The 144,179-nt window shown below is 45.0% G+C and overlaps 1 protein-coding gene across 1 annotated transcript; it reads left to right on the top strand.

Annotated features, from left to right (window-relative positions):
- Positions 1 to 49,462: 49,462 nt before the first annotated feature.
- Positions 49,463 to 51,592, top strand: LOC103635109 (uncharacterized). The gene is made up of 4 exons (XM_020542612.2): positions 49,463 to 50,034; positions 50,119 to 50,464; positions 50,541 to 50,662; positions 50,755 to 51,592. Exons 2-4 carry the CDS (start codon positions 50,176 to 50,178, stop codon positions 50,800 to 50,802), a joined length of 459 nt encoding a protein of 152 aa, XP_020398201.1. The 5' UTR covers positions 49,463 to 50,034; positions 50,119 to 50,175; the 3' UTR covers positions 50,803 to 51,592.
- The last annotated feature ends 92,587 nt before the right edge of the window (positions 51,593 to 144,179 follow it).

Here is a 144,179-nt window from a genome sequence, read left to right as displayed (position 1 = left end):
TCATGGCCTCAGTTATCCTTTTTCTTTTTTGGCCCCCAGCACCTTTGTTCAGATTTTCATAATCAGGGTAATCAAAGCCCAAGGCGTCCAACACTCGATTTAGCCTTCGCTTCGGACGGGTGCCGAAGGCTGCGGTCATCAATTGATCTTCTTTTTTGGAATAATTGCCAAGTATTTCATTGCACATTACTTCAATTGTATCTAGCCACTCTTGGCAAGGTGTTTTAAAGTACTTTTTAAACTTGAAATAGTAAGGTAAACGTACAAGTTCACCTTCTTTCTTTTCCCCCTGTAGCTTCGGCATTTCCCATTCTTTCAAACTGGCAAAAACTTTGAAAGCTAAAAACTCTTGAACCAGGTCCCTTGTGCTGATATGCTCTGCAATAATTCTGAATTCACTCATTGATTGTTGTGTTGGACCTTCGGGTGTCATGTTGCAGCGAGGTCGGGTTTCTCCGAAGATTAGTTCCAGCGGGCTTTGCACAAGCTTTTCCTTGTCGTCATCAACCTTGACATAGAACCACTCAGATTTCCAGCCTGCTGCCCATTTGCTTCGATAGCTAATTACAGGAAACTTTGTAGTTTTCCGATAGGCGAAGTTATAACAACCAAAATTGTCGTGCAATCCATCCTTTCTAGCCTTTGTTTGATAATGCAACTCGTGAACCCGACAAAAGCTGTCCACAAATGGTTCCACTGCTTGGCTTTGGAGTGCCCAGATATAAACAATAAGTCTAACGATAGCGTTAGGGGTCAGCTGGTGAAAATAGATACCGAACCTATTCAGTACCTCTGCAATAATCCCATGAAGGGGGAACCTTAATCCAGCCTTTAGAAAGTGTTGGGGACTTGTTCTCAAATGCTAAGAATTAAGAACAAGGCAACATAGAAAATGTTAAGTGTAAAAGTCCTTCGTCCTCCATAACATTATATCCCTTTGGGATATAAAGCATCTCGGACGAAGGTTACGAAGGACGTAGCTTCGTAAGCGTGACAATGAGGAACGAAGCATTCATATAAATCATGAGATATGAAAATACTTAAATGTTATCATAAAATCATCTCCATTTTTATTATTATAAACGAATGTAAATGACTCCAAATTACAAATGTACCTTCGGTCTTGAAGAATACAAGTGTGATGTGAAGGCAAATGACAGGTTCGTGTGAACAGTATGGGGGTACTGTTCATCTATTTATAGACACAGGACGCAGCCTGTGACGAATTACAATTATGCCCTTTACAAAAGTTTACAACATTATCTTAGACCTCTATGGATAAAAAGGTCATTCTATCTTTATGTCGGTTTGCAACGCCGAAGCTCTATAAAAAGGAACCTTCGGCCATTTCCTGGGGACGATTTCAGCCGAAGCTGCTTCTTCACGCAAGACCTTCGGCGCAACGAAGCATGGCCCCAACAGTAGCCCCTTTCGTGGCGCTAGATCGTTTTTCGTAACGAGCTTGAACCGTGAAAAAATCCTCTCAAGCTTCGGGAAGCCGAAGGTCCGAAAAACACCTTCCCTGAGCTCGTTGCCGAGAAACGATTCATTTCCCGAGATCGTGTCGGTCCCACCTTGCAGAGTCACTGTTTGGTCTTTGCGGTCCACTGCGCAGCGAGTACAAGTTACTGCCCGCCTGGTGTAAAAACCCTGCCGCTTCGCCTTCTTACCTGCAGCACTATATAAACAGACGAGTAGGTGTGAAGTTACCACAGCATTTACTGCTATTTGCACTGTTTTGCTGCCAAAATTTTTAACCATCACCGAAGCTTGTTTGTCAGGTTTGAACGAAGCTCCATCTTGAAGCCTGCTTCGGAGAAAAAAGTATTAAAGTTTCACAAGTTCATAATTAAATGGCCAGAGTTCGCTCTACAGCTAGGGTTGAGCGTGAGGGGGACGAAACTGAAGCTTCGGAGACTGTGCCCATCTCCGAAGCGATGCAGCGCTCCGGACTGGTGACTACGGAAGAAATAGCTGCTGCCGAAGCAAACCCGACAGCTGCCGAAGGAGAAGGGAACATTGAAGAAACCGACTCCGAAGATGACTACCGTATTGCCATGCCCAGCAAACCCAGCCACCTAGACTTCGAAAAATCGACTGTTTCAAAGGTTGATCTCGCCAAGATGGTGAAAGCAGGTTTTTTCAGTGAAGATCAGAAGAAGCTACTTCGCTTCGGGGGAGAAGAGACCACCCCGAAGCCAGAGAAGGACGAGGTTGTCATCTTCAAAAGCTTTTTAAAGGCTGGGCTAAGATTCCCTGTTCACGAGATTGTTGCGGAGATATTGAAGAGGTTTGGCATCTACCTTCACCAGTTAACTCCTAACGCTATCGTTAGGCTTAGCGTTTATATTTGGGCCCTCCGAAGCCAAGCAGTGGAGCCTTTTGCTGACAGTTTCTGTCGAGTTCATGAATTGCATTATCAAACAAAGGCCAGAAAAGATGGGCTTCATGAAAACTTCGGTTGCTACAATTTTGCCTACCGGAAAACCGCAAAGTTTCCTGTAATTAGCTACCGAAGCAAATGGCCGGCAGGCTGGAAATCAGAATGGTTCTATGTCAAGGTTGATGAGGACAAGGAGAAGCTTGTGCAAAGTCCACTCGAGCTAACTTTCGGAGAAACCCGACCCCACTGCAACATGACACCAGAGGGTCAAACTCAACGGGCAATGGATGAATTCAGAATCATTGCAGAGCATATTGGTACCAGGGATCTGGTTCAAGAATTCTTAGCATTCAAAGTCTTCCCTACTCTGAAAAAATGGGAAATGCCAAAGTTAAAGGGGGAGAAGAAGGAAGGGGATCTTGTCCGGCTTCCTTACCACTTCAAATTCAAGAAATATTTTAAGAAGCCCTGCCAAGAGTGGCTGGACACAGTTGAGGTGATGTGTAATGAAATTCTTGGAAATTATTCGAAAAAAGAAGATCAACTGATGACAGCAGCCTTCGGTACCCGTCCGAAGCGAAGGCTGAACCGAGTGCTTGATGCACTGGGCTTCGAATATCCTGACTATGCGCAGCTGAACAAGGATGCTGAGGGCCAGAGAAGAAAAAGAGAGGCCGAAGCTTTAAACAAGGATGAAGAACAACCACCAAAAAAGAAGAAAATTGTCAAGAGAAAAATATCAACTCCAAAGCGAAAACTATCCGAAGGAGAGGGGACCCCCACACCACCTTCTACCAGCGACGTGGAGGAAATTCTAAAGGTAATGACTGAACCCATGCCCACGAAGCTAAGTCCATTAGGGCCTCGACTGACGAAGCTTTTTCAAAAGGTGGCGGAGCCGGAAAAAACGAAGATAACCAAAGCAAAAAGGCAAAGAATTATTGCCGTAACAGAAGTTATTGACAAGACGCCACCGAGAGCATCAATTCAGAAAACAGCAGCTGCTGAAGACACAACAAACGTCGAAGTCGCACCTTCGGAGGTCGCGGCTACCGAAGCCGCTACAGCCGAAGATGTGAACTTAGAGACTACCATTGAGAATATCGACAAAATTTTAGAAGACATGGCTGCAGAAGAAGCTGCCGCTGCTGCTAAAAAAGTCATGGCCGCAGTGCCTGAGAAGGGGAAAGAAATAGCCGAAGTCGCTTCGGACGACGAAGCCTACTCATTTCAAAATTTAATTGGGCAAAAACTTTCGGAGGACGAAATAGAAGAGCTAAAAGACTATGCCAAATCTTGCGGATACAGGCCAGGAGCTCTTCTATTCGGAGGTGTGGACGATGAAAAATTAGGCTGCATTCGAGACCAAACCGGAGCTAAGGTCATCGGTACTCTGTCAAAGAGTATCGGTTTTCCGAAGCTAGAGACAGATATCAGCCGCTACCGACGACAGCATATCGTCGGCAGCTTATTTTATTCCAATTTCAAGGTAAACAATCTTTTCTCTGTTCCTTATTGCTTTGGATAATGAAAATGTTACTAACGAAAACTGTTTTTGTGCAGAGCATGCTACTGAGCAAGGCTCTGAAGATGCAGCAGGATTTAGAGGACAAAAAACACGAAGCTATAATTGGAAATTTAGAGAGCAAAATAAAAGAACAATCAGTCATCATTGAAAAGAAAGACTTCGAACTTCAATCAACCGAAGGCTTGCTGGCAGAGACCGAAGCTAAAATATCAGAATTGAATTCGAAGCTTATCGGTCAATCAAAACAGTTTGAACAAGAAAAGCTAGAGCTTAATTCTAAACTTGAAGCCGAAGTCCAAGCCAACTCAAATTTGAAGAAATCATTAACAAGCCTTCAGGATAAATGTTTGAATTTTAGCAACAATTGTATCCAACAACTAAAGAAGATCTTTTACTCAGTTGGAGCCAGCAGCGGGAAATTTACCCCTTCGGATGAAGATTTACCAAAAGCCTTCGATCATATCGAAGCTGAAATTGAAGAACTTGACGAAGTTATAGCTGGGCACGGTGACTTCTGTGCCTGGGTAGCTTCTCGGGGTACTGCTGCAGCATTCCTGAAGGCTGGCTGCGAGCATGGAAAGATCGTCAACAGGCCCAACTTCACCCTGTCTCCATCAATCCTGGACGATATACCTGACCTCGCCCGAAGTATCTCAAATAGATTTATAAAAATGATATGGACAAAAGGCGGGCGGGAGAAGGCTGGAGACGAAGCTCGAAGTCATCTTGAACCAGTAAGAAATCCTACTTTGTACTTACCTTCTCCTTCATACTTGATTTTTACTCTGGATACCTGGATTCATGTAGGATGACGAAGCTGAAGGTGATTAAAGAATATGCCGCCGAAGCGGGAGCCTGAAGAAGATTAGTAGTAGTAGGCTAGAAAATTTGTAACAACTTGTTGTAAATACAATTAAACCGTTCTCAAGGAACTTTGTACATACCTTGTAATATATCCTTACCCTTTTATTAAGACGCTTTGATGTGGACGAAATCAATATTTTGAGCCGAAGGCGAAAAACACCTTCCCTTCTTTTCGTACACAACGAAGCATTAAAGATTGCTTCTTCTTTCTGCGGAAGCTTTGCTTTTTTGTACAAAACATAAAAGACTACTTCTTCTTTCTGCCGAAGCTTTTCTTTTTTTGTACACTCCAAAACATAAAAGAATACTTCTCCTTTTTGCCGAAGCAACCACTTAGTAACACAGATGCCATGAATGAATGCTTATGAATGCAAATGCTATGATGTAATGTGATGTGCGAATGAATGTCCAAAACATATAACCGAAGCCACACTCAACCATTATTTCCTTGGAATCAACCACACATCAGCTCTGCATTCCCTTAGGAACGACTTTGGAGCTTCCTCGTCTTTTACTTAGACGGTATAAACTCTGCATTCCCTTAGGAACGTCTTTGGAGTTTCTTCGCCTTTTACTTAGGCGGTATAAGCTCTGCATTCCCTTAGGAACGTCTTTGGAGCTTCTTCGTCTTTTACTTAGACGGTATAAACTCTGCATTCCCTTAGGAACGTCTTTGGAGTTTCTTCGCCTTTTACTTAGGCGGTATAAGCTCTGCATTCCCTTAGGAACGTCTTTGGAGCTTCTTCGTCTTTTACTTAGACGGTACCAGCGTTGACTTTTCGCTGAGAGCTCTGCATCCCCTTAGGGACGTCTTTGGAGCTTCTTCTCTTTTTTCTTTTTCAGTTCCTGCACTCGATGGTGCGTTCTCAGCTGTTACATTTACATTTTTTGGGGGATTTTGCTCTTATAAGACTAAAAAAGGAAATTACACATGATGGCCCCATTAAAAACCTTTCTCCCCCTTCGGAAAGGAAAAGGGTGCCATGAAAAAGAAAAGAAAAAACATAAAAAATTACATCATGTTATACATAGTATCGCCGAAGCTCATCCGCATTCCAAGACCTTGGAATTTCGTTGCCATCCATGTCCTTCAATCTGTACGATCCAGGCCTTGACGAAGATACTACTAAGAATGGTCCTTCCCATTTCAACTGTAGCTTACCCACTGTATCTGGGTTAGCCACTCTCCGAAGCACCAAGTATCCCGGCTCAATATTTTTTAACCGGACTTTTCTATCTCGCCATTTAACTGTTTCAGCCTGATATTTATTGATATTCTCCACGGCCTGAAGCCTGATCCCTTCTAAAGCATCCTTTTCCACAAGGCAAGCATCTTCGGGACCTGATTCTGCCGAAGCTACTACTCTTATTGATCCAGCTTTGGCTTCTTCCGGGGTTATTGCTTCGTCTCCGAATAATAACTTGAATGGGGTAAAGCCTGTGAAGAAAATGGGTTTTCCTCGTGGGAAACAACGAAATTATTACATGAAAACTAACAATGTTCTTTGTTTCACAGAAAATAAAACTGAATAGAAAAGACTGCTATCAAAGGTAGGATATGTGTCAATAAATGTGCTTCGACTCTGGCACAGTGCTGTTGACTGTGCGAGCTTCGGATTGTTCTCTGAAGTCCCTTTGGTGTGGGGCATATTGACTCCCTTCTGGCTGTTGACCCTGTTGCAGTGGAGGTGGAGGCGGAGGCTGCTGCCAGGAAGCTTGAGGTTGACTTGCCGAAGCTACAGAAGCTGCAGGGTGGTTGTCTATGTATTGTGGGATGTAAGGTGGATGATACGAAGCAGTATGCATGACCTGCTTCGGCTGAGCTTGTTGAGATGCAGCTTCGACTATTTCCTTTTGCTTCTGGATTGTAATATGGCACGTCCTGGTGGTATGGCCCTTGCTTTCTCCACAGAACAAGCAAAACAGTTTCCTTGGTTGATCTCCGAATCTTCCGCCGAAGCCCCTGGCGCCTCTGCCTCTTGGAGCTGGTGGCCGGAAGAAAGTTTGTTGTTGCCCCGAAGCCTGTGAGGAGCACTGCGGTCTGTTCTGCTGACTCCCCTTATCATCATTCTGAGTAGAGTTGTGGATGGACCTGACATGCCTCGGATAGGATCTTCCTCCGAAGCCCCTGATCATTTCAGAAAATCTGAAGGCCTCCTCCCTTCTTTGGCGAAAGTCATTGTCAGCACGAATGTACTCGTCCATCTTTTGGAGCAGCTTCTCCAGGGTCTGAGGAGGCTTCCTAGCAAAGTATTGAGCTGGTTGGGGTCCAGCGGTTGCAGTGCTGCAGCCCCAGTCGCTGAAGCTTTCTTCGGCGCCATAGCGAGGGTCTATAGCTTCCGAAGGTGTTCAAAAAACTCGAAGTGGAAGTGAGTTCACCGGAGGTGGGCGCCAATGTTGGGGACTTGTTCTCAAATGCTAAGAATTAAGAACAAGGCAACATAGAAAATGTTAAGTGTAAAAGTCCTTCGTCCTCCATAACATTATATCCCTTTGGGATATAAAGCATCTCGGACGAAGGTTACGAAGGACGTAGCTTCGTAAGCGTGACAATGAGGAACGAAGCATTCATATAAATCATGAGATATGAAAATACTTAAATGTTATCATAAAATCATCTCCATTTTTATTATTATAAACGAATGTAAATGACTCCAAATTACAAATGTACCTTCGGTCTTGAAGAATACAAGTGTGATGTGAAGGCAAATGACAGGTTCGTGTGAACAGTACGGGGGTACTGTTCATCTATTTATAGACACAGGACGCAGCCTGTGACGAATTACAATTATGCCCTTTACAAAAGTTTACAACATTATCTTAGACCTCTATGGATAAAAAGGTCATTCTATCTTTATGTCGGTTTGCAACGCCGAAGCTCTATAAAAAGGAACCTTCGGCCATTTCCTGGGGACGATTTCAGCCGAAGCTGCTTCTTCACGCAAGACCTTCGGCGCAACGAAGCATGGCCCCAACAGAAAGCTTTTGAAAATAACAATTTCATCTTTCTCCGGCTTTGGGGTAGTCTCTTCTCCCCCGAAGCGCAATAGCTTCTTCTGATTTTCAGTAAAAAAGCCCGATTTTACCATCTTGGACAGATCAGCCTTCGAAACAGTAGATTTCCCGAAGTCCAAGTGGCTGGGTTTGCTTGGCATGGCAATGCGATAATCATCTTCGGGATCAGTTTCCTCAATATCTTCTTCCTCTGCTTCAGCGATTGCTTGTTCTGCATCATCACTAGGAATCTTTTCCGAAGTCACTAGCCCGGATCGTTGCATGGCTTCGGAGATAGGGACAATCTCCGAAGCTTCAGTTTCGTCCCCCTCACGCTCAACCCTGGCGGTAGAACGGACTCTGGCCATTTAATTATGAACTTGTGAAACTTTAATACTTTCTTCCTCCGAAGCAGGCTTCAAGCTGGAGCTTCGTTCGATTCCGACAGACAAGCTTCGGCGACGGTTAAAAATTTTGGCAGAAAAACAGTGCAAATAGCAATGAATGCTGTGGTAACTTCACACCTACTCGTCTGTTTATATAGTGCTGCAGGTAAGAAGGCGAAGCGCCAGAATTTTTACACCTGGCGGACACCCGCTCGCACTCGCTGCGTGGTGGACCGCAGAGACCGAACGGTAACTCTGCAAGATGGGGCCGCTACACGCTGGGAGATTGAATCGTTTCTCGACAACGAGCTCAGGGAAGGTGTTTTTTAGACCTTCGGCGCTCCGAAGCTTAAGAGACTTTTTTCACGGATCAAGCTCGTTACGAAAAACGATCTAGCACCGCGAAAGGGGCTACTGTTGGGTCTATGCTTCGTCGCCGAAGGTCTTATAGGAAGAAGTGGTCCTCGGCTGAAGCTGTTTGTATAAGATAGCCGAAGGTTCCTCTTCGGGAAGCTTCGGTATTACAAACCGACTTAAAGATAGAATGACCTTTTAGTCCATAAAGGTCTGAGTCAATGTTGTAAGCTTTTATAAGGGGCATACTTGTAATTCCTCACAGGCTGCGTCCTGTGCCTATAAATAGTGAACAGTATTCCGTTACTGTTCACGCATTCGAGTAATTGCAATCGCATCTTCCGGAATCCAACCTTTTGCCAAGGCAGAGGTATTATTGTATTCAATAACTCAATATATTAAGTAGATACCATGTAATTCGTCTATGATGTATTTATCCTTTTTATACCTTTTGTTTTATGTTATCTTATAATTTTTACTAAAATTTTATTATGAAGATTTGAGCTTCGTAATTATGCTCTTATCCGCCTTCGTCCAAGGCACATTATCCTCAAGGGAATAATGTTTCATGGACGAAGGACATTGACATTTAACACTTTATGTTGCCTTGTTCTTAATTCATAGCATTTGAGAACAAGTCCCCAACAGCAACCAAAGTTGTTATGATATTGCTCTTTACCCCAGGGTTTTGTTTCGTATAGCAACTCATGAATATTGCAAAAACTTTTTGCACTTGGCTCTAGGCCTTGACTCTTCACAGCCCAGACGAAGATTCTCATTCTCATTATTGCTTCAGGGGTAAGTTGATGAAGGTAAACCTGATATATTTTCAGAACTTCTACCACAAATCTGCTTAGAGGGAATCGTAGCCCAGCTTTCAGAAAGCTTCGGAAAATAACGACTTCATCATCTCCGGGAGTCGGCACAGTTTTTTCTCCGGCATCTGCTCTTACAATAGACATATCCCAAAAATATCTCCCCCTCATGTTTTCAAGGTGACTTTGCCCGATAGTTGATTTCCCGAAGACTGAATGGCTTGGTCGCCATGGCCAATCTTCGGAATCTTCACCTCCACTATCTGCGTCATAACTGTCACTATCACCAGTATCTTCAGATAAACCTTCTAAAATCTCCCTTGTAATCTTCTCCGTGTTCGTCTTCGCTATTGACTCAAGAAAACCCAGATGCATCTCTTCAGAAAGGCTTAGCTTCGTTTCGGCAGCAACCTTCTTCTCCTCAGACATCTCTTCGGAATTCTTGCCTCTTGTTTCCGAAGCTTAAAACTAAAGAGAAAACCAAATATTTGTGGGCAGAAAGCTTTTTGAGTAGGCAAAACAGATGGCAGGAGAGCGTGCCAAATAATTTGTGGCGAGCCCCTATTTATAAACCCATTATGTCGGAGACTGGAGGGTCCCATTTGCCAATGACTGTTGCTATTCTAGCAAGAGGAAGGTGTTTTTTCGGACCTTCGGCTCATAGCCTTCGTCCATTCGTAATCTGAATTTATTCTAACAAATTAATATTGCGAGGGGCTACTGTTGGGGGCCTTCGGCTTCCGAAGGTCCTCAAAAACATGATTTAACAATGTTTCTGGAGTAAAGTACATTAACAGGTATCTTCGGACTTGGATCAGAGCCACAGTATGAAGAAGCACAAGGAACACGAATGTTGGCGTAGAGCCGAAGCTGTGTATAGAAGAGCTTCGGGAGAACGACAGAAAAGGAAACCGACTTAAAGATGAAAAACCAGATCAGACCTCGAAGAATTATCATAGAGTTATTGATAAATGTAAAGGGCATTAATGTAATTTTGCATGGGCTGCGACCCGTGCCTATAAATAGTTGAACAGTATCCCCGTACTGTTCACGCTGATTTGGCATTGGCTTTTGCGTCACACTTGTACTTTTACCTTCTCACGAGCTGAAGGTACATTTGCAATTTAATATCATTTCCATTTTTCTATCATAATAAAATAGAAATGAGTTGTCAATAGTACATAACCGTTTATGTTATCTTATATGTTTCATATGATTCCTTCTTCATTATTATTTTATGCTGATGAAGGTATGTCTTTCGTAATCTTCGTCCGAAAATCATTATACCCCTAGGGAAATAATGCTTCGAAGGACGAAGGATAGTAACATTTAACATTTTGTGTTGCCTTGTTCTTAATTCATAGCATTTGAGAACAAGTCCCCAACAGAGGTGATAAGGATAAAGGTGCTAATGATGAAAAACATAATCCATGGACAAAGTTAAGGCAAGATTCGCAAAGTGACGAAGTGGAGAAAAACAATCAAGGATAAGATAAGTGGGGTTCCGAAAGAAGAGTTGAAGTAAAAATTCATTATCGAAGGAAGTTACAAGGAATTAACGAGATCACCAAGGATGTGCAAAATAAAATAACCGCTCATGGATCATTAGGAATCAAGGGTGGTCAAGGGGATGTTAACTAAAATGTCTTGAACAGTCATTGGGGTATGAAAAATAAGCATACATAAGAATATAAAAGTATGCAAGACTCTAAGGATACGAGCATACCAAGACAAGGGAATAGAAAAGGCCAAAAGATGATGACTTAACAACGGAATAGGGAGGGATCTCAGAAGACCAGAAGTTCATGGACATATAAACTGGAGTGTTTAAGTAGGCAAGAGAAATTCAGATGTAAGTATTTGAAATAAGAGTATTAAAGGATTCAGGTATACGAGTATGTCAATAACAAAGGAATAAGGATTGCCAAATGGTAGAAATTTAAGATGGAAGACGAATAAATGCCAAAAGGAAAGAATGTTATGGTCAGGAGCAACTATAAGGATGTCGCAAGCATAAGAGTGAGATCAGATCTAGTAGATTCAGAAAAGTATAGACCATACTAGAATAAAATACTTTTGGCAAGGGGGCATATAGGAGCACAACATAGAATTAGTCGAGGTGACTAATATTTTGAAGCAGAATCAAGGATGAGGTGAAGTAATAATCAATAAGTCCTTAAAACGACCAATGCTACTCTAGGTCAGCGGTCCTACAGTCAGCACGGCTTTGATACCACTTATGTCACACCCAGTTTTGAAGGTAAACCGAATGCGAACCATGTACGTGCCAGGATCAGTAATTCACGTACACAGTGATTACATAAATGACTCATCATAGCATAATGCTTCGAATTACAATAAAAAGTAAGTAATAATATTACAGACTAGAGCTATTTACATAATATAAATCAAAGTACACAGAATCGAAACGTAGCCAACGTAAACAACCCACCACAGGCAGCTGACTGGGGGAGGTTGCTAGCCTACTCCTCAAACTCATCGAAGTCCTGGAACTCCTGGAGATCCGCCTCGACACCTTCTTCTTTACCTGAGCATAGATTGCACCAAAGGCAACCTGGTGTTTTGTGAAAGCAAGGGTGAGTACACATCAACGTACTCAGCAAATGTCCTGTTTGGCTGTAGTGGACTAGCTTTATGTGGGGTTTAGTCCAGCAGTTGCTTTTAGTTGGTCAGGTTATTATTACTAGTAGAAAGCCAGGTTTTAGCATTAACCCAAGTTCTTAACCCAAAGTACCTTTTCCAAACGGAAAGAATACCACTTACCATTACTATAGCCATAAACATCATAACCATCATCCTCATCACCACCTGTAAACCAACCATCTCTGATCAAGTATCTCTAATCAATGGAGCTCCCTTGGCTGCTCATAACCGCGAGCACGACTGATATATCAGTTTAATAACACTCTGCAGAGGTTGCACACTTTACCCACAAGCCGTGATTCCCTTTTGCCTCGGGCCGATCAAACCCTTAAACACTACCAAGGTGAATAGGCAGGGTCTCACTACGTAGCCTTTACAAAGATTCCCTGGGGCAGTAGCCGCCCGTTAGGTTTCCTAAATGCACCGCACTCCTCCCCAAGGGGCGAACCAACCTTGGCAGAGCGAGCCGCATACACCGAGCCCCATTAACGGCACGACGGCGAATCGAACTACACCCCAGTTCCTCTAATTATTCAGCTAAAGGCGTCCCAGTCCACCCTCATAGTTGCACTGTTTTCCCGGGCGGTCATCCAACGAACAGGTCCTTACGGAGAGGCACTCGAGAAACCACTCGAGCCCCCTAAAGTATCACCAGTCCAACATCATAATCATAATGACAACATCGTATCATAAGTGTTCACATCATGTTCATTGATTAAAGTAAAGCAATAGCATGAATCTAACCATAGTAGCCCAAAAGGTAATCAAGGAACAGGTAAATAGAAAGCTAGTCAATCCTTAGGTTGTTCATAGTATGCGGGACAGTGAATTATAAAGTAAGTGGGACATAATGGGTCAGAGGACACTTGCCTTCACCAAACAGATGCTCAGGGTCTTCAACTTCATGGAACTCGAAGAGCTAGATCACTTGGTCGCCGAAGCTTGATCGTCGATTCCTCGAAGCTCGGAATTGGATCGCAGTCTATTCGCGACGCACAACGAATACAACCAGGAACAAACAAACAAACATATATATACACATAAGAACATTACACCATACAAGATAAAATATTATCAAAACAAGCAGTATAAAAATAGAGAGTGCTTCTACGATTACGCGGGGATAAGAAACGCGACGGTCGAAGCTACGATCGAGAAGTTATAACGTTTACGCTACGCTAGTAATAGTCAGGACATTTAATTCGACATTATAAAATATAAATTATAACTGTTATGTAGTTTGATTCAACCTGCTACACTAACAGCTGTGAAATAAATAACTAATATAATTAGCACGAGAGATCCTAAGCGAGGTAAGTTTACGATGTGCGAAACAGTACAACAGCGTGCAGACGACGCGCAGACACGTGCGACATAGGCGAGAAAGCTAAATTGGTAACGTGTTTATACTAAACAAGTCTTAATTAGAATATTAGTTCGACATAATTATAATTACGTGAATTGACATTATCATATCAAATATAAATTAAAACTACTACTTAGCTTTGACTAACTTACTATTTTAATAGTGGACGATTAAACAAGTAGTTAACTAATTGACCTTAGTGATTATAATCGAACGGCTTTAATATCGCGCGCGAACAACGCGCGACACGCACGAGCGGCGCGCGTCCTGCGAAACAGCACGTGCGACATACAAATATCACTAGATTATAATTGAATACGCAAAACTATATTTCTAAGTTGATTTTAGATAATATAAATTATTTGCGTAAACTATTTTAGATAAATTGAATTGTCAAATAGTTCATGATTATAGCGAAGTGATTAATTAATGTACGCGGATTGCGCGCGTGACACACGTGAAACATCGTGAATGGACGGCGACACACGCGGATCGCGCACGCGAACGACAACAGCGGACACGTGCGAATGGCGCTGAAAGGGAATTAGGCTTACACCTAGTTCCTATATAATTTTGGTGGTTGAATTGCCCAACACAAACATTTGGACTAACTAAGTTTGCCCAAGTGTATGGATTTCACAGGTGTAAAAGGTTCACACTCAGCCAATAAAAAGACCAAGTTTTGGATTCAACAATGGAGCTAAGTGGGAACCGAAGGCCCTCTGGTCTGGGATCACCGGACTGTCCGGTGTACACCGGACAGTGTCCGGTGCACCACCGGACAGTGTCCGGTGCACCAGAGGACTCCAACTCGAACTCGTCACCTTCGGGAATTTCCAGAGGCACTCGCGCTATAATTCACCGGACTGTCCGGTGTACACCGGACAGTGTCCGGTGCACCAAGGGAGGTCGGCCTCAGGAACTCGCCAGCTTCGGGAAACTCCAACGGCTAGTCCGCTAAAATTCACCGGACTGTCCGGTGTGCACCGGACTGTCCGGTGCGACTCTGGAGCAACGGCTATCTCCGCGCCAACGGCTCTCTGCCGCGCATTTATTGCGCGCTCTGCGCACGCAGATGTCAGGCGCGCCCACTCCGGCACACCGGACAAGGAACAGTGCATGTCCGGTGTGCACCGGACACCCAGGCGGGTCCACATGTCAGAAGCTCCAACGGTCAGAATCCAACGGCAGTGATGACGTGGCAGGGGGCACCGGACTGTCCGGTGTGCACCGGACTGTCCGGTGCGCCATCGAACAGACAGGCTCCCAACGGCCACATTTGGTGGTTGGGGCTATAAATACCCCAACCACCCCACCATTCATTGCATCCAAGTTTTTCACTTCCCAACTACTACAAGAGCTCTAGCATTCAATTCTAGACACACCAAAGAGATCAAATCCTCTCCGAATTCCACACAACGCCATAGTGATTAGAGAGAGAGATTTGCTTGTGTTCTTTCGAGCTCTTGCGCTTGGATTGCTTTCTTCTTTCTTGATTCTCTCATTGCGATCAAACTCACTTGTAATTGAGGCAAGAGACACCAAACTTGTGGTGGTCCTTGTGGGAACTTTGTGTTCCAAGTGATTGAGAAGAGAAAGCTCACTCGATCCGTGGATCGTTTGAGAGAGGGAAGGGTTGAAAGAGACCCGGCCTTTGTGGCCTCCTCAACGGGGAGTAGGTTTGAGAGAACCGAACCTCGGTAAAACAAATCTCCGTGTCTCACTTGCTTATTTGCTTGGGATTTGTTTTTCACCCTCTCTCGCGGACTCGTTTCTTTATTACTAACGCTAACCCGGCTTGTAGTTGTGTTTATATTTGTAAATTTCAGTTTCGCCCTATTCACCCCCCCCCCTCTAGGCGACTTTCAATTGGTATCAGAGCCCGGTGCTTCATTAGAGCCTAACCACTCGAAGTGATGTCGGGAGATCACGCCAAGAAGGAGATGGAGACCGGCGAAAAGCCCACTACAAGCCACGGGAGCACTTCATCGGAAGAGTTTCGCACCAAGAGGAAGGAGAAGAAGAAGGACTCCTCCAAACGGAAGGAGAAAAAGTCTTCCTCTTCTCACCACAAAGAGAAGAAGGAAAAATCTTCTTCCTACAAGCCGCATCGGAAAGGCGACAAGCACAAGAGGATGAGAAAAGTGGTCTACTACGAGACCGACACTTCATCAACATCGACCTCCGACTCCGATGCGCCCTTCGTCACTTCTAAGCGCCAAGAGCGCAAGAAGTATAGTAAGATCCCCCTACGCTACCCTCGCATTTCCAAACATACACCTTTACTTTCCGTCCCATTAGGCAAACCACCAACTTTTGATGGTGAAGATTACGCTAGGTGGAGCGATTTAATGCGATTTCATCTAACCTCGCTCCACAAAAGTATATGGGATGTTGTTGAGTTTGGTGCATAGGTACCGTCGGTAGGGGATGAGAACTATGATGAGGATGAGGTGGCCCAAATCGAGCACTTCAACTCTCAAGCAACAACAATACTCCTCGCCTCTCTAAGTAGAGAGGAGTATAACAAAGTACAAGGGTTGAAGAGCGCCAAGGAGATTTGGGATGTGCTCAAAACCGCGCACGAAGGAGACGAGCTCACCAAGATCACCAAGCGGGAAACGATCGAGGGGGAGCTCGGTCGGTTCCGGCTTCGCAAAGGGGAGGAGCCACAACACATGTACAACCGGCTCAAGACCTTGGTGAATCAAGTGCGTAACCTTGGGAGCGTTAAGTGGGATGACCACGAGATGGTTAAGGTTATTCTAAGATCTCTTATTTTCCTTAACCCTACTCAAGTTCAATTAATCCGTGGTAATCCTAGATATACTAAAATGACCCCCGAGGAAGTTATCGGGAATTTTGTGAGTTTTGAGTGCATGATCGAAGGCTCGAGGAAGATCAACGAGCTTGATGATGCCACCACATCCGAAGCTCAACCCGTTGCATTCAAGGCAACGGAGGAGAGGAAGGAGGAGTCTACACCAAGTCGACAACCAATAGACGCATCCAAGCTCGACAATGAGGAAATGGCGCTCGTCATCAAGAGCTTCCGCCAAATCCTCAAGCAAAGGAGGGGGAAGGATTACAAGTCCTGCTCCAAGAAGGTTTGCTACAAGTGTGGTAAGCCCGGTCATTTTATTGCTAAATGTCCTATATCTAGTGACAGTGACCGAGGCGACGACAAGAAGGGGAGGCGAAAGGAGAAGAAGAGGTACTACAAGAAGAAGGGCGGTGATGCCCATGTTTGTCGGGAGTGGGACTCCGACGAAAGCTCAAGCGACTCCTCCGACGATGAGGACGCCGCCAACATCGCCGTCACCAAGGGACTCCTCTTCCCCAACGTCGGCCACAAGTGCCTCATGGCAAAGGACGACAAACGGAAGAAGGTTAAATCTAACTCCTCCACTAAATATGAATCTTCTAGTGACGATAATGCTAGTGATGAAGAGGATAATTTGCGTGTTCTCTTTGCCAATCTTAACATGGAGCAAAAAGAAAAATTAAATGAATTGATTAGTGCTATTCATGAAAAGGATGACCTTTTGGACTCCCAAGAGGATTGTCTAATTAAAGAAAACAAGAAACATGTTAAGGTTAAAAAGGCTTATGCTCTAGAAGTAGAAAAATGTGAAAAATTATCTAGTGAGCTAAGCACTTGCCGTGAGATGATTGACAACCTTAGAAATGAAAATGCTAGTTTAAATGCTAAGGTTGATTCTCATGTTTGTAATGTTTCAATTCCCAATCCTAGAGATAATAATGATGATTTGCTTGCTAGGATTGAAGAATTAAACATTTCTCTTGCTAGCCTTAGATTAGAGAATGAAAATTTGATTGCTAAGGCTAAAGATTTTGATGTTTGCAAAGTTACAATTGCCGATCTTAGAGATAAGAATGATATACTTCGTGCTAAGATCGTTGAACTTAATTCTTGCAAAACCTCTACATCTACCATTGAGCATGTTACTATTTGTACTAGATGTAGAGATATTGATGTTGATGCTATTCATGATCACATGATTTTAATTAAGCAACAAAATGATCACATAGCTAAACTAGATGCTAAAATTGCCGAGCACAACTTAGAAAATGAGAAATTTAAATTTGCTCGTAGCATGCTTTATAATGGGAGACGCCCTGGCATTAAGGATGGCATTGGCTTCCAAAGGGGAGACAATGTCAAACTTAATGCCCCTCCTAAAAATTTGTCTAACTTTGTTAAGGGCAAGGCTCCCATGCCTTAGGATAACGAGGGTTACATTTTGTACCCTGCCGGTTATCCCAAGAACAAAATTAGGAGAATTCATTCTAGGAAGTCTCACTCTGGCCCTAATCATGCTTTTATGTATAAGGGTGAGACATCTAGCTCTAGGCAACCAACCCGTGCCAAGTTGCCTAGAAAGAAAACTCCTAATGCATCAAATGATCATGCCATTTCTTTTAAAACTTTTGATGCTTCTTATGTGCTTACTAACAAATCCGGCAAGGTCGTTGCCAAGTTTGTTGGGGGCAAACACAAGGGGTCAAAGACTTGTGTTTGGATACCCAAAGTTCTTGTTTCTAATGCCAAAGGACCCAAAACAGTTTGGGTACCTAAAGTCAAGAACTAAATTTGTTTTGTAGGTTTATGCATCCGGGGGCTCAAGTTGGATACTCGACAGCGGGTGCACAAACCACATGACAGGGGAGAAGAAGATGTTCTCCTCATATGAGAAAAACCAAGATCCCCAACGAGCTATCACATTCGGGGATGGAAATCAAGGTTTGGTCAAAGGATTGGGTAAAATTGCTATATCACCTGACCATACCATTTCCAATGTTTTTCTAGTAGATTCTTTAGATTACAATTTGCTTTCCGTATCCCAATTATGTCAAATGGGCTACAACTGTCTATTCACTGATGTAGGTGTCACTGTCTTTAGAAGAAGTGATGATTCAATAGCATTTAAGGGAGTGTTAGAGGGTCAGCTATACTTGGTAGATTTTGATAGAGCTGAACTCGACACTTGTTTAATTGCTAAGACTAACATGGGTTGGCTCTGGCACCGCCGACTAGCCCATGTTGGGATGAAGAATCTTCACAAGCTTCTAAAGGGAGAACACATTTTAGGATTAACAAATGTTCATTTTGAGAAAGACAGGGTTTGTAGCGCATGCCAGGCGGGAAAGCAAGTTGGAACCCAACATCCACACAAGAACATCATGACGACCGACAGGCCGCTTGAGCTACTTCATATGGATCTATTCGGCCCGATCGCTTACATAAGCATCGGCGGGAGTAAGTACTGTCTAGTTATTGTGGATGATTATTCTCGCTTCACTTGGGTATTCTTTTTGCAGGAAAAATCTCAAACCCAAGAGACCTTAAAGGGATTCTTGAGACGGGCTCAAAATGAGTTCAACTTAAGGATCAAGAAAATAAGAAGCGACAACGGGACGGAGTTCAAGAACTCTCAAATTGAAGGCTTCCTTGAGGAGGAGGGCATCAAGCATGAGTTCTCTTCTCCCTACACACCTCAACAAAATGGTGTAGTGGAGAGGAAGAATAGAACTCTATTGGACATGGCAAGAACCATGCTTGATGAATACAAGACTTCGGATCGGTTTTGGGCCGAGGCGGTCAACACCGCTTGCTACGCCATCAACCGGTTATATCTACACCGAATCCTCAAGAAGACATCATACGAACTCCTAACCGGTAAAAAGCCCAACATTTCATATTTTAGAGTCTTTGGTAGCAAATGCTTTATACTTGTTAAAAGAGGTAGAAAATCTAAATTTGCTCCTAAGACTGTAGAAGGCTTTTTACTTGGTTATGACTCAAACACAAGGGCATATAGGGTCTTTAACAAGTCCACTGGACTAGTTGAAGTCTCATGTGACGTTGTGTTTGATGAGACTAATGGCTCTCAAATAGAGCAAGTTGATCTTGATGAGATAGGTGAAGAAGAGGCTCCATGCATCGCGCTAAGGAACATGTCCATTGGGGATGTGTGTCCTAAGGAATCCGAAGAGCCTCCAATTGCACAAGATCAACCATCCTCCTCAATGCAAGCATCTCCACCGACTCAAATTGAGGATGAAGCTCAAGTTGATGAAGTAGAAGATCAAGCAAATGAGCCACCTCAAGATGATGGCATTGATCAAGGGGGATATGCAAATGAGGAAGACAAGGAGGATGAGGAACAAAGGCCGCCACACCCAAGAGTCCACCAAGCAATACAACGAGATCACCCCGTCGACACCATCCTCGGCGACATTCATAAGGGGGTAACTACTCGATCTCGTGTTGCCCATTTTTGTGAACATTACTCGTTTGTTTCCTCTATTGAGCCACACAGGGTAGAGGAAGCACTCCAAGATTCGGACTGGGTGGTGGCAATGCAAGAGGAGCTCAACAACTTCACTAGGAATGAGGTATGGCATTTAGTTCCACGTCCTAACCAAAATGTTGTAGGAACCAAGTGGGTCTTCCGCAACAAGCAAGATGAGCATGGTGTGGTGACAAGGAACAAAGCTCGACTTGTGGCCAAGGGATACTCCCAAGTCGAAGGTTTGGATTTCGGTGAAACCTATGCACCCGTAGCTAGGCTTGAGTCAATTCGCATATTATTGGCCTATGCTACTTACCATGGCTTTAAGCTTTATCAAATGGACGTAAAAAGTGCCTTCCTCAATGGACCAATCAAGGAAGAGGTCTATGTTGAGCAACCTCCCGGCTTTGAAGACAGTAAGTATCCTAACCATGTCTATAAGCTCTCTAAGGCGCTTTATGGGCTCAAGCAAGCCCCAAGAGCATGGTATGAATGCCTTAGAGATTTCCTTATTGCTAATGGCTTCAAAGTTGGAAAGGCCGATCCTACACTCTTTACTAAAACTCTTGAAAATGACTTGTTTGTATGCCAAATTTATGTTGATGATATTATATTTGGGTCTACTAACGAGTCTACATGTGAAGAGTTTAGTAGGATCATGACACAGAAATTCGAGATGTCTATGATGGGGGAGTTGAAGTATTTCTTAGGATTCCAAGTGAAGCAACTCCAAGAGGGCACCTTCATCAGCCAAACAAAGTACACTCAAGACATTCTAACCAAGTTTGGGATGAAGGATGCCAAGCCCATCAAGACACCCATGGGAACCAATGGGCATCTCGACCTCGACACGGGAGGTAAGTCCGTGGATCAAAAGGTATACCGGTCGATGATAGGTTCTTTACTCTATTTATGTGCATCTCGACCAGATATTATGCTTTCTGTATGCATGTGTGCAAGATTCCAAGCCGACCCTAAGGAAGCTCACCTTACGGCCGTAAAACGAATCTTGAGATATTTGGCTTATACTCCTAAGTTTGGGCTTTGGTACCCTAGGGGATCCACATTTGATTTGATTGGTTATTCGGATGCCGATTGGGCGGGGTGCAAAATCAATAGAAAGAGCACATCGGGGACTTGCCAGTTCTTGGGAAGATCCTTGGTGTCTTGGGCTTCAAAGAAGCAAAATTCGGTTGCTCTTTCCACCGCCGAAGCCGAGTACATTGCCGCAGGTCATTGTTGCGCGCAATTGCTTTGGATGAGGCAAACCCTGCGGGACTACGGTTACAAATTAACCAAAGTCCCTTTGCTATGTGATAATGAGAGTGCAATCAAAATGGCCGACAATCCCGTCGAGCATAGCCGCACTAAACACATAGCCATTCGGTATCATTTTCTTAGGGATCACCAACAAAAGGGAGATATCGAAATTTCATACATTAACACTAAAGATCAATTAGCCGATATCTTTACCAAGCCGCTTGATGAACAATCTTTTAACAAACTTAGGCATGAGCTAAATATTCTTGACTCTAGAAACTTCTTTTGCTAGATTGCACACATAGCTCATTTATATACCTTTGATCATATCTCTTTTATATGCTATGACTAATGTGTTTTCAAGTCTATTTCAAACCAAGTCATAGGTGTATTGAAAGGAAATTGGAGTCTTCGGCAAAGACAAAAAGGCTTCCACTCCGTAACTCATCCATCGCCGTCGCTCCAAGCTACTCTCCGTCCTAGGGGGAGAAAACATGAGCACCAAGCAAAGGGACTTCGTCTTTGGTATAATCTTAACTCATTTGTTTATGACCAAAGGGGAAGAAACTACTTCTAGGGCTCTAATGGTTCCGTTTTTGGCGATTCATGCCAAAAAGGGGGAGAAATGAGCCCAAATCAAAAGGACCGCACCACCACCAAATTCAAAAATTTAGTGTTGAATATTTATCAATTGATTATCCTATTGTGTTCAAAAGGGGGAGAAATTAGTATTTCAAAAATTAATATATCAAAACCCTCTTGAACACTAAGAGGAGGATCTCCTTTAGGGGGAGTTTTGTTTAGTCAAAGGAAAAGCATTTGAAACAGGGGGAGAAAATTTCAAATCTTGAAAATGCTTTGCAAAAATCTTATTCATTTACCTTTGACTATTTGCAAAAGAACTTTGAAAATGTTTTACAAAAAAGTTTGCAAAAACAAAACATGTGGTGCAAGCGTGGTCCAAAATGTTATATAAGAAAGAAACAATCCACGCATATCTTGTAAGTATTCATATTGGCTCAAATTCTAAGCAACCTTTACACTTACATTATGCAAACTAGTTCAATTATGCACTTCCATATTTGCTTTGGTTTGTGTTGGCATCAATCACCAAAAAGGGGGAGATTGAAAGGGAATTAGGCTTACACCTAGTTCCTATATAATTTTGGTGGTTGAATTGCCCAACACAAACATTTGGACTAACTAAGTTTGCCCAAGTGTATGGATTACACAGGTGTAAAAGGTTCACACTCAGCCAATAAAAAGACCAAGTTTTGGATTCAACAATGGAGCTAAGTGGGAACCGAAGGCCCTCTGGTCTGGGATCACCGGACTGTCCGGTGTACACCGGACAGTGTCCGGTGCACCACCGGACAGTGTCCGGTGCACCAGAGGACTCCAACTCGAACTCGTCACCTTCGGGAATTTCCAGAGGCACTCGCGCTATAATTCACCGGACTGTCCGGTGTACACCGGACAGTGTCCGGTGCACCAAGGGAGGTCGGCCTCAGGAACTCGCCAGCTTCGGGAAACTCCAATGGCTAGTCCGCTAAAATTCACCGGACTGTCCGGTGTGCACCGGACTGTCCGGTGCGACTCCGGAGCAACGGCTATCTCCGCGCCAACGGCTCTCTGCCGCGCATTTATTGCGCGCTCTGCGCACGCAGATGTCAGGCGCGCCCACTCCGGCACACCGGACAAGGAACAGTGCATGTCCGGTGTGCACCGGACACCCAGGCGGGCCCACATGTCAGAAGCTCCAACGGTCAGAATCCAACGGCAGTGATGACGTGGCAGGGGGCACCGGACTGTCCGGTGTGCACCGGACTGTCCGGTGCGCCATCGAACAGACAGGCTCCCAACGGCCACATTTGGTGGTTGGGGCTATAAATACCCCAACCACCCCACCATTCATTGCATCCAAGTTTTTCACTTCCCAACTACTACAAGAGCTCTAGCATTCAATTCTAGACACACCAAAGAGATCAAATCCTCTCCGAATTCCACACAACGCCATAGTGATTAGAGAGAGAGATTTGCTTGTGTTCTTTCAAGCTCTTGCGCTTGGATTGCTTTCTTCTTTCTTGATTCTCTCATTGCGATCAAACTCACTTGTAATTGAGGCAAGAGACACCAAACTTGTGGTGGTCCTTGTGGGAACTTTGTGTTCCAAGTGATTGAGAAGAGAAAGCTCACTCGATCCGTGGATCGTTTGAGAGAGGGAAGGGTTGAAAGAGACCCGGCCTTTGTGGCCTCCTCAACGGGGAGTAGGTTTGAGAGAACCGAACCTCGGTAAAACAAATCTCCGTGTCTCACTTGCTTATTTGCTTGGGATTTGTTTTTCACCCTCTCTCGCGGACTCGTTTCTTTATTACTAACGCTAACCCGGCTTGTAGTTGTGTTTATATTTGTAAATTTCAGTTTCGCCCTATTCACCCCCCCTCTAGGCGACTTTCAGGCGCGAACGTGCGCACGGTGCAGGGGGTAGACGGGGGTCGTCTACACGTAGACGAACGTCGTCGAAACCCCTACAACGCGCTGTGAGGGCGCAGAAACGCGTCGCACAAAGGCACGGGGGCTGTGCGGGGTGCTGCGCAAACCGCGCGGAGCGCGCGCAGGACTGTGCTGGCCACGCAACACGAACAATAGCGGGGCGAGGGACGGCGATGAAGCTTCTCTTCGCGGCACAGGCGCGTGAACGGCGAGGGGGAGGCTCGGCTGGGGGAGGCCTCGTGGGCGGCTTACCGAAGTCGAGGATGGACACAACGCGTAGGGGCGAGCTGCGGCCACGGCCAGCAGCCACATGGTCGGGGAACGTGGCTAGGACCATGGTCCGACTGTGCAACAATAAGGGACAGGGGAGGAGGGTAGACGGAGTTCACCTCGGCGGACAAGCCGCGCAGAGTAGTGCGGGCAGCAGGACGCACGACGCACGGGGCGGGGCGGTTCGACTGTTCCTGGCTGGACGCCATGGCCACAACTTGGTAGAGCGCGCGCGCAGCAAGGGGCATCGCCCTGCCTTGCCGCGGCTAGGGCGTCCGCCTGGAGGTGCTAGGGTCAGCCGCGTCGAGCTCGCGCGCACCCGCGCTGCTACCGAGGCTGCAGGACGGCGGGGTTCGACGACAATGGCGCGGCGCATCGAGGGCAAGAACACCACAACGGTGGGGCCCTATGCGCGGCGACTGCCCAACGGCAACAACGAGGGCGAGACGAAAGTGGCGGCACAGAGGCGAGGGCGAGGCATTGCGCGCGGCGTGCGGAGCTCTCGGCCACGGCCTTGCTGGGTGGTTTTGAGTGGAGCGCGGCGTGGGAGATTGTGGTCGTGGGCAGTTGGGGAAGATGAATAGTACGCCGTGGACCGAGCTGGGCGGGTGGGGCCCCCACAGCCAGCGGCCGCGGTGGCCCTAGGGCACGCACGCGCCGGGGCTTGGGCAAGCGCGTGGCTGCGCGCAGTCACGCGTGGGGCACGGAAGTGGCTGCAAGGCGCGGCGGCGCGCGCCTGGCACGTGGGCCCCAGGCCGTAGCGGCTGGGCGAGCAAAGGGGCGCTGGCCGGGTGGGAGCGTGCGTAGGCGGCTAGGGTTTGTGGCGCTGGGCAACGCCAACGCGCGCATGCGCGCGACTTCCGCGGGTGAGGATGCTGGGTGGGCCGCGCGGGCACCACACGCAGGGCTGGGGAGCGCGGCGCGTTGGGCCGCGGGCGTGGGGCAACTAGGCACACCGCTGGGCCGCGCAAAAAGGGGGGAAAGCGGGGTGGGCCTCGGTCGCGGGATGGGTCGCCAGGCCGTAGGGGGAGGGCTCGGCTGGGCCGCGTGATGGCGCTGGGCCACGGGCAGGCCGAGGGAAGGGAGGGGGAAAGAAGCAGGTCGGGCCACCGAGCAGGCTGTATAGGGGAAAGAGCTAGGGTGGGATTTTCCCTTTTTCTTTCCTATTTTCTTTATTTTTGAATACACACCTATGCATGACTCGAATGGGATAAATACACACCAAATTCAGTCATCAAGTATAAAATAGATAAGCTCCAGCATGAAGCGACAAACAAAGCACCTCTAGGGTTTTATTTTACTAGGCTTAAACACAAGTATAAAACAAAAATAATTCTTCACTATTTAGGAAAAATAGAAGAGAAGCAAGAAAAAGAGTGGGTAACACCTGAATTTGGTGGATATTAGAAAAGAAATTTTATACCCCCAAATTCAGGGTGTTACAACCTGACTCCCCGAGCAGAAACTCCAACTCCGGCGAGCTCTACACCGTCCGCCATCACTGCCCAAGCACGGCCGCCGTGGCCAGCCCATCCCAGCGACCCCCAGCCTCGCCCTAGCCCCTAGACGACTTCCCCGAGAGGCTGTGAAGCTTTCCCAAGCTTGAGCCGAGACATTGCTTCGCCGGAGAAGCGAGCGCAACATCGCCGGACTTCGGCCACCCGCCGCCACGCGTGTACCGGACCACACGGTGAGCCATTCTCCAATTCCTTGTACCCACAGCATCACTAACCTCCCATGAAGCTCCTCGAGCACTTTGATTTAACTCTACCGCTGTGAGAAGGCCGGAGCACGCACCACCGGTGAGACCGACCGCCTGCGCACGCGGCCAGCCCACCTCCGGTCACCATCGCCGACGACCCGCACCTCGACGTGATCGCCAGAGACCCCCGGACCTCACCCAACCCTTCGCCGGACCTCTACTATCGTCGGTAATCCGCACCACCGCTTTTTCCTCCTCGGTTAATGTTCAGGCAAGGGAAGAGCGCGGGTTAGAGGGGGTAAAAAGTAAGGGGGTTAAGTGCTAAGTCAATGACACATATGAATAGTTCTCCAGGGGCACGATTAAAACGACTCAGATAAAAATAAGTCCAGGGACCCCGATGCAAAGTCATTTTCCTTAAACTTTATGTTTATTCTTTTCAAATGAGCAGGGAACTTGGAAAATTCATAACTTGAGTTATATTCAACCAAATTTGGTCAAACAAATTTTGCTAGGACCTACATATTATAAACTATCAAGCAAAAATAGTAAACCCCATGGTTCCTGCAATACTTTCTAGAGTTTTGATTCAAATTAGGAAAATACCCAAACCTTATTAATCCAGAGAAAAATAGGAATACTTCTATACTAGGCTGAAGAAAATTTATACAGATACATACCCAACATACACACTGTTTAAAAATACTAAGCACCCCAGTATACAAGAATAACCCAAGAATGTCCATTAAGAACTATTTCTGCCCAAATCTTAGAAAAATAAGAAAGGTAATGGAAAATAATAACCAAAGGATGAACATATTTTTCCTAATGTACCTAAGTGATAAAGAACATAGGAAAAATACAGGGAACCCTAGTCCAGAGCTAGTCCAAGGTTACAAATTTTATTATGCACTAAGAAATCAAGAAAAGCCATGATTAAAAATATAAGGACAAATACAAAAATGGCAAGAAAAATTCAGTAGACTTCTAACTACTAGAACACCACTACAAAAATGATAAACACCCCAATCCATCACAATAAGAGAGTTGAACAATTAAAACTTGAAATTGGCCCATGCTTAATAAATCATGAGGAAGCCTAAAAATGTGCAAAAGTGGGCAAACAAATTTTTACCCAATTAATTATGATGTAAACCACCATAGAAAATATAAAGTTTAATTAAAAATGTAAGGTAACACACATTACCCCCTACCCATGAAAAAGGCCATATATTCCAAGAAATTCTATCACCCTTTCCCTTAAGCAAAAAAGTTGCCAAACTCTAGAATGATTGCTCTAGCGCAAATAAGAAAATAGAAAAATTAGGAAATCTGTTGTTTGACATTTTTCAAGTATAGTGGTAGTAGAAAGCACCACTATGGCAAAAAAAATTAGAAAATCACAATAAATGACTAATAGGTATCAGTGGCTAAAACTTGGTACAAAGTCATATTATTGCATCTAAATGCCAGCAAAAATAAGCCTTAGGGAATAATTCACTGTTATAAGAGAGTTGTAGTTCAAAGCACCCCCTCTACCCTAAAACTTAATATTTTTGTACAGAGTGAACACTTATCATTTTAAGCCTCAATTTTTGAGACTGAGAGTTATACACCAGTGAGAGACTACTATAATGTTTACATAATTTTTGGAAATTTATAAAGTTATGTTGTAGTTCAAACCCACTTTAAAAAGCATAATAGAAAAAGGGAAAAGAGAGATTTTGGTAAGAATAATAAATCTCAACCATGATGAATTCAACAAGGAACATGATAAACTTTTCACTAAGACAATAAAAAAACTAGTGGGACACCCAATTAATCTGACCACTTGAACTTGACCATACTTGACCATAAAATGGCTAAGTATACCACTAGAACTCCCAAAAATGAAGATTTAGCATTACCTTATCAACTTGATCATTTTTATTACTACTACATTGCATATCATGGCATACATATATCTCATTCATTGCATTCATTAGATTGCAACCTCGTTTACGGAGAGTACGTGCTCATTCCCGAGCAAGGAGCTGTCCAAGAGGAAGTCCAGGAGCCAGCTCCCGAGCCTGCCACAGAGGATCTTCCCACAACCCCAGCATTTGAAGGCAAGCCACGGTTTTATGCATAACCATTTATATATGCTACTTTATTACACTTAATGATTGTAGGCTAGTAATGTGCACTTAAGTGTAGGAGTTGCTTGAAACCCTTAGTTGCACGAACTCAAGATTCCTTTTTGAGATGGATACTAGTCTGCTAGGTCAAGTAGCTACATGCTAATCAGGATCTCGGTAGAAGTCGAGTGATTTTTCTAGCACCCGCGCGAGGTCGGGCATTGATTGTATTCATCTTGATAATGGGATCTATGATGGTCTATGGACTGCGATCTAAGGTGGATGCCTAGTCTATGAGACGGAAATGGAATTAAGGATTAATGTGTGGATACCTGAGCCAAGCGTTTGAATGTACTAAGCACATGTCGGGAAATATGGTAACCGGTAAGCCTAATACCTGAGTGAAGCCGAGCACAGACTTTACCCCTCACTCGTCTTGAGACTGGGTCTCCCATGCTAGCTATGGTGGGTACAAGTGCGGTCACTGCACGACGGCAGCCGGGGTCAGTGGAGCATTGTATGCTAAGGCGGTGAGTCCTGGTCGTGAACGGGGAATCGATGAGGACGGTTGATATGTGTGGGGACAGAGTGCCCCTACATGTCGTGTGTTTAGGTTTACCTTGCAAGGTTAAAACTCGATTCGAATCGTCTGCTTCTCGCAGCTAATGGGACTGCTTAACCCCTTGTACTGCATTGAGTAAAAAGTGAAATGAGGTGTTACTTGAGATAACATGTTGATTGTACTAAATGATTGTTATTATGTATGCTTAGAAAGGAGCAAACCTAGCTAAATTAATTATGCTAGAATTGGAAAGGCTAAAATTGATTTTAGACACAGCTAGTGCTTTTGGCAAAACAAACCCCTCAGCCAAACAGCTGCATGGTCTAGGGGTAGAGGAGTAGACTCCTCACATCGAGTAAGTCTAGCTGAGTATTAGTATACTCAACTTTGCTTGTGGCACAATTTTTGCAGGTACGCTACAGGACATGGTTGATGGTGTGACTTGGCCTTCCACCCTACCACCAGGTTGGACGGCCGAGTGGGATGCTGCTCCGGCAGGAGAGGATCAGGAGGAGTAGTGGGCTAGGCCTGGCCCTATTCCTCAGCATTCGACGTTATCGATTATCCGCTGCACTTTAATTATGAACTTATTTTCTATTGTTAAAACTCTGATATTGTAATAACTCCAGCACCTTAACTTGTGCTTTCATGTTTATTGCATTCTCTCTGTGACTCACCTTCGAGTGAGCTAGTGGTATTCGATCCTGGGGAAGTGCCTTTATCAGACTAGATCTGAGGGACTGACGGGTTATACCGATTTAAGTGTGTTGCTGCCTCTAAGGCATGACTCGGGCACTTAAGATGGAATAATTCGGGTAGTTCCGCCACAGTTGGTATCGGAGCGAATACCACCACAGAGGAATCAATAAGTCGTGAATACCAACTTTTCAAAAATAAAAACTACTTAGAAACCAGTGTTGGAATCATCAGGACTAGAACGCTAGACCTAGGACGAAAGGCTTTAGAAATTTTGGGAAAATAGGTGACTAATTAAGTAGGCCATATAGGCCAATCTTAGAATAGTAAGGATGCCTTAAAAGCACCCTTCTGATCGGTGAGAAGACGTTCTTTCCAGCATGCATGCATTAGAAAACATGAAAGGGTTAGAAATTAAAGGAAAAATGCATCTAAGTGTGAATGTAGCAAATAGGGATAATAATAAGTAACATAAGGAGTAGAATCTAATCTAACCCACCTCCTTTAACAACTCGGGCACATGTTTTTCCTTTCCACTACCGTAACGTTTACGTCTAATCCTCTTTCACAGATGACTTCACCCACCCCCACCAACAGAGGAGACACTCATTTCAGTTCCGACTACCTTTCCCACGAGGGTTTCCCTTCCATCTTGTGGGAGGTGCTCAGCTTCGCTGGTTACCCTACACCCCCTCCCTACACGGTGCAGTTGTACAAGGAACATCGGGTGCCATGTTGCCGAGTCTGGCTAACTATGGAGGCTCACCCTTTGCTGCCGTGTTGGCGTTCCCTTGATTCCGAGACTATTGGATTCAGGGCGGACGACACCACTGAGGCCGCAGCTATGAAGACCCTAACGACTTTCTATGGCTACCATCCCTTGGAGATGGTAATGCACCCACTAGGAATCTTCCCCGCTTAGAAGGGGGATGACCCCATGTGGCGCAACCGAGTGAGCCACGTGAAGGACGTGTGGGCCATGCAGCTCGACCAAGTTGGGAGGATCACTGTTAAGTGCATGAGCACACTGTACCGCCTTCAGACCCTCCAAAGCGACGCCATGGCACACCTCACTAACCTTGCTCAGACCACTAAGCTCACCCTCGATAGTCGAGAGGACTTCGTGGTCGACTTGTCTTCAGAATTGGTGGAAAAGGACCTAGAGGTGGAACAGTTGAGCCAGCGCATCGGAACCCTAGAGCAGCAGATGGAAATCCGGCATAACACCATTGATGTCCTGGAGAACCAGCTCCGTGATGTGCAGGAGGAGCTTGAGGAAGCTAACGACCACTTGGAGATGCACCACCAGGATATGGAGGCAAGCGAGGCCAGAAGCGAGGGAGAGGAGGCTCCCAAGGAATTAGAACCAGCCCCTGGTCCCAATGCGACTCCCTCCGGGATGCCCCCTTCACCCGCATCCAGCGTTGCCTCTACCACTCAGGGTTGATGGGTTAGTTTGACGCATTAGGAGGATAGAAACCCACTCGAGCTTAGTTTGGCACCAGATTTTGAACTAGGCTTATGGGTACTTTCCCCTAAAATTGTTGTAACCCAGGGAAAACTTTTATGAGCAAGGAAATGAATGCAATCATGTTATCCTCATCCGATTCAATATTATGTTATGACATTTTTCCGTATGATATAAAGAATCTTGTTTGGAATCATGGGTTGAGATAACAATGGCGACAATTTATGTTTCAGATGGCAGCTAGGCAGCGTCGCGAGCAGAACGAGCAAGTTCCCCTGCCACCTCTCCTAGCTCCCACGATGCAGGAGCTGATGGCTCAGCAGAATGAGATTCTGCGGCAACTATTACAGCGCCAGCCCCACCCTTAGCAGTATGGTGGAGGCCAGCCACAGCGTCCTCCTGCCGCGGGAACCTATCAAGAGTTCCTGAGCACGCAGCCGCCCCTATTCACCAAGGTAGTGGATCCACTAGACATCGATGTGTGGCTAAGGGTTGTGGAGTCCAAGTTTCCCCTCCTTACGGGAGCTTGCCCTGATGACACCAAGGCTCGCTTCACCGCACAACAGCTTCGTGGGCCTGCTAGGACATGGTGGGACCATTTCCGCGCCATGTTACCTGCTGATCATGAAGTGACATGGGAGGAATTCAAGACTGCTTTCAGGGGACACCACATTCCAGCAGGGAATCTGGATCGCAAGCTGAATGAGTTTCTGGCATTAGCTCAGGGAACCCGCAATGTGTTGTAGTATGCCCAGGCCTTCAATGACCTGTGCCAGTATGTGGGCTATCACGCAGATTCTGATGAGAAGAAGAGAGACTGTTTCCGCAGAGGTCTCAACACCAAGCTGTGTGAGCGCCTCGACACTGTTCGGGCTGATAGCTTCAATGAATTGGTCAACCTGGCCATATCACAGAAGATTGTATTGTAGCTCATCGAGCAGAGAAGAAGAGGAAGGCACCAATGTCAGGACCCTCAGCTCCACCCCAAAGTTTCGGATTGTCTCCAACAATCAGAGTAGAGGATTTCAGCAGTAGGCAGGAAGATGGGTTATCAGGCCACCTCACCAGCAAGCACCCAACTGTTTTCTAGCTCCCGGCCCAAGGAACAATCAACTTCAGCAGCAGCAGCAACAGTTCCGCTAGGGGAATGGAAACAAATGCTTCACATGTGGCAATGTGGGCCATTATGCCAAGAATTGCCCGAGGAATCAGCCGAGGCAGATGCTAGCACCAAACCAAGACAGAGGAAGAAAGCAGAAGGTGCAAGTCAGGCAAGGAAAGCTCAATTTCACTACTCTGGAGGAGCTACCTGAAGGAGCACCCGTCATGACTGGTACCTTTTCAGTTTTTAATCAACCTGCATTAATTCTGTTTGATTTTGGTGCATCACATAGCTTCATTAGCCATAAGTTCAGTGCTAAATGTCAATTGCCTTTCTGTCATACCCGAGGGTCTTTTATGATCGCAACGCCAGGAGGCAAGGTTGCAACAAATCAATTAAATCAAAGTGTGCCTATTCGGCTGGGAAGCAACATTATCAAAACCACCCTCCTTATTCTAGGGCTGGATAATGTGGATATTATTTTGGGAGCCAATTGGATGACCCAGCACCAAGTGGTGCTAGATGTAGCCAACCGCATCGTTGAAATCCAATCCCCAACTTGTGGAAATTTCACCTTATTTCTGCCCATCCAAGAAACCACTAGATCATGTGCTTTTGCTATGATAGAGTTACCCATAAAGAAAATTCTAGTGGTCTATGAGTATGCAGATGTTTTTCCTGATGAGTTGCCAGGAATGTCGCCAGATCGGGATATTGAATTTGCTAGCGAGTTGCAACCGGGAATGACACCTATTTCCAAGAGGCCCTACCGGATGCCACCCGCTGAATTGGCAGAATTGAAGAAACAACTGCAAGAGTTGTTGGACAAGGGTTTCATCCGCCCAAGTACTTCACCTTGGGGATGTCCAGACTTGTTCGTGAAGAAGAAAGATGAAAGCTTGAGACTATGTATAGATTACCGCCCACTCAATGCGGTGACTATTAAAAACAAGTATCATTTGCCTCGTATTGATGTTCTTTTCGATCAATTGGTCGGAGCCAAAGTGTTTTCCAAGATAGACCTTCGCTCCAGCTATCATCAGATCAAGATTCGAGCAAGTGATGTTCCAAAGACTGCCTTCTCAACCAGATACGAGTTGTATGAGTATTTGGTGATGTCGTTTGGGTTAAATAATGTGCCAGCATACTTTATGTATCTGATGAATTCAGTCTTCATGCCTGAACTAGACAAGTTTGTTGTGGTTTTCATCGATGATATCTTGGTGTACTCAAGGAATGAAGAAGAGCATGCCGGTCAATTGCATGTAGTGCTCCAACGTCTGAGAGAGCACCGCCTTTATGCCAAATTGTCCAAGTGTGATTTTTGGCTGAAGGAAATTAAATTCTTGGGTCACACTATCTCTCAAGATGGAATAGTTGTTGATCCAGATAAAGTGCAAGAGGTGATGAATTGGAAGCCGCCAACAACTGTCCGTCAGATTCGAAGTTTTCTGGGATTGGCCGGGTATTATCGACGATTCATTCCAGACTTCTCTCAAATTGCGAAGCCCATGACTTAATTGTTGAAGAAGGGAGCAAAATTCGAATGGGGTCAGAAGTGCGAAGATGCTTTCCACACCTTGAGGCAGCATCTGACCACAGCCCCCGTGTTAGCGCAGCCTGACAACAAGCCATTTGATGTATATTGTGATGCCTCTGGCACTGGACTGGGTTGTGTTTTGATGCAAGACAACCGAGTCATTGCATATGCATCAAGAGCACTCAGGCCTCATGAGCAGAATTACCCCACTCATGAGTTAGAGTTGGCAGCCGTGGTTCATGCATTAAAAATGTGGAGGCACTACTTGATGGGAACCCACTGCAACATCTATACAGATCACAAGAGCCTCAAGTACATCTTTACTCAGGCTGATCTCAACATGAGACAGAGAAGATGGCTAGAATTGATCAAGGACTATGACTTGGAAGTACACTACCACCCAAGGAAAGCCAATGTGTTAGCTGATGCCTTGAGTCGGAAGTCACAATGCAATTGTATGATGATGGATTCTTGCATCAATACCATGTGTGACGAGTTGAGCAAGATGAAGATCGAAGTAATTCCCTCTGGTACCTTGTCACACATCTCCATTGAGCCAACTTTGCAAGACCAGATAATTATGGCCCAGCTCAATGACAAGGGAGTGCAAATCATCAAGGAGAATCTTCATCGGAAAGTGGAGAAGTATAAGTGCTTTCGCCAAGACAACAAAGGAATACTATAGTTTGAAGACAGATTGGTGGTTCCTAAAAATAGAGACCTCAAGAAGAAAATCTTGGATGAGGCTCATCTCTCCAAATTCTCCATGCACCCGAGAAACACCAAGATATACCATGATCTGAAGCCCCTATATTGGTGGACCAGAATGAAGAGGGAAATAGCCCAATATGTATCGGAATGTGACACATGTCAGAGGATAAAGGCAAGCCACTTAAAATCAGCTAGTGCCTTGCAGCCCCTATCGATACCTTCATGGAAATGGGATGACATCAACATGGATTTCATTGTGGGTCTGCCCAACACCTCTCGGCATCATGATTCAATTTGGGTCATTGTGGACCGATTGACAAAAGTGGCACATTTTCTTCCAGTGCACACCACCGATAAGGCTCAGAAGTATGCAGAATTGTATATTAACTGAATCGTGTGTTTGCACGGGTTACCCTGGACAATTGTCTCTGACCGAGGAGCCCAATTTGTTGCAAGATTTTGGGAGCAATTGCAAGAGTCTTTGGGAACCAAGCTAATAAGGAGTTCAGCTTACCACTCCCAGACTGATGGTCAGACCGAAAGGGTAAATCAAATTCTTGAAGATATGATAAGGGCTTGTGCGATCGATTGCGGAAAGAACTGGGATAAGTATCTCTCTTTGACAGAGTTTGCTTATAACAACAGTTATCAATCCAGCCTAAAGACGGCACCCTTCGAAGCCCTATATGGAAGGAGGTGTCAAACAACCCTCAACTGGTCTCAGCCTGGAGAAAGAGAAATCTTTGGACCTGACTTAGTGACTGAAGACGAAAGGAAAGTCAAATTGATCATGAAGAATCTAGAACCTGCTCAGGCCAGGCAGAAGAGCTACCATGACAAGAAAAGAAAACCCCTCCAGTTTGAAGTGGGAGATTTCGTATATCTGAAAGTATCACCCACAAAAGGAGTGCAAAGGTTTGGGATCAAAGGCAAGTTAGCCCCTTGCATGTGAACCCGTGGCATACAAATTGAAGCTACCTCCGAAAATGTCTGCCATCCACAATGTGTTCCATGTGTCCCAATTGAAGAAGTGTGTATGTTTGCCAACCAAGGTCATAGCAGAACCAGAAGTGGAAATAGAGCCAGATCTCTCATACCAAGAGTACCCTTCCAAGGTTCTAGATTGCAAGGAAAGATCAACTCATGCTAAGTCGATCAAAATGTATAAGATCCAGTGGAACAACCATTCAGAGGAAGAAGCTACTTGGGAGACTGAGGAATTTCTGGGTTCGAACTACCCCGATTGTCTACCTAAGGGAATTGATACATAACCATGCCCCAGCCCCTCCCCCTGCCCTTCGAATCAAATTATAAGAAGGATGGTCTTAACATGAGCTGAGTAAGTTGTAAAACTAAATCCAAAAGGACTTCCTTCTGAAGTTGCAAATAGGATGACATTCGAAGAGCAGTTTACTAAAGAACCTTAATAAACAAACCCACAACATACAAGCAAGACATAACCTTCTCTTCACCTTGGAGGACTCCGACCCGAATCTCGGGACGAGATTCCTTTAAAGGGGGAAGCCTGTAACACCCGGGGTGTTACTCAAGGCCTTTACTCAACACATACACCTGTGATCTATTATCACATGTGGATTAGTTTGAGAAAAAGGCACCAAACTTGAGGAGTAAGGTCTTAACCTAGTGTTAATCATCCTGCAAGTCATATCCTAGCCCCTTCATACACCCCAAGGTAAGAAAAACGCACAAAGCTTAAGATGACCCAAAATGAGCCATTTAAGCACAAATGAAAAGGTTGTGAAAAATCATGAAAAACCCAAAATCATGATGAGGACCAAATAACAAAGTTATAGTATACTAAATAAGCTACAAAGCATAGTAAGAAAGATATTTAAGAAAGGCTCCTCAAAATTCTCAAAATAACCATTCAAATCAGAACTCTATAGAAAATTCAGAAAATTCAGAAATCTGAATTTTAACCCCTTTCCAAAGTTTAGATATGTTCTCTGTTTTCCAAAGCTCGAATCCACAAAGTCCAAATATCAAAGTGGCGCTAAAATACACTACGCACACTCTGGTAAAGTTTGAAATCAAACCAAAATCGTTTGGCATGATTTAGCATGGGTTTTGTCTCGATTGAACAGTGCAGACAGAGCTGACTTCACACCACCATATCTTCCCAACTAAACCATATCTCCACTCGGGACTCACACAAGACAGAGAGCCCTTGGCATGGTGAAGAGACGATACACATGATCCTTGGCAAGATATGCATGTTTAGGTCGACCAACAGGCGTTAGAACAAAGGGAGAAACAAACCTCCACGTGTTCGATCGCGTTCTCAAGCGCTCGGCCACGCACTGGCCGCTCTCTGCGCGCGCGCCACACACGGTCAGCTCCTATCCCCCGCGCCTGCGCCCAGCCATGCCTGAGGGCGCCTATAAGTGCCCCTAGTGCGTAGCAGTCCACCCCTCACTCTGCCTCACTCCCCAAGCAGAAACTCCAACTCCGGCGAGCTCTGCACCGCCCGCCATCACTGCCCAAGCACGTCCGCCGTGGCCAGCCCTTCCCATCGACCCCCAGCCTCACCCTAGCCTCTGGACGGCTTCCTTGAGAGGATGTGAAGCTTTCCCAAGCTTGAGCCGAGACATTGCCTCACCAGAGAAGCGAGCACAACATCGCCGGACTTCGGCCACCTGCCGCCGCGCGTGGACCGGATCACACGGTGAGCCATTCTCCAATTCCTTGCACCCACGGCATCACTGACCTCCATGAAGCTCCCCGAGCACTTTGATTTAACTCTACCGCCGTGAGCATGCCGAAGCACGCACCGACGGTGAGCCCGAACGCCTGCGCACGCGGCTAGCCCACCTCTGGTCACCACCACCACGACTCGCACCTCGACGTGATCGCTAGAGACCCCCGGACCTCACCCGACCCTTCGCCGGACCTCTATCGTCGCCAGCAAGCCGCGCCACCGCTTTTTCCTCCTCGGTTACTATTCAGCCAAGGGAGGAGCGCGGGTTAGAGGGGGTAAAAAGTCAGGGGGTTAAGTTCTAAGTCAGTGACACATATGAATAGTTCTCCAGGGGCACGGTTTAAACGACTCAGATAAAAATAAGTCCAGGGACCTCGATGCAAAGTCGTTTTCCTTAAACCTTTATGTTTATTCTTTTCAAATGAGCAGGGAACTTGGAAAATTCATAACTTGAGTTATATTCAATTAAATTTGGTCAAACAAATTTTGCTAGGACCTACATATTATAAACTATCAAGCAAAAATAGTAAACCTCATGCTTCCTGCAATACTTTCTAAAGTTTTGATTGAAATTAGGAAAATACCCAAACCTTATTAATCTAGAGAAAAATAGGAATACTTCTATACTAGGCTGAAGAAAATTTGTAGAGATACATACCCAACATACACACTGTTTAAAAATACTAAGCACCCCAGTATACAAGAATAACCTAAGAATGTCCATTAAAAACTATTTCTGCCCAAATCTTAGAAAAATAAGAAAGGTAATGGAAAATAATAACCATAGGATGAACATATTTTTCCTAGTGTACCTAAGTGATAAAGAACATAGGAAAAATACAGTGAACCCTAGTCTAGAGCTAGTCCAAGGTTATAAATTTTATTAGGCACTAAGAAATCAAGAAAAGCCATGATTAAAAATATAAGGACAAATACAAAAACGACAACAAAAATTCAGTAGACTTCTAACTACTAGAACACCACTACAAAAATGATAAACACCCCAACCCATCACAATAAAAGAGTTGAACAATTAAAACTTGAAATTGGCCCATGCTTAAATAAATCATGAGAAAGCCTAAAAATGTGCAACAGTGGAAAACAATTTTTCCCCAATTACTTATGATGTAAACCACCAGAGAAAAATATAAAATTTAATTAAAAATGTAAGGTAACACACATTACCCCTACCCCATGAAAAAGGCTATATATTTCAAGAATTTCTACCACCCTTTTCCTTAAGCAAAAAGTTGCATAACTCTAGAATGATTGCTCTTGCGCAAAGAAGAAAATAGAAAAATTAGGAAATCTGTTGTTTGACATTTTTTCAAGTATAGTGGTAGTAGAAAGCACCACTATGGCCAAAAACTTTAGAAAATCACAATAAAATGACTAATAGGTATCAGTGGCTAAAACATGGTACAAAGTCATATTATTGCACCTAAATGCCAGCAAAAATAAGTCTTAGGGAATAATCCACTGTTAGAAGAGAGTTGTAGTTCAAAGCACCCCCTCTGTCCTAAAACTTAATATTTTAAGCCTCAATTTTTGAGACTGAGAATTATACACCAGCGAGAGACTACTGTAATGTTTACAGAATTTTTGAAAATATATAAAGCTATGTTGTAGTTCAAACCCACTTTAAAAAGCATAATAGAAAAAGGGAAAAGAGAGATTTGGTAAGAATAATAAATCTCAACCATGATGAATTTAGCAAGGAACATGATAAACTTTTTACTAAGACACTAAAAGAAAACCAGTGGGACACCCAATTAATCTAACCACTTAAACTTGACCATACTTGACCCTAAAATGGCTAAGTATACCACTAGAACTCCCAAAAATGAAGATTTAGCCTTACCTTATCAACTTGATCATTTTTATTACTACTACAATGCATATCATGGCATACATATATCTCACTCATTGCATTCATTAGATTGCAACCTCGCTGACGGAAAGTACGTGCTCATTCCCGAGCAAGGAGCTGTCCAAGAGGAAGTCCAGGAGCCAGCTCCCGAGCCTACCACCGAGGTAAGCCCTGGTTTTATGCATAACCGTTTATATATGCTACTTTACTACACTTAATTATTGTAGGCTTGTAATGTGCACTTAAGTGTAGGAGTTGATTGAAACCCTTAGTTGCATGAACTCAGGATTCCTTTTTGAGATGGATACTAGTCTGCTAGATCGAATAGCTACTAGCTAATCAGGATCTCGATAGAAGTCGAGTGATTTTTCTAGCACTCGCGCGAGGCCAGGCATCGATTGTATTCATCTTGATAATGGGATCTGTGATGGTCTATGGACTGGGATCCAGGGTGGATGCCTTGTCTATGAGACGGAAATGGAATTAAGGATTAATGTGTGGATACCTGAGTCAAGCGTTTGAATGTACTAAGCACATGTCGGGAAATATGGTAACCGGTAAGCCTAGTACCTGAGTGAAGCCGGGCGCAGACTTTACCCCTCACTCGTCCTGAGACTGGGTCTTCCATGCTAGCTATGGTGGGTACAAGTGCGGTCACGGCACGGCGGTAGCCGAGGTCAGTGGATCATTGTATGCCAATGCGGTGAGTCCTGGCCGCGAACGAGGAATCGATGGGGATGGTTGATATGTGTGGGGACGGAGTTCCCCTACATGTCGTGTGTTTAGGTTTACCTTGCAAGGTTAAAACTCGATTCAAATCGTCTGCTTCTCGCAGCTAATGAGACTGCTTGACCCCTTATACTTCATTGAGTAAAAAGTGAAATGAGGTGTTACTTGAGATAACATGTTGATTGTACTAAATGATTGTTATCATGTATGCTTAGAAAGGCTAAACCTAGCTAAATTATCTATGCTAGAATTGGAAAGGCTAAAATTGATTTTAGACTCAGCTAGTGCTTTTGGCAAAACAAACCCCTCAGTCAAATAGTTGCATGGTCTAGAGGTAAAGGAGTAGACTCCTCACACCGGGTAAGTCTAGCTGAGTATTAGTATACTCAGCCTTGCGTGTGGCACAATTTTTGCAGGTACGCTACAGGATTTGGTTGATGGTGTGACTTGGCCTTTCACCCTGCCACCGGGTTGGACGGTCGAGTGGGATGTTGCTCCGGTAGGAGAGGATCAGGAGGACTAGTGGGCTAGGCCTTGCCCTATTCCTCATCATTCGAAGTTATCGATTATCCGCTGCACTTTAATTATGAACTTGTTTTCTATTGTTAAAACTCCAATTATTGTAATAACTCCAGCACCTTAACTTGTGGTTTCATGTTTATTGCATTCTCTCTGTGACTCACCTTCGAGTGAGCTAGTGGTATTCGATCTCGGGGAAGTGGCTTTGTTAGACTAGATCTGAGGGACTGACGGGTTATTCTGATTTATGTGTGTTGCTGCCTCTAAGGCGTGACTTGGGCACTTAAGCTAGAATAATTCGGGTGGTTCCGCCACAACAATGATGTGTGGCTGAATAGTCAAGGGAGAGAAGACACTTTGGATCCCGAGTTTAGTTTTGTATTTTTTATTGGCAATAAATTTATGAGATATTAAGGTCAATGATTGTCCAACCCGGTTTTGGAAGGCAAACCAAATGCAAACCATATATGTGCCAAGATCAGAAATTCACGTACACAACGATTACATAATTGGACATCATAACACAATGCTCAAATAATAGCATAAAGAATTAGTACTTTATTACATCATGATGTCCAAAACATCCACATAGTCATTAACTTAAACCGAAATCAATGTGCTAAATGAAATGTAGTAAGATAAGGCCTTCACAGGCAGCTGACCAGGGGTTCGCCGCTAATCTACTCTAGAACTCATCAAAGTCCTAAAACTCCTAGAAGTCCTCCGTGTTGCCTTCATCTTCTCCTGAGCAGGGGTTGCAATGGGGACAACCTAGTGTTTGGTGTTTAAGCAAGGGTGAGTACACATCAATGTACTCAGTAAATGCCCCGTTTGGCTAAAGTGGACTAGCAGTATGTGAGGTGTAGCTTAAAGCAGTTGCTTTTAGTTTATCAAGTATTTATTATTAGTAGAAGCCAAGTTTTAGCAATAACCCCAAGTTATTAACCCAAAGGGTACCCCCTCCGAGAGGAAATACAAGAATCTATAGTTATAATCATCATCGTTAAACCATCATCATAAAGGTATCCAGAATATCTCTAATCAAATGGGCTCCTAAGGCTGCTCATAACCACGAGCATGGCGGATATACCAGTTTCTACCCCTCTATAGAGGTTGCACACTTTACCCATGAGCAGTGATTCTCGTTCTGCCTGGGGATCATGACTCCCCATTGATCACTTCCTAGGTGGTCTAGGAGGGTATCACTTTGTAGCCTTTACAAAGATTCCCTAGAGGTCATAACCGCCCGTTAGGTTTCTCCAGTTTGATAAACACGGTACCTCTCCCTGCAGGAGGGGTGACTAACAAAAGCACTGAACAAACCTCGGCACCCAACCTCGACATAGCAAGTACTATGCCTAGACCCCATTTACGGCACAACGGCGAAGCCAACTACACCACAAGTTCCTCTAATTAGTCAGCTAAGGGCGTCCCATACCACCCTCATGGTTGTATTGTTTTCTCGGGTGGTCATCCAACGAACAGGTCCTTACGGAGAGTTACTCGAGAAACAGCTCGAGTCCCCTTCAGTTCCACAAGTTCTTCATATCCAAAATAACATCATCGTATCATAAAGTATTCTCATCATGTTCATTGATTAAAGTAAAGAACTAGCATGTTATCAACCATAATAGCCAAATCCCAAAAGGGTAATCAAGGACAGGATAAACAGAAAACTAGTCAATCCTTAGGTTGATCATGGTATGTGGGACAATAAATAATAAAGTAAGTAGGACATAATGGGTCAGAGGACACTTGCCTTCACCAAGTTGTTGCTCAGGGAAATCTCCTGTAACTCGCTCGGGAATCACATACTGCTCGTTGTCTACGCGAAGCAATCATTCGTTCAACACACTTGGGGAATAAAAAAGAACAATACAACAAACATATGCAACAGAGTAAACACATGTTCAATAGAAAGGTAAAGACAATAAGGCGCTTCCTAAGCTTGGGGTAGGTTACTATGCCAGGTGATTTATTACTCTCTAAGCAGGTCTGTCTTGTTATAACACTTGTTCAAATATATTTAGTGTTGGGTCTATAAAGTTAAGTATTTGAGGTTCCTATATTTATTTTATTTCTATTAGGGTTCCTATAACATCAACTCCAAACTAGAGATCAACTATAAATTGAGACATGAAAACGGTAGATGAACATTATTTTAATAGGTAGACAAAAACATGATTAACATTTTGCAATTTAAAGCTCCTAATTTGGAGTTCATATGACAAATTTATGAATTTTACAAGTTTTGGAATTCAAAACCCTATTTTAAACACAATTATGTGATTAGTTAAAAGTCTGAGGGTCTCTCTCCAAGATCCCAAGGGCTCGGGTACGAGAACCAGGGACGGTGGGTTTATTCTCGAGAAACCGGGGTCTCTTTAACAAAAGCGCCACACGAAGGGGTATCGGGCTCCCTCGGCCATTGGATCTCGGATCCACGGCCGAGATTCGAACCAGCAAGGCAGGCGCGCAACTGATGGGTGGGGCCAGGGGCTCATTGGCTCGAGGCTGACAGGCGGGGACTGGCCGGCCAGGCCCAATGGCAGGGGCGGTGGGGTACGGGGTAGACCTTGGCGGTCGGATCTCGGGGGGATGAACGAGATTACGTATGGTTTATTTAAAATGGAATCGTTCGATTAGAGATTGACGGTTGGGATCAGATGGCTCATCCTGGTCGGCTTTCCTGGCCGCCAGGGGAGGCGTCGCCCGTGTCCGCGGCGGGGGCTTTCTAGAGACAAGGGCGCGGGCGCGCCAGGGGTCACAGGGCAACGGGAATGGCTTGGGGAGATTAGTGGAAGTGAGGGGGGCATGAAGGTGAGAATAGTATCGAGGCAGGGGCACTAGAGGGTGGCGGCCCACGGCGAGGCGGCTCCGCGGCGGCGCTACCTGACTCCGATGAGGAATCACGTGCAACAAAGAGCAAGGAAGGGGGAAAGAGAGGGCATGGAAGGTTTGTTACCTCAACGGGAACCTTAGGGACCTCTTGACGGTGGTAGGGGCGCGACGACGCGCTGGGTTGACGGCGGCGGTACTGATGCTGCGCGGAGGAGGGCGGGTCAGTGCGGGAATGGATATTAGAGAGAGATAGCAAATTGGGGTGTGTCCTGAGCTGCGGACGTCGACACGAAGCTTACCATGGCAAAGGGCACGGCGAGACCTCAACATCGGTGGCAGAACGATCTCAGGTCGGCGGTGAACGACAATAGCTCCACCCTGGCGTGCGCATGGCTCTAGGCTAGGGTGGGGACTCTTTGGACGTGCGAATTAGGGAGGGAGAGAGTGAGTGGGGCTCTAGGAGCTTCAAGCGACTGAGGGTGGGGTGGTTGTGGGCTCAGCACGCGACGTGGGCATGGAGTCCCTGGCGTGCGGGGTGGGCGGGCAGTTGAAGGTGATGGGGCTGATAGGCAAGGCCCATGGTGTGGTGGCACGGGCGCGCGGGTGCGGTAACGGGCAACATCGTTGACGGGGCGGGCTCGTCGAGCAGAGAGAGGGAAGAGGATGAGCGAGTAACTGGGGCGACGCTGACAGGGTGGGCCCAACTGCCAGCGAGAGAGGGAGGGCAGAGCGGGCGTGGGTGCGCGGGGTGGGCCGGGAGAGGGCTGGAAGGCCGAGGGGAGGGGGTTCATTGGGCTTCTTTCCTTTTTATTTTTATTTTGATTTTTTTCCTTTTATTTTTATTTTCTCTATTGGATTCTATTGGGGGCCTTCCTTTTTCGAAGGTCCTCAAAAATGTGACTAACCATATGTTTTTCAGCATGATTATGAATAGTTACAAGAAGCTTCGGCTTTGGGATGGAGAACTTCTCTTATAATAGAACGAAGATAAAGAGTGGGCGATGAAGCTAGAAGCCAAAGGACTTCGGCTGAACATGTTGACGAAGCTCAATTATGATAACGACTGAAAAAGGATAAAGATCATACAGTCCTTAATAATTCTTGTTCAAATTATAGATAGTTACTAGGGACATAAATGTACTTTTATACGGGCTGCGTCTCGTGCCTATAAATAGATGAACAGTAGCACCATTCTCGCGCCATTCTCACTCTCTTACCTTCTGGCAAACCAAAGGTATCAATATAATATGAATATTGTTAATGTTTATTCATGTTTATGGAATATAATAATAAATGAATCATTGATACACAACAATTATTATCTTCATTCTTTTGTATTCCTTCACTTTCTTATTTACATTCACGTTTATATGTTGAAATGATGAAGGTGTGTCCTTCATGATCTTCGTCTGAAGACCATTATATCCGAGAGGAAATAATGCTTCGAAGGACGAAGGTCTTTAACCATTGACAATTGTGTTGCCTTGTTCTTGATTTATAGCATTTGATAACAAGTGACCAACAGATTCAAATTCAAATATGCCACAAATTCAAATTAGAGCTCCTCAAGCATATGCATCAATTAAGAATAAAGTTTGGGGTTCAGCATGATGCAACAATTCATACTCCCTTGGAGTTTTGTCTACTCGAGTATAATAACATTTCCAAATAGAATAACCACTCCTCTACTATAGGAAAAAGAAATGGGGAGAGAGGAAAAGATAGGTAACATCTAAATTCGGTGGATATGAGAGAAGAAATTTTATACCCCCAAATTCAGGGTGTTACAAACTTATCCCCCTTAAAAGAATCTCGCCCTCGAGATTTAGGGTTGGTCAGCAAAGAGTTCGGGGTACTTGGTCTTCAGATCATCTTCTCTTTCCTAGGTTGCTTCTTCTTCTAAATGATGACCCCATTTGACTTTGACATTCTGATGGTGCTCCTTCGAGTGACCATGTCTGTTGTTTCAAGAATCTGGGTTGGCTTCTCTATGTATGTCAAGTCTTCTTGGACTTCAAGTTCCTTGGTTGTCAATTGCTCTTCGGGCACTAATAAACATTTCTTCAGCTGAGATACATGGAAAACATCGTGCACCACTGACAGGCTTTCTGGTAGACTGAGCTAGTAGGCCACTTCTCAAAGTCTTGCTTGAATTTGGTACGATCTGATATATCGGGGTGCTAACTTGCCCTTGACTCTGAACCTTCTTACTCCTCTAATCAGTGACACCTTTAGGTAAAAATAATCTCCCACTTCAAAACTCAGCTCTCTTTTTCTAGTATCGGCATAACTTCGCTGTCTTGACTGTGCTATCTTCAGATTCTCTCGAACCATTCTGATATTTTCCTCGGCTTCGAGCAAAATGTCTAGACTAAACACCTGCCGTTCTCCAGGCTGGTCCCAGTGTAACGAAGTTTGACAATTCCTCCCACAGAATACAAAAGAAGGTTCATTATGAACCATTTTTACAAACTTTCCTACCAACTACTACCCCTCTAACACTGATCTACTACTAGCCTACTATTGCTACACTAATACTACTTAAGCTGGTGGCTCCTTGTCACCAGCACCGCTGTTGTCGCTGTCACTGTCGCCTCCATCGTTGTCGCTTTCGCCGCCACCACCGCTATTGTTGTCACTGCCTCCATTGCTACCACCACCAGCTTCGTTGTCGCCCTTGCCACCGTCATCCTCCTCCTCCTCCTCAAATACTTTGAGATATGCATGCTCGAAGCCCCTAAAGTAGGCTAGCTCCTTAAGGTCCCAACCCTTAGATACGGTCAAGGAGGAGGACGCTAGAGTGGGCGATCGAGTCTCGTCGTAGTCAAAATCGGAGAACTCCTCCAAAAATTGGAAGTCTCCAAATGAATTGGAGGGAGGAGTCAGCTCGCTCTTCCTCTTCTTTGTAGGACCAACCATTGTACTGAGAGCAAGAAGATGGGGTTTTCTTTGGCTTCGGAAGAGAAAGAAGAAAGCAGGAATGGTGTTGAGAGAAAGGGCCCTACGGTCAATTATATAGCAAAGAGGCGCCATTTCATATCCCAAATGATACACGATTAGGTCATTAGAGGAACATCATTATATCAGTTCACCTTCCAAGACACTGTAGTTATACACTTATACAACATAAGACGTCAGTTATGTACATTATACCATTCTATCGAATAAGAGTACTGTTTATGGAATTGGTAGTTTAAACACAATTCGTTCACACCCATCAGGTGCACCCATTGGATGTAGGGATATTTTTTCAAATAATCAGAAAGATAATTGTTCAAATAAATTCTATCACGCCAAGTACAAGAATCTTCAGTAGGGTGATTTTTAGTCTGGTGTTTTTTGTCGAGTAGATTACAGAAATCAATATTTATTCGGATAATCTTCAGTAGAGTAATTCTCATTTGTGTAACCCTCATCCAAGCAGTCCTCAATCAGATATTATATATGTAAGCAAGATGCAACACCAGTTGACAAAGTACAAGATAGGTCGAGAGATTCGTTTGAGGAGATTTTCTTGTGACCTTCAAGTTGATTGCTATTCAAGTAAGCTCGAAGCTTGAGGGCTACAACCATTGGGAAAGATATGATGAAGAAAAGTTGTTTCTTGACTAGATAGGTTACACCACCAATATGATCTTCATGAAGAAAGGTTACTCTTATTCTTGGAGTCTTGCACCAATTAATCTCTAAATTAGCTCAAGTCTTGGGGGCGTGTGGGAGATAGATATCCCCTAGGGCCTCACAATGTGAATTGAGTTCATGGGCCATTGAAGGCCTGAGTGGACCGAATAATTAAGTCCATAGGCTAGCCAGCTAACTCAGACCCAAAGATACCAGGAATCTTTCTTGAAGTGCAAAGACATTATAACAACTGTTGTCGATGAAGCTGGCGTGAAGATTTACGTCGCTCGTGAGTGGAAAAATAATCACCATGCAAAGTTGCTCGTAGACTGGAACAAACTTCGTATGTTCAAGGTGTAGCGATAAGTCTTAGCTGGTAAAACCTGATCTCATCGTCTATATAAGGCAAAATATGTACCCCTACAAAACGATCACGCACCCCTTGTGGTCTGATAGAGCACTCTATTCTGTAACCTCAAACTCAGATCAATTCCATCGACACATAGCATATGACGTAGGGTGTAATGTATTCAGGCAGCCTGAACCTCTATAAATCTTTGTGTTCTATCATGTCACGCACCCCTTGTGGTCTGACAGAGCACTCTATTCTGTAACCTCAAACTCAGATCAATTCCATCGACACATAGCATATGACGTAGGGTGTAATGTATTCAGGCAGCCTGAACCTGTATAAATCATTGTGTTCTATCATATTGTGCATGAAACATTGAGCTGCTATTGATCTCGCCAACCACAAAAAGCACTTTGTGGTACATCCCGTAGTGTGTTGCCGATGCTAAACACTGAAAACAAGGGCCAAAGGTACCATATTGATGAGCTAGAATAGTAGCACACCAACTTCACATCATGGAAGTGGCGATAGCCACAGATCATCCAAAGCAAGTCCTTCTATGTGAAGATATAGCTGGTCAAGAAGTCTTCTTCGACACTTAGTTATCCAAAGATCAAGAGAATGATCTCAAGAAATTTTTTGTTTCATAATAAGGATGTATTTGCTTGGTCCACAAATGACTTATGTGGAGTGGACAAAAGCATCATCGAGCATGCTCTCAATGTGGACCCAAAAATAAAACCAAGAAAGCATAAGATTTGAAACATGTCCGACGATAGGGTAGAAGGAGCAAGAACGGAAGTCAAATGGCTCCTTAGTGCTAGAGTGATTAGAGAAATTACCTTTCTAGAATGCTTGGCAAACATAGCCATGGTCAATAAATCCAATGGGAAATGATAGATGTGCATTGATTTTACTAATCTAAATAGGTCCTACCTGATGATTAAGTTCCTATTGCCCAAAAAACATGTTAGTAGTTGCAACTGCTACTTGAGAAATGATGAGATTATTGGGTAGTTATTCAAGATACCATCAAAATTGGATGAGAAAATAAGATGAGGTAAAGACAAGCTTCATCACACCCAATAGCATGTATTGTTATGTTTGGATGCCAAAGGGGACTAAACAATGTTGGGGCAGTTTCAGCAGGATGACAACAAAATTGTTAACTACCTAGATTAGAAGATGATATCATCATCTGAAGCACAAAACAAGATCAGATTAAAGAGATTTACAAGAAACATTCGTCGATTTTCAATGGGTGGGTCTAAAGTTGAATCCTGACACATGTCTTTAGAATAAGAAAAGGAAAGTTCCTTAGATGTTTGGTGTCTACTAAAGGAATTGTAGAAAACCCAACAAAGATTGAACAAATATTTTGGATGGATAGGGGGCTCAGAGATTAGTAGGTAGGTTGGCATCACTAAATAGGTTCATAGCAAGGGTAGACAAAAGAAGCCTTGTAACACCCTGGAATCCGCAAACATCCTGGGATGCTATTAAACTTCATTACCAACATCCGTAAACTAAGAAAATATAAAATTTGGTAGCCTCTACATTGTATTTGTAAGCATCACGAAAGCAAAAGACATAATCAATTATAATGCATCGCACTAACATGAATAACCCTCTAGCAAGAATGAGCAACCACGATGACTACAAATAACATTTACACCACTTCATAAATATCAACCTCAAACTTAATAAAGAAAAACTAAATGTTTGGTTCTTAATGAGTCTTTACACCATATGAGCAATGTGCTGCTACTTCCCCTTCCCCTTGGCAAGCGTGAGATGAAACATCTTAGCAAGCAAATTTATTTTGACAAGATATTTAAATTACAAGTTAGATTATCAATGATTTTAAGTAACTTCAATTTATAAGAATAATACTTTTAGATAAAGAATTTAATAACTATAATATCTAAAATACTATCTCATCTCGAACAACCACACCAGGTTTGTTAATCACTTCATGTCCTCGACATCTGCAAGTACTTGAATGAATGCATATGAATGCAATGCATATGCCTTCTGTCTACATACCACGAAGGGTATGGAGCCATATCACACCCCTCATCGGGCAACACACGATGCTATATTGTACCGGTATGGTAGGACCATAGGTCACAACATAACTTCAAATGCAATGAAACATGATATGCACATGGCATGCTTCAATTAATAAGATACATCAATGATACTTTGCTATCTTTAAATAAATGTGGTTTACCACACAAATTATGCTAGAACAACAACATTTTCATATGTATAGAATTAAGCATCATATCCATTAGCTAACAGAATGACCAACATCAAGTTCATGTAATATTTCACGACAAACTACTAAATATTAAGGTGTAGGTGACGAAAATAAGAAGTCAAAATTGTAGCAAACCACCGCTACAATTCACTTGCCTTCATTGAAGGTGCCAAAAAGCACTAGTAGCGTTCTAGAGCACTACCACCTGTTTCATAATGTACAACTCAGTACAAACATCTTATATTGCTTATTACAAGTAATTGACATAGCGCTCTTGTGATCCACCTAGCGGCAGCGAGCTTGGAGCATCGCCATAAGAGGAAAAGGGAGAAGAAGCGGGCTCGTCTTGCCTCTGTCATGCCTAGGGAGAGCATTACTCCATCCATGGACATGGAGGATATGACCTCCATGACCTCTAGTGGGGCGGGGAACCATTTGTCCTTGGCGTACCCATTTTCCCTAATTGCGTCGAAGCGAGCTCAAGTGTTCTCCCTCAGTTGGGCGGTTCTACAACCGTGCCCATTGCTCCGATGACTACATCATCGGGGCCTCATCATGGAATGCCGGGGGCAGCTGGGTCGTCCTCCACTCCCATGGTCTCGGCCGGACGTGAGATGGTGTCGCTCCCTCCGGCATTGACCGACTTGGCAACGCGACGTGGAGTTGTGTCTCCCTCGTTCGCGCCCCTTCATTTGCTCCAGCGCCGATCTCCAGATCCTCGGACACAAAGAAATGTGGTCGCCCTAGCGTGCTCCTCTTGGTAAGCTTGTCGTTTTGCCTATTTCCTTCTTCCTCTCTTCCTTGCCTCTGTTCGATGTTTTTGATTGCATCGATTTTGTCAACGCGTATGTTTCGGGGAAGACTATGAAGGTGGAGGCCCTCACGGCGAATGGGATGCATCGTCCTCCTGAGCCGCCACCGTAGCTATAACTACTAGGGTGACTCCTTCTGTCACTCTGGTTAGTCTCCCCCTAGTGGTGGCATCCAGTTCCACTATTGTGGCCGCCCCATCGGCCCATGTCGCCCAAGGGGCACCGGGGTCACCCATTGCTGACGTCTCCATTCTGGAGGTGTAGAGGTCCTCACCCGACCTCAGGGTGGTCCCCGTAGCTACGATTGTCGCTGCGGGTGCCTCCCCTACGGTGGATGAGGCGGTCACCCCCTACCATCGCCACTACCAGCCTTGCCTCCTTTGGATGATGTAGTGGTGATTGACACGTTCGGGGCAGTGGCAAATGCGATGGGTGTCGAGTCTCGGGCTCCGTCGCCTCCGGCGCTTGCCTCCTCCTCTCATGTGCTGTCACCGCTTCCCCTTCTTGCCCCAAAGGGGGCCTTGGGGATCTTCCTCCATTCATCCTTGAGGGTTCGAAGGGGAGGAGATGGAGGCAGAAGAGTGGCAAATAATCGAGATGATTGTCGTCCGGGCTGACAGCAGCCTGGGTCGGTGGAGTGTTTCCTTCACAACTTTAGCGAGGCAGTCTCGATCGCCCGCTTGTTGATGACGAGGAACATCATTCCGCAAAGCCAAGTTGGTTCCCCTTCCTATTTGTTTTTCCTTTGTCCGAGTTCTTGTAGTCATGGCTAAACATGGCCGTCGAGTTGCTTTTTTCAGCGTCTCTACTCCCGATCGTCGGCTCGAAGGGAGGCGTTGTAGGCCACGCAGCGGGAGATGGAGAGGCTGCAGGAGGAGGTGGCTTGCTCGGAGGAGAGAGATCGGGAGCTTTCAGGCATCCGAGCCAAGACTGAGTGCCTCGAGGCTGAGGCCACACACCTTAGGTCGGGGCGTGATGAGGCGCACAAGGACGCCAAGCGTCTTCGTGGGGAAAGGACTCGTCTTCAGCAAGATCTGCGCGAGGTGACCCCACGGGCTGAAGAAGCCGAATCGATAGTGCGAGTGGCGAACACCCGCCTTGAGGAGGCTAACTCAGACCTTCGACGGGAGCGAGAGATGGCCGGAGGTAGGTCTTCTTCGTCTTGGGTGTTTCTTTAGGTACAATCATTATTCATGATCGCTTCATGATTCCTCCTTCTCAGATCTTCAGAAGAAGTTTTCCGAGGCCCTTGACGCTATGAAGGCAATCCAGGAGGTGCCGAAGGCGGCAGAGGATGAAGTGCGCAAGCTTTCAATTGCTTGTGATGGCGCTATTGCGACGCAGGTCTGAAAGCGAAATAGGGTTAACCATTTCCTATAATCGATATTGGTGGTTGACATACAACACAAACCACATGGACTAACTAGTTTGTTTAGATATCATTTATCTCAGGTGCATACAAACCAAGAAAAAAATTCAGTTAGGGACTCAATAAAAAATTGGTTCAAGACATAGTGTGTGCTGATTTTTGGCGCACCGGAGAGTGTCTAGTGTGCACCGGACACTGTCCGGTGCACCAGGCCCAAGCGGATTCAAACCAGCCTCTCTCGGGAATTTCAGGGGCACCCTCCGCTATAATTCATCGGACTGTCCGGTGTGCCACCGAACTGTCCGGTGAGCCAGTGGAGCAACGACTCCTTACACGCCAACGGTCGACTGCAAAAGCGCACAGTGGTAAACAGTGCCGCGCAGAAGTCAGAGGTCACTGGACTATCCGGTGTGGCACTGGACTGTTCGGTGCAGCAAAAAGACAAACGACTCCAACGGTCAACAGCTTCAAACCCTAACGAACACGCTGACGTGGCGCGCACCAGACAGTGAACAGTGACTATCCGGTGCGCCACCGGACTGTCCGGTGCGCTCATCGCCAGCAACGGCTAGGAAGTGGTTGGGGGCTATAAATACCCCCCAACCACCTCATTCAAAGCAATCCAAGCATTCTGAAGTTTTCATTCATTGCAAGAGTAAAGTCCAACACTCCAAGACACAATCAAAGCAATCAATCCACTCCCAAGTTCCCAAAATCAACTTTAGTGCTTAAGGGCTTGTGAGAGGATCATTTATGTTCTTTTGTTGCTCTTGTCGCTTAGATTGCCTTTCTTCCTTCCTCATTCTTTTTCTAAGTGCTTGTAAAGCTAGGCAAGAGATACCAAGTGTGTGGTTGTCCTTGTGGGGTCTTAGTGACCCGTGTGATTAAGGAGAAGGCTCACTCGATCTAAGTGATGGTTTGAGAGAGAGGAAAATGGTTGAAATAGACCCGGCCTTTGTGGCCTCCTCAACGGGGACTAGATTCTTTGGAACCAAACCTCGGTAAAACAAATCACCGTGTCTAGTCGTTTTGATTCTCACTTGATTTGTTTGTCCTCTTTCCTCTCTATAACGTTTCCTTGCTAGTATTGATTAGAGTTTGCTCCCATACGTCATCCGCATCCTTTGAGCAACTCTTAGTAAGAGAAACAATCTTTCGGACTTGAATTCAATTCTAATGCTAACCCCGGCCTTAGTGTGTGTTTAAGTTTATCAATTTCAGATTTCGCCTATTCACCCCCCTCTAGGCGACTTTCAAGGTACATGTGCAATCTTAGTTGCAGGAGCGTAGCGCCGAACTCCAAGAGTCCATGATGTTGCGAGTGAGATGTGTGACCGCCTCGCCCCTCCTCCATCGACCAAAACATCCATCCTTGACCAGCTACGGGTGCTACCCGGTCACCTGGAGCGTCCGGTCTTCGAAGGGGCATTCCACGGGGGTAGTCTGGCCCTCGTCATATGGTATCCCACTTTGATGAGATTGACGTGGGAGTGATTGCAGAAGGGTTCATCATCGACCAGAGTGATGAGGACCTAGACGCAATTGAAGAGAAAGTGCATCCCAATGCTCGTATGCTTTCCAGCTGGGCCAATGTGAAGACGCTTATGAGGTGATCCTCAGGCTTGGATCCATCTCCTGACACATAGTTGTTTTCCTTGTTGTCCTATAATATGTCTTCGAACACTCGGTTATCGAAGATTCAATCAAACTTTTGTGAGCACCTTGTTTTGTAGCTGTTGATTCTCCAAGACGTGGTAAAGCAAAGCATATTGGGGTGCCTCCTTCCAAGCCCCTAAGCAGGATGTGGCGACTTGGTTGTCATGTCCTATTTTCTGATCGTAAAGTCTAGGTGGGTTGGTTTTGCTCACTCATGGGTAGAAGGTTCTCAGGTTCTCGATGTTCCATGCGTTAGTTAGTAGGTTGTTGTCACCGTCCTTGAGTTTGTAAGCTCCCCGACGCATAATTTGGTTGATGATGTAAGGCCCTCCCATGGCGGTTAGAGCTTGTGCTTGTCCTTGGTGGTCATCACCCTTCGCAACACCAGGTCCCGAATGTTAAATGACCTACCACGTACCTGTCGGTCATGGTAGCGTCGCAAGTCATACTGGTATTTGGCGGAACAGATTATGACTGTGTCACATGTCTTGTCGAGCAAGTCGACGATGATTGTGCATCTATAGTTGCTTGTATGTCGTCGTAGGCCTTATTCCTTGGGAAGCTGTACTCTTAGCTCCGATGGCAACATGGCCTCTACGCCAAACGCCAGGAAGTAAGGCGTGCAACGTGTTGTCCTAGATGACGTGGTTTGCAAGATCCAAAGTACTGTGTGTATCTCGGTCGCCCATCATCCATCAAACTTTTTATGTTTATCGAGGATTCATTATTTTAAGCCTTGTAGGATTAGGCCATTCACACGCTTGACCTGCCCGTTGGATTTTGGGTGTGCCACAGCCGCCTAGTCGATGCGGATGTTGAAGTCATCATAGGATTGTAGGAAAGGTTCCCTAGTAAATTCGGTGCCATTATCGATGATGATGGAGTTGGGCACCCCGAATCGGTAGATGATGTCGCGGAAGAAGATTGTGGCCTCCAGCGATGTGAATTTGCCAGTCGGTTTGGCCTCAATCCACTTAGTGAACTTGTCCACCGCCACAAGCTGGTGGGTGCAGACCCTAGACGCGTTCTTGAAGGGCCCGACCAAGTCTATCCCCCAAACCATGAATGGTTAGGTGAAGGGGTGGTCTGTAGGGCTTGAGCCGGTATATGAGTTTGTTCGACGTAGTATTAGTATCCTTCATAGGTACGAATGACTTGGTCGACGTAAGTCATGGCAGTCGACCAATAGAATCCTTACCTGAATGCCTTCCCAACGAGCTCTCGTGGGGCCTTGTGGTGCCCGCATGTCCCTCCATGGATTTTGGCAAGCAACTATCGTCCTTCTTCGCATTCGATGCACTTTTGCATGATTCCTGAGGCGCTTTTCTTATAGAGCGTTCCGTCAATGATCATGAAGGATTTTACGTTTTGAGATAAACACCTTGCCTCGGTCGTGTCTTCGTGTAGCGCTTTGTTTCATAATCAGCTGATGATGGGTTGACGCCAGTCCTGTTGGTCGGTCGTTTTTATCAACTTGTCAACTTAGGCTGGTGAGGCGTTTGGGGCATTCATCCCCTCGACACTTTCTTCCTGTGAGTGCTTGATTTTTACAAAGGGTTCGTAGAGGTCGGAGGCAAAGACCCCCTCTAGGGTTTTGACCTGACGGTATGATTGGTAACTCGTCGGTCTCAGCGTTGAAACGTCTGTAACTATGGTGCAATTTGAAGCCTTTGAACTTTTCTTCAAGCTTTCATACCTCTCCGTAGTATGCACACATCTTTGGGTCGTGTGGCTCCATTGCCTTCATTGCTTGGTCGACAACCAATTTGGAGTCGCCTCTGACCAAGAGTCGTCGTGCCCCTACTTTGGCTGTGATTCGAAGCCCATTGACAAGGGCCTTGTATTCCATGATGTTATTAGTGGTGTTGAAATGGAAGTGAATGGCATAACAGAACTTGTGTCCCCGAGGCAAAGTGAGGATGATCCTCGTGCCGCTTCTGGTCTTCAAATAGGAACCATCAAAGTACATCGCCCAATACTGTGGGTCCTCCACCAGCGGTGGCTCCTGTGCTTCCATCCATTCCACGACGAAGATGGCGAGGGCCATAGTTTAGCACGGCGCGAGTGTGTGATCCCTAAGGCATCAAAACTTCCTAGGTGCATGATGTTAAGACTGCTCCCCTGCTCATGAGGACTTTGGTGACACTTTGGGCCAACGATTGCTTCGATGATAGGAGGTAGGTTCCAAGATGCGAGACCTTATTTAGGTGATCACGTCGATCGTACGTGATTGGGGCCTCGAGCCACGAGGGGCATGGTGAGCCGGAGGGCTCCGCCACGTACACCTCCCAGTTGCCGGACTCATGGGGCACTTGTTGTTGCTACTCTATGGATGGTTAGTGGTGGCCACGAGCGCTGGCAACGGTGCCTCCCCTACTTGCCACCTAGCGAAGGCAGCAGGTCGGCTGGGGCGTTGCTTTTGAGTGGCGGCGTTCTTCCCACGACGTCACCTCTCCGACTCGCTCGTGGTGGAGCGCCCGAGCGCCTCATTCGGGATGGCTCACATGTCGGGACCGGCAAGGTGGAGCTCTCCAGTGGAGTTGGCAAGGAAATAGAGGGAGCCAAACTTGATGCCGCTCCCATTGGCGAAAATCCTATCTCTGGCAAATGCTGATAAGCTAGCCATCGGAGTGGGTAATGTCACTAAGCACGTTAACGATCCTCTACCTGGCGCGCCAACTGTCGTGGTTTCAGAAACTGGGGTATAATAAGATTTGTGTTCGGCAGAGGACCTAGCGTAGACTCACTCCAAATGGTGAATCACTCGGACATGGACAATAAACTTAGGACACGGGGGTTATACGGGTTCATGTTCGGACCCTACTCCAGTGTAGTGCTGATCGTATTATTTCTTGGAGCGTGTTACAACTGGTGTGCTTGTGTATCTATATGTCTGAGAGGAAGAGGATCATTCCCTTTTATATCCCAAGGTTCAGACCTTACATTGCTATCTCTTCAGAGAGAGAGACAAAATAAAGAGAGAAGGAGTCCTTCATCCGTTGCCCGGGCCTCCTGGTTGTACGAAGTAGCACTCCTCGACATGGTGGTTCATGTTGGTACTGTCCTTGTGGTGGGTTCGTGCCTTACATCCTCGTGGTGATGTGTGACAGGTCCCATGATGTAAGCCCAGGACTCGACTGGTACAGATGGTTCCCCTCCACCATTGTGGGCCCGGTGTTGTCCTTTCGTGTATGTGCACTGGTTCACTCGACATGGCGTCCTGCCATGTCGTTTCTGCCATATCAGCCATTATAGAGGCTCGAGTGCTAAGGTCGTCCCTGATAGGAGAGTTGTGTCTGTGTCTTATCACCTAGGCTCCATGCTATTGTCGACATATGCTTGCAGCTCTGGTTCAACGCTTAGACTTTCTCGGTGGGGGACTTGGTCGCCCGTTCTGCCTCGCAGACTTGCTCCGCAGGGTCTTGGTCGCTCGCTCTGCCTCACAAGCGTGCTCGACGGGGGGCTTGGTCGCCCACTCTGCCTTGCAGACCTACTTGACGGGGGACTTGGTTGGATGGTCGTGTGGCTCCATTGCTTTCTTTGGGTACCCCGTTCTTGGGTGCCAGACAAGTTAAATGTAGATTTTAAGCCCTCTGATATTGAGCTGTAACAAAATATTTCTGAACCATTAGCCACGAAATAATTATCGTTGTATCTTAATCATTTTTACGCAAAATAAAGAATAAACTAAATTTCAAATCGGGTGTGGGTCACCCGCAGGTTGAAATAGAAACCCGCACCAACACCCACGAAACTTCGGGTCGAGTGCGTGTTACACCCGTGAGTCAAACCTTCAGTCGTACCCGCACTCGTCGAGTCAGGCACCCATCAGATTTCGGGTTTACGGGTTAAATTGCCATCCCTACTAAGTATACAATGTCTATTTGGCAACTTACACCATTTACTGATGGAAAACTTGTCATCTAATTTGTCATCTTGAATGCGGAGACACAGCGCACAACTGTCAGTTTAGTTTCTCTATTTTGATAAGTAGGTAACGTGTCACCTGCAAATGTTGTGCGGCTGTCTATTTAACAGGGAACACAAAATTGGACACGGAACAGATCACCCCATGTGCCCACATGGTCGTGCCGAAAGCAAATCTCAAATTCTGTTATTTAGGGGTGTTTGATTTTTATGGACTAATTTTTAGTTTTAATATCTAAATTTTATTTAATTTTAATCTCTACATTAACAAATACAAATATATTTAGTAATTTGGGGGCTAAAAGAATAAATAGAGTGAATAAAAATTACTCTATAGAAACCAAACACCCCTTAAGTGTGCGAAATGATAGAGGAGATGAGAGCACATCACTGTATAGAAAAGACCTACGACTAAAATCAATCTTCAAAGACAATAAGAGCATCTCTAACAGTGACTTATCTCATTGCTCCAAATTAAATTATATAGCTCAAATTAAAAAAAAAATGCACAATCAGTGTTCTATTTTATAAAAATTTGTCAAAAAATATAGGTCACCTCCTAAAGTGTCACAAATATATTGCACCTTATTAGACTACCCAAACGATGTTCACTTCACGAAACTTTCTTTTCCAAATGAACGGAGTAGATTAATAGATTTTGGTTAATCACTTGATTCGAGGTTTTACTGTTGCAGCTTAGCTTTTTTTGTTGGTGTCGTAAATTTTATAAAATACAACAATTTTTACCTTTTAGGGCACTTTATAAGGCATATTGTTGCAGCTCTAAACCGAGTTACCAAATAGTTATATCCAGATTATTTAATCTATACTACGTAATTCAGATTATTTAATCTTATATATAATGTAGATTATATAATCTAGAGCTAAAATAAACAGATTACCTTATAATCTGAAGGCACTTTTCTTACTATATTGATGTTGCTGAATCTCAAACACTAGAGCAAGGTAGGGACAATGGGCGGTCAAGAAGAAACGGGGATAGAATTTGAAGGAGATAAGGCTTGGGGGTTGACGTGGCGGCGTGTATTGTACCTAGGTACCCTTTTCATTTAGCTGGTACCAGCAATTTCCAGCCAAGAGATTTGCTGCCCGGTCAGTGGACGCCAAAAATAAAGCGCTCGATGAGAATCTTACCTTGAGTGGATAATGTTTAATTTATAAGATGACGTGGCCGGCTTTTAGGACGCTTTTTCCAGCGTGCTTTGTGGGCCCTGTGACCATGTGACGTTTTTCTCCGCGACGCTAACTTTGTCGCTCCTGTTAGCTATGATGTTTAATATAGAGGCTATTTAGGTATTTAAAAGGGTCATTTATAAAAAAAATCATATAACTGTCTCTTTATTAAGAGACGTATCTAGCTTATAACCTAAGTAGCAACAGATGCTCACTTCCCACCATACGAATTTATGATCTGTTATATCTGATGTTGTATAAATGTATTTACTTTTGTATTTATTAATAAATTATGTTTATAAACACTTTATTATATAATAGAGTTTCTTAGTTATCTATTATGCTTCGGGAACCGTTTTTAGTGTCTCTCCACCGTCCATGGCTCATGGTTGGAGCAATGGTCACCGTCCTGTGCCGATGCCGATAAATAATGTCGCGGCTCAAAACTATGTGGCGAGGAAACAATTGCAGTCTATATATATTTCCGCAGAACGCTGTGGACGCAGCGACATGGCTAAGAACCGTGTGATCGTCGCTGTTCGTTAATGAATTTCTGAACTTTTTTTTGCAGGTTTCGCACACATCCTCCAGGAGAGAAAATTGCGTCGCTGTCAGAGACAACCCAGGTGTGCGAAAAATCCCAAAATCCCCGTGTTGCAATTGCGACCGCGAGAGGGATCGTTCGTGTCTAAAGAAATGGTGGTATGCCACTCGCTAATAGATATGTGGCTTTTGCGAATCAGAGTAATTCCTCGGTAATTTTGACTTAATTTGTCTTGGAAATAGACGAACCATTCGTTCAGTTTGATCATTTCGATTCGTCGTCCTACATGGCGTTCACGAGATGTTGCAGTTACTTCTATGAAAAGGTGTAGAATAATTGTGCGGTCAAAGAATCTAGAATATGTTGATAGAAATTGGGACGCCTGAGCCTGACCAATGCAAACGATCTAAGCTCTGGCTAACGTCATGCCTGACGCTGCCCAAAAGGCAGTCAGACAGAGGGACCAAAAAAAAACTACTAATCACCCTACCAAACTGCACTTTCAACTAAAGTACAAGCTGCTCGCTCATCCTTAGTTCTACTACGACAAGAAGGCTTTGCAAGGGATGAAACTAGACAAGTTGGAAAAAAATAAAAATGCATTATCATGTTATCTGTAATTTGGTTTTTTATAAAGGAAGTTTTTGTTAAAGTTCCAATAGCAGTATACGCCAGAGCTATCAGTTAATCCTTGCGCGGTGTGGGGATATATATCAATACTATTTTAACAACATAAAGTGTGCCATGTATTCTTCGCCTCTGCTTTTCCGGTATTTTTTTCTTGAATATGCATGAGACATGTCTATCACTTAAGAACATGGTAGTATAGAACACACTCAAATGCACCCACATGGAAGGACTTTAGTTACATCCGATTCTAAGATAAACAAAAAAAAAACAACCTGACCAAACAAATTACTAAACACCTACATCCTCTGTTCCAAAATAGTACAATTTTGCCTTTATGTTTATGTCTATATTAAAATAGATAACGATGGATCTTCACACATATATAAAATACATATATCAATCATGGTACAAACCTATTTATTAGCTAAAATAAATTTTAGTTTAGGACGGACAGGAGTATATCACAACCACCTCCAAGAGATAAGCCTTGGCACCTGCCTGATGCTAGAGGCGAGCTTAAAAAAATTGTATGAGGACAAGTTGTATACTAGCATTGGTTCACTAAACATGATCTTTGCAGTGTTTTCAAAACATCCAAGCCTCCGCCTTCTGGTCAATCTATTGTGACAGAATTGCGGTCTATTTGAATTTTGTTCTAGTTCCAAATTAAGAAAATGGTATTATGTGAAATTCTGTATGAAAATCACGAAGACACAACACACTATGATGATTCAATAGGTCCATTTTACTCCAAAAATCAAAAAACAAAAAACAGACCTATGGCCTGGGCACCTGGCAGGACGTTTAATTGTATTTTCCATAGTGATCATGTTAATCTCCAAGCATGGTATTGAAATGAATCATGAATTCTCAAACCTAACCTTAGCGAGGACCCTACTTTCGATAATGAACCATTACATTTGCTAGGTCGATCCATGATAATTATATGTTGGTTCAGCAATCTATTAAGGCTCTTCACAGGAAAAGGCTCTATAGTTTGTTCTTGAAATTGGATATTTCTAAAGCCTCCGACTCTGTTTCTTGGGCTTCCATGCTAGAGGTTTTATCCCACCTTGGTTTTGGAATTAAATGGCGTAATTTGATTTCAAATCTTCTGGCAAGTATTATTGAATGGTTCCTCGGAAATCTCATTATGCATAGGAAGGGTCTCCGTCAAGTGGACCCTCTTTCAACAGAGGGCTCAAGGCTGTTGCAAGGCTTAGATGAGGCAAATATCAAGAACAAGCTATCTTTATATGTTGATGATGTAGTGTTGTTTGTCAGGCCATTTGAAGAAGACCTGAATTGTGTCAATATGCATAAGAGTGGTGTTATTCCTATAAGTTGTGATATGACATCTATTCAGGAGGTGTTGGGGGCCTTACTCTTCCGAAGGTACTCAAAAACAGGACTAACCTCTTGTTTCTAGTGTATTATTAAATATTACAGGAGTTTCGTCATGAGGAAAGCTTCATTACAAGTATCTTTTTTCCCGCTGAAGATTCGTGAGATGAAGACATTTTTTGAAAACAATAACAACAAATGTCGAAGCTACAACTTAAGAATGACAGCTTCGACTTAGGATGGCAACGAGTCAAGCATAATGCCGAGTCAAAGAGGAAAAGACTAGTTAATCCCTAGTGATTTATGTTACGATTATGTGTACATATTAAGGTCATAATTGTATTTTTACCTGGGCTGCGTCCCATGCCTATAAATAGGTGAACAGTATCCCCGTACTGTTCACGCTGGATTGTAATCGCTCTCGCGTCAACACCTTCGAATAAGTCGAAGGTATCAATGTAATATAAATCGTATTAATATTAATATGTTTATCATGCAATAAATATATAAATAGATATATGAATGAATAATACTTATCGTTTCTATGAATTGTTATTCTTGCGAATGATGAAGGTGCGTCCTTTATGACCTTCGTCTGAAGATCATTATATCCGAGAGGAGATAATGCTTCTAAGGACGAAGGTCCTTAATCTTTAACAATTGTGTTGCCTTGTTCTTGATTCACAGCACTTGAGAACAAGTGACCAACATTGGCACCCACCATGGGGTGAACTCAATTCCACAACCATGAAAATGGCTTCGCAAGGTGGTCAAGTTGTGGCACCTTCGGCTACGAAGCTGGTACTCCCAATCACAGGCAGCTCAAGATCTGAACCAGCCAATAAGAAGCAGAAGAAGTTAGCACGTAGAAGGGTACATCATGTTGGATTCCAAGGACCCTTCATCAAATCCAGATGGTCTCATGTACCGATCACATTCTCTCAGGAAGACCTTCAACTCAAGGATTACCCCCATAATGATGCAATGGTCATATCATGTGTTATCAAAGGATTTCTGGTTCACAATGTCCTTGTAGACACAGGTAGTGCAGCAAATATCATCTTCGCAAAAGCCTTTAGGTAGATGCAAGAGCAGGATGACAAAATACATGATGCAACTCACCCCTTGTGTGGCTTCGGAGGAAGGCAGATAGTAGCACTTGAGAAGATAACAATGCCAATCACCTTTGGTTATGTTCACAACACAAGAACATAACAAGTTTTATTTGACATTGTCGATATGGAGTATCCTTACAATGCAATCGTTGGTCGAGGGACATTGAATGCCTTTGAGGCAGTACTCCATCCAACATATCTGTGCATGAAGATACAATCTGACCAAGGTCCTATTGCTGAGCATAGAAGTCAAGAGGTCACTAGAAGGGTCGAAGGGAACTGGAGAGACTCAAAGGCCATCCACAACATAGATTAAGCCAAAGCTCACCAGCAGCATAAGTATATAAGAGATAAAGCTGCTGCAGCGGATCAACCGAAGTCTATGCTTCTATGCGAAGACATAGCTGAGTAGAAGGTGTTGTTTGGGTTTCAGTTGTATGATGAACAAGAGAAAACTTTGCTAAAATTTCTATTCAATAATAAGAATGTTTTTGCTTGGTCAGCCAATGATCTGTGTGGTGTCAACAGAGATGTTATTGAACATTCACTTAATATAGACCCAGCCATCAGACCAAGGAAGTAGAAGCTTTGGAAGATGTCTGATGATAAAGCCGAAGGGGCAAGAAACGATGTTAAAAGGCTTCTCAGTGCTGGAGTAATCAGGAAAGTAACATACCCAAAATAGCTAGCCAACACTCTTATGGTAAAGAAGGCCAATGGAAAGTGGAGAATGTGTATTGATTTTACAGATCTCAACAAGGCATGCCCGAAGGATGAGTTCCCCTTGCCAAGAATAGACTCCCTCGTAGATGCAGCTGCCACTTTGGAGCTCATGAGTCTATTGGATTGCTACTCAGGCTATCATCAAATCTAGATGAAGAAGGAGGATGAGCCTAAAATAAGCTTCATAACCCCTAGCATAACTTAATGCTACCTTTGGATGCTCGAGGGGCTCAAGAATGTTGGAGGAAGCTTCAACAGAATGACTTCCAAAGTCCTCAGCTCTTAGATTGGCAGGGATGTTCTGACATATATTGATGACATCATAGTAAAAAGCACGAAGCAATAAAATCACATTGCCGACTTGCAAGAAACATTTGCCAACTTCAGAAAGGCTGGCCTCAAGTTAAATCCAGAGAAATGTGTCTTCGGAGTGAAGAAGGGAAAATTCCTTGGGTGCCTAGTATCCACAAAAGGGATTGAAGCAAACCCAAGCAAAATAGAAGCTATACTTTGGATGGAGCCACCAAGGACAAGAAAAGGTGCCTAGAGACTAACAGGAAGGCTGGCATCTTTGAACAGATTCATCTCAAGATCAACAGGAAGAAATTTGCCATTCTTCGAGGTGTTAAAATCAGACGAAGTCTTCCAATGGGGACCAGTTCAGCAAAAGGCCTTCGAAGATCTAAAGCAATAGCTGATACATCTAACAACAATGACTCCACCTTCGTCAGGAGCCTCATTGATACTATATGTGGCTGCTTCCCATGGTGTAGTCAGTGCAGCGCTGGTGCAGGAGAGACAAGATGATCAAGCAAAGAAGCAAGTCCTAGTATACTTCATTTCTGAAGTACTAAGTCCATCAAAAAGGAATTACACAGAGCTAGAGATGGTACTATATGTGGTATTGATGGCTTTCAGAAAGCTTCGGCATTATTTCCAGTCATATCACATTATAGTACCTTCATCTCAGCCTCTTGAGGACATTATAAGAAATAGAGAAGCTACAGGAAGAGTTGGGAAATGGACTATAGAACTGAATGAATTCACTATTGATTTTGTCCATAGATCTCCGATTCAATCACAAGTGTTAGCAGACTTCATTGCCGATTGGACACTAGGGGCTCAGGAAGAAGGAAGCATAACCGATACTGAAGCTTGGATAGTGTTCTGTGATGGGTCATGGGGAACCTTTGGTGCAGGTACACCTTTTATTCTGATATCACCATCTAAAATTAAAACTTGCTATGCAGCCAGATTGGAGTTCAATTGCACAAATAACATTGCAGAGTACGAGGCTCTTCTCTTGGGGCTTCGAAAGCTTAAGGCAATGGGAATAAGAAGGGCAATTCTCAAATCTGACTCACAAGTCATCACAGGGCATGTTGATAAAAGGAGTAGAGCAAGAGATCCGAAGCTTGAAAAGTATCTTGATACAGTCCGAAGAATGGAAGCTTCCTTCGAAGGTTTCTCAGTAAAGAACATTCGAATGGGAGAAAATGAGGAGACAAATTTACTAGCTAAATCAGCATCACAGGGGCTCCCACTCCCCTCGGAAGTGTTCTTCGAAACTCTCAAAGCACCTTCACTCAAGCTCATGGAACGAGCAATGCTTACAATTTCACCTGTGCATAGCGAGGACTAGAGAATTGAGATTGTATCTTTCCTCCAAGGCCATTATCCTTCGGGCGACGAAACTTACATCGAAAGGATGCAAGCTAGGACAAGACCATATATGATCATAGAAGGGGAATTGTTCAAACAAAGAGTTTGTTCTCCACTATTAAAATGTCTGTCTAGAGCCAAAGGTCAGGAACTAATGAAAGAGATACATGCAGGGATATGCGGAGCTCATATCGGATCCAAGCCTCTTCTTGGAAAAGTCTTCAGACAAGGATTTTATTGGCCGAAGGTAGCTTTGGACGCAGCGGATCTAGTTCAAAAATGTGAAAACTGCCAGAAGTGCGTTGGAGATCAAAAGCAACCTTTGTCTCTAACTCAGCTAATTCAACCCACCTGGCCACTACAAAGGTAGGGCCTATACTTACTAGGCCCACTTCCACCAGCGTAAAGGAACTTGAAAATTGTTGTAGTAGCAGTTGAGTATTTTTCAAAGTGGATCGAAGCTAAACCCCTAGCTACGATCACTTCAGCCATAGTCAGAAGTTCTTCTGGCAAAACATCGTTTGCTGGTTTAGTGTACCGAAGACTATCATGGTTGATAATGGAACTCAATTTGGTGCCGAAACATTTAAAACTTTTTGTGACCAAATTGGTACAAAGATACATTTTGCATCTGTGAGGCATCCAGAATCTAATGGATTGGTAGAGCGAGCTAACAGAATCATCATCACAGGAATAATGAAGTCAATCTTCAATCTGCCAAAAGGAAAGTGGCTACATGAATTGGTAAAAGTGGTATGGAATCATAACACTGTTGTCTCAAGATCAACAGGATTCACTCCATTCAAGCTTTTATTCAGGGATGAAGCAATAACACCGGAAGAAGCAAGAATTGGATCAATAAGGACTCTAGCTTTGGCAGAGGACGAAGATGCTTGCAAAATAATAAAAGACACTATAGAAGGGATCAGACTTTAGGCTATAGACCACATCAACAAATATCAAGCCGAAATAATCAAGTGGCGAGACAGAAAAGTAAGATTAAAAATATCAAGCCAGGACATTTGGTGCTTTGAAGAGTAGCCAACCCAGACACAGTGGGGAAGCTACAACTTAAGTGGGAAGGTCCCTTCTTGGTAGTGTCTTCGTCAAGACCTGGTTCATACAAGCTGAGGGACATGGATGGGAATGATATTCCAAGATCTTGGAATGTAGATGAGCTTTGGAGATATTATGTATAAATTATGTAATTTTCTTTCTTTCCCCTATGGCACCCTTTTCCTTTCAAGAGGGGAGAAAGGTTTTTAATGGGGCCATATGTTGTAATTCTTCATTTTTTCTTGCGCAAACCTGTGCAATACAAGGGCCAGCTTCCCTCACATGTAAATATCTGAGATTACACCATCGAGTGTAAAAAAAATTATGAAGAAGCTCCAAAGTCGTTCCTAAGGGAATGCAGAGCTAAAATATCACCTAAGTCAAAGGTGAAGAAGCTCCAAAGTCATTCCTAAGGGGATGCAGAGCTTAGCTCCAAAGTTGTTCCTACGGGGATGTAGAGCTAAAATGCCACCTAAGTAAAAGGTGAAGAAGATCCAAAGTCATTCTTAAGCGGATGCAAATCTTAGCTCCAAAGTCGTTCCTAAGGGGATACAGAGCTGAAATACCACATAAGTAAAAAGTAAAGAGACTCCAAAGTCGTTCCTAAGGGGATGCAGAGTCTGGGTGTGTATTTGTGTGCATTTTTATCTTCGGCATACATTTTCATACTTCATCTCATCATCTTCTACATTCATACAAACATTCATTAGACATCAGTAGCTTCATCGCATCATGACATATCGCATAAGGCATTAGCAGAAAGGAAGAGAAGGTTTCTCCTTTCAATGTAAAAATGTTTCGTTGTGAACAAAGATGCTTCGTTATAAACGAAGATGTTTAATAGGAAAGGAAGGAAAAATGCTTCGTTGTGTACGAGGGGGCCATTTTTTGATTTTGGTCCAAAGGTGCTTCGATGTGAACGAAAAGAAGGGAAGGCGTTTTTCGCCTTCGGCTCAAAAAACTGGGAGCATTGATTTCGTCCACAGCAAAGCAAACAACAGAGGGATAAAAGGTAAAAGCAACATTACGAGGTATTCATAGATATTTACAAAAAATTACATTCAATCACAACTTTTCACTAAATATAATGTTTTTCTTGTATAAAGAAGCCCTAAAAGCGTTTTTTCAGTCATTAGCGCAAGATAGAGAAGCTTCCGATGCTTTCTTCAGATCGTCAGAGTAAGCTTCGGCTCATCAGTCGTCGCCAACATCGCCCTAAAAACAATAAGGCAAAGGTATTGAAAAATGTAATAAGGAAAAATTTAAAATAAAAGCATGAAGGTAAAGAGATTTTCCATACTTTGTTAAGTAAGGCTCGAGCTTCGTCTCCAGCAATCTCTCGGCCGCTCTTAGCCCAGATTTGAGTAATGAATCTGTTGCCTATGCTTCTGGCTTTGGCTGGAATATTAACTAGGTTAGACGGTGAGAGGTTGAAGTTGGGCCTGTTAATAGTTCTTATGTGCCAGCCTTGACAAAAGTAGCAGCTGCGCCACAAGAAGCCACTACACAGAAATCACCATGGCTAGTTATAACTTCGTCAAGAACGTCAATCTCTTTCTCAATTCATCCAAGAGCTCCAGGGATATCTTCAGCAGAAAGATTAACTTCCTCAGACATGGCTCCAACAGAATTGAAGATACCCTTTAGCCTAGCGATGCATTGAGTAGCAAAGTTGAAGCATTTATTCCAAAGAGTTTTGACTGTTTTGCTCAGTTCAATATTCCTTTCTGCTTCGACCTTGATTGTCACGTTTAAAGCTTCAGACTCACGGTTGAACCAATTTTAGTTCTCTTCCAAAAGTGTTTGAGCTTCTTCCAGCTGTTTGCTCAATTTTTCATTCTGAGATCGAACTTAGGCAAGAGAACCTTCGGCCGAATGAAACAGGTTGTCCTTTTCCTTCAATGAAGTTTTAGAATCATCAATCCTCTTTTCCAAACCATGAATAACAAATTCATTCTTCCTGTCCTCGTCGTCCTGCTGCATTTTCAACGCCTTGCTCAGCATTAGGCTCTAAAAGATGAATTAAATTAGATCTCCATTACTGAAATGCTTAAATCGGCATGATGAAATGAAAATAGTAAAAAAGTTTTACCTTAAAATTTGAGTAGAACAAGCTGCCAATAATGTGTTGTCTTCTGTAGCAACTAATGTCCTTCTCTAGCTTCGGGAATCCGATGCTCTTTGATAATGTGCTTACAATTTTAGCCCAGCGCAATCACGAATACATCCTAAAATCTCTTTGTCGCCACCGCCAAAGAGCACGGATCCGGGCTGATAGCCGCCAGATATAGCAAATTCCTTCAATTCCGATATATCCTCTTCGGAAAGTTGTTGGCCGCCCAGGTGTCAAAGATCGAAGCTTCTATCTTCCGAAGAGGCTTCCTCAGTTGTCTTTCCCTTTGACGTAGAAATCTCCACAACAACTGTCCCCTCAGTATTTTTCCCAAGCGCAACGTTCGCAATAAGTCTATCGATTTCTGACATAGTTGTGCCAAGGGGATCGCCACTGTTCTCAGCTTGATGGGGACCTTCATCAGCTATAGCAGGAGTAATTTCCTTTTGAATCATTGGAATAGGGGTGTCAAGGATGGCCCTCATCACTTTCATCATTCGACGCTTGTTAGATCGGACTCTAGAGGACTCGACATTTCCCTCAACAATTTTCTTCTGTGGCTGTAACAAGCTTGTTAGATCGGACTCTAGAGGACTCGACATTGGGAAAGGTAAGGGTGCAGTCATTACCTCTAAAATTTCTGTTACCCCAACGGAAGTTGCCGAAGGGGTCTTCTCTAAATGTTTCGGCGAAGAAGGTCCCTCTTCATCTCTGCGCTCAGAACTTGTAACCTTTCTTTTCTTTGGTGCTGAAGGCTTTGATGCCAGCTTCGGCTTCTTTGTTAACTTCTTCTTCTTTTCTGCTTCAACCGACCTCCGTGCTTGCCTTGTTAACACACTTACAACCATTTTTCTCTTCAATCCCCCGGCTTAGTCATCAAGCCTTTCATAATCAGGATACTCGAAGCCTAGGGCATCCGTCACCCGATTTAGTCTCCGCTTCTCCCGTGTGCCGAAGGCGGTTGTCATTAGTTGATCTTCCTTCTTTGTATAATTTTCAAGGATTTCATTGCACATTTTCTCCATCAATTCCAACCACTCGACGCACGGCTTGCCAAAACTCTTTTGGAATTTAAAGTGGTAGGGGAGTCGTACAAGTTCATATTTTCTCCTTCTTTATTTTTCTTTGGAATCCCCCATCCACCAGAAGTTGGAAATGTTTTGTTTGCCAAGTATTCTTGCACTAAATCCCTAGTGCTAATATGCTCTGTCACAACTCTGAATTCCACTTCGGCCAGCTGGCAGGGGGACCCAAGCTACATGTTACACAAGGACCGCGTCATGCCGAAGCTTAGTTTTAAGGGGATCATCACCAAACTCATAAGCTTCTCCCTTTTCTTCTCGTAAGCTTTCATGTAAAACCATTCATTGGTCCAACCAGTAGGCCATTTTGTGCGATAACCAATCACATGAGCTTTAGTATCCGTTCAGTATGCAAAGTTGTAGCATCCGAAGTTCTTGTGCAGACCATCAGCTCTAGCCTTCGTCTGATAGTGGAGTTCGTGCACCCGGCAAAACCCTTCAGCATTTGCACTTTTCCTTGGCTTCGGAGAGCCCATATGTACACACTGAGTCTAACAATGGCATTGGGGGTGAGTTGATGAAGGTAAATCTCGAACTTCTTCAGAACCTCACCAATCATTTCGTATAGGGGGAACCGAAGTCCTTCCCTGAAGAAGCTTCTAAAGACTACAACTTTGTCATCTTTCGGCTCTGGAATCACCTCTTCCTCAGCAAACCGAACTAGCCTGTCATTATTATCTCCAAAATATCCTAATTTTTCATTAAAACCAGATCTTCAGCCGTAACTGTGGATTTCCCAAACTCAATATGGTTGGGTTTGCTTGGACTTAAAATGTTGTCATCATCCTCGTCTTCACTGTCAGCTTCGGAAGTGGTTGGTTCAACTTTGGCATCAACAACATCTTCTATTGGTACTGTTTCTTTTTCTTCTTGTACAATCAACCCAGAACGCCTCATCATTTCTGAGATGGGGGCTGTCTCAGAGGTCCCAGCCTCTTCCCCTTCACGTGTTACCCTAGCAGTGGATCATACTCTAGCCATGTCAGTTCTTGACAAACAAAGCTTAAACATTGGACGTTTATCCGAAGCTTGAGCAGCAAGCTCACAGGGAGCAGGAAGCTTTGGCTTCAATAGAATTTTTCAGCAGCGCAACGACGTAGTAGCAATGAATGTTGTGGTAACTTCTCACCAGCCCATCTATTTATATAGCCTCGCAGGTGAAGAAGGCGAACCACCGAGACGCGCGAACTGGCTGCCCGAAGGGCCGGCAACCGGTGTAAGTTTTATATTCATTTTTTAATAACAAGCTCAAGTAAGGTGTTTTTCGAACCTTCGGCATCCATAAGCCTTTGTGTTTTTCGCGGATCGAGCTCGTTATGATAAAACGATCTAGCACCACGAAGGGCTACTGTTGGGGGCCTTCCTCTTCCGAAGGTCCTCAAAAACATGACTAACCTCTTGTTTCTAGTGTATTATTAAATATTACAGGAGTTTCGTCATGAGGAAAGCTTCGTGACAAGTATCTCTTTTTCTGCCGAAGATCACTGAGATGAAGACATTGTCTAAAAACAATAACAACGAATGCCAAACATACAACTGAAGAATGACAGCTTCGGCTTAGAATTGCAATGAAGGTCAAGCATAATGCTGAGCCAAAGAGGAAAAGACTAGTTAATCCCTAGTGATTTATGTTACGATTATGTGTACATATTAAGGTCATAAATGTATTTTTACTCGAGCTGCGTCCCGTGCCTATAAATAGGTGAACAATATCCTTATATTGTTCACCCTGGATCAAATGCGCGTCACCCATGCCAAGGTTGTAAGTCCCAGTCCCATACGCTGTGCATGGACGCCACAACGGCCATCATGGAAGGCAGCACAACAACCGTCGGCAGCGACTTCATTCGCGAACTGCACATGGCAGGAAGCCGGTGCCGTCCTCGAGGAGGTACTGGTACGGCATAGCCACATAGAATGGATATACATCTGTTGTTGTATGGAACATGGTATGAACTTGCTCGTTCATCTTGTCTCATTACGTGTAGATGCATCTCACTGGTTCTGACACTAGTTCTGACTTGATCTCGTGATTAGAGAATTAGACCATAGTACCTTGTCATGCTGCTTGTATCGTTGTTGTTGGATACAGTCCGATGACTCGTTTCATTCTTCCATGTCTTGTTGCCGATTATTCTTGTAGAGTGTCGCGCAATGGACGCGAGACGATTGTCTCTATGGAAGGAAGCAGATATAGCACCACCGGCCGTGCTTCTTGACGATGGCCTTCGTTGGAGAGCAAAGTTGCTGATAATAATGTGTTTGAGTATAGAGCGAAAGAAAGAGACACAATGCTTAAGAGTAAATCTTTATTGATGAAATACCTTGCTTATATAGATACAAAAGGTGCATCAAAGAGGCAAGTCCAAGAGGTGCCGCCTGCCATCAAGGGGCTAAGTGGGTGTTTGTTTGGGATTATAATCTATCCAGATTATATAATCCAATAATTTTTGAACTAAGAGTTAGTTCAAAAGTTGTGGGATTATATAATCTGGGTAGATTATAATCCCAAACAAACACTCCCTAAGTCCAAGAGGTGTCTTTATAACCCAAAGGATGTCTTGTAGGGACGAGATTATTTCTTAACACTTCTGGCTGTGCCGTGGAGGTCTCTGAAGCACTCACCTCGAAGTTTCACGTTGAGGATGACCAGGGGCGTCCTAGGGGCCATGCGGTGCGATCACAAAGGCCCTCAAAATTTATAGCTTCATATACATATCATAAGTAAAAAATATTATTTTGTATTGGATAAAGTTTTTCTAAGTTAAAGTTATTGAAGTCTCGTTCTGTTCTATAATGACTCAAAGAAACTTAATGCATTGGATATAATAGCAAATCCCAGTAAAATGTTAGAGAAGATTGAACATGAAAATATCATTGAAGAATTTATTTTAAAGAACATTATAAAAATTTTGCTTTTAAAATAAAGATTATATAACTGATACAATAATTAAATTAGTTGTTATTATATTATACATACATATATATACATGTTGATATTTTTTGCTACAATTTTACACTGGGCCTCTGTTGGATGCCTCTGGGACGACGCGCTCGACCTCTGACGTGTTGCGCCGAGCACATTCGTCGTCATCCTTCCATCTGAGGAACTGGCTGATTGAGGTTGTGCTTCGTGGGATTCGAGGCAGTTATGGCACCTCCCCTTCATTCAAGCCCCCAATTGCAGAGGATGAAATTACTGCCCTCTTCCCGAGCCCTGTCTTTGTGGAAGCTGGCAATGTTTGTGTTCCTGGCCCGTTTAATCAAGAGATGCCATTAGATTCAACTACATCGGTCATCCAAGCACCCAAGGAAATCTCTTCAGATGGCATCAAAGAGACGTCCCTGGAAATGGCTGTTCAGAAGTCTTGTGATGCGCACAAGCCCCATCTTATTGCTTCACAGCTGCATGTAGATTGTAGAGGAACATGATTTTGGCACGGTTGAGACCAGTACCTAGTCTCCCGTGTTGGAGAAGATGTGGTCCTCTCAGGAGCTTCATACCCCATCTCTCCCTAATGAAGGATGTCCTGAGATGCCGCCATCTCTGGGGACTCAGTCCAATCTAGCTCTGATACTCGATGCTCCAAGAACGTTCCTTAATGTTTACTCAAGATGTCGTCCTCGTTCCCTGTAGAGTGCTGAGATTGAGGCTGATACCCCTGTGAATGTTGGGAGTGGGTCCCTGATACCTCATACGGCAACTCCATCACCTTCACGACGAAGAGCAGCCTTTATGTCCAAAGTCTTGAAGAAATCAATACATATCTTGCCAACTCCACATACTGTCAGATCAAGGACTTGGAAAAGTACCCGTGCTGCCCACCGCTACGAAGTCGGCGTATTGCTGGTGCCGGAGTGGAGTGCTGGACAGCCTTTGGGGATAGCCAATCAGAAGTAAGAAGAAGGTGATGAGATCCTTACATGTGATAAACGAGAATGAAGGTATCAGCAAGGAGGCTATGGACAAGTATAACAAGCTGTTTCAACAGCCTCTCCCTCCCTCCCTCCCAAATTCAAGCTCTAGCTGCTCTATTTGGCTGGACAGCTACTGAACCAGGGGAAATCTAAACTAGCCTCATCTCCCTGTTTGGTTGCATTTGTCCTTCTATGAATGAATTCTTCAAAGATACTAGCTGAATGCACATGCATTGCAACGGGAATATATAATACCAGTATACTACAATAACTTATATACAAAATGTATGTTATACCGTTATGAGAAACTGTTTCATAATCAATTTTTGATTCTGGCCATACATAAATTTTGTTATTTATAATCTATCTGTTTCACCACTATATTGCAATCATCAGTATCATGCAGACTTCAATATGTGTCACGATTTGCATTGTCTCATCATTGGAGAGCACGTTCCACATATACCGGAAGAAATTCCCTCATACATCGTTAGTCATCAGACACGTACCACCATACGCTTTTGCTTAAACAAAAAGGCAAGTGTGTGTTTGCGAAGAGAATTAAAGGCAAGCCGGCACAAAAGCTACCCCAACAGTGGCGAGGATGACGAACTGGGCATTGTTGTCGGTCCTCCTCTGCGTCACCTCTGCCGCCAAAATGACGCCACAGTCCTCGATATAGTAGTCGTCGAACGCGCGCGACATACCGAGTATTGATGACTCTTGGCTAGGCTGTAAAACGAAGTGCACCCTGGGCTCATCAGCAAGGTAGTACCCCTGGCCGTTGCACCACCGGATGAGCTACTCCTCTACATACATCGTGTTCGAGGACACTCATACAATGTCAGCAACGGTCATCGTCTCAGCGCACAAGAATTCATGGCCAGTCAGTAGCGACTTACGTGGCAGGTTGAGCTTCAGGTGGACGATGAGCTGGACGACGTGATGACGTCGTCGTCGAATGCGGTGCCCAGAACAACCCGAGAGTCGCCGACGTTGGCGACGACCATGAGGTCCCTCTGCTTGACGATGGACAGCGCGGAGCAGCCACTCTGCACCGCATCCAAGCGGCGGCTGTGCCGGAGCTTATCGTACATAGCGGCACATGCGACCACGTAGGGCTGTTTCTAGAGGTCGAACTGGCAGTCGCCAAGTTTCTTCTTGTCGTCGATGAGCGACCCCAACGCGAGTGCCTCATGCTAATGGTGTTTGTTCGGGGTTTTCAAGTAAGAAACATGGATTCATGTTTAGCGTTGGTTTATAAAAATGACTCACAAGTCAGATCCATGGAAAAAATATTACGAAGAATAAATGTCACACATGCAAAAAAGGAATTTAAGTTGAAAACATTATTCAAACAAAAGAAATTACATGCAAGGCTCTTTTTTTAAATACTACTCCCTTCATCCAAAAATATAATTCAAGAATCTCGATGATACTTATCTACTACTACGCATTATGCAAGGATAGCAGGTGGGCTTGGGGAGAGATGTAGTAGATGTGTTTTCTGTTATAGATGTAGACATAAACACACATGTGGTGTAGTGTTAGCTACTGCTAGCATTTACTAGAGAGGTCGTGGGTTCGAATCCCCTTGGAGCCATGTGTATTTTTTTAATTTTAGTTAGGCGTCGGCTGTACGGGAGAATGGGAATGGGAATGGGCTTTGCGGGGAGGGGGAATGAGAATGATAGATATAGAATGGTGGCAGAACATGGGAATGGACTGTGCGCGGGGAGGAGGGAATCAGAAAGGCAGAACAGGGAATGGCAGAACGTGGAATGACAGACTACTATTGCAGCCTTAATAAGTAGTAGAGATTATGCTGGAACGTGTGAGTACTAAACTCCAAAGCACGACAAGATGCTCTTCTTAACTTGATAAGCTCGACCAGTGTCAATGTAGTCTGTATTCAGGAAACAAAAATGTCTGAGGTCTTGAGGAACACAACCTTGACAACTCTTGGTTGTGAATTTGTCCACAGCTTAGTGCTTCCTTCAATTGGAGCCAATGGAGGGATCCTGGTTGCCTGGTGTAAAGAAATAGGACCTGCTAGTGCCTCTCTGGTGGATTGACATAGTGTTTCTGTGCAATTCAGCCCAGAGGACCAACAACCATGGTGGTTAACTTGTTTGTTTGGACCTCAGGATGACAACAATAAGGTGCAATTCATGCAGGAGTTAAGAGATATAAGAACTACATGCCAAGGTCCTTGGTTACTAATGGGAGACTTCAACCTCATATACAAAGTTGAGGACAAGAACACTTGTAATATAAATAGAGCTCTCATGGGAAGATTTCGGGGTCTTATTAATGATCTAGGTCTGAAAGAGTTGTCTTTACATGGGAGGAAATTCACATGGTCAAATCAGCAACATACACCTACTTTGGCTAAGCTAGACAGAATGTTACGCACAACAGATTGGGACCAACTTTTTCTTAACTGTCTGCTACAAAGTGCTAGCTCTGATGGATCAGACCATTGCCTTTGCTCTTGGGGCTTCATGACTTAAAGCCTGGACACAGAAGATTTCACTTTGAACCTCACCGGACAAAACTACATGGTTTTCTTGAGGTGGTTGAAACTGCATGGGGCTCTATTCCCTCATTCTCTTGCCCATTTGAATCTCTTTCCAGGAAGTTTGGCGCCACCATCAAGCACCTAGAAAGATGGAGTTAGAAAAACTAGGGCACATCAGTCTCAGTTGGGAATGGCAAGAGAATTTTTCTATAATTGGAAATAGCAGTCTGTGTTAGAGAGTTGGTTGTTTGATCAACTTAAAGGCCACATTACTGCTCTTTCATCCATATAGCAACCTCTAATTAGAAGGCGTTCCCAGATCACTTGGCTTGCTGAAGGGGATGCCAACACGACCTTCTTCCATATACAGGCTAAGTACAGAAAAGGCAAGAATTTCAACAGCAGTTTGACATCTGATGATGGCAACTTATCCCGACCAAACATGAGGACAAGGAAGAGGTAGTAAATGAATTTTACTATAAACTGTTGGGGGTCTCTAACAATAGAGAACATACCATCAACTTGGAAGAGCTTCAGATACCTCATCATGAACTCTCAGATCTAGACAGTCATGTCACAGAAGAGGAAGTCTGGAAAACTATATCATCCTTGTCGTCCAATAAAGCTCTAGGTCCTGATGGATTCACCGGAAAGTTCTACAAGATATCATGGTGGAAGTAAGTGCACTTTGGAATAGAAGAAGTAAAAACTTTGAACAACTCAACTCAGCCTATATCACTCTGATTCCTAAAAAGGAAGAAGCTACTCATGTGAATGATTTTTGCCATATTGGTCTGGTGTATTCTTTTGCCAAGCTCAGCACTAAATTATTGGCCAACAGGTTATCTATACATCTAGATGTAATTGTATCTCATAACCAAAGTGCTTTTGTTAGGGGTTGGTCCATCTTAGATAACTTCATGCTAGTCCAACAAACAACCAAATTTTTACATCAGCAAAAGTGTGCAAGAATTTTACTGAAATTGGACATAACAAAAGCCTTTGTCATAGTTTATTGGCCTTTCCTTTTAGAGGTCATGCAACAGTTAGGATTTGGGCCAGTATGATGTGATATAGTTAGTATTCTGCTAGCCTCCGCATCTACACAAGTAATGATCAATGGTAAACCAGGACATATCATTCAATATCGAAGGGGGCTTCGACAAGGGGATCCTTTATCTCCCATGCTCCCATGCTGTTCATTCTAGCGATGGATGTCCTATTTTATTTGATAAAGAGGGCAGCCAATGATGGCCTTTTGGAACCACTGACAAGGAAACTATCTGATTACCGCATATCCCTTTATGCTGATGATGTAGTGATTTTTCTTTATCCTATAGCTAGTGACATTGGGACAACTATTGACATCCTAACTCTCTTTGGGGAAGCATCAAGTTTGAAAACAAGTATGGACAGAAGCAGTGTCTACCCTATACAATGCTTAGAGGCAGATTTGTTGACCATTCAAGAACTGCTTCCCTGTCAGCTTGCCAATTTTCCTTGTAAATATTTGGGTGCCTTTGTTCTTGAGGAAACACTCTAGAGAGCAGATTCAGCCAATCCTTGATAAGATAGTCGATCATCTTCCTAATTGGTAAGCAGATTTGTTGACCATAGCTGGAAGGAAAATTCTTGTGCAAGTAGTTCTGACATCCATGCTGGTTTACTTGGTGATGGCAATGGACCTTCCTTCATGGGCATTAAAGCAATTGACAAAATTAGAAAGGTTTTCTATGAAGAGGAAGGAAAGATGCAAGGGTAGGGCATTGTTTGGTGGGCTGGAACAAGGTCACTCGGCCAATTCAACTTGGAGGGCTGGGCATATTTAGTTTATAGCAGAGTTTGTCCCTTAGATTATGTTGGTTGTGGCTTCAAAAGGCAGACCAGAATAGGCAATGGGCATCCTTCAAATTCCATGTGCATCCATCTATCCAAGCCTTTTTTTCAATAGCAACCATCTTAGAGGTGGGGAATGGAAAGAATACTCTATTTTGGATGGATAAGTGGATACATGGCCAAAATATGTAGCAAATAGCACCTCACTTATTTGGGTTGATCTCTGCAAAAGCCAAAGAAGATTGTCTTTGATGCTCTATCAGGCGGGCAATGGGTACGTGACATAAGAGGAGCTATTACAGTAATATTTCTGGTAGAATTCCTAAAAGTTTGGGGCATTCTTGAAGATTGGTCCCTACATCCTGAACAAGAATACAATCATGTTTGGCAGTTCTCCAATTCTAAAGTATACTCCACCAAATCAGCATATGAGGGACTATTTATCGGATCAACATGGTTCAGACCGTGGGAAAGGATATGGAGGAGCTAGGATCCAGGAAAATGCAATTTTTTATGTGGCTTGTGGCACATGACTGATGTTGGACTGCAGACCGGCTTGCAAAAAAAGGCTTGTCTCATCCTCATATATGCCTGCTATGTCATCAAGAAGAGGAGACTCTGAATCATCTGCTATTCTCTTGTGTTTTCTCCTAGCAAGTTTGGTCAACATGCTCAGGATTTTTGGCTTGCAGCACCTCTCCCCTAGTTCAGCAACTCCTTTGATGAATGGTGGGAAGGAACAAACAAGGAGATTGCTAGATCATTGCAAAAAGGACTTAATTTCATAATCATTTTGGGAGCTTGGGCCATTTGGAAACACTGCAACTATTTGTTGTCAGTGCTATTAATCCTAGCATAACTGAGGTCCTCAATTCGGGCAATGATGAGATCAACCTTTGGAAGTTAGCTGGAGCCCGTTGTGTGGCTAACATCCAGACACTCCAACAGTCCAATGAGTGATTTCTTCAGGGTCCAGTTGGTCAAGGGTCTAGTTTTCTTTTCTATGTAATCAGTTCAGGTCTTGTTGGGTCTGTGTATTCAGGTCTGGGGTGGATGTGTGTAGTTGTATGAGGTTTCTTTAGACCTCTTTTATTTTTCTTCTTCTTAATACAATGATACGCAGCTCTCCTGCGTATTCGAGAAAAAAATTGGTAGAAAGACTATAAGAGCTAAATGTTTAAAGGTTTATGAGTCTGAAAAAGAATCATTTGCAAAGTTCCTTAAAGGTATGGATTTCATTTCCTTGACTACTGATTTGTGGACATCTAATCAAACATTGTCCTATATGTGTTTGGTTGCACACTACATTGATAAAGGTTGGAAAATGCAATATCGTGTGCTAATTTTTTTTGAGTTAGACACTCCACACAAAGGATATGTGATAGGACAGGCTGCATATGAATGTGTTGCTGCATGGAAAATAGAAGATAAGATTATTTCTTTCACTCTAGATAATGATGCAAACAATGACAATGCTATACGTGGTTTAAGGGCTAGATTTGCAGCTAGATAGGGGATGCTTTCATTTCAAAATACTTCCATGTCCGTTGTTGTGCACACATCATCAATTTGGTTGTCAATGATGGAACCGCTGCATTAGCTTCTTGGATAGAAACCTAAGGTTAACAGTCAAGTACCTTAAAAAGTCTCCATCTCGTATGCATAAGTTTGTTGAGATTTGTAGATCTCTTGCATTGCAAATTGGAGAAGGGATGAGGCTTGATGTGTCAACGAGGTGGGGTTCAACTTATAAGATGTTGTGCACTGCTATAGATTACAAAGAAGCTATAAAGACATATGTTGATTCAGACTTGAATTATAATTGGGAACCTACAACTAAAGAATGGGATTTGTTTGATGCAATTGAGCCAATTCTAGCCTCTTTAGCTAAAGTAACCACTGCACTATCAACCTCTTCATACCCCACTGCAAACCTATTCTATCCCCATATTATGGATGTCAAAATTGCATTGAGAGCAGCAATGGTTCCTACAAATTTTAATATGAGAAATGGGTACTGCGATGATGGAGAAATTCAACAAGTATTGGGAAGAAAGGAACAATGTATGGTGATTGCTATTATTCTAGTTCCAAGGTATAAGATGATATATATAGAATGGTGCTTTGGTAAGATTTTTGATGTAGATCAAGTTGGATTTGAGATAGAATTTAGAGGTGAATTGAAAAAAGTTGTATGAAGACTATGAGATGCAACATAGAGAGAGAAAAGCTGATCAAAGCAAGCCTAGTGCTTCATGTGAGTTTCAGTCATACTTATCATCTACTAAAGCAAACCCATCAAAAAGTGAGTTGCTCATCTATTTGGATGAAACAAATGTGAGTTTGGCTGATAAGGATTTGATTTGCTAAGCTGGTGGAAGGTTAACCCACATATATTTCTAGTGATGTCGAGGATGGCAAAGAAGTTCTTAACAGTGCCCGCTACCTCTGTGTCTTCAGAGTCTGCTTTTAGCACTGGGGGTCGAACTCTAGATGACTATAGTAGCTCTCTAACCCTTCTATGGTGGAGGCATTGATATGCTCCTATAGTTGGATTCGAGGTGCACACAATGGGAGTTTTACATATGTGGTATGCATTGCAATATGGTATTCTTCTACTTTTTTATTCTATTGTGTTTCTACTTTTTTATCAATGTAATGCTCTATTTATTTCTAGGAGCAAGATGAAGAGGATGATGTTGAGAACATTGCATTTCCAAAAAGTTTGCTGGAGAGCAACTAGATTTAGATATCTTTGTATCATGCTACTAAGTAGTAAGTACTAACCATTATACTAGCTTGTACGATTACCTACTTGAGTGGTTTTGATCTTTAAATTTGTTTATTCAATACATATTGTCTTATTTGATGCTTTGTAGTGGACAATGATTAGATGGTTCAGCACACTGCATCTGGCATGGAGTGGGTGATGGACTCAAGGACATGGACCCATGGCGCTACTGGCTAGTGGTTGTAGCTGCTATATATAGTCATGGATATAAAATTTTGGATGGTGGCAATTGCATGCCACTTGTTTCTGTGTAACTGTGAGCTGTGGCATGGTTGTTTTGTTTATCTCTACCATGTTTAGACTAGAATTTGCAGTTGTATTGCAGACTTTACTGTCTTGCAATCTTTTTGTTGGTAATGCTAGCAAGCAACTCATCCTTTGTTTGCTAAACACCTGATGGCTGATGTACTAATGGTCTGGTGTCTAGTGATCCAGTCTATGAACTTTTCTGTTCTTGTTGTTGTATTTAGCTAGGGAGTAAGGCTATGTGAATGCTAGTGAGCTAGTCTGCTACTATATGTGAGTAATATGAATATGTCCATATGTTTATTCAAGTCATCAAGTAATATGAATATGTCCCTTATGAATTGTGATAACACTCTGTATTTTAGTGGTAGCAGCTTGCATTTTATTTGTGAATGACTGAGGTCTTGAGTAGCCGAGCAAGGCTTACCAACAACTAGTGCAAGTGTGCAGCAGGCCAGCTCACGGGCCTGTTGCGAGCCGAGCCGAGCCCTTTTGGTGAGCTCGTAAGAGGACCGAGCCAAGCTTAGCTCGCTGTCGCATTGAGCCATGTTGAGCTTGGCTCAGCTCGTTTCCAGCCCTATGTCTATCAACTCGAAGTGATGTCAGTTGAACACGTGAAGAACGAGAAGGGGCTGTCGGGAGGAAAGTTCGAGCCTTTGGGATCCAAGCCTAAAGACAAGGTGCCATTGTAAGGCCCAAAATGTGTATAAAAAAATCATAATAATAAAATAAATGTATGAAGAAATAAAATAGCAAATTCAGGTATCTCAAATTATACTTGAGGACTGAATTCTGAAAACCAAGAATTATTTTAGAAAAGGAGTAATAGAAAAATTTTCTATTCAACTAAATAATTATACATACTCTTAAAACAATCAAGAAACCCTTAAATGAAAGAATACACTACCTTCTTTCAAAATAAATAGAAAATGAATATTCATTTTTGAAGTAATTCTTAATTCTTATCTCACATTCAAAATACTAATGTTCTAAAAAGAAAGAAAACATTATGAGTGTGCCTCATATTTCAAACATCTATCAAACAAATAAATTAATTAAAATAAATATATATTCATTGCTTCATAATTGATTTTAGTGGTGGTTGGGGGTATGCTTCGTAGCCGAAGATCCTAAAGAAAGAGAACACCTTCGGAAGATCCTCTCAGGAGCAAGCGTCGAAGCTATTACCTATAGAGCTTCGACATAATGACAGATCTCAAGACGAAGGGTCGAACCGACTTAAAGATGGATTGACTTAAAGACCCATGATGTTTTGTGTCATTATTGTAGTCGATTGTAAAGGACATAAATGTAATTTTGCACAGGCTGCACCCTGTACCTATAAATAAGGTGAACAGTACCCCGACACTGTTCACACAATCCTATAATTGCTAACACATTACGCTGCGATTATTTTCTGTCAGAGGCGAAGGTACAAACGTACCTAAATATTATGTTTCGACATTTAAGTTCATATTATGAAATATATGAATAATGTAATTTATTTTTCATATAATGTTTAATATTTTATATTTTGTTTCGTATTAATGAATGTTTAACCACGAAGGTATGACCTTCGTGGTATTTTGTCCGTGGCCTTCGTTCGAAGTTCGTTAAATCCATGGGGATATAATGCTTCAGCGAACGAAGGACATTATTATTTAACATTTTCTATGTTGTCTTGTTCTTAATTCGAAGCATTTGAGAACAAGTCCCCAACATTGGCGCCCACCTCCGGTGAACTCACTTCCACTTGTTTGACCTGATGGCTTCGTTCAACAACCAAGCTGGAGCTGCTTCGGCTCCGAAGCTGGTACTCCCGATAACAGGCGGTTCATGTTCAGAGCCAGCTAACAAGAAGCAGAAGAAGGAGGCACAGAGAAGGGTACAACATGTCGGGGTGCAAGGACCCTTCATCAAGTCAAGATGGTCCCACATCCCAATTACCTTCTCTCAAGAGGACCTTCAGCTCAAGGATTACCCTCACAATGATGTTATGGTTATTTCTTGTGTTATCAAAGGATTTCTGGTCCACAATGTTCTGGTTGACACAGGCAGTGCAGCGGATATTATATTTTCTAAGGCCTTCAGACAGATACAAGAGCCCGAAGATAAGATCTATGTTGCTACACATCCCCTCTGTGGCTTCGGAGGAAGGCAGATTGTAGCACTCGGCAAGATCACGATGCCAGTGACCTTCGGATTTATCAACAATACAAGGTCTGAACAAGTTGTGTTTGATATTGTTGACATGGAATACCCTTACAACGCAATCATTGGTCGTGGGACTCTCAATGCTTTTGAAGCAATTCTTCACCCATCATATCTTTGCATGAAGATACATTCGGATCAAGGACCTATTGCTATTCATGGAAGTCAAAAAGCTGCCAGAAAAGCCATAGGAAACTGGACAGATTCAAAAGCAATCCATAATATAGATGGAGTTGAAGCTTGTGAGCAATACAAGTACAGAAGGGAGAAGGCTGCTTCGGCTGATCAGCCGAAGCCCATGCTTTTATGTGAAGATATAGCAGAGCAGAAGGTGTTGCTGGGGTCTCAATTGTCTGAGGAGCAGGAGAAAACCTTGACAAGGTTTCTGTTCAACAATAAATATGTCTTCGCATGGTCGGCCAATGATCTCTGTGGTGTGAACAGGGATGTCATTGAGCACTCGCTCAATGTTGATCCATCCTTCAGACCCAGAAAGTAGAGACTTCAGAAGATGTCTGATGACAAAGCCAAAGGTGCTCGGAACGAAGTGAAAAGACTTCTTAGTGCTGGCGTCATTAGAGAAGTAAAGTACCTAGAATGGTTAGCCAACACTGTCATGGTGAAGAAGGCCAATGGTAAATGGAGAATGTTCATTGACTTTACTGATCTCAATAAGGCTTGTCCGAAGGATGAATTTCCATTACCAAGAATAGATTCTCTAGTAGATGCAGCAGCTTCGTCAGAGCTCATGAGTCTACTAGATTGTTATTCAGGCTACCATCAAATCTGGATGAAGAAAGAAGATGAGCCAAAAACCAGCTTCATAACCCCTAGTGGTACATATTGTTATCTTCGGATGCCTGAGGGGCTCAAGGACGCTGGAGGAAGCTTCAGCAGAATGACAGCGAAGGTCCTTCATTCTCAGATAGGCAGAAACGTGCTAACATATGTTGATGATATCATAGTAAAAAGCACGAAGCAAGAAAATCACATTGCTGATCTGCAGGAGACATTTGCTAATTTTAGGCAAGCTGGTCTGAAGCTGAATCCAGAAAAATGTGTCTTCGGAGTAAAGAAGGGGAAATTCCTTGGTTGTTTGGTTTCAACAAAAGGGATCGAAGCTAATCCAAATAAAATCGAAGCTATCCTTCGGATGGAGCCGTCAAGCACAAAGAAAGGGGCTCAACGGCTAACAGGAAGACTGGAATCTTTGAATCGATTTATATCCAGATCAGCAGAGAGAAATTTACCATTCTTTGAAGTGCTGAAGTCAGCCGAAGTTTTTCAATGGGGATTAGCTCAGCAAAAAGCCTTCGAAGAGCTGAAGCAGTATATGATAGATTTAACAACCCTAACTCCACCAGCGCCAGGGGCTCCTTTGCTGCTGTATGTGGCAGCTTCGCACTCTGCAGTAAGTGCGGCGCTTGTCCAGGAGAAGCTTGAAGGACAATTGAAAAAGCAGGCTCCAGTATACTTCGTCTCCGAAGTTCTCAGCTTATCAAAGAAAAACTATACAGAATTGGAGAAGGTGTTGTATGCCGTCTTAATGGCCTCCAGGAAGCTTCGACATTATTTTCAAGCATACCATATAATTGTTCCTTCATCACAGCCTTTGAAGGATATTATGAGAAACAGAGAAGCTACTGGAAGGATTGGAAAGTGGGCTGCGGAACTCAACGAGTTCAGTATTGATTATGTGCATAGATCTTTGATTCAGTCCCAGGCGTTAGCAGACTTCATCGCTAACTGGACGCCAGGGGCTCAGGAGGAAGAAGCAAGTAAAGATGCCGAAGCTTGGACAGTGTTCTGTGATGGCTCTTGGGGAACCTTCGGGGCAGGTGCAGCTGTCGTTTTAATTGCACCTTCCAAAGTCAGAACATGCTATGCAGTAAAACTTGATTTCAGCTGCACAAATAATATTGCTGAACACGAAGCTTTGCTTTTGGGGCTTCGGAAGTTGAAGGCAATGGGGATAAGAAGAGCGGTTCTCAAAACCGATTCCTAAGTTATTTCTGGTCATGTTGACAAAAGTTGCAAAGCAAGAGATCCAAAGCTTGAGAAATATTTGGATACAGTTCGAAGCTTGAAGCCTCCTTTGAAGGGTTTTCTGTCAAGAATATTCCACGAGGAGAAAATGAGCACGCTGATCTACTAGCCAAGTCAGCGGCACAGGGGCTGCCTTTACCTTCGGAAGTATTCTTTGAAACAATAAAAGCACCTTCGGTTGACCTTCTTGAAAGAGCAGTGCTCAATATATCTCCTGTTTATAGCGAAGATTGGAGAACTGAGATCATGTCTTTTCTCCAGGGCAATTTCGTTTCAGATGACGAAGCTTACCATAAGAGAATAGCGGCAAGAGCCCGTCCATATGTAATAATAGAAGGGGAGTTATACAAGCATGGAGTCTGTTCTCCATTACTCAAATGTTTATCCAGAGCTAAAGGTATAGAGTTGATGAAAGAAATACATGCAGGGCTGTGTGGATCTCACATCGGATCTAGGCCCTTGCTGGGTAAAGTTTTTCATTAAGGATTTTATTGGCCGAAGGCAGCTTCGGATGTAGCAGAACTAGTCCAAAAATGCGAAGGTTGTCAAAAATGTGCAAGAGATCAGAGACAACCTTCGTCTCTAACTCAATTAATACAGCCCACTTGGCCATTGCAAAGGTGGGGCCTTGATTTGCTAGGCCCACTTCCACCAGCACAAGGGAATTTAAGATATGTTGTGGTGGCAGTAGAGTATTTTTCTAAGTGGATTGAGGCAAAGCCCTTAGCCACAATAACTTCGATCATTGTTCAAAAGTTTTTCTGGCAAAATATTGTGTGTCGCTTCGGAGTGCCGAAGGCTATCACTGTGGACAATGGAACACAGTTTGATGCCGAAGCTTTCAAAGAGTTTTGTGAACAAATTGGCACGAAGATCCATTTTGCATCGGTTCGACATCCGGAGTCAAATGGACTTGTCAAAAGAGCTAATGACATTATAATGACATGAATAATGAAGTTAATCTTCAACCAGCCCAGGGGGAAGTGGCTAGACGAATTAATCAAAGTGGTGTGGAGCCACAACACAACAATGTCAAGGTCAACAGGTTTTACACCATTCAATTTGTTGTTTGGTGATGAAGCAATAACCCCAGAAGAAGCTAAAGCAGGATCAATAAGAACAGTGGCTTCGCCAGAGGATGAAGCTGATTATTCTGTGGCAAAGGATGCTATAGAAGGGATCAGGCTTCAGGCTGTGGAGAATATCAATAAATATCAAGCCGAAACATTAAAATGGCGTGACAGAAAAGTTCGGTTAAAAAATATTAAGACAGGACACTTAGTACTTCGGAGAGTTGCCAACCCAGATACAGTAGGCAAGCTACAGTTTAAGTGGGAATGACCTTTTCTGGTAGTATCTTCATCAAGACCCGGTTCCTACAGGTTGAAGGATATGGACGGCAACGACATTCCTAGATCTTGGAATGCGGATGAGCTTCGGCGGTATTATGTGTAGCCTGATGTAATCTTTTTTATTCTTTCATATGGCACCCTTTTCCTTTCCAAAGGGGGAGAAAGGTTTTTAATGGGGCCATAGCATGTAATTTCTCTTTTTATTATATCAGCTCTACAAGAGCAATATCCCCCGAAGATGTAAATGTAAAAACTGAGCATGCACCATCGAGTGCAAAGAGAAAAGGAAAAACAGGGAGAAGCTCGAAAGACATCCCTAAGGGGATGCAGAGCACGACGAAGCTACAAAAAGACATTCCTAAGGGAGCGTAGTGTAAGTTTTCTGCTCAAAAGTCGTTCCTAAGGGAATGCAGAGCTTACAGCGAAAAGTCAACGCTGATTCCGCCAAAGTATAAGGCGAAGCGCGAAAAGTCAACGCGATACCGCCGAAAGTAAAAGGCGAAGAAGTTCAAAAGACGTTCCTAAGGGAATGCAGAACTTACAGCGAAAAGTCAGCGCCGATACACTGAAAAATAAGCGGTGAAGCCGAAAAATAAACGACAAAGATTTGTTATTCCTAAGGGAATAAGAGTTTTGATTGTGGTTTCGTATGTGAACATTCATTTGCACGATACATTACATCATACATTTTCATTCATAAACATTCACTTAGACATACATAGGATCATCATCGTCATAACATACACACTTGCTTCGGCAAAGCTGGTGTACGAAAAGAAGGGAAGGTGTTTTTCGCCTTCGGCTCAAAAATATTAATTTCGTCCACACCAAAGCACTTTATACATTGACAGAAAGGTAAGATTATATTACAAGGTATGAATAAAGTCCACGAAGTGAGATTTAATTACATCATACTTTATACAAGTTATTACAAAAGTTTTTTGAGCTATTTCTACAGACTACTCGAGCTTCGTCAGCATTCATGGAGCTTCGTCTTTTTACTCCGTAGCTTCAGCTTCGGCTTCGTCATCCTGTATGTAAGTATTATAAGCTAAATTCAAAATTCAAAGGAAACGGTAAGCATAAGGTATGATTTTATTACCGGCTTAAGGTGGCTTCGAGCTTCGTCACCAGATTTGCTTCGTCCACCCTTTGTCCATACTAATTTTATAAATCTATTCACAATACTTCCGGCAAGGTTGGGAATATTATCTAAGTCTGCTGGTGACAAGCTGAAGTTGGGTCTATTGATAATCTTCCCGTGTTCACAGCCAGACTTCAGAAAGGCAACAACTGTGCCCCGAGAAGCTACCAGGGCACAGAAGTCGCCATGCCCAGCTATAACTTCGTCAAGATCATTAATTTCACCTTCAATATGCTCAAAGGCACTAGGCAGGTCTTCAACCGAAGGAGTAAACTTCTCGCTGCTGGCTCCAACAAAATAGAACACCTGCTTCAGCCGTTGAATGCATCGATTGCTGAATTCCAGACATTTATTCTGAAGGCTTGTCAAAGATTCTTTCAGCTCTGAACTTTTTTGGACTTCGGCCTCAAGTTTTGCATCAAGCTTCAGCTTTTCTTGTTCGAAGTTTTCTGATTGAGAAAGAAGCTTCGAATTTAATTCTGTTATTTTGGCTTCAGCATCCGCTAATAATCCTTCGGTTGTTTGAAGCTCAAAGTCTTTCTTCTCGATAGCAACTGATTGCTCTTTTATCTTGTTCTCTAAGTTCTCAATTATAACTTTGTGCTTTTTATCCTCTAAGTCCTGTTGCATTTTTAAAGCCTTGCTCAACAGCATACTATGCGAACAAATAACCTTCATTAGAAAACATCTATGTTATTAAAAACAATAAAAGTTAGAGAAAAGTTGTTTACTTTGAAATTGGAATAAAATAGACTACCGACAATGTGTTGTCGTCGGTAGCGGCTGATGTCAGCTTCGAGCTTCGGGAAGCCGATACTCTTTGATAGAGTACCGATAACTTTTGCCCTGGTCTGATCTCGTATGCAGCCCAACATTTCGTCATCAATGCCGCCGAAGAGAAGCGCTCCCGGTCGATACCCGCAAGATATAGCATATTCTTTTAGTTCTTTTTCGGCTTTTGTCAGCTCTCGGGCAACTAAGTTTTGAAAATTAAAAGCTTCGTCTTCCGAAGTCATTTCTTCCTTCTCGGGTTTTGCGGCTGTAGTCCCTTCGGTGACTGCGGCAGCTTCCTCTGCAACAGCTTCTTCCTCGGCCATGTTTAGTATCATTTTGTCTATATCAACAACCATGCTTTCCAAATTAATATCTTCGGATTTGGCATCTTCGGCTCAGTAGTTGGTATCTTCGGAGCTGAAGCTCCTGGTGGTGTTGCTTCAATGACTTCTATCACAGTAACGATTCTTTGCCTCTTTGGCCTAGGTGCCTTCATTTTTGCGGGCTCCTTTTCCTTCTGAAAAAGCTTCGTCAGATGCAGTCCTAGTGGACTTAGTTTGATAGGCAAAGTTTCAGTCATTACCTTTAAGATTTCCTCTACTTCAGTAGCAGAGGATGTCGTAGAAGTCCTTTCTTTTTCATCAATTGATTTTTGTTTCGGAGTCAAAGCCTTTCTTTTCTTCGGAGCAACTATTTTCCCCTCAGACTCTTGTTTTTTCTTCTTCGGTTGACCTTCATCGTCCTTATTCAGAGCACTAGCTAGTCTCTTCCTTTTTTGGCCTTCGGCACCCTTGTCCAGCCGCTCGTAGTCAGGATATTCAAAACCTATAGCATCCATCACTCGGTTTAGCCTTCGTTTCGGACAGGTGCCGAAGGCCACAGTCATCAATTGGTCTTCTTTTTTAGAATAATTTCCATGTATTTCGTTGCACATTACTTCGATTGTATCCAGCCATTCTTGGCAAGGCACTTTGAAATGTCTCTTGAATTTGTAATGGTAGGGTAGCCGGATAAGTTCTCCTTCCTTCAAGCTTCGGCATGGCCCACTCTTTCATAGTTGGAAACACTTTGAAAGCCAAAAATTCCTGCACTAAGTCCCTAGTCACTACACCATGACACAATTTTAGCGTCAAACAACTGACGGTAAAAATAGACGTTTTGCGACAGACAGTGTGTCACAAAATATTACCATCACACTATCTGTCGGTACTTATTGTATTGGAGTCAACAAATCTGTCGGCAATAATGTCGAGCTATTGTGACAGTCCATCTGTCGGTAAAACTGATTATGCGTGGCACAAAGTCTGTCGGAAAAAAGTAGCATCAGATCGTTTGTCGGTAAATGGATGTCATGATCCTATAGAAAAAAATAACGAGCGTGAGTACGTAGGAATCGGGAATCGAACTCGTGACCCTTTGTAAAAAGAGAAGACACATACCTATTGGACTAGTGATGATTATTCAATCAGTTTTTGGTATTTTTTTTATAAACCTGTACACGTTAGTTATTGAAGGGCTACAATTTTATTGGAATCAACATAGCCCAGTAAAAAAACCTGGCGCCGTGTCACGCGTGCGTCCCGACCTAGCTAGCAGCAGGTGGCGCCGATTGAGAAGCTTAGGTCGTGAGGTCTTTTGTCTCTACTATACTTAAAGCGTCAGTTTCAACGGTTATCCTGCATCAAAATTTTACACAAATCTCCCTCACTTTTTCTTCTATCAACCCACCATCCTCTCCTCTGTCTGTCTCTTCCACTTTTATCTCAACCGCACCCAAAAGCATAGCCCGATTCTCGCTTGGTCCACCTACGTCGACTGCTACGCCCGCTCCCACCGCCGTTGTCTTCGCGTCGACGAGAAGCCGCTCCTCACCGTGCGTCGCAAGACGCGCCTCAGCCTCGTGGAGCATTGGGTCATCTAGGACGCAACGTCAATGACGGCTAGGCCCAAGCCGCTCTGGTTTTGGGGATGGATTACCACATGCAGGCGCTAGGGAGAATCTGAGTGAGATGTTCAACATGGTGGGGAAGAAGTTCAACGAGGCCGTGTGCAAGAATGAGGGCATCGCCGGTGACGTTTGGCAGCATCGTGAGTGCTTCGATTTCCCCACGTCTCTCTCTCCCTCCTTCCTTCAACCGCAGGAAAAACTTTAGCCGATTAGATCCCGTGTTGCTCCTCCTTCCTTTTTCTGCTGATCTAAACTAAAATTTTACCGACCTCCGATGTCTTGAACAGATATGAAGGCCTGACATTATTGACAAGAATTGTTGGGGGCACTCATGACTTCTAGGAGATCACAATTTAAAGCTTCTGCGCCAGGACTGCTACATAAGTCATCAGAATAAGGTGCCTTATGAGTTTGAAATTGCTTGTAGGAACCCATCTTTTTACCTGATAAGTGGTCACGGAGACACTCTTTATATCTTGCAGTTCATCAACCATCTTGTCAATCAACTTGCTGCTCACCTATTTCTAAAGATAGCCTGCCAGCTCGAAGAACAGATAAAAATATCGAGTGCCTACTCATTTCTGAAAGCTGTAGAATTGGAATTGCAGGGCTACTTCTCAGCTTTTGATGGCCGCCTGGTATTGTTGTTGAGTTCATCCGTTAAGACAGCATATTATTTAGCCTCTTGTCATTTTCACTTGTGTTCTTACAAAATAGAGTATCTACTACATGGATATATAGGGCCGGCACAATTTGACTGATCAAGCAGCATCTAAAATGTTTGAAGAGGGATCAGTTGACGACAGCGATTCTTATCTTCATGCTGTGAGGGATATCCACATGTGCTTGGGATGTTCTTTTGACTACCAAGCTGGAGTAATCCATTCACGTTTTCAATTTTTTTTGTAGGTTCCCAAGCAACGTCACCAGAATATGTGTCATCATATGGTTTGATCGGGCAGATAACAGAGCTGCACGATGAGCTCCAGTACCTTCAGCATGAGACCGAAAATGTCCTTCCACGTGAGCAAGGAAGATGCACCGACGAACTGTGAGTTGTCCTAGCTTATTGTGCCTTGCAATCCCTTCTGATGACTTATGTTGGCATTATATATGGCGATATCAGAAATCTCAGTTTGGAGTTTACTTTTCGACCTGCTGTCCGAGGATCTCCTGCTACTTTTCAATTGCAGATTGATTTACTTTAACCTAAATTATTTTTTTAGATAAAGACATAATTCAAATTTGAGGGGTTATTTCTCTACTCCTTTAAGAAGCGAGCAAGGATAGCCAATGCCCGAGTCGTCGTCGGTGACTATCGTGCGTGGGGCCAGTAGGAGCAGAAAGACTAGGGTAAGTTAATATGGGCGACTATCAGCGACTTTCATATGCAGTATCACCGAACTTTTTGCAATTTAATACTTTTATTAAACTTTCAGTTTGAATTTTCTATTGGGAGTTTATAGACCTGTTGATATAGTAATTGACAAATTATCAAAATATGTTGTAGGGAAGAGGTGCTAGAAGCAAGGATCAGAGTGCTTGAAGTGTGTGAAAAAATGATTATTCGCATGCATGCTAGTCGTTGGCGTAACATCACCCAGCTGATGGAGAGATTTTAGTTTGCTAGATGAATCTTTAGACTTTGCATGTAATAGAACTGAAAGATCACTTCAGAATTTAGAAAACATGTATGCTATTATTTTTATATGTTCATCACACAAATTGTATTCCAAAACAATATATGTTGGAATTCAAAGTCAAAGATTGATCTCTTTCTTTTAGTAATCAAATTTCATATATTCTGAGCTACATATTATTCAAGTTGTCCTGCAATGTGCATCATAATCAGTTTATTATTTATTTCATTAGCATATATTTGTATACATGATTTTTTTTTAAACTGCACATAGGGAATAACATCACACAATCTGTCGGTATATAGACTTTTAGCGACACACAAGCCGTTGGCACAAGAATATGTCGGCAAAAATTTGTCCGACGACAAAGATATGTCTGTCGGCAATAACATAACATTGCCCACAAATAGTCTGTCGGTAGATCTATGTCTGCCGGTAAAGGTTATTGCCGACAGGACTTTCGCTGACACACATTATCTGTCGGCAAAGCTCTTTACCGACGGACTGTGCGACGCTATTTAGGTGTTTTACCATCAGACAATCCGTTGGCAATATTGTGTCATGGTGTAGTGAGTGCCAATGTGCTCTGCGATAACCCTAAATTCAGCCAACGCAATTTGGGTTGGACCCTCTGGTATCATATTGCACGGGGGTCTGGTCTCTCCGAAGATCAACTCTAACGGACTCTGAACCAGCTTCTCTTTATCATTGTCAACTTTGACGTAGAACCATTCAGATTTCTAGCCAGCTGGCCACTTGCTTCGGTAACTGATCACGGGAAATTTTGTAGTCTTGCGGTATGCAAAATTGTAGCAGCCGAAGTTTTCATGTAACCCATCGCCTCTAGCCTTAGTCTGATAATGCAGCTCGTGCACTCGGCAGAAACCTTCGGCAAATGGTTCCACCCCTTAGCTTCGAAGAGCCCAAATGTAAACACTAAGCCTAACGATAGCGTTAGGAGTTAGCTGATGAAAATAGATTCCAAACTTCTTCAGCACATCAGCAATCATCTTATTCAAAGGGAATCTCAAACCAGCTTTGAAGAAACTTTTAAAAACTACTACTTCATCTTTTCCTAGCTTCGGAGTAGTTTCCTCCCCACCAAAGCGAACCAGCTCTTTCTTTTCTTCATTAAAATAGCCCAATTTCAACATCTTAGGTAGGTCACCTTCGGAGATGGTGGATTTTCTGAAATCCAGATGGTTGGGTTTGCTCGGCACCGCGCTGCTATAATCATCTTTAGACCCGGTTTCCTCAACATCAGCTTTCTCTGCTTCAGCGGCAGGGATGTCCTCCGATGTTACCAGCCCAGACTGCTTCATTGCTTCGGAAATCGGAACAGTCTCAGTAGCTTCGGTATCATCTCCCTCACGATCAACCCTAGCAGTGGAGCGAACTCTAGCCATTAGATTATGACTTTCTTGAAATTTTTGTTGTTGACTTTTTTTATTTTCCCGAAGCTCTTCCTCTTGTGACGAAGCAGAATCAAAAGTGAAGTTTCGTCTGAGCACGATGATTAAGCTTAAGCTATGACTAAAATTTTGGCAGCAAAACAGTGCAATAGCAATGAATGGTGTGGTAACTTCACACCTACACGTCTGTTTAGATAGTGTCGCAGGTGGAAAGGTGGATCGTCAAGGTCTCCCGCACCGATCAAACAGTCACCCGCACTCACTGAACGGTGGGCCATAGGGTCCGAGAAGGTGAATCGCTGGGGCGCGCGTAACTGCTGCAAGATGGGGCCACCGCGCGTGCGATGATTATTTTAATCGTTTCTCGCCAACGAGCTCAGGGAAGGTGTTTTTCGGATCTTCGGCGTCCCGAAGGCTAGAAGATTTTTTCACGGATCAAGCTCGTTATGAAAAACGATCTAGCACCGCGAAGGGGCTACTGTTGGGGGTATGCTTCATAGCCGAAGATCCTAAAGAAAGAGAACACCTTCGGAAGATCCTCTCAGGAGCAAGCGCCGAAGCTATTACCTATAGAGCTTCGGCATAATGACAGATCTCAAGATGAAGGGTCGAACCGACTTAAAGATGGATTGACTTAAAGACCCATGATATTTTGTGTCATTATTGTAGTCGATTGTAAAGGACATAAATGTAATTTTGCACAGGCTGCACCCTGTGCCTATAAATAGGTGAACAGTACCCCGGCACTGTTCACGCAATCCTGTAATTGCTAACGCATTACGCTGGGATTATTTTCTGTTAGAGGCGAAGGTATAAACGTACCTAAATATTATGTTTCGACATTTAAGTTCATATTATGAAATATATGAATAATGTAATTTATTTTTCATATAATGTTTAATATTTTATATTTTGTTTCGTATTAATGAATGTTTAACCACGAAGGTATGACCTTCGTGGTATTTTGTTCGTGGCCTTCGTTCGAAGTTCGTTAAATCCATGGGGATATAATGCTTCAGCGAACGAAGGACATTATTATTTAACATTTTCTATGTTGCCTTGTTCTTAATTCGAAGCATTTGAGAACAAGTCCCCAACAGTGGTTATTAAATTTAAATTCCTAAACTTTATCTTGGATTTGGATTTTAAATTTGTAAATCAAAAGAGAATGAGAATTGGGATTTAACCCAAAGGTACAATTTTAGAATTTGAGAAAAGAGAAGAAAATACTAAACGAATGAGGTAAAATAAAATATATAAATAAGAATATATTTATTTACACTAATATTTGAATTTGGTACATTTTGATCCATGGTGTAACTCATAACAAAATTTAAATTTAGATTTGGAAATCAAGAGAATGAAAATAGGAAAAGAAAGAAAAGGAGAAAGGAATGTCATAAAATACAAAATAAATAAATTCCACACTAGTATGTTCAAGATGAATACTTAATTTGAGAACAAATTATGCTACAAAAATTAGAATTCAAATCCTAGAATTGGAAATGAAAAAGAGAAAACAAAATGGGGAAATAAAAAGAAAAAGAAAAGGAAAAGATAAAGGGAAAGCTTACCTGGGCTCAAACCTCACTTTTCGGCCCAATACCCCTTCCCACTGCGCGACCCAGCTATCCCCTGCACTCGCGTCGCTGACCAACCGGACCCGCTTGGCAGCCAGTTACCCGCGCCCACGTAGTGACTCAGTCGTCTCACTGCATGCACGACCCCACCTTCAAGTCAGAGCATGCGCGCCTCCCTGGGATTGGCTCGCTGCCAGTGGGCCCGCTCACGCCTGGTGTTCTTCCTCGCGCGATTTCCGCGCGCCGTGGAGCCAGTGATCCGCTAGCTTTGGGATTTCCTGTTACGACCTCCACCACGCTCGACTATAAACGTCGCGTCACGTCCCGAGCTGCGGTCACGCGCGCGAATCGGTACCCAAGCCACGAGGGAAGGGGGTTAGCTGCGACCTCTACTTGAGTCCACTCCGCGCCGTCGCGGATCCACTTCCTCGCTGTCGCCAGGACCATGGGTTAGGCTGGGGACTGGTGCAGATCATTGGGGGAAGCCGTCGGTGGCGCTGGCGTGCGGAATCGGTGATCGGAGCGCGACGAATTACTCACCGGAGTCCCGTCTTCGAATACTTCCGCGGGTCGTCGTGGCCACCTTGCCTGAATTGTATTCACCGGTTAGTACTCATTCCATCTACATCGTGGCTTTCCCCGCGTAGGGTTGTGCTTAACCGCTTGGAGTATAGTGTATGGGTGGGGGGAGTTAGAGTGCGCCGGCAATGGCGCCGTGGCGACGCTCTGGGTTCTGTTGTGCACCGGCGGTCTCAGGAGAGAGAAGAGTGAATGCTGCAAAGATCAAGTCGAGGGACCGGCCAAGATCAAGTCGAGGGATAACGTTTTGGCTAGATTGCACTAGGGCCGTTAGATTGGGATCTGATGGAGGGAAGCATATAGAGGTTCATGCGATGAAACTTTTAATCCGGGCCGTCGGTGTATGATCGTAGGGCTCATCTCCCGCGATACCCCTTCAGTCGGGGATTTTGCATAAGAGCCTTCTGTTTCTGCGGATTCAACCCGCAGTCCTGGCGCCAGCCGATCGGTGTCTTAGAAAATTTTACCCAGTGACCCTGCATTTTTCTGCAATTGATGCACAGTCCAGTGAACCTATAAATTGAATAAATAAATATGGAAATGGATTTTAAATGTAAAAATAAATGCAAAAACTTGTATAATTTCTAGAAAATTCATATTAAATCCAAATTGATCCATTTCAATTTCTATAATTTTGTAATAATGTTATTTATCACCTATTGCCACTGATTTGACATGAAAGCCACTTTAAAATTTATTTCCTAATTAATCTTATATCAAGTACATAAAACCTTAGGAAATTCGTAGCTCCTCCGTTTGAATTCCGATTTGATTCATTCCAGTTGTGTTAGTTTCGTATAAGTATTTAGTACGCAGTAACAACATTGAGTATACCATGTCTCATTCTTTTCTAATTAGATCTTTATTTAATTTATGTTGGTTAGACTTGTTAATTTGCTTAACATTATAATCTACTAAAATATAATTTATGGTAAATTTATAACTTGTATTAAAGTTGAGATAATTATTTATAGAATAACCTCTCATATGATTTATACTAACCAATTTATAATATAGTTTAATATTTAAATCACGTAGAGCTTTTATAAATCATAACTCCTTAATCGTAACTCCGATCTTAGTGGTTCTCGTTCCCACGATCTCGTAGCAACACATAGATCATTATTATGTAGTATGTTCTTATGTTTGGTGTGATGTTAATTTTGTCTATACCATGTCTGTTGTATTGCTACGACTAGCAGTGTGGTCACGAGGATCTGAAGATCATCCTGGTACCTGGAATCTCAAGTGTCAGGCAAGTTGTGCCCTTGATCCACTTTTGTTACCCAATAATATTCTTTATTATCACTATTCAATGCATAGGTTTAATTTTGATGGGACCCAATAGGTCACCCTAGTATGTTTATCCATTTTACCTTGTTATCCCTGAATCACTTGGGTAGCTTTGCTATTGTTTTACATGGTTTTGGGTAATCTTTCATTATATACATGTTCCAATTATTTTGTTATTCTATTTATGTTCATATCAAGATCATTATCTTTAATTGGATCATGGAGCTTAACTTGAGAAACACGTGCCACCACAAGGGTGGAATGGGACGCCCTTGGCTAACTAATTAGGAAAGCTAGTGGAAAACTACCTTACCAGAAAGGGGCAAGGGCAGTAGGGGAGTTGCATGCAAGGAGATTCTCGGGTTCGATCTATATTTATTCTCTATTTTGTAAGACTTCCGCTATGTAATAAGTACTTTGATGTTATTGTGACATTTATCTCTATACACTCTGTTATTATATATGTTGTCTTCTTTGGCGCATGTATGAGATGCACCCAGCTTTGTCCCTTAAAGCCCGGGTGTGACAACCATGGAGAGAGATTAAGTCATTCGGCGACAAACATAAGCATAAGCAGCGGAAGAAAGAATTCGCCGGCTCCACCAAGTCGCACAAGAAGAACAAGGATCACAAGAAGAAAAAGATGTCGAAGGTGGTGTACTACGAGACCGACTCGTCATTACCTTTGACATTGGGTGATAAATCAACCTCCTCCAAGCGCCAACACAAAAGAGTAACCAAATTCCATTTTGCTATCCTTGCATTCCGAAATGCGCTCAATTGCTTTTGGTTCCATTAGGCAAACCACCTCAATTTGATGGTGAAGGTTATTCTATGTGGAGTATTAAAATAAGGCATCACCTAACCTCACTCCACGAAAGCATTTGGGACATTGTTGAACTTGGAGCATAAGTACCACAGCTGGGAGGTGAGGATTATGATTCGGATGAGGCCGCCCAAATCCATCATTTCAACTCTCTAGCGACCACTATACTCCTCGCCTCTTTGAGTCAAGAAGAGTACAACAAAGTGCAAGGGTTTAAGAGCACCAAGGAAATTTGGGACGTCCTCAAGACTGCGCACGAAGGTGACCGTGTCACCAAGATCACCAAAAGGGAGTTGATCGAGGGAGAGCTCAAACGGTTCATCTTCAACAAAGGAGAGGAGCCACAAGCTATGTACAACCGACTCAAGGCGATGGTGAACCAGGTTTGGAATCTCGGGAGCACCTAGTGGAACGACCATGAAGTCGTCAAGCTCATCCTAAGGTTACTTGTCTTTCATAATCCTACTCATGTGTAATTAATTCGTGAGACTGCTAGGTACGAAGATATGTCTCCTGAGGAGGTGATTGGAAAGTTTATGAGCTTTGAGCTTATGGTCAAAGGCTCCAAACACATCAGGAACTTGGATCAAGGAACCACCTCTACACCTGAGCCACAACTTGTTGCATTCAAGGCGACGGAAGAAAAGAAGTAGGAAAATACACCAACCAAGGGGCTTCAAATAGACACCTCCAAGATTGGCAATGAGGAGATGGCCCTCATTATCAAGAGTTTCCGGCAAATTCTCAAGCAACGGAAGGGGAAGGACTACAAACCCCATTCCAAGAGGGTTTGCTATCGGTGTGGTAAGGTCGGTCACTACATTGCTAAATGTCCATATGGTAGTGATAGTGATAGGGACCAGGACAACAAAAGGAAAGAAGAAAGTGGACAAGAAGAGATTCTACCAAAAGAAGAAGGGCAATGAGGCACATGTTTGGAGGGAATGGAACTCCAACGAGAACTCCACCAACTCCTCCAACGATGAGGACACCACCAACATCACCGTCAACAAGGGTCTTCTCTTCCCCAACGTCGGCCACAAGTGCCTCATGGAAAAGGAAAGCAAAAGGAAGGTACAACCTAGAAACACTCCCAAATACACTACTTTCCATGATGAGGATGATTCTAGTGAAAATGAAGAAAACATGTCTTTGCTATTTAAAGGCCTTAGCTTCAAACAAATTGAGAAAATAAATGAATTAGTGAAATCCATATTCTAGTTGTTAGAACCTCGTTAGGGTTTTGGGTCAGTCCCCTTATAATTACCTGTATACCCCTCTGTGTAATGGGCTAGGCCCAACTACTTGGCCTGTATATATGCACTCCCAGCCCTGATTAGGGTTAGGGTTTCCCACATGGTATAGAGTTAGGTTACACTTCTCTCTCTCTTTTCTCACCCTCCCTCCCTCTTAGTCCCTGGCTCCCACAACTACGAGCCCTTCACCCTTAGTCGCTGACCCTTAGCCGTTGGCCTCCCTCCCCCACTTTTGTCGGCCAGCCATCGGCCTCCCTCCCCTCCCCGGCCGCCACCCAGTCCCTCGCCTCCCTCCATTTACACTCTAGCGACCCTAGCTATGGGCGCCGCCACGAGCGTCATCGTTGCCATGGGCTCGAGCATCGACACAGCCACGACTGCCAGCCTGCATGCTGTCGCAGGAGTAGGCGTCACCGCCGTGAGCGTCGGTGCCAGCGCGCATGCTCCTACTACCGCCTCGGTTGCGAGTCTTCTTGCCCCCTACGACACTATCACCTGGAACGCATGGAGCATCCTCCCTCTGATGGAATAAGTCTTTGTGGTGGTCTTTGTGTTTCTTTTCATGGAGGACATCTTAGACTAGAGGACAGTGGCTGGTAGGGGTGGGCACATTTTTACCATAAACCGAAAACCGAACCAAACCGTACCGAACCGAACCGAAATTTCGGTTTTTTCGGTAGTTCGGTTCGGTTTCGGTTTTTATATCTCAGAAGTTCGGTTTTCGGTATCGTAATCGGTTTTCACCGTATACCGAACCGAAATACCAAAAAACCGAATACCAAACTTTATCAATTCTAAAATTTGACTTTTCGATTATGTGAACTAAATGTGTGAAGCAATTAAATTGTTATGCACTTATTTATATGTGATGTATGATGTATCTCTAAATATTTGTACCTATATAATTTTTACTTTTTAAAATTATGTGTAATCTATCATATAAACTTGTTGTATGTGTTGTCTTGAGTATAAGTTTGGTATTCAGTTCTTATCGAAAAAGCGAAGTAAAAAACCGAAACCGAAGTTTTCGGTTTTCATTTTCTAGAAAACCGATTGGTTTCTAATGTCTAGAAAACCGAAGTTTTTTAAAACCGAAAAATCGAACCGAAATTTTTAAAAAAAACCGAATGCCCAGCCCTAGTGGCTGGGACAACATCTTAACATCTTCGACTAGAGAACAACATCTTAGACTAGAGGACAACATCTTAGCATATCTAGGATAGCATCTCTAGGAGCATCTTAGTATATGCTCGGTAGCCCCTTGGGCTATAAATATGTTTTCCCAACCCTTAGATGGGTAGGACATTGTGTAGTGTCATCCTCTCGATGAGAGTAAGAGTCTCGTTGCTTACAATTGCTATCAGAGCCAAACTATCCGACAACCTAAACATCTATTTCATCTCCTTCCTGTGCCTCTCCCCATACTCAGTCGGTAGCAAGAGCATCGAATGTTCTTACTCAACCCTCCTCTCCTACTTAGATGAGCAGCCTTTCATCTAAGATAGCCTCTTCCCCACGCAACAACCCCTCACTTGAATGCCATATTCGAAGAAAAGTCCCAATGCTTGATCGCTTTAAGTGCACGGTGTCGGCAGGAGGCCGAGGTCGTCGCGACACTAGAACGCGAGCGAGCAATGGCAGCGATTGCAACGACAACAGCGAGGGCAGCATGACTAGTGACAGCAGAACTAGCAGCAGCGAGGGTGGAAGTAGAAGTAGTGGAGGCGATAGATGCTGCAACAGCAGAGCTCAAGGCTCTACGTGGTAGTAGCGTCGACAACTTTGTTTCTGTCGACAGAAGCACGAACAACGAGCTCAGGCTGGCGAGAGAGGCAGCAGAAGAGCAGGCGTCACAGTGGGCAGCCGTGTATCCCTCTGGGTGGCGCGCGGCGGTAGCCTAGATAGGCACAGATGCGACGATGGTGCTCTAGGTGAGGGCACACTGAAGCATTCCAATCCTTTGGGACCCAAATGTGGTACAATTACTAGTCCCAGGAGGCTAGTAAACACATTTATTTCATCAGATAGTACAAAGTTTTACACAATAATTATTACAATACCAAAAGCAAGCTCTAGCGAGCATGAGAAATAGCAGAGTTGGAACCAGCCCGAGCCACAGGCAGACTGGGTGCAGACACAAGCCCCTTCTAGTCGAACAGAGCAGAAAAGAAGTCTTTGGACGCTGAAAACATAAATAAAGCTGGTGAATACTTACGTATTCCGCAAGCCCATTCTAGCCCGTAAAAAGAGAGGGACCTATGTAGTGCATGCTTGGTATGGTGGAGTTATAAGTCACTCTTTATTTTTTTAGAAAAAGCGTCATCATGGTATTTTACCCAGAAAAGAGGGGAGTAGCACATTTTCTTACTCAACCACCACTGACATTCCCGCTCTCGTGGCATCATTTTCATCTCCAAAAACACTCACACATTTCCCTTTCCATTTTGAAAATAAAACACTAATTTTTGTACCACACCAGACTCATCCATACCATTGGACAAGAACTATTCGAATAGGTTTCAAACTCTGCGCAAAGGTGTACACTTTATCCACTAGTCTGGCTCTGCGGTCTCACTGCGATGAGACCTGACACCGAAGCCCTTTCCTTCCTTGCACGACCTTACCTTGTCAGTTATTTGAAGGAACGAGGTCACCTCCTCGCCCAAACCAGGACAGAATTAATCCCCCTCCTTGTCCTTCTGGTGCTCCCCAGCTACCATAACCCTGGGGTTTGGACCGTGCAAGTTTATATCAAGTGACTGCCTATGCAGTCTCAAGTGGTTGTACTTAGATATGAGTACATGTAGTGAAAGGTGAAAAACTGGTCCTTATATGAGCGGGACAATCCTTCATGCTCACACCTTACCTGTGATATCCTGGCCCAAGGCTTAATAGAATTAATAGAGTATTCATACCAACAAGCTGCATCTTCTTTTTTGGAAGCCTATCTCGAAAGAACCTCCAAGTTAAGCGTGCTTGGTTTAGAGCAATTTGGGATGGGTGACCGACCGGGAAGTTTCTCTTGGGTGCGCATGAGTGAGGACAAAATGCGCACAAAAGACTCGTGTTGGTCTGTGGGGACAATATATGATCCTAGAGAGTTGCTAGGAGTAAGTACCACCGGTCTAGGGATTGGACGGGGTGTTACATAACCCGACTGAGGCAACACCTTAATGCCCTTCCCAAACCGGGGAGTCCCTGATCATCCCACTCAAAGGTGGTAAAGGTGATAACCCTTCATCATACCCATTTTGAAAAATACTTTTCTTTTGAAAACATAACCCAACCCACTTTTATATTTGTAGCAAAAAAATTCTTAATGCAGGCTGCACTCAAACTCACAAATGCATAACAACCATCCCATAACCTAGGCTTAGGTAGTGGTAGAAAGAATATGTATTTTATGCATCAAGGGTAGAATGAACTTGCCTTCGTCGAAGCTCTCATGGCATGAAAGTTCTATTTTCGGGAGGTCGGGCTCAGTAACATCCTGAATTTGGGGGTATAAAATTTCTTTTCTAATATCCACCAAATTCAGGTGTTACTCTCTCATTTCTTTGCTTTCCTTCTCTTTTTCGTAAAAATGGGGAATTATTTTGTTTTATATTGGCATAAATCTAGTGGAATGAGCCTAAGAGGCGCTTTGGTTGTTGCATTCATGCCGTTGCATGGTGTTTCTAAGTACAAAAAGTATTTGAAACATGTTAACATATCTTATAGAAGCTCTCAGTAAATTTTCATATTTTTGGAATATTTTTCTATTTTCCGAAAACCAAAATCTATTTATTTGAGGTACTTAAAAATGTTTTTTAGAAACTATAATTATGTTTTTAGTTCATTAGGTGCCAAAACATTTCTAGGAATTTTTCTAGAATTTGTGGAGGCATCTATAATATTTTGAGCACAAAATATGGATTTTTAGGCTTTTCCGAATTTTATAAATGGAAAATCTGAATTGGTACCAAATTTCTATCTCGTCCGAACCCTAGATATATATACATGCCCGACTTCTCCTCGTCGAGCCCGTTCCAGAGCATGAAATTGTTTCCACAAATCGAACTCCCAGCTCCCGGAATTGCTCGCCGAAGTTCGGAAGCAGTTCCAATCCCGGCGACAACTCTGGCGAGCAATTACTCCCAATCCGTGCATCGTCTGTGGAATCTGAGGGTACCACTGCGTTTGTCTCATCGAGGGCTTCATCTGGGCTCGTCCGGTTTGTCGATCAGACCTCAGAATCTCCATCAGTCGAAGATTTACTCAACGGCTCCAGCGAGGGACTTCTTCCCTGATGAAAAACCTCCATTGTTGTACCTAGGGTTTCTTCGTTTCTTCGTTTTCCCGTCTGTGCAGGGCCTCCCTCCCCTCACCTCCCCCACGGTGGTGCCCCTCCCCCCTCCTTTTTCCCCACCGGTGTGGCCCCCTCTCCCCCGGCGGTCGGCGGCGGCGCCCGCGCCCCAGCCCGCAGCCCTGCGCGTGTGCCCATGTGCCCCTGCCTGCGCGCGCCCGTGCGCCGTGGCTGCAGCTCGTCTAGCTTGCCCCCCTGCGCAGCCCCCTCCCCTTCCCCCTCCTTTTTTCTCTTCCATGGATGGGAGGAAGAAGATAAGTTGAGGAAGAATATGACAGTTTCGTAATTTAGTACGTGCGAATTAGAGTCTAGTTTAAAACAATGATAACTTTTGTGTTTTAAATCTGATTCAATCCGTTCAAGTTGCGTTAGATTCATATTAAAATTATCTACATGTTAGAAGTATTTTCCCCCACTATTGCACATTTTATTAAAATTCGTATTGCTCGTTATCCACGCACGAGATTAAACCGTTTGCTTATAATCACTCATGTCAGTTAATTCGTTATTTATTTAATCATCCACAATTAAAATAATAAGTTAGTCAAAACTAAGTAGGTTTAATTTATATTTCATAAATAGCGATTAATATAGTTACATCGAATTAAATATTCTAATTAATACTTGCTTAGTGTAAACACACTAACCCCTCGTCCGTAGCTTCGACTACCGTGATTCTTTTCCTCGCGTAACCGTAGAAGCGCTCTCTATTTTATATTGCTCGCTTTTATAATATTTTATCTTGTATGGTGTAATGTTCTTATGCAAGTATATGTTTGCTTGTGCCTGTTTGTATTCGTTGCGTGTCGCGAATAGACTGCGATCCATTTCTGAGCATCGAGGAATCGACGGTCAAGCTTCGGCGACCAAGAGATCAAACTCTTCGAGTTCTTTGAGGCTAAAGATCCTGAGCATCTATTTGGTGAAGGCAAGTGTTCTCTAACCCATTATGTCCCATTTACTCTATAATCCACTGTCCCGCATACTATGAACAACCTAAGGATTGACTAGTATTCTGTTTTCATGTCCTTGTTTACCCTTTGGGGATTGGTTACTATGATTAGTATTATGCTACTGCTTTAATTTAATCAATGAACATAATGAGAACATTTATGATACGTTGATGATATCTTGATTATTATGTTGGATTAGTGATACTCTAGGGGGCTCGGGCGGTTTCTCGAGTACCTCTTCGTAAGGACCTATTCGTTGGATGACCACCCAGGAAAACAGTGCAGCCACAGGGGTGGTATGGGACGCCCTTAGCTAATTAATTAGAGGAACTGAGGTGTAGTTTGCTTCACCGTCGTGCTGTCAATGGGGCTTGGTGTATGTGGCTCGATCTGCCGAGGGTGGTTTGCCCCTTGGGCAGAAGTGTGGTACATTTAGGAAACCTAACGGGCGGCTACAACCTCAGGGAATCTTTGTAAAGGCTTCATAGTGAATCCCTAGCCATTAACCTCGGGAGTGAACAAGGGTCTTGCAAGCCTGGGCTAGAGAGGGAATCACAGCTCGTGGGTAAAGTGTGCAACCTCTGCAGAGTGTTATGAAACTGATATATCAGCTGTGCTCACGGTTATGAGGGGCCTTGGGAGCTCCTTTGATTATAGATACATATGATCTGAGATACATTGGTTCTACTGATGGTTTTGGCTTCGATGACGATGATGATATTCCTCGATGAGGAAATAGGTTCACATGTTGGTTATTGCTAAAACTTGGCTTCTACTAATAATAAATACCCGGCCAACTAAAAGCAACTGCTTTCAGCCTAACTCCACATAAAGCTAGTCCACCTCAGCCAAACGGGACATTTGCTGAGTATGTTGATGTGTACTCACCCTTGTTTTCACAAAACAATAGGTTGCCTTTGGTGCAATCTATGCGGGTGAGCCGGCCTAGCTCGGCCCACAGGACTAGGGAACGGCGTGGGCGAGTGTGGTGACGGGGTCGTGGGCACAAGCCCACATGCTAGGGAGAGGGAGGGAGGAGACAACGTTAGGGGGGGATGAACCGGTCGACCGAGGGGAAGGACCGTTCACCGGCAGGTTCGCCGGTGGGTTCAACGACGGCTCTCCACCGGGTGTCCGGTTCCTGGAGGTCAGGGAGGTGAGCTAGCATGGGTAGGGGCAAAAGATCACATTGGTGGGGTTGATTTTGCCAGTTGCGGTCTTGAGGATGCTGACCTCGACGAAGTGGAGGAGCTCTCATGGTGGTGAGGTCGTCGACGAGGCCACATGGCACGATCGAGGGTGGGATGAGGTGCTCCGTACTCATGGCGACGCAGTGAAGCTTGCTAGCTGGTTTGAATTGTCACTGGGCTACTAGAGGGGGAAGAGGGGGGAAGATAAGCTCAACGAAGTTAGTGAGGGCGGCGGCGCCAGCTGCAATTCAGCTCGGGGGAGGGAGGAGAGTGACCAGTGGCTGGTGCGGGGAGAAGAGGAGCTCGAGGTGGCCCTTTTATAGGCTCCCGAGGGAGGGAGGTAGCGGAGGCTATGTAACGCCCAGAATTTGGGGGTATAAATTTTCGTCTCTGATATTCACCAAATTCAGGCATTACTCTCTTTTCTCTTTTATTTTCGCTCCTTCTTCCCATTTTCAAAGCAGTATAGAGACTCGTGTTCGTATCTCGTGTAAACAAAAACCTAAGTTGACATGGTTGTTGCATCATGCCGAAGCATATTTCTTTTGTCTGATGTTGTGTCTAATCGAGCATTCGTATCGTTTCGGTTTTCGGTTCGTGATTTAAATGCAATTAGAGGTAAGCGAGTGCGAGCAGTGGGTTGTCAGCCCGGCCCGCAACCTGGCCCGGTCCGTGGCGTGGCCCACCCCGGCCCAACCCAGCCTAGGCGTGCCGCTGGCGCCCTTCCCCCTCCCATGCACGTGCCCCCCTCTCTCTCATTTCTCTTTTCTCGCGCAACAACTTCCCTCTCCCTCTCTTCCACCTCCCCTTGCCTAGGTGGGATTCCAGTGAGCAGTTGTTGCCGATCCTCGAGCCCCAAGGTGAGCTCCCCCTCTCTTCGCCTCTCCTCTCCCTCCTCCGTCCCTCCCCCGCAGCCCTGCTCACCGGCCGCCGCCCCCCGGCGCGGCCCGGCGCGCACCGCCCTAACCCTATGCGCGCAGCCCTATCACGTAGCTGTCACACCCGATTTTGGAATGCAAACCGAATGCGAACCATGTACGTGCCAGGATCAGAAACTCACGTACACAACGATTACATAATTGGACATCATCACACATTGCTCAAAGTAAATAGCGGAAAGGTACTTTATTACATCAAGATGTCCAAGACATCCATAGAGTCTATAACATAGTCATTAACATTATCAAAGTGCGGAATATGAAACGTAGCAGATAAGGCCTTCATAGGCAGCTGACTGAGGTTATAGCCGCTCGTTAGGTTTCTCCAGTTTGATGACCACAGTACTTCTCCCCACAGGTAGGGTGACTAACAAAACCAAATCAAAGAACCTCTGCAATCAACCTTGGCAGAGCAAGTACTGTGCCCAGACACCATTGACGGCCCTACGGCGAAGTCAACTACACCTCAAGTTCCTCTAATTAGTCAGCTAAGGTTGTCCCATTCCACCCTCGTGGTTGTACTGTTATCCCGGGTGGTCACTCAACGAAAAGGTCCTTACGGAGAGGTACTCAGGAAACTGCCTGAGTCCCCTAAAGTATCATAAGATCATCATCGGGATAACGTCATCGTATCATAAATATTCACATCATGTTCGTTGATTAAGTTAAAGAAATAGCATGAAGCTAACCATGATAACCCAAAAGGTAAACAAGAATAAGTAAATACAGACTAGTCAATCCTTAGGTTTCAATAAAGTAATGTGGGACGGTGAATTATAAAATATGTAGGACATAATTGGCCATAGGACACTTGTCTTCACCAGGTTGTTGCTCAGGAAGATCTTCGACAACACACTCAGGAACCACGGGCTGCTCGTTGTATAAACAAAGCGATCATGCATTCAATACATTTGGATAAAAACAAATGAACAATACACCAAACATATGCAATCAAGTGGACACAAGTTTGACAGGACATTATAAACAAATGATAAGCCTAAGTGCTAGGGTGGATTAGTACACTTAGAGATTAGTGATTCCCTAAATATTATGGATTACATAATTTAGTTCCACTAATTTTAGTGAGACACAAGATTGTACCAAAGATAAATTCATACATGACATATTATTAATCTCACCAAATTAAACACCTAAGTATCATTAGGGTTCTCCTTTTTATTTTTCTTATTTCATAAATAAAATATTACATACACTAAACTATAGCTTAGGCATAAACTTAAAGTGTGCATATAGTGGATGATCATATTTTATTTGGGCAGAGAATAATCCTATGAACATTTTACAATTTGAATCACTCAATTTGGAGTTCATATGAAAAAGAGATGAAATAAACAAGATTTGAAGTTTAAAATACAAAACTAGGTCTAAATCTGTGATTAATTAAAAGGCCGGGGGTCTATCTGCAAGATTATAGGGGTCTACGCGCTAAACTACAGGACGATGGGTTAATTACTAGGAAGTCGAGGGTCTCTTTAACAAAATTAGACGCGAAGGGGTACGGGGTTGCGCTAGCCGTTAGATCTCTGATCAACGGTTCAGATTAGAACAGCGAGCGAGGGCGAGGGCTCGCGGGCTGCGAGTGCCTGACAGGTGGGCTCAGGGTGGGTTGAGGCACTAACACGTGGGGCCCATGGGTCACCGATGTGCTGAGGGCACAGCGTGCGTTGGCCGCTAGATCTTAGACCAACGGTTCTGGTTTCACGGACCACGCGAATCGTTATCCGCACATCTGGGCCATCCGATCAAGACTGGACAGTTAGGATCGAGTGCTAGGGCTTTGTCTTCTCCGGTCAGCCAGGGGCGGCGTTGTTCATGGTCGTGGTGGCGTAGCTGCTGGAGGTGAGGCAGACCGAGGTTTCTAGCGGCGCTAGGAGTGGTTTGGGTAGCTAGGGAGGTTGGGGAGGACTCGGCAAGCACTATGGCGGGATCGAGATAGCAGGAAAGGGGGTGAGGCGACCGAACGGCAGAGGGGGCTCCTCGACGGACAAGGGAACACTCCGGCGAGCAATCGCGAGCGACTAAGTGCAAGATAGGGAAATTAAGGGCGAGGTTGGGACGGTTACCTTGAGGGAAGACTTAGGGACTCACAAACAGCGTCCGGGGCACGGCGAGGACACAGGTCGACGGCGGCAAAGCTGCGGCAGTCAACCGGTGAGCGCGGAGCAGGCGAACCAGAGGGGGAGGGCGTGAACCGAGGGGTGTCCTAGGTTGCGGGTGACAAGGCGAAGCCTACCGAGGCAATAGACACGGCGAGGGCTCGACGGCGGCTGCAGAATGAGCGCGAGACCACGGCAAGTGGCGGCGGAGCTCCCTGGGTGTGCGCATAGTGCGAGGCAAGTGCTGAGGGCTGCGAGTGCGTGAGGGAGGGAAGGGGAGGGTGAGCGGGTACTAGGCAGCTAGAAAAAGGCCAGGGTGGGGACGGGCGCAACCTTGGTGTGCGTCGTGGGCATGGAGTCCACGGCGACGCGCGGGTCGTGCGCGGACGGTTCGGAGGGGAAGGGTCCAACAGACGGGACCCACGGGTCATCGAGAGCAGGGTAGCGAACGGGCGGCCGGGCTGACGAGCAGGGCCCACAGAAAAATGAGAGAAGGTGCACGTGCGTGGATGAGATCTGCGTCGACATGTCGGCCCCACTGGGCAGCGAGAGGGAGAGAGGGAAGAGCAACGAGCGCGAGAAGGTGCTGACAGGCGGGGACTGCCTGTCAGGGGAGGGCTGGCGCGCGGGAGGTTGGGCTGAAATGAGGTTTTCTATTTTCCTAGAATTTCTAATTGCTTATCTATTTTATTTTCTCTAGGGTTTCCAAATCAAATGCAAATTCAAACCATTTCAAACATGTGCATCAAACAAAAGAATAATTTAGGCTCAGCATGATGCAACATTTCATGACCCACATTGTTTTGACAAAATAAATAATTAATCCCTCTCCTAGTTAGCTTAATTCTAATCAAAAGAAAGAGAGAGAGACTAAAGAGAGAGAGAGAGACAATAGATAACACCTGAATTTGGTAGTAATTTAGAAAGAAATTTTATACCTCCAAATTCAGGGTGTTACAAACCTATCCCCCTTTAAAAGAATCTTGCCCTCGAGATTCAGGGTTGGCTAGCAAAGAGATCAGGGTACATGGCTTTCAAATCGTCTTCTCTTTCCCAAGTTGCTTCTTCTTCTGAGTGATGGCCCCATTTGACTTTGCACATCCTGATTGTGCTTCTTAGAGTGACCCTGTCTGCTGTCACCAGAATCTGAGTTGGCTTCTCAATATAAGTCAGATCTTCTTGAACTTCAAGGTCCTCTGTTGGCAACTGCGCTTCTGGAACTCGCAAGCATTTCTTCAGCTGAGACACATGGAACATGTCATGCACAACTGACAGACTTTCTAGTCGGCTAAGTTGATATGCCACTCCTCCACGTCTTGCTTGAATCTGGTACGATCCGATGTATCGAGGTGCTAGCTTGCCTTTGACTCCAAACCTTCTGATTTCTCTGATGGGTGACACTTTCCAGTAGACGTAATCTCCCACTTCAAAGCTCAATTCTCTTCTTCGGGTGTCAGCATAGCTTCGCTGCCTGGACTGTGTTGTCTTCAGATTCTCTCAAACCATCTGATGTTCTCTTCAACTTCAAGAAAAATATCTGGATCGAACACCTGTCTTTCGCCGGGTTGGTCCCAATGCAACATGTCACGGAACTTCCCAAGGTATTAGGCCCACCTACAGTTGTCCGTGTCCTAAGGACCTTGGACAACCCTGTAGATGCACGTAATCACTTGACAAGTTCGGTCATTTGTATCCTCATCATTTCGCCAAAGAGCGCTTCAACCATCACGCAGACATTACATCACATCGGAGAATAGAATAAGCGGAAGCATATTACAATAACTTAATGTACATTCATAAAATATATAGAGAGAGTATTTATTACAGTACCGGGTGTCTGAGTGCATAACATAATATTACATACCAGGGAGGCAAAACACCCTCCCGCACAAAAGTTTAGTGTTTTCAAATTGGGAGGCAAACATCCTCCCGCATATGCGATCAATGATTTGGCTCCTCCTTTGGTACCACCTTCGAGCAAAAACAACAAAACTCTACTGTTCATCACCTACAACAACATGGGTTCGAAAACCCTGAGTATGGAGTGTACTTTCGCAAGTCTTACCCGACAAAGGAAAAGACTCTCAAGGATATGCTGCCTTGTGGGATTCAAGGTAAAGCCTGTCAAGATTCAAAGACTCTGTTTGCAGAAATGCTTACTAACAGTGGATCCTTAAAAATCCAGTTTTATTATTAGGTTAAGTAAGTTACCTGTATCTAAAGTTCTTTCTATCCTAGTTCAAGAACTTGGCCTACACTAGCCATCTTTTATCAACCCTTCACTTTACTGCATTGCTACGTGTAGGGTAGTGACCAAGTCTTCATGTCCGAGAAGTAACGGCGATCCGAATCGATTAATACCCAGGTGGGGATCTCCAACCACACGACATATGTAGCACTTAACCCTTGCATATGTCAACTCGCCACCGGGTTTCTCAAGACCAGACCGGGTTCATGCCAACCGAGAGCACAGATACACCACCGTCCAGCCTCTTGTCACGGAGGGTACACGCTACTCTCGCCATCTCTCCACTCCCATTGCATGTTGGCCTTTCTGGTATTGGTCCGACCGAGGCAAAGCTAAAGACCTAGGAAAAATTTTCTCCAAGAAATCTTGAGTCTCCCAGGTAGCTTCGTCTTCAGTGTGTTGGTTCCATTGTACCTTATAGAATTTAAGAGTCCTTCTTCGGGTGATTCTGTCCTTTTGATCCAGAACTCGAATAGGATGTTCCAATTAAGTCAAGTCTGGTTCTAGAGTGACATCCACCACATCGATGGTTCGATCAGGAATCCGAAGGCACTTCTTTAATTGGGATACATGGAACACGTTATGTACCGTAGATAATGATTCAAGCAGTTGAAGTCTGTACACCACTGGTCCACAATGGTCAAGAATGGGAAACATGCCAATATATCGGGGTGCCAACTTTCCTTTTACCCTGAACTGATTAACACCCTTCATCGGTGATACCTTCAGGTATACATAATCCTTGACTTGAAAGACCAAAGGTCGGTGCCATTTATCCGCATAGCTTTTCTGCCGAGCTTGAGTTTCTTTCAAGCGGTGTCTTATCCGTTGAACTTTTTCCTCTGTTTCTTTGACCAAGTCAGGCCTGAAAAACCATCGTTCTCCCGATTCAGACCAATTTAAGGGTGTTCGACATCGTCGTCGTACAATGCTTCAAACGGTGCCATCTTAATGCTTTCTTGATAGCTGTTTTTATAAGAAATTTCTGCCAATGGGAGACAATCATCCCATTTCTACGGGAACTCCAGGACACATGCCCACAACATATCTTCAAGTATCTGATTTACTCTCTCAGTTTGTCCACTTGTTTGATTATGATAAGCCGAATTGTGAAGCAATTTAGTACACAAGGATTTGTGCAGTTCACTCCAGAACATGGATACAAATTGTGGTCCTCGGTCTAATACTATCGTCTTTGGAACTCCGTGCAAACTGAGAATACGAGCAATATATAACTTGGCATAGACAGTAGCTGGGTGATCTGTTTTAACAGGAAGAAAATGAGCTATCTTTGTAAGCCGGTCAACTATAACCCAGATAGAAACAAATCCTTTTGCTGTTCTCGGTAATCCCACAATGAAATCCATACTAATATCTTCCCATTTCCAGGTTGGGATTGGCAAAGATCGTAGTGGCCTAGCAGCCTTCATATGTATGGCCTTGACTCATCTGCAAGTGTCTCACTTTGCCACATAGCGTGCAATTTCAATCTTCATTTTAGTCCACCAATAATGTTGCTTTAAGTCTTAATACATCTTAGTGCTCCCAGGATGAATGGAATATCGACTAAGATGAGCTTTATCCAGGATTTGTTGGCGGACATCATGAAAGTCGCCAAGAGGGGGGGTGAATAGGTGTAACCTGAAATTTATAACTTTAAATACACACTACAAGCCAGGGTTAGCGTTAGAATTAAATTTAAGTCTAGGAGAGAGGGGAAAAACAAATCAAATGAGAATCAAGCGAATGAACACGGTGATTTGTTTTACCGAGGTTCGGTTCAAAAGAACCTAGTCCCCGTTGAGGGGGTCACAAAGTCCGGGAAAATTTCAACCCTTTCCCTCTCTCAAACGGTCACTTAGACCGAGTGAGCCTTTCCCTTAATCACATGGGTCAATAAGACCCCGCAAGGACCACCACACTCTTAGGTGTCTCTTGCTTTGCTTACAAGCACTTAGAAAAGAAGTGAAGAAGGAAGAAAGGCAATCCAAGAAACAAGAGCGCAAAAGAACACGAACACACTCTCTCTCAAGTCACTAAGTGGTGGAGATGAATTCTAGACTTGGAGAGGGTTTGATCTTTGGAAATGTGTCTTGGAGTGAATGCACTAGCTCTTGTATTGAATGTGATCTCTGAAAAACTTGGATGCCAAAGGTTAGGGTGGTTGAGGGGTATTTATAGCCCCCAACCACCTTGTAGCCGTTGGCCAAGGCTGCTGGCGATGGGCGCACCGGACAGTCCGGTGCGCCACCGAACAGGCACTATTCCTTGTCCGGTGCGTCGCCATGTCACCCAACCGTTAGGGTTTGGAGCTGAGTTGTAACACCCCCACTGGTCCCACACATTGGATGTTACCAAATACCCTTCCCACTAAACTTATGCAACACAAGAAATGAAATAAAGAGAGAAAGTATTGCAAAATCCGACAGCACCTCCCTTGAAAGAAGCATAACAAGGGGGGGGACATGGAGTTCATACAGGATATAAAAGACAGATAATTCACGTAGTAGAATCTAAATGCAAAAGTGGTAAAACACATTCATGACCAAATAAAAGGATAGGTAACTCAGCCCACCCCAAAAACAGCTCAACCACCATGAAAAGCTAGAACATAATAATTCCCTAGACTTGACCCTCCCTGATTAACAACATTATTAAGCAGTGGTTCCTTTATTAAAGGTGTAGTGGCCGTGCTGCTACATCCCTCTTTTCCCAAAGCAGAAATCAAGTGCCTGCATCAAACAATGCAAGAGTGAGATGACACATCTCAGCAATTAAACAGAGCAAAAAACAATTGGATAATGTAAACCAACTGTGCTTAAACAACCACGTAGTTCAAAACTTCCTTCTTAAATAATAATTTGCAGCAAGTAAGCAAGTAACTAATTACTTAACGCCAAGAAGAATCACAATGTAAAAATCCACACTATCCACAACCACATAATAGGTTCCACACCTCTCCCATGAATGCACATGGCTACAGATGCAGTAATGACTTCTGCCTTCATATCTCTAAGGATATGAAGCTGCATCATACCCCTTCTCGGGCAACATATGATGCTCAATATACTGGTACGGTTGGACCATAAGATCACGACGAACTTCCATGCAATGAATAATGAATGCATTATGCATGACAACAACATGAGTTCTTCCCAAATAAAATGTGCTAGACATATACTTCCACCCATTCTACATAATAACCACTTGAGTAACATGATCAAACCACAAACTCAACATATGTAATCAATAAAACACAAATACCTTCAAACGATGGTACTCAATTAAAAATATGAATACGAACACAACAGCACAACATAATCAAGTATAAGACTCTTCATTAGACAGACAGAATAACCATCACTATTTTACTTGCCTTCACCGGAAGTTTGGGCAAATCCCTAAGTACGATCCGGAAGTCCACCACCTGTTTTTGACACCCAACTTAGTGCACCAATTTCACATAATAAGCCTCAAAAACAACGCCGCACCTACGAGCGGTCTTAAACCCCCGCCGTGGGTAACAATTCTCCCCACACCCACCAAACTGCAGCGACGCTGCTTAACAATTCCATAACTTTAAAATTAAGACAGCAGTGGTGACAAACAAAAACTCCAGAGACAACTGCATAAAATTCCCCACATGTTTTGTATTCAATTTATGATTAAATTCCAACATCTAATTACCCCAAAACGGTCCACAAGATAAACCATGCAATCTGTTTTTTTCTCTTTTGGGCAGCGACATACCCGGATTCAAACAGCGATAACTTTTAAAATATAATTCCGAATCGAGCGCATAAGTACTTGTTGGAAAGGTAAGACAAAGCCCTACATGATTCTCATACTGATTAACACTAATTACTCACGAAAAATCCCTAGAAACGTCTAATACTGCTGCTGTTCGTCCACCTGAAAATCTGTTTTTTTGGACAGCCACCTGAAAATCTGTTTTTTTTTTCTGGACAACCCCTCTACCAAATCGCATCCTCAACATCTAATCATTTGGATTGCAGCACAAATGAACAAGAGATAAACATAAAAATCACCTTGGATTCTACCCCTTTCCTTCCTCCTTTCTTCCCTCCACCGAAAACAATTGGAGATTTGCAGCACGCGACGTAGATCCGAGCGGCAAGGAATGGCACCTTCGGAGGAGGAGATGGGGGGCGGCTAGGGTTACGTGGTGTGGCTGCAAGGGTTTGAGGGAGGAGGAGATGGGAGGGTTTTGCGGCGGCCAAAGGTTAGGGGGGATGTGGGGGCGGCTGCACAAAGGAAGGGGGGTTAGGAGGAGGGCGGCTAGGGTTAGGGGAGGTTAGTGGGCCGAATCAAGATTCGCGGCCCAACTCGCCCACACGACAGCTCCCGACCCCGTCGCAAGCGCCTAACCAAAGAAATTCTACTACCCTACTGGTGAATGTTTTCCACAAATTCCAAATCCCCAAAACGCATCAACCGAATGAGAAAAAAAACAAAAAAAGAATAACCTCCAACTTCTCTTCTTTGCAAACCGGGTATCACACTCTACCCCCCTTAAAAAGAATTCGACCTCGAATTCTGACGCTTCTATCGGAACGACAAAAGGAAAGATTAATGAATCAACAACACTTACCCACAACGAAAAGTTCTGGATACTTCTGCCGCATCAGCTCCTCAAGTTCCCACGTAGCCTCGCGCTCAAACTGATTAGTCCATAAGACCTTGACATACTTAATTGATCTCTTCCTCAATACATGCTCCGAGAATTCCAATATACGCACCGAACGACACTCCAAAGTTAGACCCTGCTGCACAGCAATTGGTTCCATCTCAATCTGATGGTCCAGATCCCGCAAGAACTTCCTCAACATAGAGACATGAAAAACCGGGTGTACCCCTGCCATGGAATCCGGCAGTAGCAAGCGATAAGCCAGGCTGCCCACTCAGGCCAAGATAGTGAACGGTCCAATGTATCTCGATCTGAGCTTTCCAGAGACACCGAACCGAACAACTCCTTTAGTAGGTGATACCCTGAGAAGGACTTGGTCACCCAATGCAAATTCCAGATCCCGCCTCCTCACATCAGCATAACTCTTCTGACGGCTCTGAGCTGCCAAAATATTCTGATGAATTTCCTGAACCTTTTCAGAAGTCTGCTGAACCCAATCAGGACCAACTAGGGATCTCTCTCCCAAAGTCTCCCAGCACAGAGGGGAGATACACCGCCTGCCATACAATGCCTCAAATGGTGCCATCTTGATGCTAGCCTGGTAGCTATTGTTATAAGCAAACTCTGCCAATGCAATATGATCCTCCTAGCTACCCTTCCATGACAGAACACAAGCACGCAACATATCTTCCAAGGTTTGGATTGTTCGCTCTGACTGACCATCAGTCTGAGGGTGTAAAGCGACACTAAGTGAAAGCTTGGTGCCCAATGCACTGTGAAGACTCTCCCAGAATTTGGATACAAATTTGGAGTCTCGATCAGAAACAATGGACTTAGGTACACCGTGAAGCCTGACTACTTCCTTCATATAGAAGGGAACCAAATCTGAAGCTGAATTTGTGGTCTTCATGGGAATAAAATGCGCAGACTTAGTCCAGCGATCCACTACCACCCATATAGCATCCCTGCCCCGAGGGGAACGAGGTAGACCCACCACAAAATCCATGGTGATATGCTCCCATTTCCACTCTGGAATTTCTAATGGCTTTAGTAAACCTGCAGGCCGCTTATGCTCGGCCTTCACGCGCTGACATACTTCACAGGCGGCCACATACTTAGAAACGTCAACCTTCATCCACTTCCACCAGAAGTTTTGCTTCAAATCTCGATACATTTTGGTTTCGCCAGGGTGAACGGTGTAAGGCATTTTATGAGCTTCTCTCAAGATATCCATCTTCACCTCTGATTTCTGAGGCACACAAAGACGGCCCCTGAAACGAACCAAATCATTCTCATCAATGGTGAACTCCCGTGGTTTACCATCACCAACCCTTTTTCGAGCTTCCTGCAATAGACGATCCTGCTGCTGAGCCGCACGCACTCTCTCCATGAGGGAGGATTGAATAATCATCTGAGTCTCCTCGCTAGCGGTGCCGACATAACACAAAGTGATCCCCAAATGGTCTAGATCAGTGATCAACGGCAAGGCCACTTTTGGAACCCCGGACCTGCTAAGGGCATCAGCCACTACATTAGCCTTCCCCGGGTGATAATGAATGGACAAATCATAATCTTTAATCAATTCAAGCCACCGACGCTGCCTCAAATTCAGCTCCTTCTGAGTAAAAATATACTTGAGACTTTTATGATCTGTGTAAATGTCAAAAGCCTCGCCATAAAGATAATGCCTCCACGACTTTAGATTAAAAACCACCGCAGCCAATTCAAGATCATGAGTTGGGTAATTCCCCTCATGCTTCCTCAACTGCCTTGAGCCATAAGCAATCACTCTGCCTTTCTGCATCAACACACAGCCAAGACCAATACACGAAGCATCCGTATAAACTATGAAACGCTTACCGCTCTCAGGCAAAGCTAGGATAGGGGTGTCCACCAACTTGATCTTCAATGTCTGATAACTGACCTCGCAATCGCCGGACCAAACGAAGAGAACACCCTTCTCCAAGAGTCTAGTCAAAGGCTTAGCAATGCTGGAAAAATTTGGAACGAAGCACCGATAATATCCAGCGAGCCCCAAGAAACTTTGGATTTTAGAGACACTAGGGGGTCTCTTCCACTCCACCACAGCCGCAACATTCTTGGGATCAACCGCAATGCCCTGTTGATTAATCACGTGCCCCAGGAAAGCCACTTCGGATAGCCAAAAGGCACACTTCTTAAACTTGCCATAGAACTGATTCTTCCTTAGGGCACCCAGAACGAGATAGAGATGTTGCTCATGCTCGGTCTCGGTCTTTGAATAAATCATAATGTCATCCAGGAACACGACCACAAAGTCATCCAGGAATTCATGCAACATCCTATTCATTGCTTCCATAAAAGCAGCAGGGGCATTAGTTAAGCCAAAAGACATGACTATGAACTCATAATGCCCATACCTGGTGCAAAAAGCGGTCTTCTCAATATCCTCCTCACGAATCCTCAATTGATGATAACTCGAGTTCAAATAAATTTTGGAGAACACCTGGGCACCCCTCAACTGTTCAAAGAGGACCTCAATACGGGGGAGCGGATATTTATTCTTAATTGTCACTTGATTCAAAGCGCGATAATCCACACATAGCCGCTTGCTTTTATCCTTCTTCTCAACAAACAATACTGGGGAAGCCCATGGAGACCTGCTAGGCCTAAAGAAACCCTTAGCCAGCAGATCATCCAATTGCCGCTTCAATTCAACCTGCTCCTTTGGGGCCATTCGATACGGGGCCTTATGAATAGGCTGCGTACCCGGAATTAGCTTAATCTCAAAAGCTGCATCACGCTCCGGAGGAATGCCTGGAAGCTCTGCTGGAAACACGTCAGCGAAGTCACACACCACTCGGATGTCCTACACCCGTAAGGTAGCCTCACCCTCCACCAGCATGGAGAAAAAGATCCCCGACTTCCTTGACCGGCGATCCGGAAGCAATTGTGCCAACAAGGATAATGTGAACTTTGGGGAACTTCCCAAGAATACCACCTCCTTACCCAATGGCGCCTGCAATAACACTGTCTTCCAAAAACATGATATAACTACGCGATACTGGGATAACCAATCCATACCCAAGATAACATCGAATGCCCCAAGGAAATCACAACCAGATTGGCCGAAAAGACCTCATCAGCAAGAATGACGGAACACCCCTGACAAACTGAACAACTACTAATGGAGCCATTAGCAGAACTAACCAAAATTGGGTGACCTAACCTCTGCACCGAAAGACCAGCCCACGACACAAAATCCTCTGAAACAAACGAATAGCTAGCGCAAGAGTCAAAAAGAGCATGGGCCACAAACGAATCAACTGAAATCGTACCTGTCACCACGTCTCCTTGCTCTCTGCCATCTGCAGCGGGTAGCACATAAGCTCCAGAAATACCCGCAGAAGAGGAAGCTCCCGGAGTGAAATTAACAGAAGAACCCCACTGAGCCACCGGGTGAGGCAGACACGGAGCTCCAAACTGAGACGTCATAGGAGTAGACGGTGGAGGAGTAGGCGCGGCCAGATACTGAAGAAAACCCTGCATCAGCACAAACTGAGAAGTCCCAGGCACGTAAAGCTGCTGCGGAGGAAGAGGAACTGAAAAGTGCTGCTCAACACTAGACAACATGTTGATAGTGCCCTGAGAAGAGGAGGAAGTCACCGGCTCCCATCTAAGCTTCCCATTAGGATTCCTCCTACACACCACATCCTTGTGGTACTGACTGCAGATAGAACACCTGCCACTCCACTAGAACTCTGCACGGCGATGCGCATCACCACAATGGAAACACACCAGCCCCAGCCCGGGCTTAGGAACAGCCCGAAACCTCTGAGTACTTCCTCCCAAAGTACCCGAATCAGAAGATTTGCCATGGTAAGGATGGTGGCGCTGATGCTGAGGCTTGCCCCTCTTGTGGGCTGGACCTCCCGTGTTGCCCCTCCTCGTGTCCTGGCCACGAGGCTGATCAACACCCAAAGACTTCTGCGACTCCATGGTATACTGGTGTTGCATCTCCAAACCCAGTGCCTGCTCCACTGTAGTACGGAAGTCCACCAACGGAAAGGCTCCCAGTGCATGCCTGATAGAAGGTTTCAGACCCTGACGGAACTGGCTCGCCTTCTCCATCTCATTATAAGCCACATGAGGGACAAAGCGGACCATCTTGTTGAAGCCCACCTCATACTCTGTGACAAGCTTCTTCTCCTGCTTGTAGGACTGCAAATCAATCTTCATTTTCTCCAAGAAGGTGACCGGGTAGAATCTCCTTTCAAACTGCCTGATGAAGACATCCCAAGACAGGACTCCTGGTGAGGAGGAGTGCGCTGCCTGCATGCCTCTCCATGAAATTTGAGCCTCTCCCTTCAGCAGCTGTGTGCCAAAGCGAACCCGATCTCCATACACAATCTCGAAGACATTCATCTTATCCTCCACGTAAGTCAGCCAATCTGCCGCCTCAACCGGAGTACCACTGCCATCAAAAGAATCCAACTTCATGCCCATCCACTGCATCAGAGAAAGACCACTGACTGGAAGAGGCACCTCAGCCCCGCCACCTGGAGCAGCACCCGCAGGGACAGCGCCCCCGGGCACTCCTCCACCACTAGCACCCTGAGCATCACCCGCAGGGGCAACAGGAATAGCTTGCCTCAGAATGGCCAACTCCTGCTGCATGGCCTGCATCGCGTGTGGCAGAACCACCCGAATTATTCCAGCTTAAGTGCCTAAGTCATGCCTCAGGGGCCGCAACACACTTAAATTGGAATAACCCGTCAGTCCCTCAGATCTAGTCTGATAGAGCCACTTAACCAAGATCAAATTCCACAATCTCACTCGAAGGTGAGTCACAGAAGAAATACAATAAAACATGAATCCTCAAATTAAGTACCGAATTATTACATAGATCGAAATTTTTCGAGTAGCAAATAAGAGTTCACGAAATAAAATGCAGCGGATAATCGATGTCGTCAGTATCGAGGAAATGGGCAAGGCCTAGCCCACTACTCCTCGTGCTCCTCTCCTGCCGGAGCAACATCCCACTCGACCGTCCAACCCGGTGGCAGGGTGGTAGGCCAAGTCACACCATCAACCATATCCTGAATCGTACCTGCAAAATTTATGCCACAAGCAAGGCTGAGTATACTAATACTCAGCTAGACTTACCCGGTATGAGGAGTCTACTCCTCTACCTCTAGACCATGCAGCTGTTTGCCTGAGGGGTTTGGTTTGCCAAAAGCAATAGCTGTTTCTAAAATCCATTTTAGCTTTTCAAATTCTAGCATCATTAACTTAGCTAAGTTTGCTCCTTCTAAGCATACATGGTAACAAGCATTTAGTACAATCAACAAATTATCTCATGTAACCTCATTTCGCTTCTTACTCAATGTAGTACAAGGGGTCAAGCAGTCTCATTAGCTGCGAGAAGCAGACGATTCGAATCGAGTTTTATCCTTGCAAGGTAAACCTAAACACACGACATGTCAGGGTACTCCGTCCCCACACATGCCAACCGTCCCCATCGATTCCCCGTTCACGTCCAGGCCTCACCGCCTTGGCATACAATGCTCCACTGACCTCGGCTGCCGCCGTGCAGTGACCACACTTGTACCCACCATAGCTAGCATGGGAGACCCAGTCTTAGGTCGCGTGAGGGATAAAGTCCACGCCCAGCTTCACTCAGGTATAAGGTTTACCAGTTACCATATTTCCCGACATGTGCTTAGTACGTTCAAAAGCTTGACTCAGGTATCCACACATTAATCCTTAATTCCTTTTTCCCGTCTCATGGACAAGGCATCCTCCCTTGATCCAAATCCATAGACTAACATAGATCTCGTTATCAAGATGAATACAATCAATTCCTGACCTCGCGCGAGTGCTAGAAAAATCACTCAACTTCTACCGAGATCCTGATTAGCAAAGCAACTACTAGACCTAGCATACTAGTATCCATCTCACAAAGGAATCCTAAGTTCATGCAACTAGAGGTTTCAAGCAACTCCTACACTTAAGTGCACATTACAACCCTACAAACATTAAGTGTAGTAAAGTAGCATATAATAATACGGTTATGCATATAAACCGGGGCTTGCCTTCAATAGCTGGGGCTGCGGGGAGATCCTCGATAGCAGCCTCGGGAGCTTGCTCCTGGTCTTCCTCTTGGACAGTCCCTTGCTCGGGGATGAGCACGTACTCTCTATCAGCGAGATTACAGTCTAATGAATGCAATGAGTAAGATACATGCATGATATGATATGTGCTTTAGTAATTAAACTTTGATGGTGTATGATCTACTTGAGTTAGATAGAGTTAAATCTTGCTTACACGAGATTTTTGGTGGTATACTTGGTAATTTGGATCAAACTCAGCTAAGCTAAGTGGTAGGTTCATTTTGGGGTTCCACTGTATTCTTTTTAAAGTCTTAGTGAGAATTGCCAAGAATTCAAGTTGGACTTATTGGAGCAAGGTTTATCTTTCCTCTCTTTCCCTTGATTTTCTTTATGGTTTTAGGGTGGGTTTGAACTACAAGTCATCTTAATAAATTTCCAAAAATTCTGTAAAAATTACAGTGGCTTATTACAGGTGTATAATACTCTGTCTCAAAATTTAGGGTTCTAGAAGTGAATAGTTTTCTCTGGACAAAATTACCAGATTTTAGGGCAGAAGGGGTGATTTGAACTACAACTACCCTTCAATAGTAAGTAATTCTCTAGGACTTATTTTTGCTGGCATTTAGATGCTATAACATGACTTGGCACAAATTTCTAGCCATTAGTACTTATTAGTTATTTTACTAGGACTTTCTAAAGTTTCTAGTCGAAGGGGTGCTTTCTACTACCACTATATTTGAAAAATATCAAACAATAGATTTCTGATTTTTCCTAGCTTCTTCTTTGCGCAAGACCAATCATTCTGAAGTTTGGCATCTTTTTGCTTAAGGGAAGGGGTGGTAGGAATTATTTGGATTAAATGGCCTTTTCATGAAGTATTGGCAATAGGCTTTATTGTGCATCTTTAAAATGAGTTTGCATTTTTCTCTGGTGGCCTAACTCATTATTGACTTAGCAAAATTTTATTTGTCCAATATTGCATTTTTTGGGTTACTCATGATTTAATTGAACTATGACTCATTATCATGTTCTATTTATTTACCCTTCTTAAAATGATGGGCTGGGGTGTTTATTATTTTTGCAGTGGGGTTTTGGTGGTTACAAGTCCACTGGATTTTTATTATCAATTTTGGGTCTGGTTTTATAATTCTAATAATTGATTTCTAGTTGGAATAATGCTAAATAAAACATTTCACTTTGAATCTGATCTGGACTAGAGGTTCCTTTATTTTTCCTAGGTTCTTTGTTACTTAAGTAGACTAGGAAAAATAATTTCATCCACTGGTCATTAATTTCTAAGGTCTTTCTGATTTTCCTAAGTTTTGGGCAAGAATGGCTTTTAATAGATATCTCCACTAAAATTTTCAATACTGGGGTTCTCACTATTTTTAAACAGTGTTTAAATGGGGTTTGAACTTCTACAAATTTCCATAGGTTCAGCACAGAAGCATAACAAATTTTCCTTAATTAAACAAGGTTTGGTCAGTTTCTGTATTAAATTTTAAACTCTAAAAATTAGAACAGAAAGCATAGAGTTCAGTATTTTTAATTGATAGTCCATAATATTTAGAATCCAGCAAAATTGGTTTGACAATTTTTGGTCAAGTATTTCTTATGTTATGAATTTACTAAGTTCTCTGTTCATTAAAAAGATTAAACAGAAATGATTAAATGGAAAACTACATTGCAACTGGGTCCTGGCGGGCGTTTTCAAGTTTCCTTACAAACTAGTCCCTGAGCTACTATGTCGGGCGTTTTCAAGTTTCCTTACAGACTAGTCCCTGAGCTACTATTCAATTGAGTCACTGACATCTCAGAAAACCCCCTGGATTCTTCTAATCCTAACCCGAGGTCCTTCCCCCAATTTAAATAGTACCCGCGGCGGAAGAAAGGGCGGAGGGGCTTACCGGCGGCGAGACTGCTTCGGTGAGGTGGTCGAGGGTGTAGGGGAGGTCCTGAGGGTCACGGCGATGTGCGGGTCGCCGTCGGGGATGGTCGGAGTCGGCCGGTCCACGTGCGCAGGCGGGGGAGCTCGTCGGCGGCGAGGAGTCCAGCCTATCCAGGGCACAATTGACCGATTGAACGGGTCAGAGAGCTTCACTGGGTGCTAGGGAAGACATGGGTGCAAGGAATTTGACAATGGCTTACCGGAGAGCTCGGTCCACGCGCGGGGGCGGGCGACCAAAGTCCGGCGAGGGTGATCTCGGGCTTCCGGTGAAGTTCTGCCGGGTCTGAGGACTTGGAAAGCTTCACGGGCCAAAGGCGAAGCTAACCGAAGCGTTGGCACGACTTGGACGCGACTGGAGAGAGCTGGCCACGGCGGCCGAGGCTCTGAAAGCTTGGCGGGCGGTGGTGCGGCGTGCTCGGGGCAATTTCCGGTGATCTCTGACTTGGGCAAGACTTGAGAGCACGCGGGGAGGAATGGCCGAGGCTTGGGGAGGCTTTATAGGCACGGCGCAGTGCACGGGCGGCCGTGGACCGGCGAGCGCGCGCAGGCGTGGACTGGGAGGCGCGGGTGCGTGAACAGGCGTGAACCGGAGGTGTCAGCCACGGTCGAACACGAGAAATCGTTGTCTCTGCCCAAGTTCTAGCGCTGATTGGGTGCAAATCTTCGCGAATTTGGGCAAGATCGCTGTGAAGGATTTGTTCACTTGACCTTGCTTTGTCTTTTGTGTATGGACGTTGCACAGTTTTAGGATAGGGACAGGGAGTTGTAGCGTCACCAAGGTACCAGTGTCAGAATGTCTGGTCCCGAGGTTAAACTGCGCCAAAACCGTGTCAAATGAATTTGGTTTGAGTTCAAATTTTTCCAGGGCATGTTCAAGGGAATTTGGCACAACTTTGGTATTTGGATTTCCTGGTTTTGAGTTTCGAAAAATAGAGAACGCAGTTGATCCTTGGAAAGGGGTCTGAAATTTAGAATTCAGAACTCTGAATTTCTCCAAGGGATCATGGTTCAAGGGCTGATTTGGGAATTTTAAAAAAAACAAATGGCCAAACTCTCTTACTATGATTTGTTAGTTATTTGATGAACTATAACTTTGTAATTTGGTAAAATCTAAAATTTGCATTTTCCCCCCATGACTTCTCCCAATTACCCTTTATGCTTAAATTGGCTCACTTAGGATTTATTAGGTTTGAGAGTCTTTCTCTCTCAAGGTTCATGACAAGATTAAGGAGAGTTTAATAAGATTCATTATAAACCTTTGATCTAAATTTTCTTTTGATGTTCAACCCTTTACTAGGTTTACATGTGATAATAGGTTGGGGTTAGCTTAGGGAAGAACCCTAGGTGACACTAGGGTGTCTCATCGCGGCTAACATTGCCGCCGGACTCATCGAGTCCCCACTAGGAACTTGCGGACTACCCCGAGCCCTACGAGGCGGCATAGCTGCAGCCACAGGGGTGAGAATAATAAGTAAATAAGATTGGCATAGCATTTCTTCAGATAATGTCAAACTAGCACAGACAATAACATAACATATCAACAGTAAAGCAGAAATCCCATCCTACATGTGTAGTGTGTCCATTCATTATTACTCCACTTGCTAGGACCTACAGCCTATTCCTTTGATACCAACTATAACACCCCCACTGGTCCCACATATTGGATGTTACCAAATACCCTTCCCACTAAACTTATGCAACACAAGAAATAAAATAAAGAGAGAAAGTATTACAAATTCCGGCAGCACCTCCCTTGAAATGTGTCTTGGAGTGAATGCACTAGCTCTTGTATTGAATGTGATCTCTGAAAAACTTGGATGCCAAAGGTTGGAGTGGTTGAGGGGTATTTATAGCCCCCCAACCACCTTGTAGCTGTTGGCCAAGGCTGCTGGCGATGGGCGCACCGGACAGTCCGGTGCGCCACCGGACAGGCACTATTCCTTGTCCGGTGTGTCGTCACGTCACCCAACTGTTAGGGTTTGGAGCTGAGTTGTAACACCCCCACTGGTCCCATATATTGGATGTTACCAAATACCCTTCCCACTAAACTTATGCAACACAAGAAATGAAATAAAGAGAAAGTATTGCAAAATCCAGCAGCACCTCCCTTGAAAGAAGCATAACAAGGGGGGACATGGAGTTCATACAGGATATAAAAGACAGATAATTCACGTAGTAGAATCTAAATGCAAAAGTGGTAAAACACATTCATGACCAAATAAAAGGATAGGTAACTCAGCCCACCCCAAAAACAGCTCAACCACCATGAAAAGCTAGAACATAATAATTCCCTAGACTTGACCCTTCCTGATTAACAACATTATTAAGCAGTGGTTCCTTTATTAAAGGTGTAGTGGTCGTGCTGCTACATCCCTCTTTTCCCAAAGCAGAAATCAGGTGCCTGCATCAAACAATGCAAGAGTGAGATTACACATCTCAGTAAGTAAACAGAGCAAACAACAATTGGACAATGTAAACCAACTGTGCTTAAACAACCACGTAGTTCAAAACTTCTTTCTTGAATAATAATTTGCAGCAAGTAAGCAAGTAACTAATTACTTAACGCCAAGAAGAATCACAATGTAAAAATCCACACTATCCACAACCACATAATAGATTCCACACCTCTCCCATTAATGCACATGGCTACAGATGCAGTAATGACCTCTGCCTTCATGTCTCTAAGGATATGAAGCTGCATCATACCCCTTCTCGGGCAACATATGATGCTCAATATACCGGTACGGTCGGACCATAAGATCACGACGAACTTCCATGCAATGAATAATGAATGCATTATGCATGACAACAACATGAGTTCTTCCCAAATAAAATGTGCTAGACATATACTTCCACCAATTCCACATAATAACCACTTGAGTAACATGATCAAACCACAAACTCAACATATGTAATCAATAAAACACGAATACCTTCAAACGATGGTACTCAATTAAAAATATGAATACGAACACAACAACACAACATAATCAAGTATAAGACTCTTCATTAGACAGACGGAATAACCATCACTGTTTTACTTGCCTTCACCGGAAGTTTGGGCAAATCCCTAACTACAATCCGGAAGTCCACCACCTGTTTTGACATCCAACTTAGTGCACCAATTTCACATAATAAGCCTTAAAAACAATGCCGCACCTACGCGCAGTCTCAAACCCCCGCCGCGGGTAACAATTCTCCCCACACCCACCAAACTGCAGCGGCACTGCTTAACAATTCCATAACTTTAAAATTAAGACAGCAGTGGTGACAAACAAAAACTCTAGAGACAGCTACATAAAATTCCCCACAAGTTTTGTATTCAATTTATGATTAAATTCCAACATCTAATTACTCAAAACGGTCCACAAGATAAACCCTGCAATCTGTTTTTTTTCTCTTTTGGGCAGCGACATACCCGGATTCAAACAGCGATAACTTTTAAAATATAATTCCGAATCGAGCGTATAAGCACTTGTTAGGAAGGTAAGACAAAGACCTACATGATTCTCATACTGATTAACACTAATTACTCACGAAAAATCCCCAGAAACTGCTAATACTGCTGCTGTTCGTCCACCTGAAAATCTGTTTTTTTGGACAGCCACATACCCGGATTCAAACGACGATATCTTTTAATTTATAACTCCGAATTGAGCGCATGAATACTCGTTGGAAAGGTATGCCTCATTCTACATGATTCCTAAACTGATTCCCATTAATTTCGCACGAAAAATGCCCAGAAACTGCTAGAACTACTGCTGTTCGTCCACCCCCTAAAATTCTGGACAGCCCCTCTACCAAATCGCATCGGCAACATCTAATCAATTGGATTGCAGCACAAATGAACAAGAGATAAACATAAAAATCACCTTGGATTCTACCCCTTTCCTTCCTCCCTTCTTCCCTCCACTGAAAACAATTGGAGATTTGCAGCACGCGACATAGATCCGAGCGGCAAGGAATGACACCTTGGGAGGAGGAGATGGGGGCGGCTAGGGTTAGGTGGTGTGGCTGCAAGGGTTTGAGGGAGGAGGAGATGGGAGGGGGGGCGGCGGCCAAAGGTTAGGGGGAATGGGGGGCGGCTGCACAAAGGAAGGGGGGTTAGGGGGAGGGCGGCTAGGGTTAGGGGAGGTTAGTGGGCCGAATCAAGATTCGCGGCCCAACTCGCCCACGCGATAGCTCCCGACCCTGTCGCAAGCGCCTAACCAATGAAATTCTACTGCCCTACTGGTGAATGTTTTCCACAAATTCCAAATCCCCAAAACGCATCAACCGAATGAGAAAAAAAACAAAAAAAGAATAACCTCCAACTTCTCTTCTTTGCAAACCGGGTATCACATGAGTCGACCGTTGGAGCTTTGTCTTCTTGCGGCACTGGACAGTCTAGTGCCCCTCTGACTTTCTGCTCTGACTCTGCTGTGCACTTTTCACCGTGGCAGACGCTTTTGCAGTCGGCCGTTGGCGCTGGATAGTCGTTGCTCCACTGGCTCACCGGACAGTCCGGTGGCACACCGGACAGTCCGGTGAATTATAGAGGAGCGCGCCTTCGTTTCCCCAGGAGTGGCTGGTTGACATTTGTATGGTCCTGGTGCACCGGACACTGTCCAGTGGCACACCGGACAGTCCGGTGCGCCAATCTTCAGCACACTCATGTCCTTTTGCTTCTTTAAAATTGTGTCCCTAACTTGATTCTTTTAATGGTTTGTGTTGAACCTTATGCACCTGTAATACATGAATTCTAGACAAACTTGGTAGTCCATGTGTTTGTGTTGACTATCAACCACCAAAATTAATTATAGGAAATGGTTAACCCAATTTCCCTTTCAATCTCCCCCTTTTTGGTGATTGATGCCAACACAAACCAAAGCAAATATAAAGTGCAAAAATGTAACTAGTTTGCATTTAGAATGTGCACAGGTTACTTGGAGTTAAACCAATTGAGAATCTCACTAAATATGAATGGATTGCTTTTTCCTTTTATTTAACATTTTGGACCACATTTGCACCACTTGTTTTGTTTTTGCAAATCTTTTTGGAAAATATTTTCAAAGTCTTTTGCAAATAGTCAAAGGTATAGAAATGTTATTGCAAGAAGCATTTTTAAGATTTGAAAGTTTCTCCCCCTGTTTCAAATGCTTTTCCTTTGACTAAATAAAACTCCCCCTGAATGAAATTCTCCTCTTAGCTTTCAAGAGGGTTTTGAGATAGATATCAATGTGAGACATAGATACCGATTGATATCAAATACTAATTTGATAATACATCAATTGAAACAAATACCAATTAAAACTTTATTTCGAAAATTTGAAATGGTGGTGCGGTCCTTTTGCTTTGGGCTTAATACTCTCTCCCCCTTTGGCATTAATCGCCAAAAATAGAGACTGCAAGAGCCCTTTTGGAACTTTCTCCCAAATGGTGAAATAAATATGAGTGAAGATCATACCATTGAGAGTTTGTGGAATAGCGGCAAAGGTTATGTCACACCCGGGCTTTAAGGGCCAAAGCAGGGTGCATCTCATACATGCACCAAGAAGACAAAATAAATAATAACAGAGTGTATAGAAATATACGTCACAATAACATCAGAGTGTTTATTACATAGTGGAAGTCTTATTACAAAATAAAAGGTAAATATAAAAAGAACTAAGGATCATCCTTGGCGCAAGAGTCAACTAGGGAAACCCCACCTAGATCAGATCAAACTCCTCGCCTTGTGCTCCTCCTGAACCACCTGTTCTTCTCCTGTGGGGGTTGTGAGACAGCAAGGGTGAGATCACACATGATCATAGCTCAACAAGTTGTGGGAAACCAGTGGGCATGAACTCACCAAAGGTGGGAGTTCATGTGATGTGTAAGGCTAATCAACAACAGGGGTTAAAGTTGAGCATTGCTTTTAATCAGTTGGTCAAATATTTATTAGCAGTTACTAGATGTAAGTAAATACCAAACCTTAATAAAAGTAATAGAACAAAATTAATACATAATCCCATGCAATGCAAATGACAAATTGAATTTAAGTTCCATAAATTAATCATGCGAGAGTCCTGAGCTGCTCATGACCGCGAGCACGGCAAGTATACCAGTTTTACACTCTGCAGAGGATGTACCCTGTACCCACAAGTCATGTTACCCATCTGCCAAGGGATCGCGACTCTCGTATACCTCTACCAAGGAAGCGAGGCAGGGCAACACTACGAGGCCTTTACAAAGTTCCACTAGCTTTCGAAAACCCGCTAAAGTTTATGGGAAGAGCACTTGCAAGAATCCCCCATCTGACTGCCATCGCAGCAAAATCAACCCGAGAACCTCCTTGCATGCAACTCCCCTACTGCCCTTGCCCCTTTCGGGTAAGGTAGTCTTCCACTAGCTTTCCTAATTAGTCAGCCAAGGGCGTCCCATTAAACCCTTGCGGTGGCATGTGTTTCTCAAGTTAAGCCCATGTTCCAATTAACATTAATGATCTTGACATGAACATAAATAAAATAACAGAATAACTGGAACATGGATATAATGAAATATTATCCCAAAACCATGTAAAGCAATAACAAAACTACCCAAGTGATTCAGGGATAACAAGGTAAAGTGATAAACAATCTAGGGTGACCTATCGGGTCCCATCAAAATTAAACCTATGCATGAATAAGTGATATTAAAGGACATTATTGGGTATAAAAGTGGTCAAGGGCACAACTTGCCTTCAATGAGCTCCTGCTCAGTAACTTCTATCTGCTGGACACCAGTGTTGGAACTTGCTCTCCCGGGCAAGTGGATCCAACGGGGAAGTGGAAAGAGTGCAAGCAAAGTTAAACATGGGATGATAATTGCTTTGTTAATCTAGCCTCTCAAGGGCACTGTACGGGGGTATTTATAGGTACCCGAGTGTCCAACGTCCCAAGGCAAGGACGTTTATGCCCTCAGGTACCCGGACTATCACCAGAATATTCCCATAAAGGGAGGTTACAGACCGTCATTACAGAAAAGCTATTACAGATGAGGCTCGTAACGTGCTTATTCACGCGGGGCCCGTTACAGTGGGCCGAATTCCACGTGGGCCTCTGGGCAAGATGAGGACGTGGGACTAGCAGACTTCGTCGGGGTCTGGCCTTCGTCTTGCGATGGGGAGGACGAAGGGTGACCGCGCCGATCATCTCGCCTTCGTTGGTGTAGCGAGGCGACGAAGGCTTCGCGTGAAGGGTAGCGTCTTCGCCTTCGCCCCAACATTTGCCCTCAGAGGGACCAGTTCGACTGAGTCATCTAGTGCCGAAGACATCGCTAGATGGTGGAGATGCTGCCCTCACTCGAAGTGGTCCTGCGGGGGGTTTTTGAGGTGACCGTTGATGGACGTGGCACTGTTGGACTGCAAATTTCCCGAAGCGCCGCGCCGTGTGTATAAAAAGTGCGGCGCGGCTCGAGCTGTCTCTTACCTTTGCGTGCGCCGGAAAACCCTAAGCTTTTGAAACCGCTCGCCCGCTCGCCTGCCCTCCTTGTTCCTCTGCATCGAAGATCGGCCCGCGTCAAGCAAACTACGTGCCGCTACCGATGGTACATAGCGATGTCGTCTTCTTCCTCATCTGCTGCGAATGCGCCACCGACCGATTCATCGTCTGAAGATACCTCTAGCGATTTGGCAGCGGTGGAGTTAGAGCCGGGCCACAAGGTGGAGTTTGGCGTTTTGAGGATTTCCTCGGTTCGTGTGCATGATATGCAGCGGTTGGGGTATTTTGGGAACGGTGTTGGGCACGTCCTAGGGGCGGAAGAGATTCCCAAGCCTGAGGGCGAGTTAGTCGTGTTTGAGGCGTTCTTCATCGCCGGCCTTCGCTTACCTGCACACCGTTTCGTGGCGGAGGTCCTGTAGAGGTTTGAGGTCCAGGTCCACCAGTTGACACCTAACGCCGTGGTGGCCCTGGCGAAGTATGTTTGGGCGGTGACTTCATACGGCGGCCAGCCTTCCGTAGAGGTCTTCACCAAGAATTACTGTCTGCACTGGCAAAAGAGAAAGATTGGAAGTAAGGTTGCACAGTTTGGATCATGCACCTTCACGCTGAGGACTAGAAAGACTTCGACAGAAGTCGTGGAATTTGTTCCCTGTGCTCGCAACAAGTGGGGCAACTGGTGGGATTATTGGTTTTATGTTTCGGGAAGCGAAGTCGAAGACCTCTCAGGGCTCCCCGCGGCTGTAATGTGCTCCCACTGTTATGTGGCATTCCCACCATTTGAGGTGGCAGAGGATGATGAGGACGAAGGGGCCCTCCGGTGCGCTGCCCGCATGAGCAGCGGGCGTGATTTGGTTGAGGAGTTCATCTGTTATGGAGTGTGGCCCCTGGCGCATGGCTGGGTGCTTGGCGAAGTATGCCCTCGCTAGATGCCTACTTTGGGCCAGCAGTTGGTGCGAAGTCCAGCCTTTGCTTTGGATCTGCGCGGCCGAGACCCAGCCGCGTTCATTCGTGAAGTGGAGGATGGGGCTATGAGGATTGTAGGGCGGTATGTGCCGAGGACGGAGGGTCTGCGGAGTTGGGATATTCGTGGATCCAATGTTCGCTTAAATCGGGTCTTCGATTTAAACCGTTTGCCATACGGTGGCTACTCTGGAGACAATGCTGCTACGGCTGTTGACCACCGCGGGAAAAAGCCAGTGGTCGTGGCTGAGGAAGGCCCTTCGCGGGAGGCTGCCCCGGCCAATAAAAAGAGAAAAATAGGTACTGCAGTTGGGGGGTTAGGGGTCTCTGATCATTTTGCTGTGAAGTTGATGGGTACTTGTGCGACCCTCGGGGGAAGGATGTCTTCGCCCGAGCTCCAGGAGTCTTCGGCACGAATGCTAAAGGTTACCGACGATCGATGGCCAAGGAACATTCTGATCCACCAGGCGGCCGGCGAGGACATATTTACGTCTCGTTTGGCCCGTGAGATGAAGATTTTTCCTTATGGGCGGAATATTGCTGCTGTTATATCGGCAGTGATGGACAAGGATCAGCAAGATGCAGCGCGGAAGCGTCGGGCATTCACTAGGGTCGGGGCCCTAGTCGCGAGGTGAAGAGGGCGTGGGGAGGCGCGAAGTCCACCGCCCCTGGCAGCAGCAAACCTCCGCCGGCTGCGAAGCCGGCCGTCCCCGGGCCCAGCAAGTCTTCGGCGGGTGCGAGGGCTGTTGCTTTCGGCGCGGGCAAGCCGCCCTCAGCTGAGCCACGAAGGAGCGGAGGCCGGCATCGCCGATGCGCACCGGCGAAGCGGCGGCGGGTGGCGCCGACTTCAACACGAACATCTGCATGGAGGATTACCGCGTAGGTGGTGTCATGATGTTTGACATGCACATGGGCCGGGGACTCGTTGGTGAGTTCTTTTGGGGATTAGGTCTTGAACAAGGTTATGGTGCAGGGTCAGATGCAGGGCAGCTGGCTATTGTCCTGGCTCCGGTGGTGGCCACTTTGCCTATGGCGGCGGTTGGAGCGAAGGATACTTCGCAGGACCCATGGTCCAAATTCTGCGCCAGCGGCGAGATTTCGTCGGCTGCCGCCGCCAAAGACGTGGCGGGCTCTGTGTCCCAGCAGCTGAGGCATGCGTCGCAGCAGCTGAAGCATGTAGGTCGTCTTGGACTTCGTTAGTTCGTTGTTTTTATGCGGTTGCGAGTTTGATGGATTTTTCGTGGCAGGTGGCCGCCTTCACTGACCATGTTGCGTCGGGCGCCCTGACTTCGAAGTTTGCTACCGAGAGGCAGCGACTCGAGGGCAGGATTGAGCGCCTCCGAGTGCAACATACGGATGCTATTCGGGACAAGTCGGCTGTGGAAAACAAGAGTCGCAGGCTGACGGAGAGGTTGGCGGCTGCGGAGGCCGAGAAGGAGGATCTCAGGCGCCAGTTGGTGGAGGAGAGGAGGGACGCAAACAGAGCCTGTGCTGAGGCGCTGGCTGCGCAAGCGGAGGCCAAACTTGCACGAGCGGAGGCCAGTCTTGCATGCCAACGTGCTGAGGAGATGGAGACGAGGCTCTGTGGCCTGCGCAACCGCCAGGACAAAACGGAGGCCTCGACGCGTGCGGAGGTCGAGCAGACGCATATGCAGCTTGTGGACGCGTACCGGGAGCTAGGTGCGCGGACCGCTCCCTTCGAAGGGCCCGGTCAGGAGGTGGGCCTCTGCTTCCTTGGGTGGCTACAGAAGGAGCTGGAGGTGTTCCCGACAATTGTAACGGGCCTCATGTCCTTCGCCTCCCTCGTCACCTGCGAGGGGGCCGTGAATGCCTTGTCCCGCGAGGGGTGCGGGCACTTCGAGGTCTTCGACCAGTCGGACGAAGGCTTCGAGCGCAAAATCTTCTAGGTCGAGGACCCTGTGCTGAAGCGGTCGGCTGGGGCGCTTTTCGATTGGATGTGGGGCCCTCACGGTCGAGAGACTGTCCAGGAGAGGTCCAATCGGGCGATGGATCAGGTAAAGGTGCTTATGTGATTATATGTGTGGGTATGTGTGTATTTGTGTGGTTGTTGAATGAATTTGTTATTGCTGTAGATGGAGTGTGATGAAGAGGTCGAGGACCTCAGTGATCTGGACAGCACACTGCCCGAGGCATCGGGGGTGGAGCTGGCGCTGCCATCCGATGCTGGCGAGGGCCCCTTGGCGACCCCCGCGCCGACTGGAGCTGGCGAAGACCCCGTGCCGGCCACTGCGCCGACGGGTGAGGACGCTTTGAAGGTGGTGGGCGAACCGGCTGCCGAAAACCCAGTGGTGTCGGCCGGGCATTCGCAGGTGGCGGAATAGGGGCTGGGGCTTTTGGCGTAAACTTTTGTTTTTGTGATACTGAACCTCAGTTGCTGCGCAAGTTCCAACGTTTGGGCCTGCGCAAGCAACCGCTGTTAGCGATACTAATTTTTTGGCGGCCTCACCTGTTGTGCTTGCTGATGATAATTTGTCTAGCTCTGGATCTGAGTGTTTTGAGTCTGATGGTGAGTCTAGGAGTTCTTTTCCTGGACGGATGAGTCCTCGGATGAAGACTTGGATTATTTTGCTGCATTAGATGTAGCCGCAGCGGAGTCTTCGACGCGTGTGGAGGTCAGCGAGGTGGCTAATCTTCCTAGTGCAAGTGCTAAGTACAGGCGGCGAAGGGTGGTGTCGAAGCACAGTGTGGGTGAGTTTTCGCGAAGTGGTAGACGCCGCCGTATGGGGATGGAGCGTGGCCGTCGTCGAGTAGACCAGATTGGTAAATGAGAATTATTGTCCTCGCCGATTGGGGCGAGCATAGGCGAGGGGGATCTGCGAAATCTTTTTGAGGGTGAGGAATTGAGGATAATGTTGTTCAATTATAGGGAGATGGGTATCACCCCGAAGGTTGAGCCGTTGTAGTGTATGGTGCCCTCGTTGTGTGTATGTAACTGTAACTTGTATTGTAATGTGGCATGCCGGCCGTTTTCGCACGCCTGTGTTGATCTGGCTGCACCTATGGGCGACTTTTGCGCGGAGTGTCTTTTCAATGAAAGACTTCGATTATCGCATTTGTTGTGCTATTCTGGCTGCACCCTTAGGCGACTTTTGAACGGAGTGTCTTTAAAGAAAGACTTCAATTAACGCACTTGTTGTGCTATTCCGGCTGCACCCGTGGGCGACTTTTGCACAGAGTGTCTTTAATAAAAGACTTCGAGTAACGCACTTGTTGTGCTATCCTGGCTGCACCCTTAGGCCGCTTTTGCATGGAGTGTCTTTAATAAAAGACTTCGATTAGCGCACTTGTTGTGCTATTCCGGCTGCACCCTTAGGCATCTTTTGCACGGAGTGTCTTTAATAAAAGACTTCGATTAACACACTTGTTGTGCTATCCCGGCTGCACTCTTAGGCGGCTTTTGCACGAAGTGTCTTTAATAAAAGACTTCGATTAATGCACTTGTTGTGCTATTCCTGCTGCACCCTTAGGTGACTTTTGCGCGGAGTGTCACAAGCGAGGGTAGTCTACGCTACCTGTCGCGGTGACTTTGGGATGGTCGAATGCCGGAGACCGTCGATGCGGTCTTTTTCGACACGTTGCATCTGAGTTTTGTTTTTGCAGGGGCTTTTGCTGGTATATTACATGGCTCCGCCTCGTTAAAAACCTCAACCCCCGGGAGGAAAAGAGTGTGGGCCGGAATAATATTGTTTGGTGTGCGGGCTGGAATAATATTGTTTGGTGGATTACAAGGGCGTGTTGGCCCTGAGGGTTAGACAAAAAATTTGCAGAGATTGTCAATGTTCTGGAGAGCTTTAAGTCTTCGCTGTTGGGCGTTGCTAGCCTATATGCGCTGGGGGATGCCTTCATCTTGACGATGAATGGACCCACCCATTTCAGCTCCAGCTTGCCCCATGATTCTGTCCGGGTGGTCCGGACGAGTATGAGGTCTCCTTTGTTGAACTTTCTCGGGACGACCGCGTTGTCGTGCTAGGCCTTGGTTTGAGCTTGGTATTTTTTGAGGGCCTGCAGGGCGAGGACGCGGTCTCCGTCGATGAGGTCTTTAGACGTTGGTTCGTCGACGTCGGGGACCACTGATGTGCTTGTTCGGGGTGACCCATGCTTTATCTCCTGCGGCGTCATGGCCTTCGATCCATATAATAGACGAAAAGGTGTGAATCCGGTTGCCCGGCATTCGGTCGTGTTTAGGGCCCAGACCACTTCAGGTAGTTGGTCGGCCCATTTACCCGTCTTGTCGTCGAGAAGTCTTTTCTTGATGGCGGTGAAAATCTTGCCGTTGGCGCGCTCGACGACGCCGTTGGATTGCGGGTGGTATACCGAGGCGAAGATAGGCTTGGTGCCGATGGAGAGGCAGAAATCCCTGAAGTCCTGGTTGTCAAACTGTTTACCGTTGTCGACTGTGAGCTCCGACGGGACTCCGAATCGGCAAACAATGTTTTGCTAGAAGAACATTTGGGCAGTCTTCGACGTTATTGTGGATACTGCCCTGGCCTCGATCCACTAGGTGAAGTACTCGACGGCGACGAAGGTGAATTTGAGGTTCCCTTGAGCCGTAGGTAGTGGTCCGACAATATCCAGCCCCCAGCGCTGAAGTGGCCATGTGTGGGCGATCAGCTTGGTGAACTGCGAAGGGTTGCTCGAGCGGGGAGAAAACTTCTGGCATGCTTCACAGGACCTCGTGATTCGATTCACGGTACAGATTATCACGGGCCAGTAAAATCCTTGATGGATCACCTTGGCAGCGAGGGCCCTGGGCCGTGAGTGGGACCCGCAAGTTCCGCTGTGGACTTCACAAAAGATTTGAATGCCTTCGGTTTCGGTCACGCATTTTAGCATGGGTTGACTGATCCCCTTTTTGTATAGCTGGCCCCCGACTAGTACGAAGTCCCGGCTTCGGTGCTTGAGGCATTTGGCCTCGTTGACGTCACTTGGGTGGTAATATCCTTGCAGAAACAGGGTTATTGGGGCCCGCAATCTTCAGTCATAATGAGGTTGACGATACGATGGCCTTCGGCGTCGTTGGTTAGTTGTAAGCCCTCTGGGTTGCGGACAGCTGGTGTGCCAATGACGTGGTAGAACACATCGAAGGGCAAGGTCTCGCCTCTGGCCGCTGCCTTAGCCAACGCGTCGGCCTCTTCGTTCCTAGCGCGGTCCACATGCTGTAGGGTGAAGCCCTTGAACTGTCTCTCAAGACTGCAAACAGCCATGAGATACTGCATGAGTGCGGGGTCTTTTGCTGAATATTCTTTTTCGACCTGGCCGACAACTACTTTGAAATCTATCTTGACTATGCAGGTAGTGACACCGAGCGCCCTCAGCTTGCAAAGGCCCAAGATGACGGCTTCGTATTCTGCTATGTTGTTGGTGCATCTGTCGGACTCCAAAGTGAAGCTAACGCGTGCTACGTATCTGTGCTTGACGCCTGTGGGTGACGTGATAATTACAGCTACGCCTGCCCCCGCATGGCACCATGCGTCATCGCAATGGATGGTCCACACCTTCTCTGGAGGCTCTTCTTGCTGCCATGTCGGCCCTGTCCATTCGACGATGAAGTCTGCTAGGACCTGTGACTTGATTGCTGTCATGGGTTCGAAGGTGATGTGGTACCCGGAGAGTTCGGCTGCCCATTTGGCGATTCGGACGGACGCCTCCGGGTTTCTTAACAGTTCTCCTAGTCGCCTGTCCGAGGTGACCCGCACCTTGAACGCCTCGAAGTAGTGGCGTAGCTTGCGCGATGCCATGACGACTGCGTAAGAGATTTTTTTTCCAATTCAGTCATGTTGCACTTGGAGGTCGTCAGGACTTCTGAGACGTAGTAGACTGGACACTGCCGGGTCATGCCCTCTCTATCTAGCTCTTGGACTAGCACTGCGCTGACTGCATATGGCGAGGCTGCGATGTAGAGCAGCAGAGGCAGCGAGGGGTTGGGACTGGTGAGAATTGCCAAGTCTGATAGGTGTTGCTTGAGTGATGCGAAGGCTGCCGCCTGTTCTGATCCCCACGCGAAGTATTTCGCACCACGCAGTGTCTTGAGGAAGGGTAGACTCCGCTCTGCGGACTTGGAAATGAATTTGTTAAGGGCGGCTAATCTGCCTGTCAGACGCTGGACATCACTGGTTGACTGCGGGGGTGTCATGTTGATGATTGCTTGAATCTTGGTCGGGTTGGCCTCGATCCCATGGTGTGACACCAGGTAGCCTAGTATCTTCCCCTGGCGAACTCCGAAGACGCACTTCTCGGGGTTGAGGCGAAGTCGTGCGTCCCGCATGTTTGCGAATGTCTCTGCGAGGTCAGCCAGGTGATCTTCTTTATTTTTGTTGCGACGACGATGTCGTCCACGTACGTGAAAATGTTGCGGCCCACTTGGCTCTCGAGCACCGTCTTAGTGAGACGAGAGAAGGTTGACCCAGCGTTCTTGAGTCCCTCTGGCATCCTGATGAAGCAGTATGTGCCGAAGGGTGTGATGAAGCTGGTGCTGGCCTTGTCTTCCTCCTTCATTTATATCTGGTGGTAGCCAGAGAAGCAGTAGAGAAGTGACATAACTTTGCATCCGGCTGCACTATCGACTATCTTGTCGATCCATGGCAGCGGGAAATTATCCTTGGGATAGGCCTTATTGAGGCTGGTGAAGTCGATGCACATGCGCCACTTGCCGCTTTTCTTTTGTACCATGACTACGTTGGCGAGCCACGTAGGGTAGGCGATTGGTTCAATGAAATTGGCCTCCAGCAGGCGATGCACTTCGGCTTTGGCGGCTTCCGTCTTTTCGTCGGACATTTTGCGTAGCCGCTGCTTTTTTGGGCGCACCGAAGGGTCGATGCCCAGACCGTGCTCGATGACGGTGCGGCTGACTCTGACCAGGTCGAGGGCGGACCAGGCGAAAATGTCCTTGTTTCTAGAGAGACAGGAGATGAGTTTCTCCTCATCTTGCGAAGTCAGGTATTCGCTTATTAAGACTGTTTACTTGGGCGTCGCCGGGTCGAGGGGAACTGTCTTCGTTCCGTCGTTGCTTTGCAGCTGTGCCTTTACTTTTTCGTCGGCGGCTGGGCGGGTTGCTTCGGAGACCTCGCGCTGTGTTGTAAGGCAGTGTACATTCCGTTGACCTGGAACAAAGTCTCTCTCAATGTTGCGCGCAGTCTGCTGGTTACCGTAAACCGTTATCTCGCCTTGCGGACCCAGAATTTTCATGCAGAGGTACAATCCGTGAATGGCCGCTTCAAATTTGTTGATGGAGCCCTGACCCATTATAGCGTTGTAGGGATAGACCATGTCGACGATGTCAAAGGTGACCTGTTCGCTTCGCGCATTGGGTGCTACGCCGAATGACAGGGGTAGTTCTATCTTGCCCACAGGGAAAGTGCCCTTGCCGCCGAAGCCATATAGGGGGTTGTCCGAAGGCTTGAGTAAGTTGTGGCTGATGCCCATGCAGTCGAAGGTGTGTAGGAAGATGATGTCCGCTTGGCTGTCGTTGTCGACTAGGACTTTGTGCAGATCCCAGCCTGCTACACTGCAGTTGATTACCATGGCGTCGACGTGGGGTGCACTGCGCAGATCAACATCTCTGGCGTTGAAAGTTAGCGGCACATGTGACCACCCCATTTGTACCACTGGGCCGGTGAGGGCGACATGGTTGACACTCCGGTAGTGATCCCTCTTTTGTCGCTTCGTCTCGAAGTCGATGCTGGACCCTCCGGTGATCATGTGAATGACTCCGCGATATGGATGATCGGCGAAGTCTTCCTGCTTTGGTGCCTGGGGGTGATTTTGGTGGTGTGGGTTCTGGTGATGTGGAGGCGGAGGCGGGGGTGGGACGATTTGGACTTCCTGATGGTGTGGATATGCGTGGTTGAGTGGGTGCTGGACGTGGCCGTTGTTGTATGGTTGTGGGTGGTGGTGATGATATGTGTGCGCGACAACTCTCTGGTTGTCGGCTGGTTGTGCTCGGGACATCCTGTCCCTGGTGGCCTTTTTTCGGACAATCCCTTGTTGGGTGTGCGTAATCCTCGCCATGAAACAGGCAGTAATATCTGCGCGGTTGTTGCGCCCGTCCTCGGCCCCGGCCTCGCGTGCCATTGTCGTGGCCCTGGGGGATATTCCTAACGGCGAGCGACCTCGCCAGCGGGGTGCTGGATGGCTATGTTGTGCACCTGCTGCTGACTGCGACTGTCCTGTCCAGAGTCTGGCTGTGAAGGCCTTGTCCAGGTTTGGCTGGACTGTGGAGGGTCCTTGGGCTTTCTCTGAGACTCGACCTTTTGCTGATGGAGCTCTTCGGATCTGGCGTACTTCTCGAACAGCTGAAAGAGCTCTTGGAGATTTTTGGGTGGGTCCCTGATGCAGTGACTGTATAGGACGCCAGCCCGAAGGCCACTGATGGCGTAGTGTATCGCGATGTGGTCGTCGACCGAAGGCAATTGTGACTTGAGAGTCAGGAACTTGTGGTAGTACTGCCGTAGGGTTTCCTTCTCTTGCTGTTTGCAGAGTGATAGTTCGGCCAAAGCATCGGTATTGGGTCAGTATCCTTGGAAGTTGAGTAGAAACTTGTCGCGGAGTCCTTTCTAGGAGTCGATGGACAATGGGGGCAACCTGGTGTACCAGGTCAAGGCCGGACCCTCGAGGGAGATGATAAAAGACTTGACCATTGTGGCGTCGTCCCCTCCGGATGATGCGACGGTGACTTGGTAGCTCATAATGTATTGTGCTGGGTCAGTGCTGCCGTTGTACATGGGGTAGGTCCCTGCCCTGAAGTTGGCGGGCCACGGTGACGCTTGAAGTTGCGAAGCCAGGGGGCTTCGCTCGTCAAGGTAGTTGATGCCTTGGAAAGCTGCAGCATGCGGGATGAAGGGCCCGCGCTGGGGTATGAAGAAGTCTCCGGCTGGCGCGCGCTGTTGGAGGGGCGGGCCGTGCTGCAGATCATGCTGGCCTTTGCTCTGCATGAGCGCGATCTCTTGCTCGAGTTCCTGGGCTCTCTGCTCCTCGTCTTGTATCATCTGGCCAACCTTGGCTTGCATAGTGACACGTCGGTGCTTGGCCTCGAGGATGTCTTTCTGTTTTTGGAGGTTGCGGTTCTTGATGCGCAGGGCCCATAGCTGTAGTTGTTCTTTGGCTGAGACGTCGATGACTTCACCGTCCTCTGTTGCATCTTCGCCCTCTGGTGGAGCGAAGCCTGGGGGTGGTGCTTGTGGTAGTCCTCCGGAGCTGCAGGTGCCTAGGGTGCCTTCGGGAGTGGGGTGTTCGTGGCGCTGTCTCGTGCTGAGAGCTTCGTCTTGGCAGGCTTCTTGGGGGTGTTGTCCGCGAGGGCCTTGCCTTTTTCTCATCTAGCATCGCTGCCTTCGCTGCTTCGTCGACGGATGGGGCTGCCTTCGCACTAGCTTTCTTGGGTGCCATCACGGGTGGTTTGTTCGTAGCATGAACGGTGGGCACCAAATGTTGGAACTTGCTCTCCTGGGCAAGTGGATCCAACGGGGAAGTGGAAAGAGTGCAAGCAAAGTTAAACGTGGGATGACAATTGCTCTGTTAATATGGCCTCTCAAGGGCACTGTACGAGGGTATTTATAGGTACCCGAGTGTCCAACATCCCAAGGCAAGGATGTTTATGCCCTCAGGTACCCGGACTATCCCCAGAATATTCCCATAAAGGGAGGTTACAGACCGTCATTACAGAAAAGCTATTACAGATGAGGCTCGTAACATGCTTATTCACGCGGGGCCCATTACAGTGGGCCAAATTCCACGTGGGCCTCCGGGCAAGATGAGGACGCGGGACTAGCAAACTACCTCGGGGTCTAGCCTTCGTCTTGTGATGGGGAGGACGAAGGGCGACCGCGCCGATCATCTCGCCTTCGTTGGTGTAGCGAGGCAACGAAGGCTTCGCGCGAAGGGTAGCGTCTTCGCCTTCGCCCCAACAACCAGGATCCTCAGTCACAGGCTCTTCTACTCGCCACAATACAAACAAGCACAGTATATAGAGAAAATTAACATCACACCAAACATGTAAACAAAATACATAATAATAATCTACACATTAAAATAAAACTCTAGGAACAGGAATCATAATTGTTGGAGTTATAGATTTTGAGATATGAATTTCCAAAGGTTTTATGTGCTTAAAATAGGATTAGGTGAGAAATTATTTTTCTTACTGTTTTCATGACAAAACAAAGACTCTAAGTGATAGAGAATAATATTACAAAATTTTATAAACTGGAATGAAGTAATTTGGAGTTCATATAAATTTTCTATGATTTATTAAAGTTCTAGCATTTATTTTCTCATTAAAAACCATTTCCTGTTATTATTTATTTAATTCCTATGACCTCTGGACTGGGCGCATTAATACCAAATAGTGCAGGGGCTAAACCATATTTTTTCCAAAGACCCAGGACACTGCACCGCGGACCGCGGTGTCACACCCGGATTTTAGGGTCCAAAACCCGGGCGCGAACATAATCACCAGGTGTGCTGGGACCAAGTCTCACACATATGATGAATCATGGCACAGGATTGAATGTCACATCTTTACTACATAACAGGAGTTCTGTACAAAATAAATAAATAATTACATTATAAGGAGACAACGGTCCAACAACCCAAAGTTGACTGGGAGACGACGACCTAGACCTCTCACGAACTCGTCACAGCATCCTTCATGCGCCTCATCCTGTGGTACCTGTTCTTGACCTGTGGGGGGGGGGGTGAGACAGCAAGAGTGAGCTCACATACGTTCATCGCTCAACAAGTTGTGGGGAATAATGTGCATGAACTCGCCAAAGGTGGGAGCTCACGTGAAGTGTAAGGCTTACCAAAGAGGATGGTTAGAGCTGAGCATTGCTTTTAAAGTTGGTCAAAATTTTATTAGCAGTTACTAAGTATAAGTAAATACCAACCCAATTAAGTAGTAGAACAAAAGTAACAATCTCACCTGCGATGCAATGCATATGACAAATTGAGTTTAAGTTCCATAATTTAATCATGTGAGTGTCCGAGCCGCTCATGACCGTGAGCACGGCTAGTATACCAGTTTTACACTCTGCAAAGGTTGCGCATCTTTACCCACAAGTCATGTTACCCATTTGCCACGGAGTTGATCAGACTCCATACACCTCTACCAAGGAAGCGAGGCAGGGTACCACTACGAGGCCTTTACAAAGTTCCACTAGCTTCAGACTACCCGCTACAGTTTATAGGAAGCTCCAGTGCAGGGTTCTTGCCTGACCGCCATCGCAGCAAAATCAACCAAGGACCTCCCTACACTGACCACTCCCCTACTGCCCTTGCCCCTTTCGGGTAAGGTAGCCGTGCACTAGCTTTCCTAGTTAATCAGCCAAGGGCGTCCATAAACCCTTGTGGTAGCACTGTTTTCCCGGGTGGTTCTCCATGTTCCCATTAACATAATGATCTTATCATGAACAATAATAATAAACAGATAATAATAAGTATAACAATGAGTGATGAATATCTTTATACCCAAAGCTACATAAAGCAATAGCATGTACTACCAAAAAATTTAGTAGTTAAACCAGTGGTGAAACAAGGTATAAAGATAGTCAAAATCTAGGGTATCCTATTGGGTCCCATCAAAATTAACCTATGCAGATCATTATGATTAATAAGAACATGACTGGGTAAAAAAATGATCAAGGGCACAACTTGCCTTCAACGAGCTCCTGCTTAGCAGTCTCTACCAGCTGAACCTCATGATCCTCTGTAGCTTGCTCGTCTACTCGCATCAATACAATACATACATAGTATAGCAAAATTTAACATCACACCAAACATATAAATAAAATACACAATAATAATCTAGACACTGAAATAAGATCATAGGAACTGTAATCATTGAATTTGGAGTTATAGATTTTAAGTTATGAATTTTCCAAGGTTTTGTGTATTTAATACATGATTAAGTACTAGATAAATTTTAATGTGTCTTTCATGCCAAAACAGTGGCACTAATGGTTAGACAATAATATTATAGAAATCTAGGAACTGGAATGGACCAATTTGGAGTTCATATGAATTTTCTACAATTTAAACAAGTTTCTGCAATTAAATTTGTACTAAAAACCATTTTCTAAATGATTTTCCTGGTTTTATTAATTATCTGGACTGGGCACTATTTTCTGGAAAGTATAGGGGTTCTGGCGTAAATATTCCACAGACTCAGGGGAACACCCGAGTGGACGGCGGGTTGTTTTCAACATTTGGCGAGGTCTCTTTAACAAAAATGCACGACGAAGGGGTACGATTGATTTTCGGCCGTTGGGTTAGAAACCAACCGCCCAGATTGACTCACTACTCATGCGAACCGGTATTCTACAGGAGCCCTTGGATCTGCGATACACGACCAGGATTTTAAGTCGCGCGGATCGCACGGCATCCGCCCGATCACTGATCGACGGCCAGCGCGCGGCACCGGCCGAATCGTTACTGCAGAACTAATCCCAGGCGTAGGATCACGATCCAAGGACCCAGGGTCGTCTTCTCCACCTCACCAGGCCTGTGACCGAGCAGGGCCCCCCGCACGGCGGCGCGCTCGCCAGACGCGCGCGACCAGGCACACCAGGGCAGTATTTCCCCAAACAAACCATGCTACATGAAGGGGCGACAATGGCGAACATGCGGGTATGCTACTTACCGGCGTCAGAGGCGGAGACGTGCTTGCCCACGCATCGAAGCGGACCCGCGGCGATGATAAAGCTCTGACGAGCAATCGCCAACTCCCCGTGCACCAATCACGCACGGCGAGGCTACGGTTAGATGCGGCGTGTACTTGCGATTCTCCAGGAGAATCTATCGGGCATGAGCGAAGGCGTGCGCGCGACTTCGATTGACGGACCTCTCCACTCTGACAAACGCAACGATGGCGTTAATCCACCCTCTGCAATCAGGGTGCGCAGGGCATGGCAGGAGAGGTCGCGGTTGCGGAGAAAGGGTGGCGTGGCCTGAGAAGTTGACTGGAGAGGGCGCCCTGCGCCTTTCGGTCTTATGGGGAAGGGCGACCCCAGGTCGGTCAAAGCGGCCACGGACGACGCGCGGAAGAAGTTCCGGTGGATTCGGCTGGGTAGTTGCGGCGCTTGGCCACCGGTCAGAGCGGAAGATGCGCAGGACCCGCCAATATCGCGCAGTTGAAGTGCGGCCGGGCGGATAGGCGGAATCGCCGCCGAATCCGGTGGAATGGTGACCAGGTGAAGCGGGGGTTCGTTGGAGAGAACAGAGATAGAACTGATCGCGGGGGCCTACTCGCCAGCGAGCGGAAGGGAGGAGCTGGGTAGGCAGCGCGGTTCAGTGATGGGCCGGGAACAGGGAGATTGAGCCCACGCAACATCTCTCTCTTTTCTTTATTCTTATTTATATTTCCCTTCTCATTTGAGTTCAAATTTCAAACTCAAATTCTTTGGTAGATTATCCTCAAATTTACAGTACAATTTAAACATACTAGTATTACTTTTATTTATAATATTTATTTTGTATATATTTTCCTTTTTAGTAATTATTTTCCTACCCCTCCATAATTCTTTGGAGTTTTGTTTTCCAAAATAGAATTCAAATTCCATGTGTCTAATAACATATTAATAATACCTTTATTTTATTAGTCATAAATGCACAATCAAGTAAAATCTCAGCATGATGCATGATTTATTTAGGTGTTATTGGTTATTTAATCCTCTTTTGATGGTGTTTGTTCACATGTGATAGTAATTGGAGATGGTACACACATACGGGTAAAGGAAATGTTCTCTTATCATATGATTTACAATTTGGGTGTTACAAATCCTACCCCCCTTAAAAATAATCTCGTCCTCGAGATTTAAGAAGATCTAGGGAAAAGATGGGGGAAGTCTATGCAAAGCTCTTCTTCTCTTTCCCAAGTAGTTTCATTCTCTCCGTGGTGACTCCATTGTACTTTGCACATCTTTATCACCTTATTTCTTGTAACTCGAGTCAAAGTGTCCAAAATCTTGATAGGGTACTCCGCATAAGTCAGGTCATCTTGAACACTAAGGTCCTCCATCGGTAACTGCTCCTCAGGTATAAAGAACATTGCATGCTTGGATGAGGTGCTTACTGCAATATTAACTTGAAATGTTTCTCCTTTAGGGCTGGTGAGTTCTATGGTTCCAACCTTGACATACCAAGGATTACGTCTATAGTTCTCTCTTCTAACACTATAGGGGTAG

The sequence above is a fragment of the Zea mays genome, chromosome 8 (assembly GCF_902167145.1).
Source record: "Zea mays cultivar B73 chromosome 8, Zm-B73-REFERENCE-NAM-5.0, whole genome shotgun sequence".
Classification (NCBI taxonomy): domain Eukaryota; kingdom Viridiplantae; phylum Streptophyta; class Magnoliopsida; order Poales; family Poaceae; genus Zea; species Zea mays.
This window is presented reverse-complemented; position numbering and strand designations above follow the sequence as displayed.

Excerpts from the sequence above, each read along its gene's own strand:
- LOC103635109 (XM_020542612.2), top strand. The coding sequence starts at position 50,176 with ATGGAGAGGCTGCAGGAGGAGGTGGCTTGCTCGGAGGAGAGAGATCGG. Across the intron at positions 50,465-50,540 it reads GGAGCGAGAGATGGCCGGAG|ATCTTCAGAAGAAGTTTTCC; the intron begins GTAGGTCTTCTT and ends CCTCCTTCTCAG. Across the intron at positions 50,663-50,754 it reads ATGGCGCTATTGCGACGCAG|ATATCATTTATCTCAGGTGC; the intron begins GTCTGAAAGCGA and ends TAGTTTGTTTAG.